The sequence below is a fragment of the Danio aesculapii genome, chromosome 18, assembly GCF_903798145.1.
Source record: "Danio aesculapii chromosome 18, fDanAes4.1, whole genome shotgun sequence".
Classification (NCBI taxonomy): Eukaryota; Metazoa; Chordata; class Actinopteri; order Cypriniformes; family Danionidae; genus Danio; species Danio aesculapii.
This window is the reverse complement of record NC_079452.1, coordinates 47,836,682-47,961,937: the sequence shown is the minus strand read 5'-3', so window position 1 is coordinate 47,961,937 and position 125,256 is coordinate 47,836,682. Positions and strand designations below refer to the sequence as shown.

Below are 125,256 nucleotides of genomic sequence, written 5' to 3'. Positions count from 1 at the left end.
TTAAACTTTGCATGTGTGTAATAAGGACAATAAAATTGCTACTTAATTCATATTGTCAATACAATTATAAAAGGAGACGCTTCAATCCCGGTTTGTGGACTTAAATCAGGTTTATTTTGTACATTAACATAATGGATATCCATACAGCAGTGGACATTAACATGTATCCTGTCACGCTTGCCATGCAAAAACAGTGAAAAGCTAACGTGTGTCAGTGTATGTGTGTGTGTGCTTAACGACATTGTGACTCATTGCTTTAGAAAGGCTTGAATTAACTCCACAACAAATATATCAAATAACCGTGGTAAAAATTCTTACTGTAGTAAGGGAGATCTGCTGCATTCTTGTCTGTCACTGTGCTGTTTATCTACGTGAAGGCTACACGTACTGACACGCATGTAGGAACGGTGGGCAGGCACAACCAGCTCATTTGCATTAAAGGCACAGGAAACAAAAACAGCTACATTGTTAAAACAGCTCAAATTTCCCAGATTAAAAAAGGTATAATAAATAATCTGTCAGGTGTTTTGAGCTGAAACTTTACAGACACATTCTGGAGACACAAAAGATTTATATTAAATCCTGGAAAATGGTTAAAATTGGTGCCCTTTAAGTTAAGTATACTTTTTGGAATAATTTGGCACAACTTCAATCACTGAAGCTTCAAGAGTTCACACTTAGCTCACAATTTATACGTAGCTTGTTTGGCGTGCTGTCCCGGGAGAGAGCCCTGAGCTCAAGGTATCCTCGAGCCCAGGGCTCCCTCCTTTCACAGGGCGAGGGGAGACTGAGCTCAGGTCGATCTGAAACTCCCCCACTGCTGAGGCCAAGGTGAACTTCCTGAGAGTAAGACATTAGAAAAAAGATTTAGGCTTATTTTATCTATAATATAGAGCACATTTGGATGGTGGGAGGAAACCAGGGAACCCGGGGAAAACCCACGCGGACACGGGGAGAACATGCAAACTCCGCACAGGAACACCAGATGGCCCAGTGAAGACCCAACACCATTGATATTCTTGCTGTGAGGCAACAGTGCTAGTCACTGGGCCACCGTGCCGCCCATTCTGGATAAAGGTGGAAGAAGGGGAGGAGGGGGGTTTCTTCCAGACGAAGATAGTTGTAGAGAGGAAATGAGGATATATATAGTGACTTGGGATCCTTTGATTGGAGGATCATGATTAGCCAATGTGGACCAGCTGGGTCAATCATGGGCACATGCTCCTCTCGAAATTAGTTTAAAATTTAAACTTCACTTAATAAACTCAAAATTTCTTTGCTGCCAGCTGCTTTAAAATTTTAAGTTAACTCAGCTTTTAATTTTTTTTTACAGTGATAAATGCTGAAGAAATCAGAATTCAAAGTCTCCTGAACTGATTTTTTTACTTTCATTGAACAAACAGTTCCAAACATGCAGTTAAATAATTTTTATGAGTAAATTAAACTCTGAGCTCAAACATATCTCCACCTAGCTTACAATTTTAAACAAGTTAACAAGCTGTATGTTGGATTTTTTACAATGTATTAATTGTTAATGTAATTAGTAATTTGCTGTAAACTGACCTTATTTCAGTATTTTTCATTATATATATATATATATATATATATATATATATATATATATATATATATATATATATATATATATATATATATATATATATATTCATCTTCTCAGCTCAAAAAAAAAAAAAAACACTTAATTCAATAAACATTTCAATAAATCTAAAGGGTGATGTGATTTGGAATCATGTTGCCCCAATGCAAAATAACAACAACACTTCCGTTTTGCCTCCAGTTTATTTAAAAAAAACAAAATTAAGGCACTGCCCTTGATGAACTAACTTTAATTAAGAATATAAAGAGGAAAAGCTGTTTCTTGATTCTCATGCCACTACTTTATCTCCCGATTGCATAATGGTGAATGTGTTTGCTCATCTATCCGAAGCTTTCCTTTATCTTTACCCTGCTGAACTACAGCCAGACCTTTCACTATGGCATCTGTTTGAGAGTCACAGATAAGAGCCAAAAAACCTCCCACTTCCCACACATCAAATTAGACAAAAAAAAACGTCCATGCAACTCAAGGACAACTGCCTGGCATGACTCTGACTAATCCACTCTCATTACTTTATAACCACAGCCAGCTTTGTGAGACGCACTTTTCACTCCAAATAGGTTATCTGTGGATTACATTTTTATACATGTAATTTTGAAGTGAACATTTAATGAGCAGTAATTATTCATATTCCTATTATTCTAAAAACATTACAACAACAACAACAACTGTGTAAACATTAAACACCTTTATGAAAGACAAATAGGTCTAAACTAATTATTACACTGTAAAACCCAAAAAGCTAAGGTAACTCAAACCATTTGAGGAAACCCATTGCAAAAAAACATTTAAGTTCAAAAACTAATCCTAATGAGTACTTTGAACTTAATCCATTTGGGTAAATGAAGCAATTTGAGCACAGTAAAGTCAAATAAATAAAGAGAACTCAAACCAACTGCGTACTGTAAAACCCAATAAGTTAAAGCAATTCAAACCGTTTGAGGAAACCGATTGCTACAAACCATTTGAGTTAAAAAAAACTCTAAATGAGTACTGTGAACTTACTCCATTTAAGTTGAAGTAATGAGGTATTTAATTAGCTTATTACCTTCAACACTGAATTTAAAACTCTTTTCAAATGAGTAAAATTAACTTTCAGTCAGTTTTGAGTTAACAACACTCATTTAATTTGATAAACTCATTTAATTTGACTGTTGGGTTTTACAGTGTATAAGACAATTATTTGCATTGAACTATAGTTTATAACACTTTTTAATCATTAGGAAATTTAATTATTAGGAATTTTCCTGGAGTTATCTGGAGTGTTTTTCCTGAGTCCTTAAAAGGTTTTTGGATCCTTATTTACAATAAATTAATTTAAGGTTATTATACTTTATGTAAAACTTTTCTTCAACTGATCTTGAGTTTTTCATGAATAATTTGATTTGGACTTTAATCACATCTTTATAATATATTTCATTCATAAATTACTTAAATAATTACTTAAATTAAATAAATTAAACAAAACCATACATTAATATCTTAAAACATGTATTTTAATACACTCAAAAAATGATGTTTGCTGTTTGTTCATGAAAAAATGCAATTCTATAAAGATTTTTTGGGACAACTTAATTGTTTTAGGTTCACTCCACTTAAACTGGTAAAAACCAACAAGTTTAACCAACAAACCACACAAACCAATTGTGTGGTACCCAGCATTTTTTACAGTGTAAATTTGTATGTCCATGCTTGTAATTGTCACAACCACCAGTGATCCGGTCTTGCAGATCACTGGGAATCATTCACTTTCACCACAAATCTGTCACCATATGGACTAGAAATCCTGTTATGCACCATACACTCACACCGGTTCCTGTTTTCCACTGATTGCTAACACACACAGCTGAAGCTGTTCAGAACTGATTATATGGACTTTCAAGGGTTCACACTTAGCTGATGATTGATTATAAAGCTTGTTTGGCATGCTGTCCTGGGAGAGAGCCCTGAGCTCATAAGATCCTAGAGCCCGGGGCTCCCTCCCGTTTGCAAAGCGAGAGGAGAGTTTGAGCTCAGGTAGATCTCGAGAACACCCCTGCTGTAGTGGCTAATGAACAGATAATGACTTTTAAGATTTTTAATAAACCTCTTTTTCAAAAGAATAGCATTACTATCCAAAACATTTCAAAAACATTTCCAGCCCTGTAGTGTTGTTTGCTTTATTATTATGTTACTCCTTGTTTGTCATATATATACCTGTTAAACGGGATAAAAGTCATGCCTTAAATTCCTCTCCGTTTACTCATTCAGTACTTCAATGCTACCTTAATAAAACATGTCATGTGCCAGGATATATGGTGAAACTTGTAGTTGCTTTAATCAAAATTAATTGATGTATGGGTTTGTAGGTTTACAGGCAACCTTTAAGATTTGAATTCCCTTCCTGTGGTTTTAGTTCTTGTGTACGTCTGGTTCTGTAGAGAAACATCTTGATGAGTGCTAGTGAAGAACTTGTAATATGAATCTGTGCAGAGAATCTTCTAGAAAAGCCTTGCCATCAGAAGTGTGTTAGATATTTTTAGGACATTAGCTTTGGAAATCTTCTGAAAGTAAAAAGATGGTGAAACTGTGATATATGACTGTGTAAATTGTTTGAAGAACTTGTTTGTCTGAAGACAAACAAGGTTAAATAAATCAATAGAAGTTGTGGCAAAATGCTATCAAAAATAAACAAAAGAGCAAGATAAGAGGCCCAAAAACAGTATTAAACTCAAATAATTATAATTGTTGAGGTTCACAACGTGAAACGTAATCGAAAAAAGTGATCAGGTGAAGTGACAGTTTCATTTATGGTCTCGAGACATGTCCAGTAATTATAACTGACCCAATGATCAACTTGTCAAGTTTTGGGCTGTATAATTAGTTGGACCAGAAACAAAAAAGTTTAGAGCACTAAAGACAAAATGATAACAAACCAAGGCGAGGAGAGAAAACAGGGCAAAGATCTTGAAAGCATTCATGTTTGGTATTATTTCTGGTCCACTAAAACTGCTTATACACACATTTACAAAGTATTTTGTCATACTCTGCTTAGGTCCTCTTTTTGATTTAGCAGCTTCAACACATATTTTAAGGTTAAAAAGCATAAATAAGCAGAACAATATATTTAGTAGTAGATTAATCATGCAATCCAAGCTGTTGCTTACATCCAAGTACACTCTCAGAATTAAAGGTATGCAAGCTGTCACCGGGGTGGTACCTTTTCAAAAGTTACACATTTGTACTTAAAGGGTCCATATTGGTACCTCAGATGTATATATTAGTACCTAAAAGTTTCAAGTGGAACACTTTTGTACTTTTTAGGTATCAATATGTACCCTTAAGGTATTAATATGGACCTTTAAAGTACATATTTGTATCTTTTGAAAAGGTACCACTTCAGTGACAGCTTGCGTACCTTTATTTCTGAGATTGTAGCCTACCGCCAATATTAATGCAGCATTTTTACGTCAGTCCTAGCGGACACCTTGCTGTCAAAATGACACAAAAAACATCTCAAATTGATTTGATGTCAAAACCTTGGCATCCATTTGACATCCAAACATTGATGTCCTTTTGACCACCAAAGCAACAACACAAAATATTATAATATAAGAATTTTGTATGCCTAGAATGCATGTAAACAACCTTAATGTCAAAACAATATCTAACATTGGCATCAAATACACGTTAGGACAGTTCTGTAATTGATTTATGACATGTTTTTTGATGCCAGTGTTAGATGTCAATTTGATGTCATTTTGACATCAAATCGATTTCCATGTTTGATGTGTTTTTTATGTTGTCTTGACATTAAGCTGCCTGCTGGGGTGAAAACCATATATTCTGTCATGGAACTGTTAAGTAAATACACACATGCCACCCTTGACAAGGATTATACTTTTTTTAAATGATTGTTAACAATTTATAGTTTTCTGACTAATTGGAGGGATTGGATAAAATGACATATTACCACAACGAAAATCTCTAGAATTCAATATATTCTCTCTCCTTTGTCCTCCTCTTGCCTCTCATTCATCAACGTATTGTTTTCACAAATAAAAAACCATCAGCACATAATTTCCCACACCATCTGCTGTCTCATTTCTTTCCTTTTTCTCTCTGAGGCAAATGTACAACCCGTCTGCTTTCCATTTGATCTCCCTCAAGCTTTTCTTTATTTTAATATTTCGCTTTTTCAACACTGCATTTAAGCAGGCCTGAATGGCCACTTGCATTATAACAATCTCTTTTATTTCAGTAAGATTAGATTATTTCTGCAAGTATATTTTCTTATTACCATCCATTTAGAATTATACTTATGTGGTATTGTAACAAATGTAGCATTTCAAAAGCACATTCCTATCCTTACATTCATTCGGAACTTTGAACTTGTAATACCTACATGAACTTTGATTGAAGACTTCACTTCACAGTTGTCGTCACATAGGGCAAAAAACATATTTGCATTACTCTTTATTAAGGGATTTATGGGTTTGGAAGTTTACAGGCACTCCTCTAACTAAATTCTGTTCCAGTGGTATTATCTTCTGTGTGTGGTTCTACGGGGCAACACCTACATGCATTCTCCAAAATCAGTGGTACATGACCTCATCAGTTGTTTGAAATTAAGTTCAATAGTAAATACTAAAAATAAAAATAAAAATAAAGGTTTTGTACTGCTAGTGTAAAATGTAAAAGTGCAAAAGTGCTGTAAAAATGGTCATACTGTAAAATTAACATGTGGAAAAGGGCATTTTACCATAAAACGAAGTTACGGTAAGGCTATTTTACTTCAAAATTAGACTGCGGTATAGTGCCATGCTAATGTAAAACACATTTACAAGTAAGTTACTGTAAGAGGGCAGTTGCGGTAACTTGCTGGCAACAGTGCTGACAGTAAGTTACCGCAAAAATACAATAACAAGTCTAACAGCATACTATCTTTAATGTAATCGATCTTTTTAGGTACTAATATGTATGCTATATGTACAAAAATGTTCTTCTAAAAGGGTACTGCCCCAGTGACAGCATATATACCATTATTTCTGAGAGGGTGTGCTCCAGAGGAGGGCTGGTAATCCGAGTAAGATGGATTGAATGAGCTCACTCCTATAGAAACCCACTTTAAAGCAACAGACTGAGTGATTATTTATAGTCCTTTATGACTGTGTCTTGCGAGACTGAACGAACATGATCCTTATGACACACTGTAAGATCTCAGTTATAATAAACTGATTTGATTGTGTCAAAGCAGCTCAACATAGAAGTTCTAGTAAATTTACATTTACATTTACATTTAGTCATTTAGCAGACGCTTTTATCCAAAGCGACTTACAAATGAGAAATTGAAACTGTGTCAGTCCAGTTTTCAGATTTGAAGTTCAATTTAGTTCAGTTCAGTGTGGTTTAATTTTTTTAAATCTTCCTAATTTGGTTTAAGAAAGTCCAAACACTAAAGAGCAAATCCATGAAGGCGCAACTCCACAGGTCCCAAATCAAGCTAGCCATTGGCGAGGAACAAACTTCACCAATTGACCAAAGTGAAGGGAAAAAAGCTCGAGAGAAACCAGGCTCAGTTGGGCATGAGCATTTCTCCTCTGGCCAAAATTCCTGCGCAAAGCTAAAGTCCAGGCGCCAAAGGCTGAACTATACAACAATCAAGACACATTAATAACAGAACCACAGAAGAAGACTCATCCAGAGTTTTCCATCATCAATCAAAACAAAATGAAAATCAATGGAAGTCATATCAAATATAGTATTTATCAGGGGCGTAGCAACCGCACTTTTAGAGACAGACAATTTAGAAACAGTTGATTAAAAATGTAAACCTTTGGATTTCAGCTGTCCCCCAACAATCACATAGACCCCCCCCCCCCAACCCCCCCCCCCCCCCCCCCCCCCCCCCCCCCCCCCCTCGGTGTTATTACATTTAGTTAATGGGGTGCCTCAGGGCTCAGTTTTAGGACCAATTCTTTTCTCCATTTACATGGTATTACTAGAATCTGTCATTCAGAAACATGGCTTTTCTAATCACTGCTATTGTGATACCACTCTACCTTTCATTCAGCCTGCAATGATAGCTGCTGGTATTTCAGCAAGTATGACAGACACTTCTTGCTGGATGCAGGACAAATCAAACAGCAGGATTGAGAATCCACACACGTTTATGCAGAATACACAATCACCTCAACAGTTTTTAATGCACCATCACAAGCCACAAAAAACAGTATAAAATGAAAAGTCAACTGAACTCTGTCCAGACAGTACTTTTCCAACCAGCTAGTCACATCCACAATTCCATTTTCCAGGACAGCCAGGAACTTTAGGAATTTGATTGATGATACGCAGTCTGCTGGATCCACTGGTGAAGATTTGCCCTATACAAAATTTGGCCCTTCCTATTGGGGCTTGTTCTGTACAGGTTGGGTTGTTGTAATGCGGGCCTTCCAGCTTGTACTATCAATTTAATGATCTAAAACTATTTATGTCAAAGGCAATGATGTTTACTTAAAGAACAGCCGTTGGCTCTGTGCCCCCATAGCTAAATCCAACTCTTCAGATGTATGTGCCTGTAAGAAACCTATGCTCTGCAAGTCTACGGTGATTTGTGGTGCCATTCCAGATAAGCAAAAATAAATTTCCCAAACTTTTACCTTAATTAAAAATATCTGCTGGTGAAATGAACCGCCCAACTCAACCCAATCAGCAGAACTCTTCAGTAATTTTTAAGAAAGGTTGTTTTATTTCTCATTTCTATTTACTTACAAAATGCTTCACATACTTTAATAGATTAACTGAATTTGTCATAGAACTTTTTCTCTTTAGTTGGTCTGATCGCTCTCATTGTTCTTGTCATTTGGATGTTGCATTGGATTAAAGTGTCTACTAAGATCTTAAATAAATTGATGTGTGAAGTAAATTTCTGACATCATCCATTGATAAAGAAATTTCCACTTTTATAATCATCAGCAGTGAATTAAGATTTGGATTATCAGAAAAACTGGCATCTTTGTTGTTCCAGATTAATGAATCTTTTATAAAATTGTGACTGAATAGAGGGATAAAAAAAATAAAAAGACAATAAATAATTTTGTAACTCTTTATTCACAATCATATGCAAAGCAGCATGAATTTGCTTATTACAAAACGATTGTTTTTACATTTTACCTCATTTGTAAGCAGACGTGCAAATAACCTTTTATATTCCTCACTTTTGTTAAGTTTTAGAGGCTTGACAATGATGTTAACAAATGGATAAGTTAGTAAAGCTGGCCTAGACGTCTGATTTCAAAAAACTGTCTTTTTTACATTTGACAATATACTTCCATTCTTTCCTTTCTGTTTACTGAAGTAAAAAAAAAAGATCATTTATTTAGAAACATGTAAATGAATATTTACATTTTATTATGTATATGGTTCAAGATATGTGTTGAAATTGGAAATCAAGTATAATACCAGCCTGATCTCAAGAGAAAACGTATTTTACGTTTTGTTAATTTAGTGGCTAATTCATATGAATTCAGTCGTATGAAAATGTATGATTTTAAAAAGGAGGCGTGGCACCCAACCCCGCCTCTAAACCCAACCATCACTGTGTGATGAGCAAATCGTACTAAATTGTAAGAATTAGATTGTACGAATTCATACGAATTAGCCACTAAATCAAAAAGTTATCAATTGCTGCAAGATCGCGTTGATAATACAGTAAAAATGGTCAAAAGATCCACTGACATTATTCAATTAGGACAGAGAACACTTTCTTATTAAGAAAAATACATATTCCATTGCAGAAAAATAATAGTAAAGTTACATTTGCTAATACTAAAACTTCTTCACAGAACTGCTTCAGAAAGTGCCTTTAACATTATACTTAGCATAAACAAACAAACAAAAAATAGGCTGCCTTAATAATATCGTATACTACCAACATACAAAATAAAATAAACAATACTTTTAAAGTTAACTAAACGCATTACGAACATTTTGTTCAGTCGTAAAAATTTCATAGCATAAAAAAGGAGTATAAACATTCATGAACGTTCACTTCGCGAAACATAATTAGACCAAATATAGATTGATATTAAGTTTTACTAATATCTAACGGTTATCGATTCATATTAAATCAGATACAAGTGGGAGTAATCTCATAACGGACACTTTTTCTGATCAATTTTTTATATAAAAAAAACACAAGCACCTCTAATAAGAGGTGAATGAGATTACTACGGTCGAGAAGACCATACAATTTCCACTGTTAAGACAGAAAGATATCTGATACCATCTCTCTCCCAAGGAAGAAAGCAGATGGTCCGGTCCCAGTTTTCACTTCACATCATGCGGATCTTCTAGAAATAGAAATGAAGACATGATCTACTACAAGTTCAAGTAGAAAAAGAGGTAAATCATCCAGTAAAAATTCACACCCCAAAAAATGGAAACTCGAGAAACACAATACTGAACCACAGTGTCAACATCGTTTGGTCTGTTGTACCATTTTTCTAGTAACAGGTCCAGTTTTTGAACCTTACTCTTTCACAGCACATCTTCTATCACCGGTTGTATAGATAACACTACAGCAGATGACTGGGTGATAACAGACAAGTTGAAGTGAGTATGAAGAACTTTCCACCACACCGCTCTTTGAATCACGAATTAAATTGCATCTGCACAAACATATTTCCCGCCTAATCTCTGACCTACACCCAATACATTTTTTTCACCAAGTAACCTTGCCTTCTTGCATTCTCCGACTGTCCTGAAGCTCAGGCTGTGAAATGTGAGAAGCTTAAATTTGTAAACACTGAGAAGCAGCATATATGGGGGCGCTTAATGCGCAGGGCCTTTTTAAATACGTATGTTGCATTGATTTTTGGTCCATGCAGCGTGGCTGAATCACTACAGATGCAGGGCGTCCTCTTTCTCTGCTCTGCTCTTTTCCTGACATCATTTGAGCGGCTGTTCCCACTTCCTTCTCTCTGCTGTCGATTGAATACGTTTCCTTTAAACCCCGAGCTTCCTCTTCAGCTCAAAGTAGGCATCAAACCTGGCCATGGCGTACTCCTGTGAGGAAGAAGAAAAATGCTGATGAAATCAACATGATAAACAATTAGCAGCTGTTTAGCATTTCAAAGGCACATGTACAGATGAAATCAGAATTATTAGCCCTCCTGAATTATAAGCCTTCCTGATTTTAGTTGTGTGTGTGTGTGTGTGCAGAGTACCATTAAAGGTCCCAAATGAAGTTGCTCTCTAGTATCTGACATGCCCCGCCCCCTTCAAGACGCTTTATATTTGCTTTTCAATTGATGCACTTGAGCTCAACCACTCTCACTGGCAGAGTGGTGATTAAACAAAACCCTATTGGCTGTTTAAAATAAATGGGAGGAGCTATACTATGTCCAACCCTCTCTTCGTGTTTTGGTTAAGATTACGTCAAACATCCAATAAAAATGCATATTTCCCAGTCTTTCCCAACTTTCAGTCATATTTAGTTGGAATGTGTATGTGGACTAAGTCACCATGAAAATTGATCCTTTTTATTTCTTTTTACAGTTTGTTATAAATGACCTATGAAAATTGTTATTATGGTGGCTTGAGAAAGCCAACATAGTGTTATACTACTTAAACTACTACTTAAACTATTTTAAGAACGCATCTCCTCCTAGACCTTTTATACTACAACCACCAAACTTACTCCAAACCTCCAAACTATACTGAATTAAGTTGATATCTTTTCCATCTGATCCGACTTACGGTTTTCGGAAAACTGTCCAGGAAAATTCGGAAAAGTCCCATTGACTTAACATTGGACCAAATTTTGTGACCTCATAACTTGTCATACAGACTTAAGGCTGAGCTCATTTAACTCAGACTACCAATCTGCAAATCACCGATAACCTTTCAACTTACAAGCCACACCCTAGCTACTGTCCCATAGACTTCCATTGTAAAAAACTGCCATTGACTTTACATTGGACATACTAATGACGTACCAATCCATAGTAATAATATACTAATTCATGCTAGAAACATACTAACAAACATACTTAAAATATACTAATCTATACCAGAAACATACTAACAATATAGCAATCCATACTAAAAACATAGTAACAAATATACTAATCATACTATCAACATGCAAACATAACTGCCTAGCAAGAAACATGCCAATCCATACTAGAAACACGCTAACATACATGTAGTTGTCGCTCTATGCCAACTGTTTCAAACTTCTTAAAACTACTTCAAACTTTCAGACGAGGCATCAGAATAACTTCCCTTCCCTCTTGCAACATGTCCTCTCTGATTACTCCCTTACAGAAAAAAAAACATATGCGTCACATGAACGAAACTGAAAAGCACATGTGAAACACACATGAAACACGACATTTTGACTTTTTTCCTAAAAAGGAGACAATATTTTTACTTAAATATTTAGTTATAACAATTTCTTACAAACAAAAACAAGACAAAACTTGTAAGTAAATAATTTTTTTAGAGTCAAATATTTTCATGTGCAAAAAGCGATAAATTGATCAAATTTTTTTCCAAAACCACACATTTGATGTGTTTCACATGTGATTTTAACATTTTAATGTTACAAAGGCAATAATGGGAGCACATTAACTGCTATATAATAATACCAATAATAGAAATACTGTGGCGCAGTGGGTAGCACGATCATCTCACAGCAAGAAGGTCGCTGGTTCGAGCCTCGGCTGGGTTAGTTGTCATTTCTGTGTGGGGTTTGCATGTTCTCCCTGTGTTCGCGTGGGTTGTCTCTGGATGCTCCGGTTTCCCCCACAAGTCCAAAAACATGGTCTACGGGTAAGCTAAAATTGTCTGTAGTGAATGAGTGTGTATGGGTGTTTCCCAGTGATGGGTTGTGGCTGGAAGGGCATCCGCAGCGTAAAACATATGCATGATAAGTTGGTGGTTCATTCCTCTGTGGTGACACCAGATTAATAAAGAGACTCAGCCGAAAAGAAAATGAATGAATGAAGTATTCCAAGTAATCGGGCCTCACAGCTATCTTTATGAAAATTGTGCTAAACTCCATCCCATTTTGTATTTTATATTATTATTTATTTACAGCAGAATTGTTTCATTTTATATTAAAATAAATCCAGAAATAATACAATATGTTATGTCAAAATCATTACTGTGTCACACACTCAGTCATGCTACCCTGACCTCCCAAGTATTTGTGTACTGTCCAAAGGCTTGTCAGGCAGCGCAAATATTGCAGTGAGCGTATCTTTTCATATCTGATCTTCATTGATAAAATTCCTGGCTTACCTAAGAGCTGCACTGTGCGCAGTAGATTAATATTTCTGGCTCATGCTTGTTAATAACCCAACACATGCATAATATACTGCAATAACTCACCATGTATCCGAACTCAATTGTGGATATTTTGGCCTGGATCATGGACCACAATCCCCAAAAGAAGTGGGAGGCCAGAGCAAACCTAAACGAGAGAGCACTGAGTTCACTGAGTACAGATGGAAAGAAGGCTTGGTGAATCACTGCTGGACTTGCTCCAAACCTCTTTTACAAAATCCATAGTAGTATAGTAAGAGGCCTCCGAGGGGGAGCCCTTTTCAAATACACAGCCTTCGTTTCATAATCAACAAGCTTATAAATATGGCATAATCTTCTATATAATGTCATTGATGGCATATATAATATGTAATATAGATATACCTGTTAACCTCCACTAGCATATCTTCTTTGAGCTTCATCTGGTCCTCCTCACTCAAGTGTTTAAATCCAGCATCGGATTCCAACAGATAACTGTGAAAGATATGCATCTGGGGAAAAAACAGCAACAAAACTTTGTCATTTTCATGATTAAGAGATTTAAGAGGGACAAAAACTGTGTTTACAAACCTGCTGTGCTTTGGTGGGGTAATTTTGGGTGTTGTTTGTGAAGAATGGGAACTTGTCATAGGTGTAGTCGTAAGTCCACTCACAGAAGAAATTTCCAATGTCAAATCCTCTGTAGGAGAAAGAGAGGAGATCAGTGTGGTAATAATGCATAATAGATGAGCCTAGATAGTTCAGAGATCGTTGTGTTAATAATTGTCAAGGAGGTTTTGAATGGCTGCCTCCCACAATCATGCGAATAGCACGATATTTGGAAACCTATAAATCAGTGAAGATGGGCATCCAACAAAGGGCTGGTCTTTACAGTGCTACCGAAGTGCAGCATTAACAGGTATTGTCCTACTGCCCTTTAGCAAGATGATACTAAATAAATAGTTTAGTCATAAAACTCAAGATGTCTTAGGCTGATAGCTCTGTTACATGCAATCTATTAGCAATGACGTCATGTACAACATGGCACAAGATGGTTGGCCTGATTCTAGAGTCAATGATTTTGTAATCAATCCCTATGAAACCTCCCTCCTCCGCTAGCTCCACTTGTCTAGGTCTTGATTGCTTATTCATGCAGCAGCAGCAGCATTTCTTAAATACTAACACAGTATTTGTAAATGTGAAAAGTACATAGAGACTTTGGAGCACAATATGCTACCTTCTTTGCCCATGCATATTTCAACAAGACAAGGGAAAATCACATTCTGTACACATTACAAAGTCCTGGATGCGTAGGAAGAGGATACATGTACTTGACTGGCCCTCCCTCGACTCCAATTGACATTGTGTGGTGCAGTTTGAAGCACAAACTGCGACAACAAAGACCCGTACTGTTACCCATATTAAGACTTGTTTGCAGGAAGAATATGACAAAATTACACCTGAAACACCTCATCACTTGGTGTCTTCAGTCCTTAAACGTCTTTTTAATATTGTGTAGAGGAATGGCAACATTACAAAGTGGTAAATGCTTTACTGTTCCAACATTTTTTGAAATGTGTTGCAAGAATCAAAATTTCAATATGTGTTTATTTTTTTAATTATAATAATAAATAAGAAATACATTAAATAATGTTTGTTGTATTGTCTGCAATGAAATACAAGGCAGAATAAATTTAGAAATCACTACTTTCTTTTTTATTTGCGTTTTCCATACTGCCCCAACTTGATTTGGGGTTGTACTTTGCTATATCCCATCCTTAAACATATAATTCACCCAAAATTTCCTCATTATTTACTCAGCAAAAATAACAATTCTGTCATAATTGCCTCACCCTTTACTTGTTCAAAACCTTTATGAGTTTTTTTTCTTCTACTGAACACAAAAGAAGATATTGAAGAAAACTGAAAACATGTAACTTCCATATTAGGAAAAACAAATACAATGGAAGTCAATGATTACAACATTTATCAAAATATCTTCTTTTGTGTTTAACAGAAGAGAGAACCTCATAAAGTTTTGTGACAACAAAAGGGTGAGTAAATGATGAAAGAACTTTCATTTTGGGTGAACTATCCCTTTAAACTATTCCGAATGTTGTCATCAAGCATCTTAAGTTTAAGTCCTGTCTTGTAGACTATTCCCAATCCCATCCCCCCTCTCTTTTCAACTTGGTTTCCTGTTTAATATACTTTTTGTTAAAAAATGGCAAATAATTCATCTTTAAAAAAAACATTTGCAATTTGTGTCGAAACTGATTGCTTAGTGGGTAGTGCACTGACATGTGCACTGCCATGTTGCACTTTCAGACCTTTCCCGATTCCATCCACCTATTTCTCCAAATTTGTTCCTGTCCAACTACTGCAAAAATACACCAATAAGAATTATAAATTGCAAAATTTTTATTCAAATATATGACATCAAATCTGTGCCAAATCGAGGCAAAATGTCCATATCAGTGCATTCCTAACACCCGACTCCGAGATCATCATTTAACAAACTGAAGGATTTATTTGTAAGAAAGTCTCTGCGAAGAGGCTCACAGCTGCTGTGGAAACCGAACAAAGCATACATCTCTGTGGCTCTGAAGGTCCGGTTTCATTTCCTACTGTTTTGCAGGACAAGCACTGCAAGTGGACCCTAACATGAGTTGCTTACATCCTAGGAGACCACATTGGATAGCAGGATGGGAAGAAAAACGTGCCTTGACCCATGTCATCCACCACAGGAACTGTGATTTAGCTGATACAGGACGTCCTTCTAACAAAACTAGGCTCTTTAAAAAATTGACGGTACAGTCTGGAGCTAGTTTTCCCCTGAGGACCCACTGCGAGGCACGTGTTAGAGCATGTGCAAGACTGAAAGAACCCTAGCAAGAGTTTTGACTGCCCAGTGTGGGATCATTGCCAGAACCATCAACGTCTGGAGGTCCCTTCTCAGAAATGAGGCAACCTTAATCTAATCAGAAAAAAAACTCTTGACTAAAAAAGAGAAACGTACGGAACAAAAGATCAGCTTTATTCCCATCAAACATCTGCTTGTTTTCCTGGAATTTAGCTGCATGTGCTTCTTCTGAAGGAGCGTGTGGGGAATCATGTGTGCAATGAACGTGACTATAAATATTACAGACCTGTAGTTGTAGCTGCTGTACTCGAAGTCAATCAGCATAAGCCTCTGTCTGTCTGTGTTCTCACGACCACTCAGAAGCAAGATATTTCCTGTTAGAAAAAAATTCCAGCTCTCTTAAATCCGTTGATTAAACACTAAGTTGGTCATTTGTAGAAACAAATTAACAAAATCAAAATACAGGCAGTCACTTGTAGGTAAACTAACCTTCCTGCAGGTCATTGTGGCAGAAAACAACAGGAGAGGGAGTAGATTCGAGTAGGCACCTGTGTGCACAAACAGCCATTTAAGTAAACATACAAATGACGTCAATATAAAGCAAACACCTTGTACTTTTATCAACGCATTATCTGTTACTCTTGAATCTCTTAAAGTGTGAACAGTTTCCAGGGTTCCTGATTAAGCAGTTCAATGAAGCAAGGAGATAATACCCCTGAAAAAGAAGTGAAAACTATACTGAATGATCAATATTTTAAAGATTTACTTGAGATTGTCCATCTCTTGAGGCAAGTTGTAGCTCAAAATGCGAGAGAAGTTTCGCAGATGAGGTTCCCTGGTGAAGGTGAGCTGAAGCACTTGATCCATGTACCTATGAAGTGGAGGAAAATGCAAATGATTGCAGCGCTGCCATCAGAAAAGATACTCAAATACAGAGAGTAACACTCGTTTGTGAAATGTTATTAAAATGTACACTGAAATTTAATACTGTTACTTCCCTGTGTATTAATGGGAGGTTGCTTTAAAACATACTGTAGGTCTCAAACTGGATTCCTGGAGGGCCACAGCTCTGCACGGTTTTGCTCCAACTCTAATCAAACACAGCTGACCCAACTAATCAAGGTGTTCAGGACTACTAGAGACTATTAAGCAGGTGTGAGTTGGAGGTGGTTGGAGCTAAGCTATGCAGAGCTGCGGCCCTCCAGGAATTGAGTTTGAGACTGCTTTAAAACAATTACTACAGTATAAAGAACAATATAAATGAATGTACTTTAACTGTAACTGACTTGACGAGAAGATATCTATATTTAGGTCAAACAGGAGATACTAAAAATGTAAGGGTTTTCCAGTAAACATATAAAAGAAAACAGAGAAGGTCACCTTTTTCTTGGTTTCATTGTTATTTTTAACTTTCAGAGAATGTGCTAACATAAATCCCATATTTATTTATTTATAAACTTGAAAACATTTATTGCTGTCGAGATTTAGCATGAATTTCACCAAGCAAAACATCAGTAATGTCAACATCCTCACAGTAAGGAAGAGCTTAACAATGGGGTTAATTAGATGGTTCCTTTAAAGATTACACACTTTTCCATGGTGCCAAAAAGCCACTTTGGCTCCTTGTTGAAGGGCATTCTCATTCCGTGAAATCTGGCGATCTTTTCAGCAATCTCAGCATTTATACCAGGGACGCTCAGCTCATCTGTGGACAGTTTTCGACTCTGCAGATAAACATATTGCACTGTCAGTTTGGTTTTCCTGACTATAATAGAAAGAATTACACAGCAAAAGGTTTTTTTTTTTGCCTTAAATGAGCAGTTCACATTAAAGTGTTTCCAAACTTTTAAGTTTCTTTTTTCTGTTGAACACAAAATATATTTTTAAGAATGTTGTAAAGCAATACAGTTGAAGACAATGGCTACCGGATTCCAACATTCTTTTGAATATCTTCTATTGTGTTTAACAGAAAAAAGAAACTTCTTGTTTGGGAAAAAGTGCAGGAGGGTGAGTAAACAATGACAGAATTTTCATTTTTGTGTGAATGGTTTAAGTTCACCATGGAACATCTTAGAGGGCAATGGAAAAATTGACACAGATTGCCAGGTGATTTTTCCCACAAGGCAATTTGCAAGAAAGAGATTCATAGGCATTAGTGTCATCTTGTGCGCCATGTTTCATATTCATACCATTCACTTAATCATCATAGCAGCCAACTTAAGACTTACTGGGACAAACTGTTCCAGTCTGCCTTGTGGAAAGATGCCATAGAGCTTGGGCCCAAGCTCCCTCTCGGCCAGGATAGCAAACATAACACTCTCCAGTACCATAGCATCAGCTCCCTGCCAAAACAAAACATACCCATACAGTTGAGACACTCAACTAATTGAATACACTTCCAAACCACAATGATCCATTACTAAGATCAACCATCAAACCACATAGGCCCTGTTCACACCTGGTGTAAAGATGCTTTTTCATCAGCATGAGCTTGTCCACTTCCAACCAGAGGCAGTCAACGATACATTTAATTTGATTGCTTTCAGAATGTAAATGCCTTCAAACTGTAAAAGAGCACCTACTCTCACTTATTGTTCTGGGATGTGTTGTGATGATGCATTCCAGACAACTTGAAATTTTGAGCTTTTCTACTTCTAATTACTTAAAAATTCATGTAGATTGATAAGGGTGCTTTCACACTTGGTTCTATTGCCTGGACCGAACCCAAGTTCGCTTGTCCCCCCATGCCACCTTCTCGGCTGGTTTGTGTTCACACTGTCTTTTTTACTTCTGAACCTCGGTAGGCTTGCGTCATCAAGCTGCTGGTTTGTGTACAGCTGTTGCTAGGTGACGGCCACGAAAGCAAAGCAGCAAAATGGAGACATTTGTATGGTCATAGTCATTCTGCTTTTACTGAATCTTTTGCTTTTGTTACCCAATCCAAAATACAGAGAGCCACTTGCATCTATCTGCCGCAAAATAAATATAAAAAACGTTTAGAACATCACGCCATGTCTGCAGAAGTCGTTTTAGGTGAAGACAAGCAGACATTATCACTGTTTGCACTGGCTCATTCCTGCTTGTCACCAAGGTAGGTGATACACAGACCTACACACACAAATGAACGTTATGAAGACTAAAGTTTGTTGTAGAGTTGACGGTTCACTTCCGTTATAATTGCATTCACATCAGAAGTGAACCGTACCAGAGTTCGCACAAACCGTACCCCAGTACTCGGGTACAGTTTGTGGGTGCACCATCAAGTTCAGAAGACAGCGTTTACACTAGCTAAATGTACCATATTCTGACGTCAAATGAACCCCGGTGAGGAACAAAAGTGCTAGTGTGAAAGCACTCTAAAAGTCGCACAACTGACCTGTTGACTCGAAGCAGATCAAAAAACTAAAACTTCAGCAAGATGTGTGATCTGACATCACTTCACAGATTACAGCTAGTTCTGCTTCAGCACAGCTACCTTATGTGAAACATAAATTTCAAGAGTTCACACGTAGCTGATGATTGATAAAAAAGCTTGTTTGGCATGCTGTCCTTGTTAGAGAGCCCTGAGTTTTTGAGACCCTCGAGCCCTGGGCTCCCTCTCGTTTGCAGGGCGAGAGGGGAGTTTGAGCTCAGGTAGATCTTGATGAACTCTCCTTACTAATTTCTGGGTAATGACAGATATAGGATGGCTAAGGAGAGATGTAACCATGCTAAGAGCTTGGTTATTGTATCAATTTGGTTTGTTCCGTTTACGGTTGCGTGTTTTTGGACTGTGGGAGGAAACCGGATAACCCGGGGAAAACGCACGAGAACGGGGAAAACGAGCAAACTCCGCACAGAAATGTCAACTGGTTTAATAGGGACTTTATTCAGAGACATTCTTGCTGTGAGGCAACAGTGCTAATCACTGGGTGGCCGTGTCGCCCATCTGGAAAGGAGGGGGAGTAGGGGTGGGTAGGGGGCGATTCTTTATGACGAAGATACTGAGATAAGAAAACTCTGGTTATTTATAGTGATTTAGGAATCATCTGATTGGTGAATTAATCGTGAACTGATTCGGGACCAGCTGTGATTAATCATAAGCATGTGATCCTCTCGAAATTAGTTTATAAATAAACTTCACAAACTCTCAAGTATGTTTACAGCACAAAAATAAATAGGAAACCTACTAATAAAAGCTATTTTTGAGATTATATTAGCTTTATAGAGCAATATATAATGTTTTTTTGTCAGCTGTATTCAAAGAACAGCTAGCATTTTCTGTTCTTTTTGCTTTATCCTTAATTGGCAAAATAATATGAAATGTTATGAAATATTCATGTCTCCTGTGGCGAAAAGCGACTGTGATGCGTGATTGACTGGAATGCATTGAGGTTGGAAGTGGGACATTTCACTGATGAAGTTCTCACCTCCGACTGTGTCTGGAACACAGCATTGTTTTTTTGTGAGCAAAACAAGGTACTTGTAACATAACAACCAGATTACAATGAATTAAGCCGTTTTCCTTCGCTTGCTATCCAGGAAAAAAATGTGTTAATTTAATAGTATTCATGCATTGCAAAACTGATGTTGAGTGTGACCAGAAAACATGGAAGGGTCTTGAAGAAATACAAACACATGGTTATTAGAGATCCAATTGAACACACTTAAAGCATGTTAATTCCAGGTGAAAACTGGGAAATAAAATGACCTGAATGACAGAATGAAAGCATGATTAGTTTAATTTGACTGGATCTTCAGTTCCTGAAAAAGGAATTCGTCTTAAGTTAAAGAACTTATTCATAAACTGTGCCACTAAAGAAGACAAAAATATGCACTGAATTCAATTCTATTTACAAGCCAGTCATTTTGTAACAGTGGTGATTGTCAGAAGCTAATTAAATGGCAGTGCTAGAGCAAAGTGAGTTAAATCAGGAAAAAAACAAGAGAGGCAATTGTGCTGAGTGAGGCAGAACTTGCCAAACATCCCAGTCATTAATTGTGGCTGCTTAACTAGCAATGACATTAAGCCTGTTTTTGGACAAGGCTGTGCCAAGTGTTGACTCACAGAACCAAAAGAGCTGCCCTCCTATGAGGGAAAAATACTACGGTATCTCAACATCCGAATGTTCTGTTATTCTGCTTTTATCCTCTCCTTCCTACAAAGAGATCCTCTAAAAATAACTGCAAAGGGATTATTTATTTACCAGATATGAGTCATTGAGTGCTGTACTTTGAACTAATGCCTTAGGAAGTCATCTGGCAAAAGTGCCAACCATGAATGATTCAGATGGTTTGGTATGCCTTTATATGTACTGTAGCTACAGATGTGGTCATGACCATAGTACAGCAGTGTTATGACCAAAAACATTCTTACTAATATGGTAAATACAAATAAGTCCAAAAACAAGGCTAACAAGTGCTACTGTGTGACGTTCTATGCAGATGGGTTCAGGTCCTTGGACTTGGAATCATGTGTTTTTATGGCAAAGCTATCAACTCGTAAATTAATAAGTAATTGTAGACCTTGGAAAATTCCTGGTTTACAATTTATGATTCCGAGCTCTTCAAGGACTTGAACTGTTTCTTCAAATTGGAATCATGTAGCTAATTAGGGTTATTCCAACATGATTTGAATGCAACAGACTTGTCGCACTTTCATAATTTCCCGATCAGTGCCCAGACCATGTTTTTCAACACAAAGTGAGTGAGAATCGACTGAAAAAGGGACAAAAATGTTTGAGGAAAGACCAAAGACGTTGTTAGTAACTGAAAGTCTGCTGAAAATCTAACTTCTGAGAGATCTAGATCAGAGCAATCTGTGAATCCAGATAGTAAAAATATGTCAATTTAGATGATCCTCATGGCATAGTTTCTTTACCGCATGCATAAACAACATTCATACAGGTACATTTCATCCAGATGTTTGACTACACACAACTGCACAACAAATCAGCTGTGGGAATTCCAGCTGACCTGCAGTCAAAAAACATCCGTATTTCCCAGAAATTAAACAGGACGCTATAGCCTTCCCATTAGAGGCCGTCTCTGACAAAGGAAGGAAATTAAACTTCCTCAGACCATACTTTGCAAACACCATCACTGGATTTCCTTGAAAGTAGGCATGAATAAAAGAATGTCAGTTATCTAATTTAAATTCTATGTAATTTGTGACTAAGGGACAATGACTCATGATATTGATCACATTTGTTCTAGGTTTTGTCTGCCTCTCATTTTGTTGGAGACTTAAGTGTAAGGCTGTCCGATATATCGTTTCAGCATCAGTACCGCAATGTGAAAATCTCCTATAGGCACATCATAAGATGTCAAGTATTTTAGAAAGTGAATTTAAATCATTTGGACCAAAGAAATATCAAAGTTTGCCACTCTAACAAAGATTAATTGAGTTTAACTATACAATGAAGACTATAGAGTGTTATTTTACATTTGATTATTGAATTTTTGTAGCATAAAGCGCTTTTTATTTAATGTTTTATAGTTTTCATCTTTGACTTAATTTATTTTATTTTCTATCTATCTATCTATCTATCTATCTATCTATCTATCTATCTATCTATCTATCTATCTATCTATCTATCTATCTATCTATCTATCTATCTATCTATCTATCTATCTATCTATCTATATCTATATATATATATGTATATATATATATATATATATATATATATATATATATATATACACATTTTATGCAAATTCACTCCCCAAAACAATCATCCTAATCAATGTAAAGTTATGAATTCATTCCAAATTCTTGTGAAATTATATTCACAACATTATCACAACATATTGCAGATAAACAAAATATCGCAATGTCATTTTTTTCTGATATCATGAAGCCCTACTTGACTGACAAGATACTTCCAGGAAAAAAATACTGCTTACCGAAGCAGATTTTGCGCAAGTTTTTTAGAAACTAAAATTAAATATGACTCAGGAATATTTTACTGTACAATCAAAATCCATACAAAATCAATGGCATCTTTACAAGATATTGACGTTCTTTGGGATTAAACATGTGCACACAAGCATGTTTATATGAATTTTAAATAGACTGTGTCTTCTAGAACAAATTCAAAGGAGCTTTAACTTTTAAATGAAAATTAAGTCTATGGCCTGTCCATCTATTTTATATGAGCCATTTTATAACTACAGGTGGAATTGGTGTCCAAAGAAATGTTATGTCTGCTTTTTTTCAAATGTCGTTGTGTTACTTGTCATGGAACTACTTTTACTTGTCATAAAATACTCAAAAATGTCTCTGTCAATGTTTTCAAACTATTATATTTGATTTACCAAAGTCACACAAGTGCCAATTTCACATCTGTCACATCCATAACGAAGCTTTTCTCTCATATATGCAAAAACATTTTTGTTCTATACTGAGCCGACTCTTATCTATTTGATTAGCATTATTTCTTTTTGGTTGTGCAGTTTAATTCACAGAATGTCTTCAAAGTATGTTGTATACTGTAAACTCGCAAACTTTTTTGGTCACATCAATAACGCATGTTTATTTTCCTAAATTAAAATATAAAAAATGTTTACAGATTGATATTTTTCTGATTCCATAACTGTGGTTAGTTGTTTAGGAAAATATAAACAGTTGTTTCAATATATGTGAATTTATGTTTTCAGTTTTTACTGCAAATGTCACATCTATAATGCTGGAATTGCTCATACTGTATATAGAGAGGATATATGTTAGCGTACGATGCATCGATACTGTATAAAGTTACTTTAGTTCATCTTTCTTGCAAAAGAAGCACTTTCCAGTTTTCAAACATAGTCTCTCTCTCCCTCCCTACCCTGTTATCTGACTAAGCAATGGCCATGTGACTGCTGAGCAGCAGCTGCTTGGGTTTTTCCAGTGCCTGTTAATACACAAGGCATAATCACTGGATTACTGAAGCAGATCAGTTGGTTGCAGCACAAGGGCAGCATCTACATGCAGGTGTTATCAGTGTCCTGAGAGGGGAAGGCCATTTCAACACTAACACTACCGAAAGCCTCTGTGTTAGTCTGCGGATACACCTGGTTAGACGCACACACAACTACACATGCAAAACAAGACAAGAAGAAGAGACGTTTGCAAAGGCCAGACAGGACAGCCAGCTGATGCTGAAGCGAGACAGTGAGGTTAATGCAGGGATAAGCTACTAAGAGGATCCATTGCTATGTGACTCTCAGGCAAATAATGCAACTCGGAAATTTTAAAGTGTGTCAGAGGATGTGTTTCAGCCTTGTAGGTTATCGGTTCTGGGCCATATCTCTTAATAGCTATGAATGTAATCCTATTACATTAAAGACGTTTATTAATTAGTCATTTTGTCTCGTTTTGGGTAGGTTTACAATAAGGCTCATTGGTTATAGAATAGATGTATTGTTAATGTTGAAATTAACATTAACTATGATTAAGAAATTATTTAGGAGTATTTTATAGTGACTAATATAGTTAACTAGTCATAATAAAGGGAAACTTACTGACAAAGTGTTTTGAAACGTAAATATTCTTTAAACAATATGAATTGATGCTAATATTGAAAAGTGTTTACAGAGAATACAAGTTAAATTATTAAATATATATATTTATTTATATATATTTTTTATATTTACTTATTCTTTTACCCGACCACTAGAAAATATATTTTATTTCACAATAAATCCTTAAAATAATTATCAAAACTGTTGGGGTAAACATTATAAACATGACTGAAGATGTATTTCACTAAAGTCTTAAATGTAAATGTATGCTATCTTAAGAATTATATTTACTGGGGAAAAACATTAATAACCTTATTTTTATGATTAATAAGTGACCCAGTTTTTCCCCCAAAGACTATCCACTAGAATACAGAATGCATCTGTAATAAACTCCAGAGCTCATGGAAAAATTTGACCTACAAGTTTGAAATCACAACCGAAACAGGCCCAAACAAAACAAATCTGATGACCCAAAAGCTTGACCTTTGAGTATGATGGAATGGAAGTGTAAACAAATATGAAATAACAGCAGATTCACTGTTTGGACTTTTTTGTGGTGGAATGAAGACAGTGTGTGTCACTAAAAGATGTTTTCGTACACCCAAAACTCTTTAACAACATGCTAACACAAAACCAAGAAAAGACCTTTGCTAATGTTACTTACTTGAAAGTGATTTTCTGTGTTTGATTGCCTGGAATCCCCTTTATTACAGGACATCTAGCAATAAGAGAGAAAGCAAAAGACTATCCATGAGCACAAAGTGTTGTTTATGTGAAAGATCAATTTGAACCATCTTCATAAAGCAGCAACATTAAATATTTTCCTTAACAGTGCCAGTCGGCCACTTTAAACTAATGAATCCTTTGGCAGCGCAGTAAGAAAGTGCATTAAACAAATGCATTCAACTTTGAGATCAAATAAAGTACAGAGTGTTAGAGAGGCTTGACAGCTAGAAATTTACAATAAAAGGCTCGACTCTATTAGATCATTTCGCATCACCACAGATAACGTAAAATAAAACAGCAATTATTAAATGCATGTTTCATTGAGACCACACAAGACATTTAGTAGCCTACACAACACTATTCTAAATTCAAATAAAAAGATGTCAAGATCTAAAACGTTTGGTCTCCATGGTAATAAACACTATGTAAAGCTCACGAGCTACGCTAGAGAAAGCAATAAAGGCGGTCTAGTTAAACAAAGGTCAAAACAGGTCACTATCGGGTTAAAAATTAATTCATAAAAGGCCTTAATGAACTTTGCTTCATGACAAACGAGTGGGATTTAATTGTGGATCACTTGTGTAGCAAAGTCCACACACTCTGGAATTAGTCATACGGCTCCAACTAATGCCATTGTGTGAAGTTTCCACGTTTAAATGCTTGACTACGGAGGATTGGACTTAGGACCTACGGACACCTCATCAGGTATGACATCATAAGCTTTGTGACCAAATAACGTTTTGAAAAACAGCCACAGAATAAAAGCAATTAAACAGTTATTACAACAGCCAAAGACCCATTGGAATATCACTTCTCTAATCCATCACTTCTCTATATTTCTGAATTAATATAATATAATATAATATAATATAATATAATATAATATAATATAATATAATATAATATAATATAATATAATATAATATAATATAATATAATATGTAATATAAAATAATATAATATAATACAATATAATACAATATAATATTAATATAATATAACATAACATAATATAATATAATATAAAATAATTTAATATAATGTAATATAAAACAGTATAATATAACATAACATAACATAACTTAACATAAAATAATATAATATAATATAATATAATATAATATAATATAATATAATATAATATAATATAATATAATATAATATAATATAATGCAATATACAATGTAATATAATATAATATAATATAATGTAATATAATATAATATAATATAATATAATGCAATATACAATGTAATATAATATAATATAATGTAATATAATATAATATAATGTAATATAATATAATATAATATAATATAATATAATATAATATAATATAATATAATATAATATAATATAATATAATGTAATATAATATAATATAATATAATATAATGTAATATAATATAATATAATATAATATAATATAATATAATATAATTTAATATAAGATAATATGATATAATATAATACAATATACAATGTAATATAATATAATATAATGTAATATAACATAATATAATATAATATAATATAATATAATATAAAATAATTTAAAATAAGATAATATAAAACAGTATAATATAATATAAAATAACATAATATAACATAATATAATGTGATATAATATAATATAATATAATATAATATAATATAATATAATATAATATAATATAATATAATATTATAAAAATAATATAACATAACATAACATAACATAACATAACATAACATAATATAATATAATATGATATAATATAATACAATATACAATGTAATATAATATAATATAATATAATATAATATAATATAATATAATATAATATAATTTAAAATAAGATAATATAAAACAGTATAATATAATATAAAATAACATAATATAATGTAATATAATATAATATAATATAATATAATATAATATAATATAATATAATATAAAATAATATAACATAACATAACATAATATAATATAATATAATATAACATAATATAATATAATATAATATAATATAATATAATATAATATAATATAATATAATATAATATAATAAAATATAATATATTATAATATAATATAACATAACATAACATAATATAATATAATATAATATAATATAATATAATATAATATAATATAATATAATATAATATAATATAATATAATATATTATAATATAATATAACATAACATAACATAACATAATATAATATAATATAATATAATATAATATAATATAATATAATATAATATAATATAATATAATATAATATAATAAAATATAATATAACATAATATAATACACTTCTATTACACACTGCTGGTCAAAGATTTGAAAACTGATGTATTTTGATAATGAAGACAGCATTTTTGATCAGAAACACAGTAAACACTGTATTATGGTTAAGTATTATGGTTTAAAAATTTACATTTTAATTTTTGTTCTTGTATTTTGAAAGGAACATTTTTAGCATGATCCTTCATAAATCATTATAATATGCTGATTTCATGTCCAAAATTATTTTCATTATCATCAATATTGAAAACAATGCTGCTCATTTTTAAAGAAAATGTAATACATTGCCATTCAAATGTACATTATTACATACACTTGATCAAAATGTATTTTAATTTTTTATCGAAACATTTCAATAAGAGTTACAACAATAAAAAAACATTATGAATAATTGAGCACCAATAATAACTGATCACAGCACAATAAATTAAATTATTTCTGATACAATTAACATTGAAACTGAAATAATGATGTAAAAATTCAGCTTTGACAGGGATAAACCAAATAACTAAATCACAGAAATAGAATAAAATGTAAAATACGTTATTAAAGAAAAAATTTATTTGGTTACAGCCTTGGTAAGCAAAAAAAAACTTAGTAGTGTGTATTAAATATTACTTTACAAATATTAGGAATATTTTTAAAGATTCCAAAAACTTTATTTTCATTTGCTAAAAGAAATTCTTTATATAATCCATAATCATAATCATACCCTTTAAAAGTAATATAAAATAACAATAAATAACCCATTAAAAAGTGCAATACCAACACAAAATAATATAATTGCATCCTTTGCTATTGTAAACAGAACCAATGTGCTTTTCAAAGGAGTAAAGTGTTGAAAATAAGCAGACAGAGGCAGAAAATACTTCAGACAGAGCAATGCACGTCGTGAGGGTAGTTCTCAAAGATTTTAAAGCCTGAGATGCGCATAAACTTGAAGACAATGCTGTGGCTTCAGGGATCGCATACTGTACCGTGAATGGTATGCTGGGATCACCTGGAAACAAGAGTGCTCCTTTGGCAAGCCTACGGCAAAGAAGACACGCAAGTACAGCCATGGAGGTACATCACCCAATAATAACTGCCTCTTTATGATTAATACCCAATCTAAACTGAGATTTCTGATCCGGAGGGTTACCATCTGCCTAATGAAACTAGGTATATTTTTCAAAACAGTCATTACTTCTACAAAACAATGATGGAATTTTGTACATTTTACTGAAATTACTGCAACCCAAGTTAGCACCCAAGTTGCTACCTAATACTAAATGGCAAAATTCAACATGAATGTATTTATGCATGCACGCTTGTATGTGTCTTTCCCACCTTACAGAAAAATAACACAAAAACGTAGTCTCAACATTCATCGAAACTTTAACAGTGAACATAACTGTGTAAAACAGAATGTTTAATGGGATAATTCTGCCAAAACTTGACATTCTGCCATCATTTATTCATCCTTCACTTGTCCTTCAATCCTGTTTGAGTTTCTTTATTCTGCTAAACCTAAAAGAAGATATTCTGAAGAATGTTGGAAACCTGTAACCATTGACTACCAAAGTATTTGTTTTCGGTATCAGTTTTTTGTGACAACTTAATTGTTTTATGTTCAATCCACTTAAATCTGTTAGTTTAACAGTTAGTTAACTTAATTCCCTTTATGTTGTCCCAACGCAGGTCAATTGAGTGGAATTCTGTATATTTTACAGTGTATCTTTTTTAGGAGCAGCAGAAAAACAAACTTCTTCATGTTGGAATCGCTTGAGGTTGAATAAATGGTGATTAGATTTACATTTTTGGGTGAACTATCCCTTTAAGACAGAGGTCTTAGTGGCTCTTTCTAAGCCCTAAGGTGGATAAACATTTAAAAATGCTACTAAATATCTAAAAATCAAGAATGCTACTACGCACTATTTGGCATTAAAGTAGAATTGACTAAGCAACATGGCATTACATGCATACTTTAATAGTGTAAAAAAGCTAAATAAAAAAATATAAATAAAAAAAACACCTGCAGAATTTCTCCATATAGGCGAAGGAGCACATTTCGTGGTTCATCTCCAAGGCTTGCTTGCATCTCTGGCAAAGCGCAGAGGAACAGTTTGTTGCTAAGGCCTCCTCTAATAACAGAAAATACAATCATTTTAAACTGATTTGCAAACAGATGATATCACAAAAGCTTTAAAAAATTATTTTACAGATTAATTTGACATTACAAGCTACTTAGAAGAAGAAATGTAATGCTGATAAACTTGAATTAACACGTGGGGGAGGAAAATGAGACTTAGTAACTACTGCCAAATATTTTCTATGTTATTAATGCCAAAATGACACTGAAAATCATTTTTTTTATGATTTTTTCACACAACTCTGCTGAAAAAAGGTAAGGTATGTTTTGATGCTGGTATGTTGGTCTTGCTGGTTTCAATGCTTCTTTTGCTTGTCTTGATGATGGTTTGTTGGTTTCAATGACGGTCTTGCTGGTCTCAATACTGGCCAGGACCAGCACTGAGACCAGCTCTGTAACCAGCAAGAGCAGAATCTAGACTAGCAAAACCAGCATTGAAACCAGCAAGACCCAGCATAACAGCATCAAAACATACCTTACCAGCATATGCTGGGAAAATGCAGCTAGAAAACATTTATGATATATTTAGATGACTCACACCTAAATATCAATATAAATGTACATTTAAAATTAAATATAATACTTCGGGTGGGAAAATTATATATAATATTAATTATTAGGCTGTCCTGAAAGAAACGTTATGCTGATAAACATAACATTATAGGTAGTCAGTCGTGGTCATGGAAACATTACTGTAAGATTGAGCAATCACCTCATGATGACCGCGTAACGTACAGTAACGTTACCAAATCATAGGGGAACATTTACAGGCGTTTCCAAATACTTCCCAAAACCATCTATGACACAAAGAGAAAAATAAACGCCTCATTAATTATTTGCTATTCGTCTAAAGCAGAATACCTGATGATTGAGATTTGGAAATCCTCCTCATCAATGGATTTCCAGGCTCCGTGGAGGAATTCTTTACACCACAGATACGCCTTATGCTTCGTCTGCTGGTCGGGCTCATCCGGTCGGATAATGTCTTTGCAGTCGTTCACACTGTCGGGCTGGACTTCGAGGACGCTTTCATTAACCAGCAAGCCCAAAGACATTGAAGGCGATGAAGACACGCCATTGATGAATTTAGTCTTCATGCTTGCTCTTGGTCACTGATAACGTAAATAATTCAAATATGGCAACAAATTGCGTCGTAAGCTGTCTGTGCAGATGTCAGATGTGCTAAACGCAGATTTAACGGCGACACTTTATGAAATACTGTATATGACTGTACGTTACGCAGGATGATAAAGAGTACACTGATTCAGGTCCGTTTATTCGTGCGCAATATGTTGAAGTGGAGTGGGTTTGACCTCACGTCACCGGACCACACCCATTCTGCTCTCTGATTGGACAGCTGAGTCACGTCCCCTTCATTCCGAGCTCGCCCTACGACAGCGGTAAACAAAGCCAGAGAAATGCAGATTAGGATCACAGCTTTGGTGTAGTGCGTGTCTGTTACATGTGGGTAAATCTGTGAAACGTGCATTTCCAGTTTGATAATGTGAGTTTTGATGTATTTGCTATGTTATTTTTTTTAAATACGGGTTTTTATTAAAGCGTTCCATATTAAGTAAGCTAATCTCCAGCAGGGGTATAGTTACAAAAAGAAAACAAAGTCGTCAAAGATATGTAAACATTAGATAACATAAAAGTTTTACAGATTATTTTGATAATACAGGATTTCAGGGGGCAAAATGTAATGCTAATAAACAAGATTAAATGGGATTCATCCAAAAGTGAAAGTTTTCTCATCACGCAGACTTGAAGAGGTTCCAAAACTTTCTGAATTTGTTTTTCTGAACTCAACAGAAGGTATTTAAAACAATGTTGGAAACAGACTGCCTTCAACTTTCATTATAGGAATGCAATACAAGTTTATTTTCATAGTTTTTCTTAAAAGAATGTTGTGCAAAATAATAAGAATTAAAAGTAATAAAACAAAAAACTATTAAAATTAATTAGACTGGTTTTACATCAGTTTATTATTCATCAAATTAAGACGTTGGGTTTACATATCCTACACAAAAATATAATTTTTTTTGTCAGACTGATTACCATTTGGACAACCAGAGTACAACCAACTACAAATACTATGGTTTCAACTATGGTTGGTTACTGTAGCAAAACCGTGGGTGATTTATGGTTACCATTAAACTAAAATGACCATAGCTGCCTCTTCTTATGTGCAATGTTTTTTTTTTTAATTTCTTACATGCTCTTCAAATGGAAAAGATTCGGTGCGCAATTTAAAAAAAAAAAAGCCAAAAATAGTTCCTGAAAGTCGAGAGCCTTTTTCAAAAACATTCTAAGGGGACATCTATATATTAATTGCCCTTTTTCCTTTCTTTTCTTTGTATTATTTATTTCTTTGTTTGTTTTTTTATTTATTTATTTTGTTTGTTTTTTATTATTCATATTTTTATGTAATCTATTGTTTGAATATCTTTGTGTATATATGTGGTATTTTACCTTTTATTTATATACTTATTTAGTGTAAAAATATGTATTTTTTTCAGATAATTTCCTGTTTGGTGAATTGTATTAGTGCGTATATCTATCTGTATCAATATTGTATGTATATTTTGTGTGAGCTAAGATGAACCTAATAAAAAAATGAAAATAAAAAACTATAATGACCATGTTTTTGTTTATAGTAAAACCTTGATTAGGTTTCACAGCTGATGAAGCCAAGACACAAGCAAATTAAGTTAGGCTACATATATATTTTAAATTATATTGTTACTATTATTTATGTTTACTGTAGGCTTAATAAAACTTGCTTTTAACGAAGACCTTTTTTGTTTGTTTTATCAAATACATATTTTAGTAGACAATGTGTAGATTGTTCCATAAATTAAGCCTGGTTTATTCTTACTCTTATCCTAAGTTCTGATACCTAATACTATGGGGCGTTTGTAATGCGGTTCAGACGTGTGTTTCCACACGTCTCTGCTCTGGTCTAATTGTAAACCATGTGCGATCCTCGACTGCAGACAGTGGTCTTCTATGGTCACATGGCCATAACGGGAACGCAGCAGGAATGAACACAAAATCACGTGTGACAACACTGTATGACCGCCATTAATTTGGAAATAAGACGGCAAATGAAACGGTAATTTGCAATCTAATTAACTAAATAGCCAATAGATGTTGTAGAGAGAGATGAAAACCAATTAGCAAAATCATAATAAACTGGTAGCAAATCGTCTAGGAATGCGGTTTTAGGTGGACTGATGTTGAAATTTACCCTGAATATTAAGGTTAACGGTGTCTGCATATAATAACTTATATTTGATTGTAACATTAACTTGATTTTATTGTACTGTAATAATGTGCACCTTTTGTAAAGCTGCCTTGAAACAATAAGTATTGTAATAAACCTGAATGGAATATTAGTTGTGCGATTTTATTACGCAAAACGTGAAACCTACGTAATCAGCAAGAGGGAAATAAAACATATTAGGCTCAAAAAAGAAGTCTGATAGATCAGCAGTAAACAAAAGCCACCAAAGCTTAAGAAAACTGTGTTCATCAAAATAAGTTAAGCTTTTTGATTTGGGAGGAAATAAAATAGCTTAATTTCATTGATCAGGGAATAAAATGTCTAGACTAAAATAATGTCAACAAATGAAATCGTTTACAAATACAACTAGCTACCTAAACCCATGAAAAAACACCTGGAAGAAGAAAATGGGTGTGTAACAACTGTGATGAGGGGCCTTATAAGTTTTTGAAACCATTCCTAGCTCCTGAGTCAGATGTGTTAATGCATACAAAAAGTGAAATGGGTTTCCCAGAGACCAGAATCGTAAACACTACTGAAAAAAAACACAAATAATATGAATACTCAACACTGCAAGTGATTTTAAGAGAAAACATCTAATCCAGCACATTACCCAGAGGATGCTTATTGGTTTCCTTGTTATAAGCAAAGCACACACACATACACACATACCATAAGTGTAATAATTTGATTAATGCATTCAGCTTCATTTGTTTTAATAGTACTCTCTAATCCAACACACTCTCGCCATTAAAAACTGTGCAGGATATGCAACCAAATAGCCTGCAACCACGTGATACATCTAATAACGACATTAGACCAGAAAATATCTTGAAAATGATTTTTATAGTTTTCAAGTACTTAAAACAGTTAAATAAAAACAAGTCCCAGAATATACAGAGTGAACAGTATGCCCCCAGATTATGTATACATCCTACATTGTTACTGTCATGATGCTCATAAGAGTCAGTTTGTAAGCTTGAGACCATAGGAGTTTTGTGATCGTTAGGATAAGAAGCTGATAACCTCTTTAAGCCCACAGATGGCAGACTTTTGACACTACAGAATGTAAAGTATGCAATGCAAATGAAAAGATAGGAAAAAAAGGGTACAAATAAAAATAGCCTAACATGGCAGCTGCCTACTTAGAGGGTCAACAATGGAAACACAAACAACAGCTTTGAATACCTTAGCATTTTTTGTCCATTTTTATAACTTTTTTTTTTAGGCAGAGCACAAAATGCACACAAAGCCACAAAGTCAATTTGATGTACTGAATACCACAATGACTATGATTCAGGAAAACGAATTCTTGATTGATGACAATTCAGTACAACTCATCTTGAGGACTTTTATCCGTAGGCACACTTCTCTATGGACTTCCAAGGTCACATAAAAAAGGTCTGACGTTCACAGAATATTAATTCAATCGTCCAATATCTTAATGGACCAGCACCAGGCCACCACAATGAGCACCACGGCCTTCCATGGCCAAAACATCTGACACATGACAAAAAGAATTTTGATACACAAAAAAAAAATTAAAATAAAAAATGCGGAACGATCTGTATAAATTTGAGCTCCTCTACACACTGTTTGTTCAACGATTCCCTTTAGCCAGATCAAGCTGAGGAGCGAGACGTGATTCTTGTGCATGGGAACACTGTTGTTGAAATATGAAGTGTCAACCTTTAGAGGTGAAACCATGCATATGTTTCCCAAGTGGATTAACGTCTTGCAAACGAAAGCCGAGAGGTTTATGGAATAGAATGGTTAAGCTAGACAGAATGCTAACAAACATTTGCACGTTATCAGACGTGGATAGAATTCAAACATAACCTGTACACTTTCTACAATATTTATATTCATAGTGAGGAAACAATAAAGAAGTGCCATCACTAAAATGTAAAGAAAGATACTTTGCCATGATTTAATTGTACATTTGCATTTTCTATTTAAATTACATCAGTTCAAAATGAACATGATGAGACAATGGATTATTTACACAGCTTATGCGTTGAGTCTGAGCGACTGATCTTCTCGCCGTCTGGAGGAAATGTCAATGTCTATGGAATCTTTGCCCACGATGAGGCGCAGGCGTTTTGCTGGTGGGAGTGGGATGAAATCATCCTCGTTATCAAAGTAGTCATCGTCGTCATCCTCTGAAGACATCGATTCCTCTTCCATGTCCTGACCTACCTGAGCGGCTGCCTTGTGATCCAGGACGTCCGCAGAATCTCGCTGCACGATGCCCAAGGTGACATCTTCTGGGTAAGTGCGGTGCAAGCCAGTGGGGTCTTCCTCCCGCTTCAGCTGGATCTTGAGCTTGGTGGAGCTGCTGTGCGGTCCGTGGCTGAAGCCGTTGTTGAGTTTGGCTACGTACGAGCTGCTCCGGTCCTTCTCGTGCTCCTTGCTGAACTTGATGCTGATTTTGGAGGAGCTTGAGGAGCTGGTTTCTCTGGGCTCGTTCTTACTGCTGCTGCTGTCTCGACGCCGGCGTAGTGTTATCTTGGGGATGCCTGAGTTATTCTGCAGAATCAGCTGAGCGTCGTAGCGTGTGATCTGTCGCTTCTTCTTGCCTTTACCTCGACGGAGGGCCTTGCTGCTCTTAGAGGAGCCGTTGTAGTGCTGGTGGCGGTCTGGAAGGCCGAGCACCACCTTCCCACAGTCTGCTACATCTGCAGCCCGAACCGCGTGCCGCAGATCTGGAACACCCTCCTGGACGAAGGACTCACCGTAGGAGTCTTCCTGTTTTACTGTCCTTCTGCGTCTAGGACACGTCCCTTTCTTGGGACAGCTGGTCTCCAAACTAGGGGTGCTCATCTGGTGCCCAGGCGTCACAGGAATGAACTCTCCAGGCTCTGACTTGAGGACGATACTCGGGCTCGCCGGGTGGTTTGAAGCTTCTGTGCCTTCAGCCCCCTGAGCACCAAGAGAAGTCCTCGTGGACCTACGAGTTCTGTAAGGGCAAAGTGTGCTGTCCTTGCATGAGGAAGCATCCTTCGAAGAGCTCTGATTGTTTTCTGATGAACGTGCAACACTGCCTTTGCTTGCAGATCTACGTCTGTCTGTGTCTCGTCTAGAGGTCTCTTTGTGATTCCCGCTAGCGCTCATTCGGCTAGAACCTTTCGTCCATAGGCCTCGACAGCGTCGTCTTCCTTTAGACAAAGTCTGTGTGGGCTTTGACTTAAGTCTCTTTGGTAAACTTGAAATATTCGCTTGACTTCGTTTAGAGGATGAGGTAGAAGAAGGAGTGCTTGACAGAGTTTGCCTTGTTACAGCCTTAGCTTCTCCGTGCTTTTTGACACAGGACTGTGAAGTTCTCTTACGTAATGCTGGAGAAACATGAAAGGAAGAGAAAAGAAATTATGAGCTTGAGCCATAACAGTATTATTAGCATCAAACATCGGGTACTACAGGTCTCTCACATGTTTGTACAGTGGTTGGTTCCTGAGAGTCTGCCTCTGCATTGGAACTGACAGACTGGCTGTCAGAGTTCCTGGAACTTTCTCCCAGCTTTTTCAGTCTGTTCAGACGCTTGTCTGTCTCTCTGAGGCCGTACTTGCTATTGATCACTGGAGCTTCAACAGGTAACCCTGCTTTCGACTTAAAAGCTCCAGTGCCACGTCTGAAACACAAATATTTGATTTAAAAATGTAATTCAATAGATGACTATGTGATCCAACTGTGTGAGTGTATAGCAGGGGTCACCAATCTCGGTCCTGGAGGGCCGGTGTCCCTGCAGGGTTTAGCTCCAACTTGTCTCAACACACCTGCCTGGATGTTTCAAGTACACCTAGTAAGACCTTGATTAGCTCATTTCAGGTGTGTTTGATTAGGGTTGGAGCTAAAATCTGCAGGACACCGGCCCTCCAGGAACAAGTTAGGTGACCACTGGTGTACAGTAACAAATAATTTATATATTAAAATTAAGCAAAGAGGTTATGCTTAACACTATTGGCGAGTATATTTAATAAAGGTTTGGTGGGAAAAAAGACCACTTGAATTTTAATTTGCTCTTGATTTACTAGATTTATTATGCTATTAGAATTTTCTTCCTAATATTTTTTTTATTTACTCAAAAAATGACAACTGGTCAGAATAACAAATAGGTTGCGACCGAAAAATTTGAGTTCTTCCATCAAAAATGATTTTCTTAACTCACTAGTTCAAACACTGACTAAAAATGAAAACATAAGGGTGTATGAAAACATGGCACTTAATATTATTATTATCATACACAAGAAAATGTTCTAATTGTCAACATTTCTTTTTTTGAAAAGGTATTAGTAGTGTACGGAGTGCTAAATTTTACATTTAATATCAACTAAAAATAGATTATATGTATATTCATTTCTACATCAAGCATATACATGTCAATACAAACCATTTCTTTACATAATTATTTCAATACGATATAAATTCCTGTTAAACTTCCTAATTCCCACCAGCAACACAAAAAGAAACCTGAGAAACTAAAAGGAATGCAGCACATGATACCTTTCACAAGTATAGCATTCACAGAATTCATTGTTTTCTCCAAAGAAACCATCTCCATAGTAGCAGGAGATCTCTTCCCCTGGTTCAATGTCCCGTAGAACCTTTACACAGGCGGTATCTCGGCCTGTTGACACAAACTGCAACAAACACCACGCATCAGCAAAACTGCATTTTTCGTTCCTCATTAATCTTCATTATTGAGAAAGCAGAGTCCAAACACATGTACTTACCTTGCAGTTTGGCCTGCAATCTGTAATTAAAATAATAATAATTGTATTATTAGGGGACAACACATGATAATTGGATGATTTATTGATCACATCATATTGATCGGAATCTAGAAGAGACATTACCGTGGTTAATAAAAGCTGCAGGACCCAGCCAGAGCTGTGCGCAGTTTTTGCGTGTTGAGTACATGACACTGAAATCATTCTCTCCGTGTCGAAGCAACATCCGCTCTTCACTGGGAGACAACTCAGCAATGCAGCCCACAAGATGTTCGATTTTATCATTCCTTTTCCTAAAACATGCAGATTAAAATCATAAGACAAAAACCAGCAGCAAATTAAGTTGACAATTAGATTATATAAGTGTTAACTCACCAATCTTTTGTTGCTACAATTTTGGCTCCATTCTGCTCAGAGGAGTAGCGATTGCAAGAAAGGATCTCAAAGCCGCTGTCTGAAGCAAACATGCGAAGGTAAACAAACACCTGTCGCGACATAAAGAGAAAACACCAAATATATAATGCTTATATAGCATTTCATTATTAAACATAAAACAATATATAAATAAATATTACAAATTTAAATAATAATGTAAATAAAAATAATTTAAATTATTAAACTTTTATATTATTAAATGTTATAATATCTATAATGCATTTAAATTTTATTTTGCTCCTATAAAATACCAATAAATATTTACGTATTTAAAATGCCTTACATTTGAAGTTGTTGAATTTTTACTTTAAATATAGTAAAAAAGTAGTTTTAATCGTAAATGTTAATACTAATTTTAATTTATTACATTTTTAAAGTAACATTTTTTTGCCTTTTGGCTTTTCATTATTAAATAATTTTCAGCAAATGTGTATAAATAAATAATACATTTTATTTTAATTAAAATTATATAAAATAATGGTAATATTAATGTAACATTGAAGCAATTGTACAAACATTAAAAGTTAGAAATTATTAATCTTGCATTAACAAACAAGCCTCTTAAATGTGCAGTAATTTAGATGATATATAAAATTATATTTGTAAACATATCTAAGATGAAAAAGAAAAATTAAATTAAGTTAAATGTTCATTTGCTGAAATTTACATGCGCTTTGAAGAGCTTCTCCTGGGACTTGGTCTTGTTCAGAAAATGATGTCTTGTCCAGTCTCCAGATGTCAGAGCCTGAAAAGCTTTCTCCAGGTTGTCATGCTTCTTGAAAAGCTCAATGATCTCCCTCAGCTCCCTCTGCCGGCCTTTGATTGGTCGAAACCTTTAAATAAAATTTAAATAAATAAGTAAAAATAAAAAAAAACTCACATTAACGGTAAAATACCATTTTCAAATTCACCAAGCACAAACCTGGTGTTCATCTTGTGGGTCTGGAAGCCAAGGTACGGATCCAGGATCAGACTGGTGCTCAGATCATCATATTCGCACAACTCCTTGGCAGTCATTCCCGATGAAGGAACATGACGCCTTTCTGCCTCCGGGGGCGCCCCACCACAACCTGTTTGAACATTCGACATTAAAAACTAATAGAAAAACTAACTACTGGTAAAATCCAATAAATTGTTTAATGAACTTACGTCGACTGCATCTTCTGACACTCGGGGAGCCTTTGTTCTGGCGAAGATGGGATCTCTGTGTGTTTTGCAGCCTGGATTTGCTTACGGGCTGATTACTGGAGAACTTTCTGCCATGTCTCCTGCCATTCAGCACCATGTTCTTGGATTCTCCCATCTACTTCATACCAGCTGGCGGTTTGGAGAAGGCGCATTGAGCTTCTGTGTGCTTGTGAGAAACCATTCAACAAGAAGACGGCAGGTACAATGGGAATAAGGTCTGATCTGTTGTCTTTAATTGTTTCTTTAGTTTGACTTCACCTGTTTTAAAAAAAAAAACATTGTTTAATGTACTTTTATTATGATTACATAGCCAATAATACTTGAAACAACTTCAACACAAACAGTACAAGTTCATTTCATTACCAGCATGCCATGAACTATGAATTCACTTCAAATGTGTGAGATGATTACTTTTAAATTATTCTTAGGTGCAGAGCGCCACCACGTGGCTGCTTTTGGAAATAAGATAAGCTGTCTGATATTAAACTACAAACGTAGAATTCTCAATCGACAGGGTGTTGGAAATGACGTCTCGAATAAACCAACATTTTCTAAAATTGATGGTATGCACAAATATCACTGTTGTGTTATATTACTGTGCTTCCCTGTAGTGGCTTAAACACTCCCATATTAGCGACGGTGCATTTAAATCCCCACACAAACCACATTACACACCGATTTGGTTTACACATCAAATTACAGCTTTATTTAAACTGTACGCAACGTTGATGTTTTAAAGTGCTAATAAAACGAGTTATGTCGCGTTACATAAGGCTAACACCCTAAATTAGCAGTAAAGTAAGCACTTGATAAATGCTAACTAGCTTAGCAACGAGCTAACAAAACAATGAGACTTGCCGAACCGGCAGAGCAACGGTTTTTAAAACGAAGTTCCTGGTAAATCTTCCAGCATCATAATAACCAATATAAGAGCATGTAAGTGCAGAATATCTATTGTTTCTGAGCACGTTTTTAAAGATACTGACATTATCCGAAAATAAAGAAGCATCACACCGGGCCTAATGTGCGGCTAACTGCGATTGCTAGGCGACACCCGGAAAAGCCGTGCAAGAGTGAAGTCAGTTACTAAATCGATGATCTACCTTAAATACTCACTTGTTTCCTTCTGGCTCAAGCCTTATCCATCATCAAAGTCCAATGCAATTCCAAAAATGTCAAATTGCCGGAAAACTGTTCAAAAATATTACATTAAAATTCAAGATGGCGGCCGTTTCCAGATCAACAGAGACGACAGGACAACCGAGCCGCCTCGGAAAGAAATAGACCCAAAATGTTTGAATTACAGGCCGTACTTTGACGCTCAATCCTTCTTTTTACCTCCCAAACTCTCCGTAAAATACCGTCGCGCAAAGAAAAGGCGGCTGGATGGTGATCGAGCGTTATAAACGCCTCGACAAACTCTAATGTATACAAAGACAGCGTTGTTGTTGTACCCCTTTAAATGTGCACTTGCGGCTCAGTGCGCTTGTGTTTCCGTAGAGCAGCAACAGCATCCCACCGCACCATCGCCTCGCACAAATTCACGATTTCTACTCTAACTTTATTCTGGTCTTTTACTTATATTATATTATATTATATTATATTATATTATATTATATTATATTATATTATATTATATTATATTATATTATATTATATTATATTATATTATATTATATTATAATTGAGTTATTTATCATTTGTTTTGCGTTGTAACATTACATGTAAACATATACGCATACTATTATTCTTTGTTTTATGCAAATACTAACAAATATGTAGTAATTGAATATGCATTTAATATAGTTCATTGTGGCAATAATGTCTGTTATTGTAAAGTATGTATGTTTTGAAATACATTGAACAATGAAAGTTATCTTTAGACATTATTTTTTCAACATATTCTTGAATGAGTTTAGTATTATTGTCACTAAAGAATGGTAAAGAAAATTAACAAGACAAAATAAACAAACACAAAAACTTAACAAGCAAAACCAAAGCTAAAATACATTTAAGCTCACACAGCCATATGTCAGAATATTTAATACATTAAAGAGTTTGTTCACTCAAAAATAAAGAATTGCTGTTAATCTAATCACTCACATGCTATGCAAGATATCTTATTTCTTCATCAGAACAGTAAATACGATTTTAAGCTGAACGTGTGGTACTTTATCATTCATAAAATAGAAATCTAATTAAACTTTGAGAATTTAAGAAAGAAAGAAAGAAAGAAAGAAAGTGACTCATACAATACACTGAAGTCTTGTGAAGTGGAACAATATTTCTGTGCAAGAAACAAAACATTTATTACAACATTATTACCTTTCATCCACAGTCTTGGAAAACAATCCTGAGGGTATTTACGACTGTCAGGAGCATGAGCTTCCTGATGCAGACGGATCTATGTGTGGACACAAACATGTGAGCTGGCGACTTTTGAGTTTTTTATGGTTGCAGCAAACCTATGAGTTTGAGATCATCCATTAATATGTGACAAGAAGCAAGATCCAGACTCAAGGGTGTTGTAAATACTGTTGCAAATAACTTTTTCTTGACTGAGCTTTTCACTTTATAAAACCTAAAAGTTTCATCAGGAGCAGTTATTCTCTCTTAATTAGTTTTTCTGAATCTGTAACTGTTGGTAGCTCTTGATGACATTTATATCACAATCAAAAAGTAATAAGAAACAAGAGATATCTGAAGAAATAAAGAAGAAACAGTCATATTTGAGGGTGAGTAAATGAACATAAATCTATTTTAATTTTGTTGTGAAATATCCCTTTATCATAACTTGTGAGGGATGTTAAGTTATAGGTTTTGATCCAGTTCCTTCAAAAATATGATAAATAATTTAATGTAAGTTTTAAATGAAACAAAAAGGAAAGCAACTCCTTGTGCGTTCTCTTGTCAAGTAAACAGGCCTCACTTATAATAAAACACTATCAAGTTAAACATCACTACTTGCCACTACTAACATCACTACTTGCCATACACTTTTATACACATATACACTTATTTAACCACACACTTACATGCCAATTTGCACATAACAGCTGCACATATAACGTTGTATATAGTAATAAACACGTACATACACTTGTCAATCTGTATATTTGCACTCACTACTTACTTCTATTTTTTAATATATTTATTATCTGTTTTTTGTCCTGTCTCTGTTATCCTGTTGCACTGTAGAAGCTCTGTCACGAAAACAAATTCCTCGTATGTGTGAACATACCTGGCAATAAAGCTGATTCTGATTCTGATTAAAGGAAAATAATAAGGTGCTATAATGTTTAATTAATATTTTCAGTCAGTGTCAGATATTTGCTACAAATAAGCAAATATATTGGGATTTGAGACTTTCTAAACAGATATGATGCTGGTGATCGCTGATAAGTAAACAAAATGTTTTAATCCTGATCCACTTCACACAACTGGTTTTAATAGCTTCTTTCAAAATTCAAACTGAACAGAATGCATCTGAATTCTGAAGTCACATCAGCTCGTGAGGATTGACTTTGCAACTGCTAAAAGTATGTTTGTATTTAGTATGATTAATCTTACAGTATTCCTTTTGATGTCATTATTATGTCGCCTGCAGTGTCAGTTGCATCACTTCACACAAATACATTCAAAGGGTACATCCAAAATTCCATACTTCTCCGTAAAATAGATGGGAAATGTTGAAAGTCCACATTACATTTATAATAATGAACTTTTAAAAATGAACTATTGTGGTACTAATTATTTATTATAAATAAGTACCTATCTCACGTGTGCATGTCATGATTTTGACAAGTACAATGTCATCCTGGATTAACATTTATGTTGATCCTGGAACATCATTTTTGTTTGAAAATGTAATCCATTCCAATCCCCTACCCCTAAACCCAACCATAACTGTAAATAATTTCCTAAATAAGAAGGAAATAGTGGTATAACAATCACATAGAAGTGCTTAAACTTAACTGTAAGCCTAAAATTAACATAAATGGTAAATGTATCCCTCAATTCTGATTGGCTAATTGAAATGTTGTTCCAGGATCAACATAGATGTTAATCCAGGAACATGTTGGTGAAATCAGGTTGGTGGTGTCTTTTGTCACTTACAATTTATTATTATTATTATTATTTTTGGCTAATATAGGGGGGTTATGAAATTTTGGACACAACCAAAGTGGTATCAGAAACGTCAACAAACTAAACTGCATGTATGACAAAATAAACTGAGCTCTTTAATAATTTGATTAAAACTGTCATACAAGAATACATAGTATTTTATTTCGTTTATGAAGGATGTTTATATTAAACTAAACTCAACATGGGGTCACATGGAATCAATGGGATGATGTAACAAAACAACTTTTTTAAAAATGTTTACTGAATCTAAAACATCGACATTGCTAAATGTAAATCTTTATTAAAATGATAATAATCATTATAAATTGGCAAAAAAATTTATAATGCAATGTAATTTGGTTTTATTTATTATTTCAAATTCTCAGAATTATCTTTAATCTAACCTCCGTAAAGAGATCATTGAATTTTTTACTAAATGAACCTTTCACTTTAAATTCATAATAAATCAGATGCTATTCATTGGAAACTAACTTTCATCAGAAAATTATTTAATGTTTTAATGCAAAAAAATTTACTTGTGTATTTTTATGTAATTTTTAATGCAAGTTATACTAAATTTAAGGAATTGTTATAACACTATCAATGCATGTTTTTTTTTTTCGTGTTTTGACTTTTTTTCTGTTGTAATGAGTATTAGCAAGTAGGTTGAATATTAATGCAACTTTCAATATGTTTTGTAGTCTTATTTTGTTCTTTTTGTTCGTTTTATATCGTTTTCTTGCATGACAACTACAAATCCAAGAATCGAATGGATCAAAAGAAAAAGTCGGACTTTCCATCACTAAATTACAATTAAATACTCGCTGCAAAACATCTTTCTGATTTGATTTCTTACTTAAAAGCTAAGTCAACGTAAGATGCTTGCCGAACAGAAAAGCAGTGATGGAGAAATTTGACCAAAACATTTGCCGCTAGATGCGGAAATAATGACAGCAGAAATTGAAAAGCATGTTGAGCCTGTTCTCGGATCAGTTTTTTTTAAACACGAATCGTGGCTTGCCATAGACGGGAACATCAGCAGAACTGTTCCTGGATCAGCCATAAACACCGGAGGCTGGAGCACGCACACTGATGATGTCATTCGCCGAGAACAACAACAGCCTCTCACAGGGACTTAGCAGCATAGTTTGCTCTAAAGTGCTGACTAATTCCCACTAAATACAGCGCTCTTTTTTAATTAAGAGATCACTCAAAACATCACGCCAGTTTAAGTTAAATTACAGCACAGAAAAAACGTACAGAAGATATTTTCTACGTGTCGCTAAAACATTATCAGGCCGCAGTGACAAGCTAACTATGCGTTACTAGCGGTCGGTGCAGCAATTGTGCATACAGTATTTGGTTTAAAAATAAATTACACGATATTTTTATCATCAGCGCACCGAAAACGGCAACATGCTAAGTTGACTTTGAGGTTGATATCAGCTTGACATCTCAGGAATCTGCTATTATGTTAAAGGTAAGTTATTTACTAGCCTATTTAGATTTGAGCGTTTCTTTATATTTAGTATTGAGGTAAAGTTGGTTTTATATTTGTACATTCAGACTTTCTCCTTAATGATAACATTTCAGAAAAGTATTCTTTGCAAATTCTAAGTAGCGAAATCATATGAGCAGCCAAATGACTATCAAAGTACATAATTGTTCAGTCACATAAATTGTGCTAATGTTGTTTTGAAGTCATGCTTGCATGTGATTTCAAGCCGAATATTCAAATCACCATAGTAAACAATATAGGCAGAATGTAATAAGCTGTCACTGAATGAATGTGCAAATATAAAACTAACTTTATCTCACTATATTTAGTTTCTTAATTTAACATCAAATATAGAAGTCGCAGACTGATTTAAGTGTTAGTATAATGCATACATTTTATGAATTTACTGTCCAGTGTTCTTGCATACAATACACAATGTGTTCATTATTAGAATGTTTGATCCAGTATGTGAATTGTATACATTATTCAACGTTATTATGATTCGAATCTAATCAAATAAAATGTTTTGTTTTTTTGAGTTTACAAAGGGCTAAGGTCCTGTTTTTACAGGATTTTTAATCCGATAAATAGGACAATACAGTGTGAAAAGGGTGTCTGAAAATATTTAATGACTTCCTGTGGTTGTCACCTCGATTGCATTTCTAATGTGAACACTTCATCCAGTGTTCAAACAGCCACAAATGACCAGGACATCCCCTCCTAACCAAAAAAATTGCAATTTGTTTTTAGCAGTCCATAGCTGCATTTCTCAAAATCATCATAACCTAATTTAATCGTACCACATTGGTATAACATTCAAATTAGGGTTATGATGCTTTTGAGAAATGCAGCCCTGATACTAACACCAATATAGTTCACATTTTACATTTACTCAATTTTCACATACTTTTACCTTTTACATGAACATTTTGCAGGTTTCTTTTTTAAATATTAAATTTTGCTATATAAAAGGAACCTATTTTACCACTTTTACAAGATGTAAGATCAGCTTTTGGTGTCTCCAGAATGTGTCTGTAAAGTTTCAGTTCAATTCCCATCAGATTATTTATTATGGCCTTCAGAATATGCCAAATTTAGTGTGTGTATATTGTAGCTGTTTTTGTAGCCTGTGGCTTTAAATGCAAATGAGCTGCTTCTCGTGGGCGTTACATCAGATAAACAGCAGTCGGTGATAGAGACAGACACAGATGAAGCTGAAATACAGCTATTAAGCTGCGGTCACACTTGACTTTTCTTCCCATAGACTTCCATTCATACGCACGCGAATGCGTCAGACCGGAAACGCAGGGTCATGCGTTAAGTTTTGCATGTTGCTGCGGTGCAGCTGTGGTGATTATAGCGGTTAAGAATTAGATAGTGATTTTACTGTCTTTATTACAAACGTGCTCTGTTTTAAAAATGTTTTAAACATATAAAGCTTATAAAAATCACCGACCATTGGAACAGATTTTTTAATTGTAGTTTATTTGCAAAACAAATGTTCTGTGGACATGTGTTTATCTGTTATTATAGAAATATGGCACCTGTCAATCAATTCAGTGGGCAGGTAAAATCTCACTCCTACGTCATGTTGCGGTGCGCCTCAAAATCACTGGGATTTGGGCCCTGTTTTAATGTCATGATGGAAATTAAAAAGAAATGTTGGGTTTATATCACTCCAATATGACAGTGGACACTATACATACAGAAAGTTCTGTCCAAACAACTTACAAAAGTTGATTTTCATCATAGGTGCCCTTTAAAATAAAAATCACATACGCACCCCATGAAACCACATCCTAATATTAGGTGGAAAGAGAACCTCTGAGCAGATCTTTACAATATCTTGCTGATTAAAAAAAACGTTTAGATGATCAGTGTTTTAATACTGTGCTTGTTGAGTTGCATATTAACAAAAGCTTTTATTTATGAGCAAAATGATTTCATTAAAACACTTGTCATGGTTGCATAAACTGAATGAATGATTTGTTTCCCCACTTGAATTGGATCAGCTGTAACAGTGTTGGAGTTAACCAAGAGCACATTATAAATGATGTTTTGTTTCCCACAAGCTGCAGGCAAACATCTCTCAGTGAGAGAGCAGGACAAAAAGGATGATCTCGAAGATTTAACCAAGCACTGACAAACATGCCTCAGCGGAAGAGAGCCCTTGTTCCCATTAATACGAGGAGAAGGGCTAAAGCAGACGATGATTACTTCCCTTTCAACTCCCTGCCGGTGGAATGTCAGCTCCACGTCCTCTCGTTCCTCAGCGAGGTGGACAAATGCAACTCTGCCCTTGTGTGCTCGAGCTGGAGTTGCTTAGTGCGCTCTGGAAAGCTCTGGAGAGTTGCGGACTACTCTCGCCGTGGGGTGTTTCATCTGGGCCAAGAGGGTCTGCTCGTATCCAACCGTGAGTTTGAGCGCTGGAAATCTTGGGTTCACCATTACACCCATCATCTTATATCCCGTGGTGCTAGTTTGCTTACTCTCAAGGCCAGTTTTGATCTAGGTGACCAGTGCAATAAATGGGGTGAACTTCTGTCACACCTTCTAGAGAACGTGCATTGTCGGGATCTCAGTCATTTAGACCTGAACTGGACGTTTACGCTCCTGGAGCCTCTTGACCTTCGCGTCCACACCAGTTCTAGTTCCCATCAAGACAACATCACCAAGATGGACCAGGTCAATAACTTCCAGATCCTCCTGGCCAGACTCGTCCACAGCTGTCCCAGGATCACCAAAATGCGCTTGCACTTCGACTGGTCCGAAACATCAGTTGCGCTCATCACTCAGTTTCAACACCTTCGTATATTAGAACTCAAGTACTTTTGGGTGTTCAAAGGAGTCAGTCCGAACACACTCCAGACGCTGACCAAATCTCTCCCTAATCTGAAGTCCCTCACGCTGCATGTTCTTGTACCACTTCGAAATTTAGGCATCTCGTACACTCTCGAATCGCTTTCGCTCGAGTTTTTAGATGTGTCGCCTAGTCGAGGGTTGGTTTTTTCAAGACTGAACCTTCCAGCGCTACGAGAGCTGCGGGCTAAAAAGATTGTTCGGGGCATTACTCTGGACCGGCGGACTCGACTGCGGATACAGAGCCGATGGCCCTGCTTGTATCAGGTCTTACGCGAAGGGACGCCCAAACTTCAAGCCCTTAACAATGAAAGACTCCTTCCGAACTGGAAAGAGCAAAGCTACAGGGAGCTGACGTCAATCCTCCAGCAGTCCTGCTACTGTCTTCAGCATTTAGACAGTTGGCTTTGGTGAGGCTCAGACTGAAGTAATGAAAGGCTCCAAATGATGGCCTGAAGGGACACGGCTGCTTCTTGATGAAAAACATTTGATGGACGAGAAAAAAAACACATTTCTGATCCTCTCTAATTACAAATAGCTGTAATTGAATTATACATCAGCCCTTTGGTTGAATATAATTGGATTAAATTTCAATACACATCCGTTTTCTTACCCGTTCAGTGAGTTTTGGCTCATTTTGTCTTGCGGAGGTTTACATTCCTGGCTGAAGTGTGTGCATTTTTTAGGAGCTTATAGGTGAATTCAGGAAAATTGTTCTGTTGTGCAAATTGAAGGATAAAGCGGATTGCAGAAGCAGAGTGTGGGTCATTTTGACAAGAGCTCTTAATTCCTTAAAACATTTCAGTTCTTGTGTGTTTTGGTGGGACGTATTAAAAAGAAACAGAGGTTTTGCCTTATTTATGTGTGTTTTTGTCCCCCAAATTTGTTTTATTTCAGAGTTTTCAGCTAACCGTGACCAAACCGTGGACATTCCTGATAATCTGTAGCAAACTTTTAAACTTACTTTCATAAACTGGAATTGTAATAGAAGGATTTTATTATTTTTCAACCTTTAGGCTTGAGTATTTTAAGGATTTTCACATATGTGAGAATGTATTTTGTTGCAGGTGTGTATCCACATTTAGGGCTGATCATTTACATTCAGTTAAACAGTCATTAAAGCGTGAGTTCACACAAAAATTCAAATTATGTCATCATTTATTCTTCCTCATGTGCGTTTAAACATTTGAGTTTCTTTCTTTTGTTGAACACTCTTCAAGTATTCTTTCTATTTTTGAAGGGTGCTGAAGAAGTACCATGAAAGTTAATGGTTTTTCAACAGATTATGAACTAGTTAGGATATGATGGCAGAATTAAAAGTTTTGGGTGAACTATCCCGTTAAATTTAGGGCCTTTTTTAAGTAATAACTTTCACTTATAGGAAATTCTTTCAATTATGAGACATCAGCTGACAAATGAATAAGCATACATAAGCATCAGTGTAAATCTACCTTTAAAACAGTGTGCCTTGAATGATAGCTTTTTTATTTTATGAAATGACAATATTGCCTGAAAAAAACAATAGACTGTGTCTTAATTTGTTTGTGAATTTATCATGTGCATATGAGTTACTTTGTTTTGTTTCTTAGCAATTAATTTCCTTGTAAACAACTTGATGGATGAAAAGTGATTTGTGTGCAGTACCTCATGCTTGTCCACATGATGGCAACAAACCATTTTATTTTCTAGCTGTGCTGTTTTTTTTCTTCTTGCCACTCTTAAAACAACAGTCTGCAGTGGTGCTGTGATGAAATAATAATAAAAAAGATACAAATTGTTGAGAAATACATTAGTGCAGTGATTAATGAATTCTGTGCACTGGCTGGAATTGATACAGCTACAATAAACTGAATTGATTTTACTATATTACCTTTGTGCTGGTTTGCTTTCTTTTTAAAATGCAGTACTTTCACGTTGTGCTACATAAGTAGACAAACATTTTTTTGCTGCTTTCAGATCCTGCCCATCAGTGTTAATATGGAAGTGTTATTTATTTTTAAATCATTTAAATTTGAAGTAAGCAATATATTTGAATTATACTTTAATAATTTCGATTCATATATAAATATGTATATAAAAAATAAAGTAATTTAGTATTAAACTAAGATGTTAAAAAAAGGCTCAAATAATGGTATAAAAAACTATTTTATCTATATTTATTTCTACCCATTCTCCAAGAAAGGAAAACGTCTTGATTGTTTGTTAATATTTATCATATATGATATACAACTTAAAAATATCTTGTTAACAAAATAAATAAAACTATTTAATTCAAACATTTGTTGTTTTAATTTTAAGATTTACATTTCCAACACCACTTATATTTCAATCAAATTATTTTTGTGATAAGTAAATTATAAATGCTTGGTTTAATTAATAAGCAAGAATATTTTTAGCTGGCAGCTAGCTCTGCAACTCTTACATGGTCGCCCACTGAAGCTAAGCAGGGCTGCACCTGGTCAGTACCTGAAAGGGACTCCACATGGGAAAAAAGCTAGGCGGCTGCCGGAAGTGGTGTTGGTGAGACCAGCAGGGGGCGCTCGACCTGCAGTCTGTGTGGGTCCTGATCCTCCAGTATGATGATTGGGACTCTATAGGGGAATTACCAACTTATGTCACACATGGGTTCAACCGTGCATACCGTTAGCAAAAAAAGACCGGTTGCAATAGGAAACCTGTTGTGCGGTAGGATGACAAAATAGAAAACTTAAATTTTACCGTACACCACACTACTTTTAATGCCAACCGCAGACATCTTTGACTAACAGCCATCATAAGAGCTGAATGGAGTCAGGACCTAATTAAAAATGCTCGACTCGTGACGTTAAATCAAAAATGATATTACTCGTTTTTGATTGCAGTAATGATTTCAGCAAAGACAGTTAAACTGCGGACACTGAATGCTTAGAATGAAATGTAAAAATGTAAGTTCATATACCTTGCCGTACAGGTGCAGTTTGTTGTCAGAATGCAGTTGTTTTGCTTGTTGATGATTACCCAAGCCTTGTACAGTTCCGTCTTCTTTCCTTGTCTTTGGCTAGGCAGGTTTTTAGCACTACATAGTTTTGAATCTGGTAATCATGGAACATTATTTCTTGCACATGACCACACAGAACAAAATTGCAGGCATCCAAAGATTTGTTGGCCTTTAACTTCTCTCTTGTTAAAACACTTGGAGTTTCAATGAGATATGTATATTTCGGGCTGAATGCTTGGTCATTTCGTCTTATTGGGAGGGTGCGATCACAAATAGACAAACGGCGTTCACTTTAACATTAATTTTATCGAATAACTGTGCTTATCACTGGGTGACAAGCTGTTATAATACGCTGAAAGCAGCATGTAAATAATAAATATCATATGCAATCAATATAACTTATCTCTAATACAACAACAAACTCTGTACCGCATTGGATGTCATTCAAATGCTAGAGCTCCCGGTTTTTTTCTGCAACCTCGCAGCGCACAAATTCTGAATGTTTACAAACCGGTAATTAACCTATACTGCTCATTGAGCTCTGTCTTTCGGATGAGACATCAAACCGAGGTCCTGACTCTCTGTGGTCATATAAATCCCAGGATGTCTTTCGAAAAAGAGTAGGGGTGTAAACCCAAATCTGTCCATAATGGCCTCCTAACTATCCCCATATCATAATTGGTTTCGTCACTCTAGCTGTATCCCAAATGGCACACTATGCACTCATGCACTATGTACTTGTGCACTTACACACTCAACAGCATAGTATATGTTTGTAGTGTTGTCCCAAATGGAACACCAATGGTTTTTTCTAAGCGGAAATTTAACCCGTTTGCCTGATGACGTTTGACGGTTGCCAAATTAGTAAAATAAATGACCAAACTATCAAAGAATACCTGTCATGAGTATAGCCGCATTCACCATCGGGAAGCGCCATAATCACTCTCGCAGGAGAATTTTGCTTTCACAATCCAAAATAAATAAAGTTATCCAACATGTGCGCCCGTTAGCTCCACACCTTCTGTTACGTAAGCAAACCTGTGGTCGTTGAGTGCGTGAAGTGTCCATCATTACACACTTCATTTTACCGGCTGAATGAGTGCATCATCCGAGTAATTAAAGAGCACTTACAATTTTTTTCGTTTTCAGTGTGAACGCACTACTTACACTATTTATACTACAAAATGGCGTAGAATAGTGCATAAGTATGCGATTTGGGACGCAGCTCATGTCTCCTCTACACACAATATGGCTGCCATCGCATCATCCATGTGGATGCTGCACGCTGGTGGTGGATGAGGAGATTCCCCCTGAAAATGTGTAAAGCGTTTTGAGTGTCCTGAGCGCTATATGAATATAAGGATTTATTATTATTATTATTATTATTATTATTATTATTATTATTATTATTTTGTTTGATTAATGGACTTCTGTTTAATAAGTGTTTTATTAATAATTAATGAATTAAACATGGCTTTTTGTTACTCTTTGTAAAACCTGTGAATAAAAATGGTGTCGGTATCTTTTATTGTATAATTTGGAAAACATTCATTCATTCATTTTCCTTCGGCTTAATTATTGATTTATCAGGGGTCGCCACAGCCGAATGAACTGCCAACTTCTCTGACATATGTTTTATGCAGCGGATGCCTTTCCAGCTGCAACCCAGCACTGGGAAACACCAATACACTCACATTCACATATTCATTCTCTACGGCCAATTTAGTTCTTCTAGTTCACTTTTACCCCATGTCTTTGTACTGTGGGGGAAACCGGAGCAGCCAGAGGAAACCCACGCCAACATGGGGAGAACATGCAAACTCAAAACAGAATTGCCTTCTGGCCCACCCTTTAGAATACAAAACGTTTTAAATAATGAGTTTTTAAATTAGGTCCATCTGTAAAAAGCTTAAAAGTTGATTACATTTGCTTATTTTTTTTAAAAACAAAAGCCTCATTTTATTTCTCTTGCCAAAATCTTAATTGAGGGAATGATGGGGCAGCTTAAAAAAAGCAGAAATAAGAGTTCCCTCCTCTAACTCTTAAACACATGCTGCACATTTCACTGAGAGGCAGGCCGATTTTACTACAGTATCAGAAAACAGTCAATGAGTATTTTCTACTTCATTGAGTTACTCTGGAAGAATTCTGGGCAGTTGCTGTCACCTTTGCCAAAGTCCCAAACAGCTGGATGTCTCATCACTGAGGTCTGAAGAACATAAGAGGAGCTCAAGAAGATCTGCTCTCGATTACTCGATCACTCACTTCTGGTGATTATGCATATGTATACCTTCAAAATTAAACTTCTATTTCATTTTACTTATATAGTTTCACTTTACTTATATAGTTTCATAATTATTATTGTGTTTTTTTTCTGACAGCACAACAGATTCCAGATGTGAAGCAAAGAGCAATGGGACATAGTGCACAGTGTGAATTACCATCATATTTGTTTTTTTCCGGCTCCTCCAGGCTGGTTAATGTATAATCTTGAAATGCGCACTCAGAGGTGTGGTAGATGTGCTCGACGCCTTCAGTAATGCATATATTGTCAAGATCTGTGAGAGGGCACAGAGTCTAAAACCTGCCAGCAAGTTCTCCAGTAGCTCACTTCATACTTGAGGGGAGCTTCTCGGAAGGATCAGAAATGGCCAAATCAACTGGCATGTCCAAAGCCTTGGCTATCGGGATTGGGGTGATCACTGTTTGTTCCGTTGGTTGTTTAGTGGTGATGGCTGTTTTTTTCCAAATTCAGGTAAACAACAACAAACCAACGCCTCCACCAAAGCCAATATTACCTACGCCTCTCCCAACAGATCTTCCAGACTCTCTTAGACTTCCAGACAGCTTGATTCCTGAGAGCTACAACGTTTTCCTCCAACCGTACCTTTACGCGGCGATAACCAACAACTATACCGAACAATCCTACCTCTTCACTGGGAACTCAACTGTAAGGGTGAACTGTAGGAAAACCTCCAGCAGGATCTTTCTTCATGTTCACAATATTAATGTGACGGCGGTGGAAGTGAGAAAATCGGATTCCAATGAGAAATTAGCATTAAAGGGATATCAAATTTTCAAGAATGAAACTAATTTCCTTGACATCCATCTTGAGGTTAGGATGATAGAAAATGGGACCTATGATATTTTTACTGAATTCGAAGGGGAGCTTTACGAGGACTTGACTGGGTTTTATGCAAGCCGGTACACAGGGAAGGGAACAGATGACGAGGACGAAGAGAGGTAAAGATTTACCATACATTATAGGCTACTAAAACAAAAAAATAGCAAAAAAATTTTAATAGTATGTAGTTGAATGAAAACTTTAATTAAATGAAATGGATATAGATTTTCTCTGTTTATATGTTATATTTCTGTGTTCAAATATGTTTTCTGTTCAGTTAAAACATCCTTATGTTAATAAAATGTGCTTGTAATGTCAATTTTAAAGAGTAGTTCTCAACAATAATATTCAAGCGTTAAAAATTTAACATAAAATAATGTTTTTCAACATATTTTAACAACCGGGTTGAGGGGTGAATGCATAAACATACATATTTGCTAGGTTGCCTCCTGAGATTTTTATCTAATTTAATCTCTAATCACCAATATGTACATTTATTGTTTTTACAATTAGATATTACAGTTTCAGATTCAATCCGAAATTCAGTTGTTTATGTATATTTACCGTATAACATAAATACGTCTCCACAACCAGATTCCTCGCTACCAGCCTGTTGCAACCGACGGATGCCAGGACAGTTTTCCCATGTTTTGATGAGCCGGCGATGAAGGCTGTGTTTACCATCACCATTATTCACAGAACAGAGATTAGAGCCCGGTCCAATGAAGACGGAGGTTAGTATTCTTGCTATAAGCTAACTATCAAACTCGACCAAAGCAAAATCTGAAACTGATCAAATATTTATTTGACATACAGTTGAAGTCAAATATTATTAGCCCCCCTGTTAATTTGTTTCAGCAATTTCTGTTTAACGGAGAGAAGATTTTTTCAACACATTTCTAAACTAATTAGGTTAACTAGGCAGGTTAGGGTTATTTGGCAAGTTATGGTATAATGATGGTTTGTTCTGTAGACTATAGAAAAAAATATAAAGCTTAAAGGGGCTAATAATATTGACCTTAAATGTTTCATAAAAATTTTAAATTTGCTTTTATTGTAGCCGAAATACAACAAATAAGACTTTTTCCAGAAGAAAAAATATTATCAGACATACTGTGAAAATTTCCTTGCTCTGTGAAACATAATTTGAAAAATATTTACAATAGAAAAAAAAATTTTCAACTGACTTCAACTGTATATTTACTTCTCATGTATCTATAACAGATATAAATCTCAAAACAGAAGACATATTCAAATTAAGACTTTGCCTATTTGCAAACCATTTACAAACGAACAAATGAAATCACTGTTTTTATGTTCAGTGGATAACTTTTGCTTTTTTACTTTATCATCAGATCCACGTACGATACAAATTAACGGAACGGACTGGATTAAAACTACATTCAAGCCAACCAAAAAAATGTCATCTTATCTCTTGGGCTTCATTATATATGATATACATACATTCTCATATGTATCTAAAGGGACCCGGACAAAAATACATGTAGGTTAAGTGCCTGCTTATTTATTACAATTTTAATCATTTCACATCTAATTATTATTATGTGTTTCTAAGGTACATGGTCGATCAGAGGCTATTGATGCTGGCCATGCTGACTACGCACTGGAAACAACTGAAACCATTCTAAGCCACTATGAGGATACATTCGGACTTCGATACCCAATGTCAAAAATAGGCAAGTCTAGTAAAAAAAGAACAATGAAGGTGGATAAAACACTAAGAAACTGAACAATTAAGGAAAATATTGGTGTAATTGTATTTGTGAGTTATTAGTTGAACTTGAATTTGCAAATATGCCTATTTTATAAGATGCACAAAATGATTCTTAGGCTATATATGCGAAAGCTATAAAACCGCTGTAATTCGGAGACAGTATTCCAAGCACTGTAAAAAATTCTGGGTTCCAAAAATGATCGATTTGTGTTGTGGACAACATGAAGGACTTAAGTTAACTTATTAGTTGTTACAAATTTAAGTGGATTGAACATAAAACAATTGTGTTGTCCCCCCCCCCCCCCAAAAAAAAAACTATTGTGTTGTTTCAGCTCATTTTAAATAAGTAGAACAAACAGCAAATGTCATTTTTGAGTCTGAATCGAAACTCTGCCTCACTCTCTGTCTGGGGAGATACCTTCTTCTGACTAAATCTATGCCTCCAGAGTCACTGCCTGATTGGGCATAAAACTTTTGGGTCACACTTTATTTTGATGGTCCGTTTGTTGAATATAAGTTACATTGCATCTACATGCCAACTAATTCTCATTAGATTATAAGTAGACTGTTAGGTTGGAGTTAGGGTTAGTGTAAGTTGACATGTACTTGCAAAGTTTCTTATAGTCAGTTAAATGTCTGTTGAAGGAGCAGTATCAACGGATATAAAGCAGACAGTCTTACTCAAACGGACCATCAAAATAAAGAGTTACCATCTTTTGTTGTCTCATCAATTACGAATGGCTTGAATTACGCGAAATGTCAAGTATGCATTGCTGATTGATATTTCTTTGACAAAACAGCTACCATAAATATTTAGTTGCCTTTTTTAATCGTACCTCTTGTATTACCTCTTTATTAGCACTCTGCCTCTGTGAACAAGACCAACGCCAACTTTAATTTGATTGGCCAATAAAACCTGTTATGAAACATAACATCGCTTTATGTCAATACAATTAAAATGAGCATTATTGTTGATTTAAAGCAGTTATGGACACACGACAAAAAGAAGAGATCTCAAAGTGACACTTTGAACCTATTTTTCTCAGACTTGCTAGTTTATTTTCCATAGATTGTGACATTATACCCAGAAAACCAACCTACTCAAACCTAAACAAAAACATTCTGAGACTGTATTCATACTCAGAAAATGTATCCTGCTGCTTGTTTAAACTACTTATTTAAAATGATTTGAAACAACACAAAGTTTTTGAGGGGCACAACACAATTGTTTAATGTTCAATTCACTTAAATTTGTAAAAAAAAATAACGATTAAGCTAACTTAATAAATTTGTGTTGGCACAACATGATGGAACTAGAAAAGTAAAGTTTGTAGACAAATTTTATGGTGGCTTGAGTAAGCCTAGTGTGAAAGTTTTAAAAAGTTTAAATGATTAAATAATTAAAGTAGTTTTAAAAAAGTTTGAAATAGTCCTAACTACATATACAGTTGAAGTCAGAATTATTAGCCCCCCTTTGATTTTTTTTTTCTTTTTTTAATATTTCTGAAATGATGTTTAACAGAGCAAATACATTTTCACAGTATGTCTGATAATATTTTTTCTTCTGGAGAAAGTCTTATTTGTTTTATTTCGGCTAGAATAAAAGCAGTTTTAATTTTTTTAAAAACCATTTTAAGGTCAATATTATTAGCCCCTTTAAGCTTTATATTTTTTTCGATAGTCTACAGAACAAACCATCATTATACAATAACTTGCCTAATAACCTAACCTGCCTAGTTAACCTAATTAACCTAGTTAAGCCTTTAAATGTCACTTTAAGCTGTATAGAAGTGTCTTGAAAAATATCTAGTAAAATATTATGTACTGTCATCATGGCAAAGATAAAACAAATCAGTTATTAGAAATGAGTTATTAAAACTATCATGTTTAGAAATGTGTTGAGAAAATCTTCTCTCTGTTAAACACAAATTGGGAAAAAACAAACAGGGGGGGCTAATAATTAAGGGGGCTAATAATTCTGACTTCAGCTGTAGTATTCTAGTATATTTAGTCCTTCTAGTATGAATTAACATGTTGCTTGCATGTTTTTAGCATAAATTAGCATGTTAATAGCATGAATTTAGTATGAATTAGCATGTTGCTGGTATAATTAGTATGTCGTTACTATGTTTCTAGTATGGATCAGTGTATTGTTAGTATGGATTGGTATGTTATTAGTTTGTCCAATGTAAAGTCAATGGAAGTTTTTTTTTTTTTACAATGGAAGTCTATGGGACAGTTGCTAAGGTTTCGCAAGTGGTTTTTAGGGTGTGGCTAGTAAGATGAAAGGTCATCAGTGATTGGCAGATTGGTAGTCAGAGTTAAATGAGCCCAACCTTAAGTCTGTGTGACAGTCTGGCGCAAAGTTATGAGGTCATAAAATTTGGTCCAATGTTAAATCAATGGAACTTTTCCAAAATTTCAGCATCAGTCATTGGAAAACCGTAAGTCGGATCAGTTGCAAAAGGTATAGCAACTCGAGTCAGACCAGTTTGGTGGTTTGGAGTAAGTTTGGTGGTTGTAGTATGAACTGTCTAGGAGGAGATGCATATAGAAACTAGTCTCAGAAGAAGAAGAAGATGGAAGAATAATAAGTGTATGTAGTATAACTGTACGTTGGCTTTCTCAAGCCACCATAATTATGTGGAATCCAGCATTACATTGTAGGGGAAACTTTCTATTTACATACAGAAACCTTATTGGTTAATCAGTAGAGGACATTTAGGGAATTAAAAAATTGCTAGCTGTGGTTTCTCACAATTCTGATTTGATTAATTGGAAGAAACTGGAGATTGTCGGTCAAAATAAACAAACAGAACAGTTTCTTAAACAAGAGCATAGCTAAAATCAATTATACGAAAGACACAAGGCTTATAAGCAGAACGTGTTTTCTTACAGATCAGATTGCCTTGCCAGACTTCGGTGTCAGAGCAATGGAAAACTGGGGTTTCATTTCATATCAGGAGTCAGGACTGCTGTATGATAAAGACACAGCCTCCACCTTTGATGAAGAACGGGTAGCTACACTGATCGCCCATGAATTGGCACATCAGGTAAACAGAATCATATCTTTAATATGACACTGTATAAGTCATCATCACTGACTAAAGTACATCACGTGAGTAACAACAAGCCGTGAGACTGTTAGAATATCATGTGTGAAAGGAAAATCTCAATAGAAAATGAGTTGCTTTAAAAGCCTTCAATGGTTCACCAAGAGCCACAGATATTAAATTAGTCTTTCTTTTATATGTTACACTTATTGTACTTTTTTACTTTCTATCCTTTAATCTGTTATTCTATTATTTGTAATCTGCAGTGTTTTCTTTGGTGTAGGTCTATAAAACGCTACATCTTAGATCATAAGCTAGGGTTAAGGACCCCTCATATCATAAATCTTGAAATGAATCATCTTTACATTTGCTGCATGTGCTTCTTTTCAGTGGTTTGGAAACCTGGTGACCATGAGCTGGTGGAATGACCTGTGGCTGAAAGAGGGATTCGCCACATACATGTCATACAAAGGGGTGGAAGCTGTTGGCTGGGATTTAGTATGTTATCATAATGATTTCAACAAGACACCCACAATATAATTTCATCAATGTCATTTGTTGACAGATAGAATTAATTTTAGGAATTCAATCATATCGTAGCCTCCCTGAATGAAATAATCTGTCTGTGTTTTCAGAAAGATCTAATAGTTCTCAGAGAAATCCAGACTGCCTTTCAAGTGGATTCCTTGAACACTTCTCATCCTCTCAGCATGAACGCATATGATGTTCAGACTTCCTCTCAGATCAGTGAGCTTTTTGATGACATTACCTACAGCAAGGTTAGTAGGGCATCTCAATACCTTTCTAGAGGAAAATGTCAAAAATGTTGTTAAAACCCATTTTTATATGTTCTCTAGGGTGCTGCTGTGTTGAGAATGCTGGCCACACACATGGGTGAGAATGAATTTATGAAAGGAGTTAGGGTAAGCAGTGTGTTATTAAAAAAATGTCTTTATTTTTTTATATTTATTCCTGTGAAGCCTAATGTAAATGACAAAATGAATGAATGATTTATTGGGGGCTGCACGGTGGCGCAGTGGGTAGCACAGGGTCTCTAAAAAGCTCTGCAGCAAGTTGCCTTACAATTTTGAGTTGAGTCAACTTTTTTTAGTGTGTAAATTGAGATGACTAGAAAAGTTCATTTGGTTCAACTAAAAAAATTAAGTCAGCAAGACTTACTTATTTATGGATTATATATTTACAAATGATTCCCACAGGGCCAGTAACTTGGTTGGTTATGTCTACACTGTAAAAATTATATAACAGTCATGACAACAAATGTTTTTTAAGTTACTTTAACTCATTTTAATAAGTTAATTCACTTTAATAAGTTAATAACCTATTTCAGCTATTTGTTTTGTAGCACAAAGTTTAACGTCATAATAAATAATGTGTTTGACTGATGTAAGTTGAAATAAAAAGCAAACATGTTGTGCGTTTTTTTTTTTTTTAAATATTATTGAAAGTACGATCATGACTCCCAATCTAATTGCTACATTTATATGTTTTAGTTGTATCTCTCCAAGTTCCAGTTTGAGAACACTGTGCCCAAAGATCTTTGGGAATGCTTGAATACGGTAATTTAAGGACATTTACTCTATTTCTTTTAAGTCAAAATAATATGAGAAGATAATGACAAGTGTTTCTTACAATTACCAGGACACACATATTAAAGTGGACGAGTTCATGAAAACATGGACCGAGGAAGTGGGTTACCCAGTACTCACCATTATTACAGGCACAGGAGACACGTCTCAGGAACAGTTTTTACTAAAGAAAGAAGGCGGCCATGAGTGAGTTATATTGATTATCATACTCACATTAAATGATGTGGAATTTAAGAGTAATTTTACAATTGGCCCAAATGAAACGGTTTTAAAAACAAGCTGAAACAAGACCACAGAAAGCTACAAATATGATTGCTTGCTCCAGGCAGAGACACATCTTCAAACACTGAGTACTTCTACACACAATATCTGGAATGTTTGTAAATGTTACCTGCATTTTTTGAAAGTTAATTTGTTAGTTCAATGAATTTGCCAATGTAAATTACTGAACTGTAAGCAGTAATTGACAACAGAATTCAGCTGTAGTTGCACTTGTCACTAGTCTTCTTTAGTCAAACGGATTCTTAATGATTCATTCAACTCTTTATTTTGTTCCTAACAGCTCTTTATGGCATATACCAATCAAATACATGACACTTAAGGCGGGGGTAAAAGAGTTTCCTAATTTTTTTACAGATAAAGGTCCAGGTAAGAAACAAACTTTAATGATTTATTTAAAAATATAAGAAAATCACCTGACAAAACAACAATCACCTGCCATTGTTTGTTATGAGTAACCCTGCAACTGTGTTCTTACAGATCCGATTCCAGATTTTAAAATTGGCAAAGATAACTGGCTTCTTGCCAACATCAACTGCACAGGCTTTTATCGTGTGAACTACGATGAAGAAAACTGGAACAGGCTTACTGCACAACTACAAAGAAATCATCGGGTAAGCATCTTTTTTAAAGGAAATATCTGTTATTAGTCTCATTTCAAATCCTTTTATACAATCGAGGGCAGCAACATAACATTAAGCTAGTACACAACTGCAGACTCACTTACCGTGTTCATGTGGTTGACTGGAAATACAGTACCTTATTGATATGTGGTTTTTCATTCTTACGGTTTAAAACGAAAGTCGGCTCAAAGTGGCAACATTCTAAAAAGCATGTTATTTTTATGTATGTTATTACTCAAGAAAGTTGCAATAAAAATGCAAGAGACCTTGCAATTAGAACTTGCATACTGTGAAGGCGGTATAATGAACTCTTGCAGTCCTCCTCACAATCTGCACTTTCATGATGTAGCCGCACTTTGCTATATAATATATGATTTATAAATACACTTTAAAAATACTGGGTTGTTATAACCCAATGTTGGGTCAAATATAGACAAACCCAACTGTTGGATTAAAAAGTATCCCTTAAAGGGGGCCTATTATGCCCCTTTTTACAAGATGTAAAATAAGTCTCTGATGTCTCTAAAGCAGGGGTGACCAACCCTGTTCCTGGAGATCGACCTTTCTGCTGATTTGAGTTGCAACCCATATCAAACACACCTGCCTGTAATTATCAAGTGCTGTTCAGGTCCTAATTAATTGGTTCAGGTGTGTTTGATCAGGGTTGGAGCTGAACTTTGCAGGAAGGTTGATCTTCAGGAAAAGGGTTGAGCACCCCTGCTCTAGAGTGTGTATGTGAAGTTTCAGCTCAATAATGTTATACAATACAATAATGTTATAAACAAATAATGTTTTAGATTATGTTTTAGAACTCGTTGAAGGGGCCTCTTTTAGGCTTTGATTATATTTGTGCCATTTTGGAGACTGTCGCTTTAAATTCAAATGAGATTGTGCTCTCAGCCCACCTTACAAAAGAGAATGGGGCTACAAATGGGGCTACAAATGTGTCAGATAAAAAAAAAAAAAGACTAATGTCCTATGCTATTGAGAGAGAGAGATCGTCACTAATGGGCTCTGATGAAATATACAATAAGAGAATGTCAAAGTGTATCTGAAGATTGTTTTTGTCAAGTACAACTACATTTTTACCATTAGAAGCTGTTTATATTACAGACCATTGCCACGCAACGGTTTACCCCCCTTATAAAAGGGCTTTATGCATAATAGTTGCCCTATAAAATTACCAAAAAAATTATAATTTATTATTAAAAAAACAATGAAATAAATTGAATATGTGCAGATACAAATCTCCAACAAAGTCCGCATCCACAAAGTCCGCATTCGTCAAAGGCAGCAGCCATTGAACCACAACACAGCAATCGATACTGCGTCTGCTAAATCAGGGGTTCCCTAACTTTTCAGCCTGCGACCCCTAAAATAACAATGCCAGTGATTTGCGACCCCCAAATTCCTCAAAGGTGGTTATAAATATATAAACATTGTGCACAAAACAAAAGGCCTATATAAACACAAGCATATTGACAACACAAACAAGTGCAACAGTCTAACAACCATATCATTTTTAAAGTGATTTATTTATTTGGTTAATTTAATATTAACCTCAACTAATTAGACTGGTGGACACAATGTTTTCAGTCAGTTCTTGGTTTCATTTTGGAGACTGACACTCTGAGATCATCCTCAATGTTCAGTTGTGGACTGTATTTATTTTTAATGTATTTGATTGGCATAAGGTGTAAGAAAGTTAACCTGGTGTTATAAAATCAATCTGCTGCAGCTGACGCTATTGATGTGCTGTTAATCTAACGTAGACACATCAATTCTATGATTGAAATGATTGAAAGGCTGATGGCTTTTCATTTGCATGTTGTTGTTTTTTACTATAGAAAACTATTATTTTTATCTTCTGTGGGTTATGGTTAATATTTGATCATTCTAATAGTTTAATCAAATTTATTTGAGTTTGGAAATTACCAAGCAACCCCCTGCCATCGTCCCGCGACCTCCACTTTGGGAACCACTGTGCTAAATGAATTAATGTAAATGTAAAGTGACAAGTGACAAAAAGGCAGCAGTTTTTTGCTTTTAAAATAAAATCAATGTATTTGTTTGCTCTTGATGTATATAATCAGATTAAATTATATCAAGATTTGAGAGTTGATCGACCTCCAAATCTGAAATGTTATCTTTATCGCTACCAACCAAAATTCCTTTATCAGTGCATCCCGTATGTAAATACACACTGTAAAAAATGCAGGGTTCCACATATTTCAGTCATGTTGTCCTAACACAAATTAAGTTAACAGCAAAGTTTTCCAAAAACATCTCCATAATTGGTGTTGTAAGGTCCAAGGTGTTTTTTTTTTACATGCATTTTTTTTTTCTCTTTGCTGTTTGTGCTTATTGGAACCTAATTAGAATAAAACCTAAGTATCATCTTTTGATATGATGTACTTTTAGTGAAAAATGATGTCCACATATGTGGACTCGTGGTACAAATTTACATAAAACACACTTTTTCCTGACTGTTTTTTAATGCATATTGAATATGAATTTTTTTTTACTTGTTTTGACTATCAGAGAGTAAAAACAAAAAATTTTTTTGCCCGTTTTGGACAGTTAAAAAATAGTGTTTGGGACATTTCGTATGCTGCAAAACAGTTGCAGGATGACACTGTATCTCTGTAACAAAATATAAAACATTCAAAGTATTTTAAATAGCCACTAAAGAGCTAAAATGTGCTGTCCACGTGTGTGGACACTCAAGCCCTAGGAGATTAAGCTCATTTTAAATAAGTCATTTGAACAAGTAGCCTAAAATATTTAGTTTGAGTGTAGCAGTGTTTGTAGATGTGTAGTTATGCAGTGGTTAATATTTGAAATGGGTCAAAACCTTTCATAAAAGTTGTCCTAAAACTATTTACCAACATCCAATCTTGTCTTAGGACAATTTCGAAAAACATTTTGTTCCACTTCAATTGCTGACTACTGTATTCATGCAGAAATGTACGATATTGATCTTGTGTACAACAATCCATCTGTGTTCATAAGTTTGTGTAAATTACTTTTTATTTTACAATGAATCGCTCAATGCTTCGTCGTTTGTAAGTCACTTTGGATGAAAGCATATAAAATGTTGATGAAGTAAAATTACAACAAATTGTTTAGAGCTTCAATACAATGTCAGTGATTTTGAATGTTATGAATTTATCTTTAGATCATTCCACTCATTAACCGAGGGCAACTCATTGATGACGCTTTCAATCTTGCCAGGTACTTTTTCCATTTTGCAAATATGCTAAAGGAATATATGCTTAACCATGATTTGTTGCTGTACATTCATCTCTAATATTTCTGTGAAGGGCCCATCGTCTCAACGTCACTATTGCATTAAATCTAACCAAATACCTGAATAAACGATTTGGAGTATATCCCATGGGAATCAGCACTGAAAAACCTGGACTTCTTCATCCTTATGTTGATCGCTCTGAGGTCTACGGTCCAATAATGGTGAGCACAAGGAACAAGATTAAACTGAATACGTACACGGAAAAAACACCATGAAAGCTTCAACTTTACAATTCTATGTCTAGAAATATTTACGGAACATGGTCACGCCATTATATGAGGAATATGAGGAGTACACAATTAATGGAACCATTCCAAATGAGAAGTACACTGACCAGGTAAGCATGATTTTTGGTTTTGCTTTACATACATTTTAAGACAAAAGTATTTGAATTCTTTACAAATAAAGCAGGGAAAATAAGTATTGAACATGTCATACTTTTTCCTGGGAATAATATTTCTAAAGGAGCTGTTGACATGGAATTGAACAAGATTTTGGTAAAAACCCAAACTATACAACATTAGAATAAAACAAACAAAGAAAATCTGAAAAATGACTTACAGTATGTGTAATAACAATGAAATGACACGAGGAGAAAGTACTGAATGTGTTGTATACTTTATATAAAAGTCTTATTTGGTGATGGCAGCTTAAAGACGCCTCTCATATGGAGGATGGAGGATGACTTCAACAGAGAGTAAAAATCTTGATGGTTCTGTGGGTCTCGTCTATCATATCTGATCTTTAATTTGTATTTTATATTGGATTCTAGTCAGATGATTAGCTGGGCAATTCTACAGCTTGGAAGCATTTGAGAGTTTCCTTGGCTGTGTTTTGGATCATTTCTTTCTGAAATGTCCACCCTGGTTTCATCTTCATCATCCTGCTAACGTTGATGTTGGGCCGAGCAGCTAATATTAATTTACAATGACGAAAGGCAGAGGGATTGCTGAAGAACTACTGAGAGATTTCAGCTTCTGTCCTGGGCTTTCACTGCCTTTCTACACCTCCCTTTCTTCATGTGTTCAATACCTTTCCCTGCATCATTTCATTTTATTAGGCAAGGCAAGGCAAGGCAAGGCAAGTTTATTTATATAGCACATTCATACAAAGTGGCAATTCAAAGTGCTTTACATAAACAGGAATTATTATTATATATTATTATTATAATATTACACATAACTTAATTTGTAAATTATTTATTTAGAATTTTGATTTGTTTTCTTTGCATATATGGATTAGTTTAGCTGTTATCGACATCTGGGGAAAATGTAGAGTCAACGACACCTTTAGAAATATGTTTTCTGAGAAAAATGGTGACGTGTTCAATACTTATTATCCCTGCTGTATATCCCAAGTGGTGATTAAAAGAGTAAGGACATTTTTCCTCAGTACATCATTTTCTTTCTTTTATTTTTAACTGGAGAAAGTCTACTTTTTTGTTTGGCTGTAATAAAAAATACTTTTAAAAATAAGCAAGGTTGATATTATTATTATGGTCAATTATTGTTTGTGAGACCCAAATTATTAGTATTAGATTTTTTTTTCTTGATTCGCTACAGAACAAACCACTGTTGTCCAATGAATTGCAATCTAATTACATATCTTGTCTAGTTATTCCAATTAACCTATAGTTAAGACTTTAAAATGCACTTTAAGCTGATTACTAGTATCTTGCCAAATAAATAGTAAAATAATATGAACTGTTATCATGGCAAAGACAAAGGAAATGAGTTATTAGACCTTAATAAGACCTTAGTTATTAAACTATTATATTTAAATATGTGCTATACAGCATTTAGGAAATCATTTTAAAATAATTAATTTCACAGGAGGGCTGATAATTTTGTCTTTATATTTTGCTGAACATCTATCAGTAATGTGTATTTTCTTTTCTCAGGTGTAACCAGGTAAATGCTATTACCGTGGCCTGCAGCAATGGTCTTCCTGAGTGCATAACAATGGCTAAAGACCTATTCAGTGATTATAAAAATGGCTCAAACCCGTGAGTTCCACCTTTAAGATTACACAAAGTGATTGTAAATGACTGTTCCACAAGATAAATAACATTCCATAAGCAATACTGACTAAGCAATACTAACATTAGGGATTCTGTGTTTTTACACTTAGGATTCATCCGAATTTGAGGAGAGCAGTCTATTGCAGTGCCGTAGCTTCTGGCGATGAGGACGATTGGGAATATGTTTGGGAAGAATATCAAAAAGGCCACAGTTGCTGCCGAGAAAGACAAATTAAGATACGCGCTGTCGTGCACAAAAGAAATCTGGCTACTAAACAGGTCAGGAGAGGAGATAAGACTTTTTATTTCACCTCAAGAGCCACATTGTTTACTTCATATTCATATTATTGGCATTTATAATCCCACAGATATCTGCAGTACACTCTTGAGCCTTCAAAGATAAGAAAGATGGATATGGTGTCCACCATAGCTACATTGCGCAAAATGTCGCCGGACAGCCTCTCGCTTGGGATTTTATCGTGGTCATTGGTCCTACATTACCCAGGAGTAAGTTCAAATACAATTCTAAGTTTAGTTTAGTCAAACTTACGGGAATCTTAAAGATCTTTTTAAGACCATCAAGTATGAAATTTTAGACTTATATTGGGCTAAAAACGTTTAAGATTTTTGGTTAATGGCAGAGTAGATTATTTTTTTGCTTACCCCATCAAAAAATGAATTGATGGCCACATATTTTAAATAATGTGTCAAAACAAGTAGACCCTAGTTGTATGCAAAAAAAAAAAACATTACAAAAAGTAAATGTTTGCACAACATTTAGGAAGCATGGTAACATGAGTAGCTTTACACAAACAAAGGAAAATTAAAACCTGTTTAAAGTTATTTAAGACCTACAAGTTAATATTTCAGTGAATGTGAGTCTTTTTATGGCCTAAAAATTTGGCTTTTGAAATTTAGGACATTTTAAAACACACAGATACCCTGTTAGTGCATGAAAGCAGGACACAGTTGAGTAACTGGTGTCAAAAATATTCATAACTCACAATTGTGAGTTTATCTCTAGCACTTCTAAAGAAGGAAGTCGGAAATTGGAACAGAGAAGTGAGAATTGCGAGGATCTGCACATAAAATATGATTATGTCTTAATAACTAGAAAATATCAGTCCTGAATTTTCAAAGTGTGAATTATTTCAGTGATTTAAAACTCATGATTGCTGATAAACGTCTAAATTGCAATTCCAATTTTTCTTTCATTTTTTAAAAATTTCTTTTAATAAGTGTTTCTATTAAAAATGTAAATAATGGAGGCAACTGATATCACCTAGACTGTAAAATCAAGCAGCGCAATTAATTAAATGAAAAGAGTTTTTATTTGACTTATATTTTGTAATGAAAGTACATTGAACTTAATAGACAACAAGTCACGTGAAAATTCATTGCATTTAACTTAAACTTAATCTGAATGAGTTAATCTAACCATGCAGATTTGTAAGTTCCCAGCATGATTTGTGACTGGAAAATAAATGTAACATTTTTATTGCGTATTTATTTACCTAGGGATACATTATTTAGACTCTTTAATGTTGTGTTATGTTGAGGTTAACAGAGGTTTCTGTAAAAATAGCATTGTAACACTCTACTAATTCAGATTACAGATTCAGTTAAGTTAACAAAACTTGTCAGCGCCAATAGCCTAGTGGTTAGTGTTAGTGGTTCGATTCCTGGCTCAAGGTCTTTGTCAACCCTGCCACTATCTCTGCTCCCATACTTTACTGTCTGTAAATCTCCCCTGCTCTATCACCAATAAGGTTAAAAATAAAGTTAACAAAACTTAAATGGCTTTAAGTAAATGACACTTAATACAAGTAAGGAATATTCTTTTATACACTGAAAAAAACTTAAACATTACTTTGACTTGTTACAATAAATAAATTAAGTTTGACAAACTTAATTTATGACAATTTTCAGTAATAGAGTTAGTTCTTTTGGGTGTAACAGGTTTTAGTAATTTTATGGCAAGTACAAGTAATGTTCACTATTAATAACGAACAGTACTTGTACTTGCCACAAAACAAAAGTATTATTATTATTATTAGATGGGAAGGAAATTATTTGTACTGTAATAAAAGTATTATTACTATTATTATTAATTATTATTATTATTATTATATTAACATGCAAGGAAATTATTTGAACTGTATTTTATGTACTGTTCTATTCCTCGTTCTCTTAAATAAATGACTAAAACTTGTTACACCTAAAGGAACTAACTTAATTTATTACTGAAAACTGTCATAAACTAAGTTTGTCAAACTTATTTCATTTAATTGTAACAAGTCAAAGTAATTTATGTTTTTTGCTTTTTACAGTGTATATAGGAAGAAAACCTACAACAATAATTAATTAAATTTAAAGCAGGGCTGCACAGTGGTGCAGTGGGTAGCACGTTCGCCTCATAGCAAGAAGGTCACTGGTTCGAGCCTGTGGGTCAGTTGGCCATTTCTGTGTGGAGTTTGCATGTTCTCCCCATGTTGCGTTTCCTCCGGGTGCTTCCGGTTTCCCCCACAAGTCCAAGACATGCGGGTACAGGTGAATTGGGTATGCTAAAAATTGCCCTTAGTGTATGTGTGTGAATGAGTGCGTATGGATGTTTTCCAGTGATGGTTGCAGCTGGAAGGGCATCCACTGCGTAAAAACATATGCTGGATAAGTTGGCAGTTCATTGCGCTGTGGCGACCCTAGATTAATAAAGGGACTAAGCCGAAAAGAAATGAATGAATGACTGAATTAAGGCAGCGAGTTTGCACAATTCATTTAAGTAGATTTAACAGAGGTATATTTACAGTGTACATTCGACTACTTTCCACACTGTAAAAATGTGTGTTCATGTTTTCAATTCCTTCATGTTGCCCCAACACAAAGCGATTAAGTGAACTTAATTTTTCTACAAAACTGAGTGGATTTGAACATAAAACAATTAAGTTGTCTTCAAAAGAGTTCAACAATTGTGTTGTTTCAATCATTTTAAATAAGTAGTTAGCAGCAAAAGTCATTTTTCTGAGTGTATTCTCTCTCGTGCACGTTTGCTGAAAATATGAGGTTGTTTAGGGTCGGTCTCTTTGGCCTGAACTGAAAGTTATGAAATATAAATATGAATTGCACAGCAATAAGGAAACAATAACACCCAAGCAATCACACCCAAGTTACATAAAGTATCAAAGATCAGCTGTAGTTTTGAGTCCAAAGGCTGCCTTCAGCTATAAATGAGCGATAGTCCGAAATTGTCTTGAACGTTTCATATTTATCTCAGTTACTAGGAAACCATAAATATATGGACTTGCGACTAACAACCATCTTTTCTGACACAGGTATGGAGCTGGAATCATATCCTTGGGTAGTCTATTAGATTGTTGTGACCAAAAGATTCTCCACAGAAGTCGAACTCGAAGAGGTGCTGTTGTCATTTAGTTTTTTTTTTTGTGTTGTTGTTTTACTTTGGATGGTAAAATGACACTAAATCTAAATCCCAAAATTGTGCTTCTGCCCCACTGACGATTCAAAATTGTTTCTATGCAGCTGAAGCAGCTTCAGAGGGAGCAGATACAGGACGATAAGTGGATTTGCAGCAAGAGCTTTGGAGCAGGTCATTGAAAGGACAGAGGCCAACATTTATTTGGGTGAAAGAAAACAAGCGATTGTTAAGGACTGGTTCATTGCGGAGCTGTAGATTATTCGTTTTTGTGAGTTTTTGGAGTATATGAAGCGGAGCCAATACAATTACAAACAGATGTAAAGGCATACCACAACGAAAGCAACACCCTCCAGTGATTCTGAGGTGGTTTTGAACCAAACAAGACTTTAACTTAAACTTACGCAAGGAAGAGAAGAACAAAATGTCTGCATGACACTTTTCCTTTGCTACATGAAGTAGTTTCATAACAATATATAGTGTATTCCTAAGAAGAAGGCCAAAAATATGTCAACCTTAAGGATAAATTAGATTTTTCTGTCTTATGTAGTTTTCTAATATTGATTATTCCTGGTTCAGTATTGTTACAGTGATGGAAATCACATGAGCACACAAAAAAACACAAGCACTATGCATGTATTTTTATGTTTATGTTGTATATAGTTTAATCAGATAACATATTAACATTTATGAAACGCATGTTCTTTTGAAATATGAACTTTTTATAAAACTTAATATAATTAAAATTCTGATCACTGTGATTAATATGAAAAGTGAATAGCAAAGTTTTGTGATGAGGAGTTTTCATAAGACTGAATATTGTTATTACATTAAACATGTAATTATTTAAATAAAGTGACCATTTTTTCTGACAACTGTTTCTTTTGATGCATATATACTATATCTTTGATTAGGGGGCTCTACACAAGCAGAACAGTGTTTGTTTCCTCTTATCTTTTTCCTTTTGGAGAAAGTCTCATTTCTCTAGGTTTGGTTGAAATGGAAGCCGTTTTTATTTAATGGATTTAAAATTAAAAATAAAGGTCAATATTATTAGCCCCCTTTAAGAATTTTTCTTTCAATAGCTTCAATTATACAGTATACTGTAAATACAGTCAAGCCCAAATTATTCACACCCCTGGCAAATTCTAACTTAGTTACATTTATTCAACCAGCAAGTTATTTTTTCTTATTATATTTACCCGGAAATGACACAGGCTTCTCCAAAAGGTAACAAGATGATGTATATTGTGAAAAAGCATCTCTTAACTTATCCAGGGTTCTGCAGGTTCACCAACTTAAATTTAAGACTTTTTAAGACATTTTTAAGACCATTATGAATGAAATTTTAGACTTATACAGGGCTAACATGCTAAGGATTATTTTTTTCGAATATCCCAGTTGGAAAGGTTTTTTCACTTGACCAAATTAAAAAATATGATTATAATTTACTACTACAATAATAGTAATGTAATAATAAAAACATAAGTCAGGTCAGTATCCTCAGCAGTAAATAAATGGAGAGCATTTAAACAAATGGTACTGTAAGGAAAGTTATTTAATGCTGTTTTAAAATAAGTTTCATTGCGATGGACTGTTGGTGATTGTATGGGTGTTTGGGTAACTATACATGAACAAGGGAAAATTAAGACCTGTTCAAAAAGATTTAAGACCTACAACACAATATCTCAGTAGATTTAAGACTTTTTAAGGTCTAGAGTTAAGCTTTTGAGATTTAAGACATTTTAAGACCCCGCTGATACCCTGTTTTATTTACCTTTGAACAAGAAGTGGCGATCAGAATTAGCCAGGGGTTTTAATAACTTCACATAAAAGCACAGGTTAGCAAAAACAAGAAAAATATATGAATGGTTATACTGTATAATATAATATTGTGACGCCTACATTTCCTTAAAACATTTAAAATAATTGATTTTAATATTTTTAAATAATGTAGAAGGGGCAACATCAGGGGCGTTGCTAGACATAAAGCTCTACCGGGGCACGTACCCCCTTCGCCCATACCACCCCAAACCCCCCCCCCCCCAAAAAAAAATTATATATATTATATATATATATATATAATATATATATATATAATATATATATACATATATATACACTATTATTCACTATTATTTTGAAGAATAATTGTATAATAATAAGAATACTTTTATTTATAATATAATATATCATATTAAATAAAAGTATTCTTATTATTATACAATTATTCTTCAAAATAATCTTAAATGTAATTGGAAAACAACTGGAGTGATGCTAAGATCATTTAAGAAATTACTTTTGCATAAATATTAATTTCATTTGAATTAAATTCTATAGACAATTCAATAAAATAAAAAAAAGATGTCATAGGATTATCTGTTGTAGACTTGACACATGGCAGATAATTAGGTTTGTTAAGTCTTTACCTCCCTGACTCCTCATCCCTCCTTTTTGCTTCATACAAAAAAATCTATCAGGAGGCATGCTTAGTAAGATCAACATCATATTGTTTAAACTTTAGCTTTGTCCACTTGCAAAACAAAAAAAGGCTGTTACGCTGGTTTCCAACGCATGAGCGGCGCGGAACAAGCAGCCTGCTTTTTGGCGCGCATGTTTACTATCGGGACTCTCAGAAGAAGAGCAGCGCGTGCGCGAGCAGCGCGTGCGAGAGGCGCGCGTGTTCTCTGCGCACACGCGGAGATGCGTCAGTTTGCTTTTTGATTACATTGCTTTCACCAGCGTTGGTTCAGTTGCACATAGAGAATAACGTCTTTGTTTCGGAATGACCACTCTTAATAAATACACTTGCATATGAAGTAAATCATATCTCAATGCATTTACTGGGGCACTGGAGATTTTCACTGGGGCACGTGCCCCAGTGAATTGGGTCTAGCGACGCCCCTGGGCAACATGGTGGCTCACGGTCGCATCACAGCAAGAAGGTCGCTGGTTCGAGTCCCGGCTGAGTCAGTTGGCATTGATGGATAAAGGGACTAAGCCGAAGGAAAATGAATATATGAATAGTGTATAAATTGTACTTTAAGCCACTACTTGATTACTAACCCTAATGGTGTACTATAGCAACAAATATGAGGTTGTTTTCAATAACGGCACTTCATAATCTTAAATTATGGACTGTTTGCAAAACACTATTAATGCCTTTTTTCTGTTAACACCTTGTTACAAAACTGAAATGAGACCTTTCAGATTTTTGCCAGGCTGTCTGTGAAAACCTGATTTTATTTTTGCTAATGATTCAGAATTTTTTTTGCCAGGAAAATCAAATGTTTTGAAAATCAAAACAGCACATGCCGTCCTGAGGACCAGTAAATATTTTATGCAAAGAAGGGGAATTATTCTCGCAAAGCTCAATCTGTATAGTCTCAGATACACTTCATAATCAAAATATCATAACAATCTGTTGACAAGATGCTGGTGAGTTGCAGCACTTGTGCAAAACATATCCATATCAATACAGATCAGATTCTCTCCCAACTCTTCATGTAATCACTGTCAATTTGTTACAAAGGAGGAAGCTTGCATCACATATTAATACACTGATCTAAATTTGCTCTCGGCAGTGTGGAGACACTTTATCAGCATATCTCTGAAAAGGTGATGATTACTTCCAAACAGGACTGTATTTGGGTATTACATCACATTCAAGCTCTTGTAAGTGATGAGTGGACAAATTGCTGGCTGCAGTTCACTTATCAACTACTGGAGTCACACAAAACAATGGTTTCAGAAGTTGACATTAACATATAAGCCCATTTAAAGGGATAATTCAAGAAATGTTAATTCTGTCATCATTTACTCACATTTGTCTTATTAAAAACAGTTTGGGTTTTTTTAACACAAAAGAAGATACTTGATGAATGCTGGAAACTTGTAATCATTCCATAGTATTGTTTTTCCTACTATGTAAGTCAACGCTTACAGGTTGCCAACATTCTTCAGTGTATCTTTTTTGTAAAGTCATGGAAAGCCCAGACAACAGCTTCTGTCCCAGCAAGACAACAGTCCAAAAGACAGGCAAGGAAACTGCTTTTTCGAAAAGAAAAAAAATTAAGTTGCTAGAATGGCCTAGCCAATCACCTGACTTAAATCTAATACAAAATAAGAACTAAAGATCAGATTTGATAGATGAGACCCACAGAATCTTCAAGATTTGAAGACTTTGTTGAAGTATAGAGAGGAAATGCATGTGACTCTATACAATGTAAACCCTAATGTTGTCTTTACTTAAACACTCAAGTTGTTTTAGCTAAGTGAAGTTTCATAAACTAATTTGGAGAGGAGCATGTGATATGATTGAGCACGACTGGCTGCTCATCTGTAATCAGTAATAATCCAATCAGAGTGATTCTAGTTTGCTATAAATGGATCATTTTCTTCCTACTGCTCTATCTTTGTTTGGAAGAATCCCCCCTTCCACCCCATCTCCTCCTTTTCCTCCCTTTTCTAAAGGGGGAGCTCTCGAGACCTACCTGATCTCGGATCTCCTGATATGCTTATTGACCCGGCGGGAGCCCTGGGCTCAAATATTTCCCAAGCTCAGGGTTCTCTCCCGGGACAGCATGCCAAACCTGCTTTAAACGCCAAGCATATCTACGTGGGAACTCTTGAAAAATTACTTAAATTATTGCATTTTGGCACCATAACTTGTTTATATTTGTTAGGATAACTTACTTACCGTTAAAACCATAAACTCAAGATTTCAAGTGTTTTGACCTCTACATCATTATTAATACTTATTTTTTAAAAATGTAAGTGTTTTTCACAATTTTTTATACTCTTTTCTTTGATTGGCCATACAAGAAGCTCTGCCTAGAAGTCCCACTTTGAAAACTGAAAAAAAAATATTATTAATAATGCAGTTATCAATCTTTGGAAAGACAACTGGAATACAGACTCAAAGGGAAGACATTTCTATAACATCCAATCAAAAGTGGGAAAAGAACGGTATATGGAAACAGGAAAGAAGACACTGTTATAAATAGACTCCATATAGAGGTCACTCTAATCTTAATTGTTCACTGCACTAAGTACTTACGTTTGGTGAACTGAAAAATTTAAGTATAATCTACAAAACCAGCAAGTTAAATAAACTTAATTATGCAAGTTTTGGGAGACTCTGTTACTTAGTTAAATTGAGGCAATGAGTTTACTCCATTAATTTAGTTCAGTCAACTTATTAGGGTTTTCAGTGTACAAGAGGCATCTTGAAGGTGTCAATACCAAAAATGTTTAAGTACAGTACTTCAGGACCTTCTCCTTGTCTTATTCCATTGTCATTAAACAATTTTTTCAGGCTTTTTTGTTTTGGTTTATTTGTCTGTTTAGGCTTTTACCAAAATCTGGGTCAATTTCCTTCAGAAATATATTTGACAAGAAATTATGACGTGTTCAATACTTATTTTACCCGCTGTACATATATAAAACACTAATGCATACAAGTTGCTATTATAAAATGGCCCTTTGCTGTTTATTTGTAATATTTCCAAATGCTAATATAGAAATACTGACGGTGTGGTGTAAATACACAGATAAGGCACAGTGATGTAGTAGTCCTGGAAGCTCAAGGGTGTTGTTCAGTCATCCTGAAAACAGGAGATAACACAACATAAAACAGATTTCAGAGTTTGCATGAAGCTCCAACAAATCCTTCATTGAAGTGGTAGAAAGATTACACATCTGTTCATGATCAACCCATGTGCCGAATAAATTCTTTATGTGGTCAGATCAAAACATATTCAGTTGAACAGAAAAACGTACCCATTCATCATCGTCCACTCCCTCACCCTGAGTGGCACTTTTCCCTGTATTTTCCTGGTTGGATTTGTTTGCCATTATTTTCTCTGTCCACGATGCCCCGGCGTTTTCATCTCCTGCAAAGTTGCATTTTGTTACTGTGCCGCTGTCCAGTTTGGCGAAGGAAACTAGATGAAAACAGAGAGAAAATGAGTTTTTCAAGTATCAAATCAAAGAAAGTGTAACAGTTTTAATTGATCTTTCATTCATTATTATGTGTCCTGTTTCATGTTTTGTTCACTTAAACCAGGGGTGTGTAAACTCTGTCCTGGAGGGCCGGCGTCCTGCATATCTTAGATCCAACCTCAATTAAACACAACTGAACCTGTTAATCAGGCTCTTTCTAGGTATACTACAAAGCTCCATGCAGGTATCTTGAAGGAAGTTGGAGCTAAACTATGCAGGACACCGGTTCTCCAGGACCGAGTTTGGGCACCCCTGACTTGCACTGAAAAGTTATTCGATGAAAATGTTGTTTTTTACCAAAAATCATAGCATGTCAAATTAAAAGACTCTATTTAAAGTGATAGTTCATTCAAAAATGTTAATTGACCAAAAATTTACTTCACTTTAAGTGTTTCCAAACCTTTATGACTTTCCTTTTTCCCATTAAAGACAAAAAGAAGATATTTGAAGAATGTTGAAAACCTTTAACCATTGAGTTCCATAGTATGAAAAACAAATTTTATAGAAGTGAATGGTTACTGGTTTTCTGCAGTTTGTGCGTTTAACAGCAGAAAACCCTCAAACAGGCTTGTGAATGATGAGTAAATAATGACAGGATTTAGGTTTTGGGTGAACTGTCCCTTTATGGACATTTTAAAGTCTTTATGCTTCTATCTTTCAAACTGAGTTTTACTCTTTTTTTTTAATGATTTAAAACATAGTAAGATTCAGAATTATCACATATACATACATACATAATATATATATATATATATATATATATATATATATATATATATATATATATATATTATATATATATATAATTTTTTTTTTATTATTCTTTTTTAATTCTTTTTTTTTTTAAGTACCAGGGTTTGTTCTTCATTCCTCGCTTAAATGACGATTTGACAGATCCTGGATCGATAACTGATCGCTGGCTGATTTGGTTCGTCAAACAAGTTCGCGAATCAGATTAAAATGTCTGGATAAACTGATCTGAGATCCATGTGTGTGTTGAGAAGGACAGATCTAAATCCACGAAATCATGATCGGCAATGCAACAATTGGCTGACGGCACAGCAGCATAATGACATCATCTGATTAATATTCAATCATTAATGTGAGCAAAATGACAAAATTTGTAGTTAACAGTTTGTTAAATATGATATGTGATAACTTCCCTATTTGTTGTTGGTGGCAGGCTTTACACTTTCATGTTTTAAGAGTATTTAGTTTTACATTTAGAGCAGATGTTCTTTGTATAGTAGCCTAGGTCTATTCAAGTTTCTTAATCGGCATAAGGAATAACTGGCTGTTTAAAATAATTTTGCATTAAAAAAGCATTTTGTTAACTGTGTAAAGGTGTCTGCAAAGTTTGCGAAGCATCAAATCACTGTCATATTAGACAATATTGTGCTTGTCAATTCATTCATTCATTCATTCATTCATTTTCTTTCCAGCTTAGTCCCTTCTGGGGTCGCCAATCTGGGTCGCGGGTGCCCCTCCAGCTGCAACCCATCTCTGGGAAACATCCATACACACTCATTCACACTCATACACTACGGACAATTTAGCCTACCCAATTCATCTATACTGCATGTCTTTGGACGGTGGTGGAAACTGGAACACCCGGAGGAAACCCACGCGAACATGAGAACATGCAAACTCCACACAGAAACGCCAACTGACCCAGCTGAGGCTCGAACCAGTGACCTTCTTGCTGTGAGGCGACAGCACTTCCTACTGCGCCACCCTGTCACCCTTGCTTGTCAATTATTATACACAAATTGTACTAAAGCTGTACCTTAAAATAGTGCACGTTCGTATCTAAAAAGTCCATTTAATAAATGTTCTCTTTGAACCCCTTGAGCTATCAGACCTGAAGCTATAACAACAACTCTCGGATGAGTTTTGAAGAACGAAATTATCCTGGATCGTGTCAAATTGTCAATTACCAAATCCAGCTAATTGAGCAATCCACGTAAATAGAACAGACCCCTGTTCATCATAAGTATATTGTTTAATATTTCATAAATATCTTTCTAATTCTGAATGATGATGGAACATTATTTCACCAATATTTTGACATTGTATTTTAAACTCCTTCATGCATTAATATGCTTTATAAGTACATTATGGAAGCACGGTGGAGCAGTGGGTAGCACGTTCGCCTCACAGCAAGCAGGTTAGAGGTTCGAGCCCCAGCTGGGTCAGCTGGCATTTCTGTGTGAAGTTTGCATGTTCTCCCCGTGTTCGCGTGGTGTTCACGTGGTGTTCTGGTTTTCCCCACAAGTCTAAAACATATGGTATAGGTGAATTGGGTAAGCTAACTTGTCCGTAGTGTATGTATGTGTGGAAATGAGTGTGTATGGATGTTTCCCAGGGATGTGCTGCGGCTGGAAGGACATCCACTGCATAAAACATATGCTGGATAAGTTGGTGGTTCATTCCGTTGTGATGACCCCAGATTAATAAAGGGACTAAGCCGAAAAGAAAATGAATTAATTAATGCACATTATATTAAATTACTTTCGGGAATTGAGTTTTATGTGGACACCAAAATGGGAGATCTCGTATTGTATTTACTCACATATAAATGGCCCATCTCCTTTCGTTTTAAGGCGGACTTCTTGGCCTGGCTCGAGCTCTGTTTTGTCCATTTCCACCTCTGAGATCCAGAACGCAAAGGCCTCACTAGGACAATGGTTTACAGTCACTTTAACCAGCTGCTCCTTATTCACAATATCACGAAGCTGGCGCTCATCTAGACAATCTGTTTCACCTTTAGCTTCCACTTCTGCAACAGAAAAATCTAGTTTTTTTTTCATGAATCAGCTAATTATATTTACTTGAAAGTGTTACTCAGAGTTTTATTACTGCATTGTACAACTGAAAGATGTTAGAACATTAATAAAACTTGCTAAATTAAACTCAGATCTGAATAATGCAATATGGTTACTTACTGTAGGAGGACATCAGAAAACCTGTGTTGACCTTCTTGGTATCACTGAAATTAGGTTCAATTTCGTTTCCTTTTGAATCATATTTTCTGCGATGGACACGGCTTGGTTTGATGTACAAAACATTATAACGCTCCTGAAAACAAAAAGATTTTAATAGAAATAAAATCACAAAATTGTAAGACAACAAAAACTTTTTTTAAATTGTTCATTCATTCATTTTCTTTTCAGCTCAGTCCCTTTATTAATCAAGGACTGTTTCTCAATTAAGAACACTGAGAACGGACTTGCGTGAAGAAAGTGACTCATGCAATACACTGAAGTCTTGTGAAGTGGAACAATATTTCTGTGCAAGAAACAAAACATTTATTACAACATTATTACCTTTCATCCACAGTCTTGGAAAACAATCCTGAGGGTATTTACGACTGTCAGGAGCATGAGCTTCCTGATGCAGACGGATCTATGTGTGGAGACAAACATGTGAGCTGGCGACTTTTGAGTTTTTTATGGCTGCAGCAAACCTATGAGTTTGAGATCATCCATCATTATGTGACAAGAAGCAAGATCCAGACTCAAGGGTGTTGTAAATACTGTTGCAAATAACTTTTTCTTGACTGAGCTTTTCACTTTATAAAACCTAAAAGTTTCATCAGGAGCAGTTATTCTCTCTTAATTAGTTTTTCTGAATCTGTAACTGTTGGTAGCTCTTGATGACATTTATATCACAATCAAAAAGTAATAAGAAACAAGAGATATCTGAAGAAATAAGAAGAAACAGTCATATTGAGGGTGAGTAAATGAACATAAATCTATTTTAATTTTGTTGTGAAATATCCCTTTATCATAACTTGTGAGGGATGTTAAGTTATAGGTTTTGATCCAGTTCCTTCAAAAATATGATAAATAATTTAATGTAAGTTTTAAATGAAACAAAAGGAAAGCAACTCCTTGTGCGTTCTCTTGTCAAGTAAACAGGCCTCACTTATAATAAAACACTATCAAGTTAAACATCACTACTTGCCACTACTAACATCACTACTTGCCATACACTTTTATACACATATACACTTATTTAACCACACACTTACATGCCAATTTGCACATAACAGCTGCACATATAACGTTGTATATAGTAATAAACACGTACATACACTTGTCAATCTGTATATTTGCACTCACTACTTACTTCTATTTTTTAATATATTTATTATCTGTTTTTTTCCTGTCTCTGTTATCCTGTTGCACTGTAGAAGCTCTGTCACGAAAACAAATTCCTCGTATGTGTGAACATACCTGGCAATAAAGCTGATTCTGATTCTGATTAAAGGAAAATAATAAGGTGCTATAATGTTTAATTAATATTTTCTGTCAGTGTCAGATATTTGCTACAAATAAGCAAATATATTGGGATTTGAGACTTTCTAAACAGATATGATGCTGGTGATCGCTGATAAGTAAACAAAATGTTTTAATCCTGATCCACTTCACACAACTGGTTTTAATAGCTTCTTTCAAAATTCAAACTGAACAGAATGCATCTGAATTCTGAAGTCACATCAGCTCGTGAGGATTGACTTTGCAACTGCTAAAAGTATGTTTGTATTTAGTATGATTAATCTTACAGTATTCCTTTTGATGTCATTATTATGTCGCCTGCAGTGTCAGTTGCATCACTTCACACAAATACATTCAAAGGCTGCATCCAAATTCCATACTTCTCTGTAAAATAGATGGGAAATGTTGAAAGTCCAGATCACATTCATAATAATGAACTTTTAAAAATGAACTATTGTGGTACTAATTATTTATTTCAAATAAGTACCTATCTCATGTGTGCATGTCATGATTTTGACAAGTACAATGTCATCCTGGATTAACATTTATGTTGATCCTGGAACATCATTTTTGTTTGAAAATGTAATCCATTCCAATCCCCTACCCCTAAACCCAACCATAACTGTAAATAATTTCCTAAATAAAAAAAATAAATAAATAGTGGTATAACAATCACATAGAAGTGCTTAAACCTAACTGTAAGCCTAAAATTAACATAAATGGTAAATGTATCCCTCAATTCTGATTGGCTAAATTAAATGTTGTTCCAGGATCAACATAGATGTTAATCCAGGAACATGTTGGTGAAATCAGGTTGGTGGTGTCTTTTGTCACTTACTATTTTTTTTTTTTTTAATTATTATTATTATTATTTTTTTTTGGATACTATATAGGGGTTAAGAAATTTTGGACTCAACCAAAGTGGTATCAGAAACGTCAACAAACTAAACTGCATGTATGACAGTGGCAACAAAACAATCTGAGCTCTTTAATAATTTGATAAAAACTGTCATACAAGAATAAAAACACATAGTATTTTATTTAGTTTCTGAAGGATGTTTATATTAAACTAAACTCAACATGGGGTCACATGGAATCAATGGGATGATGTAACAGAACAACTGTTTTAAAAATGTTTACTGAATCTAAAACATCGACATTGCTAAATGTAAATCTTTATTAAAATAATAATAATAATTATAAATTGGCAAAAAATGTATAATGCAATCTAATTTGGTTTTATTTATTATTTCAATTTCTCAGAATTATCTTTAATCTAACCTCCGTAAAGAGATCATTGAATTTTTTACTAAATGAACCTTTCACTTTAAATTCATAATAAATCAGATGCTATTCATTGGAAATTAACTTTCATCAGAAAATTAATTAATGTTTTAATGCAAAAAAATGTACTTGTGTATTTTTATGTAATTTTTAATGCAAGTTATACTAAATTTAAGGAATTGTTATAACACTATCAATGCATGTTTTTTTTTTCGTGTTTTGACTTTTTTTCTGTTGTAATGAGTATTTGCAAGTAGGTTGAATATTAATGCATCTATCAATATGTTTTGTATTTTGTTCTTTTTGTTCGTTTTATATCGTTTTCTTGCATGACAACTACAAATCCAAGAATCGAATGGATCAAAAGAAAAAGTCGGACTTTCCATCACTAAATTACAATTAAATACTCGCTGCAAAACATCTTTCTGATTTGATTTCTTACTTAAAAGCTAAGTCAACGTAAGATGCTTGCCGAACAGAAAAGCAGTGATGGAGAAATTTGACCAAAACATTTGCCGCTAGATGCGGAAATAATGACAGCAGAAATTGAAAAGCATGTTGAGCCTGTTCTCGGATCAGTTTTTTTTAAACACGAATCGTGGCTTGCCATAGACGGGAACATCAGCAGAACTGTTCCTGGATCAGCCATAAACACCGGAGGCTGGAGCACGCACACTGATGATGTCATTCGCCGAGAACAACAACAGCCTCTCACAGGGACTTAGCAGCATAGTTTGCTCTAAAGTGCTGACTAATTCCCACTAAATACAGCGCTCTTTTTTAATTAAGAGATCACTCAAAACATCACGCCAGTTTAAGTTAAATTACAGCACAGAAAAAACGTACAGAAGATATTTCTACGTGTCGCTAAAACATTATCAGGGCCGCAGTGACAAGCTAACTATGCGTTACTAGCGGTCGGTGCAGCAATTGTGCATACAGTATTTGGTTTAAAAATAAATTACACGATATTTTTATCATCAGCGCACCGAAAACGGCAACATGCTAAGTTGACTTTGAGGTTGATATCAGCTTGACATCTCAGGAATCTGCTATTATGTTAAAGGTAAGTTATTTACTAGCCTATTTAGATTTGAGCGTTTCTTTATATTTAGTATTGAGGTAAAGTTGGTTTTATATTTGTACATTCAGACTTTCTCCTTAATGATAACATTTCAGAAAAGTATTCTTTGCAAATTCTAAGTAGCGAAATCATATGAGCAGCCAAATGACTATCAAGTACATAATTGTTCAGTCACATAAATTGTGCTAATGTTGTTTTGAAGTCATGCTTGCATGTGATTTCAAGCCGAATATTCAAATCACCATAGTAAACAATATAGGCAGAATGTAATAAGCTGTCACTGAATGAATGTGCAAATATAAAACTAACTTTATCTCACTATATTTAGTTTCTTAATTTAACATCAAATATAGAAGTCGCAGACTGATTTAAGTGTTAGTATAATGCATACATTTTATGAATTTACTGTCAGTGTTCTTGCATACAATACACAATGTGTTCATTATTAGAATGTTTGATCCAGTATGTGAATTGTATACATTATTCAACGTTATTATGATTCGAATCTAATCAAATAAAATGTTTTTGTTTTTTTGAGTTTACAAAGGGCTAAGGTCCTGTTTTTACAGGATTTTTAATCCGATAAATAGGACAATACAGTGTGAAAAGGGTGTCTGAAAATATTTAATGACTTCCTGTGGTGTCACCCCTCGATTGCATTCTAATGTGAACACTTCATCCAGTGTTCAAACAGCCACAATATGACCAGGACATCCCCTCCTAACCAAAAAAATTGCAATTTGTTTTTAGCAGTCCATAGCCTGCATTTCTCAAAATCATCATAACCTAATTTAATCGTACCACATTGGTATAACATTCAAATTAGGGTTATGATGCTTTTGAGAAATGCAGCCCTGATACTAACACCAATATAGTTCACATTTTACATTTACTCAATTTTCACATACTTTTACCTTTTACATGAACATTTTGCAGGTTTCTTTTTTAAATATTAAATTTTGCTATATAAAAGGAACCTATTTAACCACTTTACAAGATGTAAGATCAGCTTTTGGTGTCTCCAGAATGTGTCTGTAAAGTTTCAGTTCAATTCCCATCAGATTATTTATTATGGCCTTCAGAATATGCCAAATTTAGTGTGTGTATATTGTAGCTGTTTTTGTAGCCTGTGGCTTTAAATGCAAATGAGCTGCTTCTCGTGGGCGTTACATCAGATAAACAGCAGTCGGTGATAGAGACAGACACAGATGAAGCTGAAATACAGCTATTAAGCTGCGGGTCACACTTGACTTTTCTTCCATAGACTTCATTCATACGCACGCGAATGCGTCAGACCGGAAACGCAGGGTCATGCGTTAAGTTTTGCATGTTGCTGCGGTGCAGCTGTGGTGATTATAGCGGTTAAGAAATTAGATAGTGATTTTACTGTCTTTATTACAAACGTGCTCTGTTTTAAAAATGTTTTAAACATATAAAGCTTATAAAAATCACCGACCATTGGAACAGATTTTTTAATTGTAGTTTATTTGCAAAACAAATGTTCTGTGGACATGTGTTTATCTGTTATTATAGAAATATGGCACCTGTCAATCAATTCAGTGGGCAGGTAAAATCTCACTCCTACGTCATGTTGCGGTGCGCCTCAAAATCACTGTGATTTGAGGCCCTGTTTTAATGTCATGATGGAAATTAAAAGAAATGTTGGGTTTATATCACTCCAATATGACAGTGGACACTATACATACAGAAAGTTCTGTCCAAACAACTTACAAAAGTTGATTTTCATCATAGGTGCCCTTTAAAATAAAAATCACATACGCACCCCATGAAACCACATCCTAATATTAGGTGGAAAGAGAACCTCTGAGCAGATCTTTACAATATCTTGCTGATTAAAAAAAACGTTTAGATGATCAGTGTTTTAATACTGTGCTTGTTGAGTTGCATATTAACAAAAGCTTTTATTTATGAGCAAAATGATTTCATTAAAACACTTGTCATGGTTGCATAAACTGAATGAATGATTTGTTTCCCCACTTGAATTGGATCAGCTGTAACAGTGTTGGAGTTAACCAAGAGCACATTATAAATGATGTTTTGTTTCCCACAAGCTGCAGGCAAACATCTCTCAGTGAGAGAGCAGGACAAAAAGGATGATCTCGAAGATTTAACCAAGCACTGACCAAACATGCCTCAGCGGAAGAGAGCCCTTGTTCCCATTAATACGAGGAGAAGGGCTAAAGCAGACGATGATTACTTCCCTTTCAACTCCCTGCCGGTGGAATGTCAGCTCCACGTCCTCCTCGTTCCTCAGCGAGGTGGACAAATGCAACTCTGCCCTTGTGTGCTCGAGCTGGAGTTGCTTAGTGCGCTCTGGAAAGCTCTGGAGAGTTGCGGACTACTCTCGCCGTGGGGTGTTCATCTGGGCCAAGAGGGTCTGCTCGTATCCAACCGTGAGTTTGAGCGCTGGAAATCTTGGGTTCACCATTACACCCATCATCTTATATCCCGTGGTGCTAGTTTGCTTACTCTCAAGGCCAGTTTTGATCTAGGTGACCAGTGCAATAAATGGGGTGAACTTCTGTCACACCTTCTAGAGAACGTGCATTGTCGGGATCTCAGTCATTTAGACCTGAACTGGACGTTTACGCTCCTGGAGCCTCTTGACCTTCGCGTCCACACCAGTTCTAGTTCCCATCAAGACAACATCACCAAGATGGACCAGGTCAATAACTTCCAGATCCTCCTGGCCAGACTCGTCCACAGCTGTCCCAGGATCACCAAAATGCGCTTGCACTTCGACTGGTCCGAAACATCAGTTGCGCTCATCACTCAGTTTCAACACCTTCGTATATTAGAACTCAAGTACTTTTGGGTGTTCAAAGGAGTCAGTCCGAACACACTCCAGACGCTGACCAAATCTCTCCCTAATCTGAAGTCCCTCACGCTGCATGTTCTTGTACCACTTCGAAATTTAGGCATCTCGTACACTCTCGAATCGCTTTCCGCTCGAGTTTTTAGATGTGTCGCCTAGTCGAGGGTTGGTTTTTTCAAGACTGAACCTTCCAGCGCTACGAGAGCTGCGGGCTAAAAAGATTGTTCGGGGCATTACTCTGGACCGGCGGACTCGACTGCGGATACAGAGCCGATGGCCCTGCTTGTATCAGGTCTTACGCGAAGGGACGCCCAAACTTCAAGCCCTTAACAATGAAAGACTCCTTCCGAACTGGAAAGAGCAAAGCTACAGGGAGCTGACGTCAATCCTCCAGCAGTCCTGCTACTGTCTTCAGCATTTAGACAGTTGGCTTTGGTGAGGCTCAGACTGAAGTAATGAAAGGCTCCAAATGATGGCCTGAAGGGACACGGCTGCTTCTTGATGAAAAACATTTGATGGACGAGAAAAAAACACATTTCTGATCCTCTCTAATTACAAATAGCTGTAATTGAATTATACATCAGCCCTTTGGTTGAATATAATTGGATTAAATTTCAATACACATCCGTTTTCTTACCCGTTCAGTGAGTTTTGGCTCATTTTGTCTTGCGGAGGTTTACATTCCTGGCTGAAGTGTGTGCATTTTTAGGAGCTTATAGGTGAATTCAGGAAAATTGTTCTGTTGTGCAAATTGAAGGATAAAGCGGATTGCAGAAGCAGAGTGTGGGTCATTTTGACAAGAGCTCTTAATTCCTTAAAACATTTCAGTTCTTGTGTGTTTTGGTGGGACGTATTAAAAAGAAACAGAGGTTTTGCCTTATTTATGTGTGTTTTTGTCCCCCAAATTTGTTTTATTTCAGAGTTTTCAGCTAACCGTGACCAAACCGTGGACATTCCTGATAATCTGTAGCAAACTTTTAAACTTACTTTCATAAACTGGAATTGTAATAGAAGGATTTTATTATTTTTCAACCTTTAGGCTTGAGTATTTTAAGGATTTTCACATATGTGAGAATGTATTTTGTTGCAGGTGTGTATCCACATTTAGGGCTGATCATTTACATTCAGTTAAACAGTCATTAAAGCGTGAGTTCACACAAAAATTCAAATTATGTCATCATTTATTCTTCCTCATGTGCGTTTAAACATTTGAGTTTCTTTCTTTTGTTGAACACTCTTCAAGTATTCTTTCTATTTTTGAAGGGTGCTGAAGAAGTACCATGAAAGTTAATGGTTTTTCAACAGATTATGAACTAGTTAGGATATGATGGCAGAATTAAAAGTTTGGGTGAACTATCCCGTTAAATTTAGGGCCTTTTTTAAGTAATAACTTTCACTTATAGGAAATTCTTTCAATTATGAGACATCAGCTGACAAATGAATAAGCATACATAAGCATCAGTGTAAATCTACCTTTAAAACAGTGTGCCTTGAATGATAGCTTTTTATTTTATGAAATGACAATATTGCCTGAAAAAAACAATAGACTGTGTCTTAATTTGTTTGTGAATTTATCATGTGCATATGAGTTACTTTGTTTTGTTTCTTAGCAATTAATTTCCTTGTAAACAACTTGATGGATGAAAAGTGATTGTGTGCAGTACCTCATGCTTGTCCACATGATGGCAACAAACCATTTTATTTTCTAGCTGTGCTGTTTTTTTTTCTTCTTGCCACTCTTAAAACAACAGTCTGCAGTGGTGCTGTGATGAAATAATAATAAAAAGATACAAATTGTTGAGAAATACATTAGTGCAGTGATTAATGAATTCTGTGCACTGGCTGGAATTGATACAGCTACAATAAACTGAATTGATTTTACTATATTACCTTTGTGCTGGTTTGCTTTCTTTTTAAAATGCAGTACTTTCACGTTGTGCTACATAAGTAGACAAACATTTTTTTGCTGCTTTCAGATCCTGCCCATCAGTGTTAATATGGAAGTGTTATTTATTTTTAAATCATTTAAATTTGAAGTAAGCAATATATTTGAATTATACTTTAATAATTTCGATTCATATATAAATATGTATATAAAAAATAAAGTAATTTAGTATTAAACTAAGATGTTAAAAAAAGGCTCAAATAATGGTATAAAAAACTATTTTATCTATATTATTTCTACCCATTCTCCAAGAAAGGAAAACGTCTTGATTGTTTGTTAATATTTATCATATATGATATACAACTTAAAAATATCTTGTTAACAAAATAAATAAAACTATTTAATTCAAACATTTGTTGTTTTAATTTTAAGATTTACATTTCCAACACCACTTATATTTCAATCAAATTATTTTTGTGATAAGTAAATTATAAATGCTTGGTTTAATTAATAAGCAAGAATATTTTTAGCTGGCAGCTAGCTCTGCAACTCTTACATGGTCGCCCACTGAAGCTAAGCAGGGCTGCACCTGGTCAGTACCTGAAAGGGACTCCACATGGGAAAAAAGCTAGGCGGCTGCCGGAAGTGGTGTTGGTGAGACCAGCAGGGGGCGCTCGACCTGCAGTCTGTGTGGGTCCTGATCCTCCAGTATGATGATTGGGACTCTATAGGGGAATTACCAACTTATGTCACACATGGGTTCAACCGTGCATACCGTTAGCAAAAAAAGACCGGTTGCAATAGGAAACCTGTTGTGCGGTAGGATGACAAAATAGAAAACTTAAATTTTACCGTACACCACACTACTTTTAATGCCAACCGCAGACATCTTTGACTAACAGCCATCATAAGAGCTGAATGGAGTCAGGACCTAATTAAAAATGCTCGACTCGTGACGTTAAATCAAAAATGATATTACTCGTTTTTGATTGCAGTAATGATTTCAGCAAAGACAGTTAAACTGCGGACACTGAATGCTTAGAATGAAATGTAAAAATGTAAGTTCATATACCTTGCCGTACAGGTGCAGTTTGTTGTCAGAATGCAGTTGTTTTGCTTGTTGATGATTACCCAAGCCTTGTACAGTTCCGTCTTCTTTCCTTGTCTTTGGCTAGGCAGGTTTTTAGCACTACATAGTTTTGAATCTGGTAATCATGGAACATTATTTCTTGCACATGACCACACAGAACAAAATTGCAGGCATCCAAAGATTTGTTGGCCTTTAACTTCTCTCTTGTTAAAACACTTGGAGTTTCAATGAGATATGTATATTTCGGGCTGAATGCTTGGTCATTTCGTCTTATTGGGAGGGTGCGATCACAAATAGACAAACGGCGTTCACTTTAACATTAATTTTATCGAATAACTGTGCTTATCACTGGGTGACAAGCTGTTATAATACGCTGAAAGCAGCATGTAAATAATAAATATCATATGCAATCAATATAACTTATCTCTAATACAACAACAAACTCTGTACCGCATTGGATGTCATTCAAATGCTAGAGCTCCCGGTTTTTTTTCTGCAACCCTCGCAGCGCACAAATTCTGAATGTTTACAAACCGGTAATTAACCTATACTGCTCATTGAGCTCTGTCTTTCGGATGAGACATCAAACCGAGGTCCTGACTCTCTGTGGTCATATAAATCCCAGGATGTCTTTCGAAAAAGAGTAGGGGTGTAAACCCAAATCTGTCCATAATGGCCTCCTAACTATCCCCATATCATAATTGGTTTCGTCACTCTAGCTGTATCCCAAATGGCACACTATGCACTCATGCACTATGTACTTGTGCACTTACACACTCAACAGCATAGTATATGTTTGTAGTGTTGTCCCAAATGGAACACCAATGGTTTTTTCTAAGCGGAAATTTAACCCGTTTGCCTGATGACGTTTGACGGTTGCCAAATTAGTAAAATAAATGACCAAACTATCAAAGAATACCTGTCATGAGTATAGCCGCATTCACCATCGGGAAGCGCCATAATCACTCTCGCAGGAGAATTTTGCTTTCACAATCCAAATAAATAAAGTTATCCAACATGTGCGCCCGTTAGCTCCACACCTTCTGTTACGTAAGCAAACCTGTGGTCGTTGAGTGCGTGAAGTGTCCATCATTACACACTTCATTTTACCGGCTGAATGAGTGCATCATCCGAGTAATTAAAGAGCACTTACAATTTTTTTCGTTTTCAGTGTGAACGCACTACTTACACTATTTATACTACAAAATGGCGTAGAATAGTGCATAAGTATGCGATTTGGGACGCAGCTCATGTCTCCTCTACACACAATATGGCTGCCATCGCATCATCCATGTGGATGCTGCACGCTGGTGGTGGATGAGGAGATTCCCCCTGAAAATGTGTAAAGCGTTTTGAGTGTCCTGAGCGCTATATGAATATAAGGATTTATTATTATTATTATTATTATTATTATTATTATTATTATTATTATTTTGTTTGATTAATGGACTTCTGTTTAATAAGTGTTTTATTAATAATTAATGAATTAAACATGGCTTTTTGTTACTCTTTGTAAAACCTGTGAATAAAAATGGTGTCGGTATCTTTTATTGTATAATTTGGAAAACATTCATTCATTCATTTTCCTTCGGCTTAATTATTGATTTATCAGGGTCGCCACAGCCGAATGAACTGCCAACTTCTCTGACATATGTTTTATGCAGCGGATGCCTTTCCAGCTGCAACCCAGCACTGGGAAACACCAATACACTCACATTCACATATTCATTCTCTACGGCCAATTTAGTTCTTCTAGTTCACTTTTACCCCATGTCTTTGTACTGTGGGGGAAACCGGAGCAGCCAGAGGAAACCCACGCCAACATGGGGAGAACATGCAAACTCAAAACAGAATTGCCTTCTGGCCCACCCTTTAGAATACAAAACGTTTTAAATAATGAGTTTTTAAATTAGGTCCATCTGTAAAAAGCTTAAAAGTTGATTACATTTGCTTATTTTTTTTAAAAACAAAAGCCTCATTTTATTTCTCTTGCCAAAATCTTAATTGAGGGAATGATGGGGCAGCTTAAAAAAAGCAGAAATAAGAGTTCCCTCCTCTAACTCTTAAACACATGCTGCACATTTCACTGAGAGGCAGGCCGATTTTACTACAGTATCAGAAAACAGTCAATGAGTATTTTCTACTTCATTGAGTTACTCTGGAAGAATTCTGGGCAGTTGCTGTCACCTTTGCCAAAGTCCCAAACAGCTGGATGTCTCATCACTGAGGTCTGAAGAACATAAGAGGAGCTCAAGAAGATCTGCTCTCGATTACTCGATCACTCACTTCTGGTGATTATGCATATGTATACCTTCAAAATTAAACTTCTATTTCATTTTACTTATATAGTTTCACTTTACTTATATAGTTTCATAATTATTATTGTGTTTTTTTTCTGACAGCACAACAGATTCCAGATGTGAAGCAAAGAGCAATGGGACATAGTGCACAGTGTGAATTACCATCATATTTGTTTTTTTCCGGCTCCTCCAGGCTGGTTAATGTATAATCTTGAAATGCGCACTCAGAGGTGTGGTAGATGTGCTCGACGCCTTCAGTAATGCATATATTGTCAAGATCTGTGAGAGGGCACAGAGTCTAAAACCTGCCAGCAAGTTCTCCAGTAGCTCACTTCATACTTGAGGGGAGCTTCTCGGAAGGATCAGAAATGGCCAAATCAACTGGCATGTCCAAAGCCTTGGCTATCGGGATTGGGGTGATCACTGTTTGTTCCGTTGGTTGTTTAGTGGTGATGGCTGTTTTTTTCCAAATTCAGGTAAACAACAACAAACCAACGCCTCCACCAAAGCCAATATTACCTACGCCTCTCCCAACAGATCTTCCAGACTCTCTTAGACTTCCAGACAGCTTGATTCCTGAGAGCTACAACGTTTTCCTCCAACCGTACCTTTACGCGGCGATAACCAACAACTATACCGAACAATCCTACCTCTTCACTGGGAACTCAACTGTAAGGGTGAACTGTAGGAAAACCTCCAGCAGGATCTTTCTTCATGTTCACAATATTAATGTGACGGCGGTGGAAGTGAGAAAATCGGATTCCAATGAGAAATTAGCATTAAAGGGATATCAAATTTTCAAGAATGAAACTAATTTCCTTGACATCCATCTTGAGGTTAGGATGATAGAAATGGGACCTATGATATTTTTACTGAATTCGAAGGGGAGCTTTACGAGGACTTGACTGGGTTTTATGCAAGCCGGTACACAGGGAAGGGAACAGATGACGAGGACGAAGAGAGGTAAAGATTTACCATACATTATAGGCTACTAAAACAAAAAAATAGCAAAAAAATTTAATAGTATGTAGTTGAATGAAAACTTTAATTAAATGAAATGGATATAGATTTTCTCTGTTTATATGTTATATTTCTGTGTTCAAATATGTTTTCTGTTCAGTTAAAACATCCTTATGTTAATAAAATGTGCTTGTAATGTCAATTTTAAAGAGTAGTTCTCAACAATAATATTCAAGCGTTAAAATTTAACATAAAATAATGTTTTTCAACATATTTTAACAACCGGGTTGAGGGGTGAATGCATAAACATACATATTTGCTAGGTTGCCTCCTGAGATTTTTATCTAATTTAATCTCTAATCACCAATATGTACATTTATTGTTTTTACAATTAGATATTACAGTTTCAGATTCAATCCGAAATTCAGTTGTTTATGTATATTTACCGTATAACATAAATACGTCTCCACAACCAGATTCCTCGCTACCAGCCTGTTGCAACCGACGGATGCCAGGACAGTTTTCCCATGTTTTGATGAGCCGGCGATGAAGGCTGTGTTTACCATCACCATTATTCACAGAACAGAGATTAGAGCCCGGTCCAATGAAGACGGAGGTTAGTATTCTTGCTATAAGCTAACTATCAAACTCGACCAAAGCAAAATCTGAAACTGATCAAATATTTATTTGACATACAGTTGAAGTCAAATATTATTAGCCCCCCTGTTAATTTGTTTCAGCAATTTCTGTTTACGGAGAGAAGATTTTTTCAACACATTTCTAAACTAATTAGGTTAACTAGGCAGGTTAGGGTTATTTGGCAAGTTATGGTATAATGATGGTTTGTTCTGTAGACTATAGAAAAAAATATAAAGCTTAAAGGGGCTAATAATATTGACCTTAAATGTTTCATAAAAATTTTAAATTTGCTTTTATTGTAGCCGAAATACAACAAATAAGACTTTTTCCAGAAGAAAAAATATTATCAGACATACTGTGAAAATTTCCTTGCTCTGTGAAACATAATTTGAAAAATATTTACAATAGAAAAAAAAATTTTCAACTGACTTCAACTGTATATTTACTTCTCATGTATCTATAACAGATATAAATCTCAAAACAGAAGACATATTCAAATTAAGACTTTGCCTATTTGCAAACCATTTACAAACGAACAAATGAAATCACTGTTTTTATGTTCAGTGGATAACTTTTGCTTTTTACTTTATCATCAGATCCACGTACGATACAAATTAACGGAACGGACTGGATTAAAACTACATTCAAGCCAACCAAAAAAATGTCATCTTATCTCTTGGCTTCATTATATATGATATACATACATTCTCATATGTATCTAAAGGGACCCGGACAAAAATACATGTAGGTTAAGTGCCTGCTTATTTATTACAATTTTAATCATTTCACATCTAATTATTATTATGTGTTTCTAAGGTACATGGTCGATCAGAGGCTATTGATGCTGGCCATGCTGACTACGCACTGGAAACAACTGAAACCATTCTAAGCCACTATGAGGATACATTCGGACTTCGATACCCAATGTCAAAAATAGGCAAGTCTAGTAAAAAAAGAACAATGAAGGTGGATAAAACACTAAGAAACTGAACAATTAAGGAAAATATTGGTGTAATTGTATTTGTGAGTTATTAGTTGAACTTGAATTTGCAAATATGCCTATTTTATAAGATGCACAAAATGATTCTTAGGCTATATATGCGAAAGCTATAAAACCGCTGTAATTCGGAGACAGTATTCCAAGCACTGTAAAAAATTCTGGGTTCCAAAAATGATCGATTTGTGTTGTGGACAACATGAAGGACTTAAGTTAACTTATTAGTTGTTACAAATTTAAGTGGATTGAACATAAAACAATTGTGTTGTCCCCCCCCCCCCCCAAAAAAAAAACTATTGTGTTGTTTCAGCTCATTTTAAATAAGTAGAACAAACAGCAAATGTCATTTTTGAGTCTGAATCGAAACTCTGCCTCACTCTCTGTCTGGGGAGATACCTTCTTCTGACTAAATCTATGCCTCCAGAGTCACTGCCTGATTGGGCATAAAACTTTTGGGTCACACTTTATTTTGATGGTCCGTTGTTGAATATAAGTTACATTGCATCTACATGCCAACTAATTCTCATTAGATTATAAGTAGACTGTTAGGTTGGAGTTAGGGTTAGTGTAAGTTGACATGTACTTGCAAAGTTTCTTATAGTCAGTTAAATGTCTGTTGAAGGAGCAGTATCAACGGATATAAAGCAGACAGTCTTACTCAAACGGACCATCAAAATAAAGAGTTACCATCTTTTGTTGTCTCATCAATTACGAATGGCTTGAATTACGCGAAATGTCAAGTATGCATTGCTGATTGATATTTCTTTGACAAAACAGCTACCATAAATATTTAGTTGCCTTTTTTAATCGTACCTCTTGTATTACCTCTTTATTAGCACTCTGCCTCTGTGAACAAGACCAACGCCAACTTTAATTTGATTGGCCAATAAAACCTGTTATGAAACATAACATCGCTTTATGTCAATACAATTAAAATGAGCATTATTGTTGATTTAAAGCAGTTATGGACACACGACAAAAAGAAGAGATCTCAAAGTGACACTTTGAACCTATTTTTCTCAGACTTGCTAGTTTATTTTCCATAGATTGTGACATTATACCCAGAAAACCAACCTACTCAAACCTAAACAAAAACATTCTGAGACTGTATTCATACTCAGAAAATGTATCCTGCTGCTTGTTTAAACTACTTATTTAAAATGATTTGAAACAACACAAAGTTTTGAGGGGCACAACACAATTGTTTAATGTTCAATTCACTTAAATTTGTAAAAAAAAATAACGATTAAGCTAACTTAATAAATTTGTGTTGGCACAACATGATGGAACTAGAAAAGTAAAGTTTGTAGACAAATTTTATGGTGGCTTGAGTAAGCCTAGTGTGAAAGTTTTAAAAAGTTTAAATGATTAAATAATTAAAGTAGTTTTAAAAAAGTTTGAAATAGTCCTAACTACATATACAGTTGAAGTCAGAATTATTAGCCCCCCTTTGATTTTTTTTTTCTTTTTTTAATATTTCTGAAATGATGTTTAACAGAGCAAATACATTTTCACAGTATGTCTGATAATATTTTTTCTTCTGGAGAAAGTCTTATTTGTTTTATTTCGGCTAGAATAAAAGCAGTTTTAATTTTTTAAAAACCATTTTAAGGTCAATATTATTAGCCCCTTTAAGCTTTATATTTTTTTCGATAGTCTACAGAACAAACCATCATTATACAATAACTTGCCTAATAACCTAACCTGCCTAGTTAACCTAATTAACCTAGTTAAGCCTTTAAATGTCACTTTAAGCTGTATAGAAGTGTCTTGAAAAATATCTAGTAAAATATTATGTACTGTCATCATGGCAAAGATAAAACAAATCAGTTATTAGAAATGAGTTATTAAAACTATCATGTTTAGAAATGTGTTGAGAAAATCTTCTCTCTGTTAAACACAAATTGGGAAAAAACAAACAGGGGGGCTAATAATTAAGGGGGCTAATAATTCTGACTTCAGCTGTAGTATTCTAGTATATTTAGTCCTTCTAGTATGAATTAACATGTTGCTTGCATGTTTTTAGCATAAATTAGCATGTTAATAGCATGAATTTAGTATGAATTAGCATGTTGCTGGTATAATTAGTATGTCGTTACTATGTTTCTAGTATGGATCAGTGTATTGTTAGTATGGATTGGTATGTTATTAGTTTGTCCAATGTAAAGTCAATGGAAGTTTTTTTTTTTTTACAATGGAAGTCTATGGGACAGTTGCTAAGGTTTCGCAAGTGGTTTTTAGGGTGTGGCTAGTAAGATGAAAGGTCATCAGTGATTGGCAGATTGGTAGTCAGAGTTAAATGAGCCCAACCTTAAGTCTGTGTGACAGTCTGGCGCAAAGTTATGAGGTCATAAAATTTGGTCCAATGTTAAATCAATGGAACTTTTCCAAAATTTCAGCATCAGTCATTGGAAAACCGTAAGTCGGATCAGTTGCAAAAGGTATAGCAACTCGAGTCAGACCAGTTTGGTGGTTTGGAGTAAGTTTGGTGGTTGTAGTATGAACTGTCTAGGAGGAGATGCATATAGAAACTAGTCTCAGAAGAAGAAGAAGATGGAAGAATAATAAGTGTATGTAGTATAACTGTACGTTGGCTTTCTCAAGCCACCATAATTATGTGGAATCCAGCATTACATTGTAGGGGAAACTTTCTATTTACATACAGAAACCTTATTGGTTAATCAGTAGAGGACATTTAGGGAATTAAAAAATTGCTAGCTGTGGTTTCTCACAATTCTGATTTGATTAATTGGAAGAAACTGGAGATTGTCGGTCAAAATAAACAAACAGAACAGTTTCTTAAACAAGAGCATAGCTAAAATCAATTATACGAAAGACACAAGGCTTATAAGCAGAACGTGTTTTCTTACAGATCAGATTGCCTTGCCAGACTTCGGTGTCAGAGCAATGGAAAACTGGGGTTTCATTTCATATCAGGAGTCAGGACTGCTGTATGATAAAGACACAGCCTCCACCTTTGATGAAGAACGGGTAGCTACACTGATCGCCCATGAATTGGCACATCAGGTAAACAGAATCATATCTTTAATATGACACTGTATAAGTCATCATCACTGACTAAAGTACATCACGTGAGTAACAACAAGCCGTGAGACTGTTAGAATATCATGTGTGAAAGGAAAATCTCAATAGAAAATGAGTTGCTTTAAAAGCCTTCAATGGTTCACCAAGAGCCACAGATATTAAATTAGTCTTTCTTTTATATGTTACACTTATTGTACTTTTTTACTTTCTATCCTTTAATCTGTTATTCTATTATTTGTAATCTGCAGTGTTTTCTTTGGTGTAGGTCTATAAAACGCTACATCTTAGATCATAAGCTAGGGTTAAGGACCCCTCATATCATAAATCTTGAAATGAATCATCTTTACATTTGCTGCATGTGCTTCTTTTCAGTGGTTTGGAAACCTGGTGACCATGAGCTGGTGGAATGACCTGTGGCTGAAAGAGGGATTCGCCACATACATGTCATACAAAGGGGTGGAAGCTGTTGGCTGGGATTTAGTATGTTATCATAATGATTTCAACAAGACACCCACAATATAATTTCATCAATGTCATTTGTTGACAGATAGAATTAATTTTAGGAATTCAATCATATCGTAGCCTCCCTGAATGAAATAATCTGTCTGTGTTTTCAGAAAGATCTAATAGTTCTCAGAGAAATCCAGACTGCCTTTCAAGTGGATTCCTTGAACACTTCTCATCCTCTCAGCATGAACGCATATGATGTTCAGACTTCCTCTCAGATCAGTGAGCTTTTTGATGACATTACCTACAGCAAGGTTAGTAGGGCATCTCAATACCTTTCTAGAGGAAAATGTCAAAAATGTTGTTAAAACCCATTTTTATATGTTCTCTAGGGTGCTGCTGTGTTGAGAATGCTGGCCACACACATGGGTGAGAATGAATTTATGAAAGGAGTTAGGGTAAGCAGTGTGTTATTAAAAAAGTCTTTATTTTTTAATATTTATTCCTGTGACGTCTAATGTAAATGACAAAATGAATGAATGATTTATTGGGGGCTGCACGGTGGCGCAGTGGGTAGCACAGGGTCTCTAAAAAGCTCTGCAGCAAGTTGCCTTACAATTTTGAGTTGAGTCAACTTTTTTTAGTGTGTAAATTGAGATGACTAGAAAAGTTAATTTGGTTCAACTAAAGAAATTAAGTCAGCAAGACTTACTTATTTATGGATTATATATTTACAAATGATTCCCACAGGGCCAGTAACTTGGTTGGTTATGTCTACACTGTAAAAATTATATAACAGTCATGACAACAACTGTTTTTTAAGTTACTTTAACTCATTTTGATAAGTTAAACATATTTCAGCTATTTGTTTTGTAGCTGTACAAAGTTTAACGTCATAATAAATAATGTGTTTGACTGATGTAAGTTGAAATAAAAAGCAAACATGTTGTGCATTGTTTTTTTTTAAATATTATTGAAAGTACGATCATGACTCCCAATCTAATTGCTACATTTATATGTTTTAGTTGTATCTCTCCAAGTTCCAGTTTGAGAACACTGTGCCCAAAGATCTTTGGGAATGCTTGAATACGGTAATTTAAGGACATTTACTCTATTTCTTTTAAGTCAAAATAATATGAGAAGATAATGACAAGTGTTTCTTACAATTACCAGGACACACATATTAAAGTGGACGAGTTCATGAAAACATGGACCGAGGAAGTGGGTTACCCAGTACTCACCATTATTACAGGCACAGGAGACACGTCTCAGGAACAGTTTTTACTAAAGAAAGAAGGCGGCCATGAGTGAGTTATATTGATTATCATACTCACATTAAATGATGTGGAATTTAAGAGTAATTTTACAATTGGCCCAAATGAAACGGTTTTAAAAACAAGCTGAAACAAGACCACAGAAAGCTACAAATATGATTGCTTGCTCCAGGCAGAGACACATCTTCAAACACTGAGTACTTCTACACACAATATCTGGAATGTTTGTAAATGTTACCTGCATTTTTTGAAAGTTAATTTGTTAGTTCAATGAATTTGCCAATGTAAATTACTGAACTGTAAGCAGTAATTGACAACAGAATTCAGCTGTAGTTGCACTTGTCACTAGTCTTCTTTAGTCAAACGGATTCTTAATGATTCATTCAACTCTTTATTTTGTTCCTAACAGCTCTTTATGGCATATACCAATCAAATACATGACACTTAAGGCGGGGGTAAAAGAGTTTCCTAATTTTTTTACAGATAAAGGTCCAGGTAAGAAACAAACTTTAATGATTTATTTAAAAATATAAGAAAATCACCTGACAAAACAACAATCACCTGCCATTGTTTGTTATGAGTAACCCTGCAACTGTGTTCTTACAGATCCGATTCCAGATTTTAAAATTGGCAAAGATAACTGGCTTCTTGCCAACATCAACTGCACAGGCTTTTATCGTGTGAACTACGATGAAGAAAACTGGAACAGGCTTACTGCACAACTACAAAGAAATCATCGGGTAAGCATCTTTTTTTAAAGGAAATATCTGTTATTAGTCTCATTTCAAATCCTTTTATACAATCGAGGGCAGCAACATAACATTAAGCTAGTACACAACTGCAGACTCACTTACCGTGTTCATGTGGTTTGACTGGAAATACAGTACCTTATTGATATGTGGTTTTTCATTCTTACGGTTTAAAACGAAAGTCGGCTCAAAGTGGCAACATTCTAAAAAGCATGTTATTTTTATGTATGTTATTACTCAAGAAAGTTGCAATAAAAATGCAAGAGACCTTGCAATTAGAACTTGCATACTGTGAAGGCGGTATAATGAACTCTTGCAGTCCTCCTCACAATCTGCACTTTCATGATGTAGCCGCACTTTGCTATATAATATATGATTTATAAATACACTTTAAAAATACTGGGTTGTTATAACCCAATGTTGGGTCAAATATAGACAAACCCAACTGTTGGATTAAAAAGTATCCCTTAAAGGGGGCCTATTATGCCCCTTTTTACAAGATGTAAAATAAGTCTCTGATGTCTCTAAAGCAGGGGTGACCAACCCTGTTCCTGGAGATCGACCTTTCTGCTGATTTGAGTTGCAACCCATATCAAACACACCTGCCTGTAATTATCAAGTGCTGTTCAGGTCCTAATTAATTGGTTCAGGTGTGTTTGATCAGGGTTGGAGCTGAACTTTGCAGGAAGGTTGATCTTCAGGAAAAGGGTTGAGCACCCCTGCTCTAGAGTGTGTATGTGAAGTTTCAGCTCAATAATGTTATACAATACAATAATGTTATAAACAAATAATGTTTTAGATTATGTTTTAGAACTCGTTGAAGGGGCCTCTTTTAGGCTTTGATTATATTTGTGCCATTTTGGAGACTGTCGCTTTAAATTCAAATGAGATTGTGCTCTCAGCCCACCTTACAAAAGAGAATGGGGCTACAAATGGGGCTACAAATGTGTCAGATAAAAAAAAAAAAGACTAATGTCCTATGCTATTGAGAGAGAGAGATCGTCACTAATGGGCTCTGATGAAATATACAATAAGAGAATGTCAAAGTGTATCTGAAGATTGTTTTTGTCAAGTACAACTACATTTTTACCATTAGAAGCTGTTTATATTTACAGACCATTGCCACGCAACGGTTTACCCCCTTATAAAAGGGCTTTATGCATAATAGTTGCCCTATAAAATTACCAAAAAAATTATAATTTATTATTAAAAAACAATGAAATAAATTGAATATGTGCAGATACAAATCTCCAACAAAGTCCGCATCCACAAAGTCCGCATTCGTCAAAGGCAGCAGCCATTGAACCACAACACAGCAATCGATACTGCGTCTGCTAAATCAGGGGTTCCCTAACTTTTCAGCCTGCGACCCCTAAAATAACAATGCCAGTGATTTGCGACCCCCAAATTCCTCAAAGGTGGTTATAAATATATAAACATTGTGCACAAAACAAAAGGCCTATATAAACACAAGCATATTGACAACACAAACAAGTGCAACAGTCTAACAACCATATCATTTTTAAAGTGATTTATTTATTTGGTTAATTTAATATTAACCTCAACTAATTAGACTGGTGGACACAATGTTTTCAGTCAGTTCTTGGTTTCATTTTGGAGACTGACACTCTGAGATCATCCTCAATGTTCAGTTGTGGACTGTATTTATTTTTAATGTATTTGATTGGCATAAAGGTGTAAGAAAGTTTAACCTGGTGTTATAAAATCAATCTGCTGCAGCTGACGCTATTGATGTGCTGTTAATCTAACGTAGACACATCAATTCTATGATTGAAATGATTGAAAGGCTGATGGCTTTTCATTTGCATGTTGTTGTTTTTTACTATAGAAAACTATTATTTTTATCTTCTGTGGGTTATGGTTAATATTTGATCATTCTAATAGTTTAATCAAATTTATTTGAGTTTGGAAATTACCAAGCAACCCCCTGCCATCGTCCCGCGACCTCCACTTTGGGAACCACTGTGCTAAATGAATTAATGTAAATGTAAAGTGACAAGTGACAAAAAGGCAGCAGTTTTTTTGCTTTTAAAATAAAATCAATGTATTTGTTTGCTCTTGATGTATATAATCAGATTAAATTATATCAAGATTTGAGAGTTGATCGACCTCCAAATCTGAAATGTTATCTTTATCGCTACCAACCAAAATTCCTTTATCAGTGCATCCCGTATGTAAATACACACTGTAAAAAATGCAGGGTTCCACATATTTCAGTCATGTTGTCCTAACACAAATTAAGTTAACAGCAAAGTTTTCCAAAAACATCTCCATAATTGTGTTGTAAGGTCCAAGGTGTTTTTTTTTTACATGCATTTTTTTTTTCTCTTTGCTGTTTGTGCTTATTGGAACCTAATTAGAATAAAACCTAAGTATCATCTTTTGATATGATGTACTTTTAGTGAAAAATGATGTCCACATATGTGGACTCGTGGTACAAATTTACATAAAACACTTTTTCCTGACTGTTTTTTAATGCATATTGAATATTGAATTTTTTTTTTACTTGTTTTGACTATCAGAGAGTAAAAACAAAAAATTTTTTTGCCCGTTTTGGACAGTTAAAAATAGTGTTTGGGACATTTCGTATGCTGCAAAACAGTTGCAGGATGACACTGTATCTCTGTAACAAAATATAAAACATTCAAAGTATTTTAAATAGCCACTAAAGAGCTAAAATGTGCTGTCCACGTGTGTGGACACTCAAGCCCTAGGAGATTAAGCTCATTTTAAATAAGTCATTTGAACAAGTAGCCTAAAATATTTAGTTTGAGTGTAGCAGTGTTTGTAGATGTGTAGTTATGCAGTGGTTAATATTTGAAATGGGTCAAAACCTTTCATAAAAGTTGTCCTAAAACTATTTACCAACATCCAATCTTGTCTTAGGACAATTTCGAAAAACATTTTTGTTCCACTTCAATTGCTGACTACTGTATTCATGCAGAAATGTACGATATTGATCTTGTGTACAACAATCCATCTGTGTTCATAAGTTTGTGTAAATTACTTTTTATTTTACAATGAATCGCTCAATGCTTCGTCGTTTGTAAGTCACTTTGGATGAAAGCATATAAAATGTTGATGAAGTAAAATTACAACAAATTGTTTAGAGCTTCAATACAATGTCAGTGATTTTGAATGTTATGAATTTATCTTTAGATCATTCCACTCATTAACCGAGGGCAACTCATTGATGACGCTTTCAATCTTGCCAGGTACTTTTTCCATTTTGCAAATATGCTAAAGGAATATATGCTTAACCATGATTTGTTGCTGTACATTCATCTCTAATATTTCTGTGAAGGGCCCATCGTCTCAACGTCACTATTGCATTAAATCTAACCAAATACCTGATAAACGATTTGGAGTATATCCCATGGGAATCAGCACTGAAAAACCTGGACTTCTTCATCCTTATGTTTGATCGCTCTGAGGTCTACGGTCCAATAATGGTGAGCACAAGGAACAAGATTAAACTGAATACGTACACGGAAAAAACCATGAAAGCTTCAACTTTACAATTCTATGTCTAGAAATATTTACGGAACATGGTCACGCCATTATATGAGGAATATGAGGAGTACACAATTAATGGAACCATTCCAAATGAGAAGTACACTGACCAGTAAGCATGATTTTTGGTTTTGCTTTACATACATTTTAAGACAAAAGTATTTGAATTCTTTTACAAATAAAGCAGGGAAAATAAGTATTGAACATGTCATACTTTTTCCTGGGAATAATATTTCTAAAGGAGCTGTTGACATGGAATTGAACAAGATTTTGGTAAAAACCCAAACTATACAAACATTAGAATAAAACAAACAAAGAAAATCTGAAAAATGACTTACAGTATGTGTAATAACAATGAAATGACACGAGGAGAAAGTACTGAATGTGTTGTATACTTTATATAAAAGTCTTATTTGGTGATGGCAGCTTAAAGACGCCTCTCATATGGAGGATGGAGGATGACTTCAACAGAGAGTAAAAATCTTGATGGTTCTGTGGGTCTCGTCTATCATATCTGATCTTTAATTTGTATTTTATATTGGATTCTAGTCAGATGATTAGCTGGGCAATTCTACAGCTTGGAAGCATTTGAGAGTTTCCTTGGCTGTGTTTTGGATCATTTTCTTTCTGAAATGTCCACCCTGGTTTCATCTTCATCATCCTGCTAACGTTGATGTTGGGCCGAGCAGCTAATATTAATTTACAATGACGAAAGGCAGAGGGATTGCTGAAGAACTACTGAGAGATTTCAGCTTCTGTCTGGGCTTTCACTGCCTTTCTACACCTCCCTTTCTTCATGTGTTCAATACCTTTCCCTGCATCATTTCATTTTATTAGGCAAGGCAAGGCAAGGCAAGGCAAGTTTATTTATATAGCACATTTCATACACAGTGGCAATTCAAAGTGCTTTACATAAACAGGAATTATTATTATATATTATTATTATAATATTACACATAACTTAATTTGTAAATTATTTATTTAGAATTTTGATTTGTTTTCTTTGCATATATGGATTAGTTTAGCTGTTATCGACATCTGGGGAAAATGTAGAGTCAACGACACCTTTAGAAATATGTTTTCTGAGAAAAATGGTGACGTGTTCAATACTTATTATCCCTGCTGTATATCCCAAGTGGTGATTAAAAGAGTAAGGACATTTTTCCTCAGTACATCATTTTCTTTCTTTTATTTTTAACTGGAGAAAGTCTACTTTTTTTGTTTGGCTGTAATAAAAAATACTTTTAAAAATAAGCAAGGTTGATATTATTATTATGGTCAATTATTGTTTGTGAGACCCAAAATTATTAGTATTAGATTTTTTTTTCTTGATTCGCTACAGAACAAACCACTGTTGTCCAATGAATTGCAATCTAATTAACATATCTTGTCTAGTTATTCCAATTAACCTATAGTTAAGACTTTAAAATGCACTTTAAGCTGATTACTAGTATCTTGCCAAATAAATAGTAAAATAATATGAACTGTTATCATGGCAAAGACAAAGGAAATGAGTTATTAGACCTTAATAAGACCTTAGTTATTAAACTATTATATTTAAATATGTGCTATACAGCATTTAGGAAATCATTTTAAAATAATTAATTTCACAGGAGGGCTGATAATTTTGTCTTTATATTTTGCTGAACATCTATCAGTAATGTGTATTTTCTTTTTCTCAGGTGTAACCAGGTAAATGCTATTACCGTGGCCTGCAGCAATGGTCTTCCTGAGTGCATAACAATGGCTAAAGACCTATTCAGTGATTATAAAAATGGCTCAAACCCGTGAGTTCCACCTTTAAGATTACACAAAGTGATTGTAAATGACTGTTCCACAAGATAAATAACATTCCATAAGCAATACTGACTAAGCAATACTAACATTAGGGATTCTGTGTTTTTACACTTAGGATTCATCCGAATTTGAGGAGAGCAGTCTATTGCAGTGCCGTAGCTTCTGGCGATGAGGACGATTGGGAATATGTTTGGGAAGAATATCAAAAAGCCACAGTTGCTGCCGAGAAAGACAAATTAAGATACGCGCTGTCGTGCACAAAAGAAATCTGGCTACTAAACAGGTCAGGAGAGGAGATAAGACTTTTATTTCACCTCAAGAGCCACATTGTTTACTTCATATTCATATTATTGGCATTTATAATCCCACAGATATCTGCAGTACACTCTTGAGCCTTCAAAGATAAGAAAGATGGATATGGTGTCCACCATAAGCTACATTGCGCAAAATGTCGCCGGACAGCCTCTCGCTTGGGATTTTATTCGTGGTCATTGGTCCTACATTACCCAGGAGTAAGTTCAAATACAATTCTAAGTTTAGTTTAGTCAAACTTAAGGGAATCTTAAAGATCTTTTTAAGACCATCAAGTATGAAATTTTAGACTTATATTGGGCTAAACGTTTAAGATTTTTGTTTAATGGCAGAGTAGATTATTTTTTTGCTTACCCCATCAAAAAATGAATTGATGGCCACATATTTTAAATAATGTGTCAAAACAAGTAGACCCTAGTTGTATGCAAAAAAAAAACATTACAAAAGTAAATGTTTGCACAACATTTAGGAAGCATGGTAACATGAGTAGCTTTACACAAACAAAGGAAAATTAAAACCTGTTTAAAGTTATTTAAGACCTACAAGTTAATATTTCAGTGAATGTGAGTCTTTTTATGGCCTAAAATTTGGCTTTTGAAATTTAGGACATTTTAAAACCACACAGATACCCTGTTAGTGCATGAAAGCAGGACACAGTTGAGTAAACTGGTGTCAAAAATATTCATAACTCACAATTGTGAGTTTATATCTAGCACTTCTAAAGAAGGAAGTCGGAATTGGAACAGAGAAGTGAGAATTGCGAGGATCTGCACATAAAATATGATTATGTCTTAATAACTAGAAAATATCAGTCTGAATTTTCAAAGTGTGAATTTCAGTGATTTAAACTCATGATTGCTGATAAACGTCTAAATTGCAATTCCAATTTTTCTTTCATTTTTTAAAAATTTCTTTTAATAAGTGTTTCTATTAAAAATGTAAATAATGGAGGCAAATGATATCACATAGACTGTAAAATCAAGCAGCGCAATTAATTAAATGAAAAGAGTTTTATTTGACTTATATTTTGTAATGAAAGTACATTGAACTTAATAGACACAAGTCACGTGAAAATTCCATTGCATTTAACTTAAACTTAATCTGAATGAGTTAATCTAACCATGCAGATTTGTAGTTCCCAGCATGATTTGTGACTGGAAAATAAATGTAAACATTTTTATTGCGTATTTATTTACCTAGGGATACATTATTTAGACTTTAATGTTGTGTTATGTTGAGGTTAACAGAGGTTTCTGTAAAAATAGCATTGTAACACTCTACTAATTCAGATTACAGATTCAGTTAAGTTAACAAAACTTGTCAGCGCCAATAGCCTAGTGGTTAGTGTTAGTGGTTCGATTCCTGGCTCAAGGTCCTTTGTCAACCCTGCCACTATCTCTGCTCCCCATACTTTACTGTCTGTAAATCTCCACTGCTCTATCACAATAAAGGTTAAAAATAAAGTTAACAAAACTTAAATGGCTTAAGTAAATGACACTTAATACAAGTAAGGAATATTCTTTTATACACTGAAAAAAACTTAAACATTACTTTGACTTGTTACAATTAAATAAATTAAGTTTGACAAACTTAATTTATGACAATTTTCAGTAATAGAGTTAGTTCTTTTGGGTGTAACAGGTTTTAGTAATTTATGGCAAGTACAAGTAATGTTCACTATTAATAACGAACAGTACTTGTACTTGCCACAAAACAAAAGTATTATTATTATTATTAGATGGGAAGGAAATTATTTGTACTGTAATAAAAGTATTATTACTATTATTATTATTATTATTATTATTATTATATTAACATGGCAAGGAAATTATTTGAACTGTATTTTATGTACTGTTCTATTCTCGTTCTCTTAAATAAATGACTAAAACTTGTTACACCTAAAGGAACTAACTTAATTTATTACTGAAAACTGTCATAAACTAAGTTTGTCAAACTTATTTCATTTAATTGTAACAAGTCAAAGTAATTTATGTTTTTGCTTTTTACAGTGTATATTAGGAAGAAAACCTACAACAATAATTAATTAAATTAAAGCAGGGCTGCACAGTGGTGCAGTGGGTAGCACGTTCGCCTCATAGCAAGAAGGTCACTGGTTCGAGCCTGTGGGTCAGTTGGCATTTCTGTGTGGAGTTTGCATGTTCTCCCCATGTTGCGTTTCCTCCGGGTGCTCCGGTTTCCCCCACAAGTCCAAAGACATGCGGTACAGGTGAATTGGGTATGCTAAAAATTGCCCTTAGTGTATGTGTGTGAATGAGTGCGTATGGATGTTTTCCAGTGATGGTTGCAGCTGGAAGGGCATCCACTGCGTAAAAACATATGCTGGATAAGTTGGCAGTTCATTGCGCTGTGGCGACCCTAGATTAATAAAGGGACTAAGCCGAAAAGAAAATGAATGAATGACTGAATTAAGGCAGCGAGTTTGCACAATTCATTTAAGTAGATTTAACAGAGGTATATTTACAGTGTACATTCGACTACTTTCCACACTGTAAAAAATGTTGTGTTCATGTTTTCAATTCCTTCATGTTGCCCCAACACAAATCGATTAAGTGAACTTAATTTTTCTACAAAACTGAGTGGATTGAACATAAAACAATTAAGTTGTCTTCAAAAAGAGTTCAACAATTGTGTTGTTTCAACTCATTTTAAATAAGTAGTTAGCAGCAAAAGTCATTTTTCTGAGTGTATTCTCTCTCGTGCACGTTTGCTGAAAATATGAGGTTGTTTAGTCGGTCTCTTTGGCCTGAACTGAAAGTTATGAAATATAAATATGAATTGCCACAGCAATAAGGAAACAATAACACCCAAGCAATCACACCCAAGTTACATAAAAGTATCAAAGATCAGCTGTAGTTTTGAGTCCAAAGGCTGCCTTCAGCTATAAATGAGCGATAGTCCGAAATTGTCTTGAACGTTTCATATTTATCTCAGTTACTAGGAAACCATAAATATATGGACTTGCGACTAACAACCATCTTTTCTGACACAGGTATGGAGCTGGAATCATATCCTTGGGTAGTCTATTAGATGTTGTGACCAAAAGATTCTCCACAGAAGTCGAACTCGAAGAGGTGCTGTTGTCATTTAGTTTTTTTTTTGTTGTTGTTGTTTTTACTTTGGATGGTAAAATGACACTAAATCTAAATCCAAAATTGTGCTTCTGCCCCACTGACGATTCAAAATTGTTTCTATGCAGCTGAAGCAGCTTCAGAGGGAGCAGATACAGGACGATAAGTGGATTGCAGCAAGAGCTTTGGAGCAGGTCATTGAAAGGACAGAGGCCAACATTATTTGGGTGAAAGAAAACAAGCAGATTGTTAAGGACTGGTTCATTGCGGAGCTGTAGATTATTCGTTTTTGTGAGTTTTTGGAGTATATGAAGCGGAGCCAATACAATTACAAACAGATGTAAAGGCATACCACAACGAAAGCAACACCCTCCAGTGTGATTCTGAGGTGGTTTTGAACCAAACAAGACTTTAACTTAAACTTACGCAAGGAAGAGAAGAACAAAAATGTCTGCATGACACTTTTCCTTTGCTACATGAAGTAGTTCATAACAAATATATAGTGTATTCCTAAGAAGAAGGCCAAAAATATGTCAAACCTTAAGGATAAATTAGATTTTTCTGTCTTATGTAGTTTTCTAATATTGATATTCCTGGTTCAGTATTGTTTACAGTGATGAAATCACATGAGCACACAAAAAAAACACAAGCACTATGCACTGTATTTTATGTTTATGTTTGTATATAGTTTAATCAGATAACATATTAACATTTATGAAAGCATGTTCTTTTGAAATATGAACTTTTTATAAAACTTAATATAATTAAAATTCTGATCACTGTGATTAATATTGAAAAGTGAATAGCAAAGTTTGTGATGAGGAGTTTTCATAAGACTGAATATTGTTTATTACATTAAACATGTAATTATTTAAATAAAGTGACCATTTTTTCTGACAACTGTTTCTTTTGATGCATATATACTATATCTTTGATTAGGGGTGCTCTACACAAGCAGAACAGTGTTTGTTTCCTCTTATATTTTTCCTTTTGGAGAAAGTCTCATTTCTCTAGGTTTGGTTGAAATGGAAGCCGTTTTTATTTAATGGATTTAAAAATTAAAAATAAAGGTCAATATTATTAGCCCCTTTAAGAATTTTTCTTTCAATTAGCTTCAATTATACAGTATACTGTAAATACAGTCAAGCCCAAAATTATTCACACCCCTGGCAAATTCTAACTTAGTTACATTTATTCAACCAGCAAGTTTATTTTTATTATTATTATTTACCCGGAAATGACACAGGCTTCTCCAAAAAGGTAACAAGATGATGTATTATTGTGAAAAAAGCATCTCTTAACTTATACAGGGTTTCTGCAGGTTTCACCAACTTAAATTTAAGACTTTTTAAGACATTTTTAAGACCATTATGAATGAAATTTTAGACTTATACAGGGCTAAATGCTAAGGATTATTTTTTTCGAATATCCCAGTTGGAAAGGTTTTTCACTTGACCAAATTAAAAAAATGATTATAATTTAATAATACAATAATAGTAATGTAATAATAAAAACATAAGTCAGGTCAGTATCCTCAGCAGTAAATAAATGGAGAGCATTTAAACAAATGGTACTGTAAGGAAAGTTATTTAATGCTGTTTTAAAATAAGTTTCATTGCGATGGACTGTTGGTGATTGTATGGGTGTTTGGGTAACTATACATGAACAAGGGAAAATTAAGACCTGTTCAAAAAGATTTAAGACCTACAACACAATATCTCAGTAGATTTAAGACTTTTTAAGGTCTAGAGTTAAGCTTTTGAGATTTAAGACATTTTAAGACCCCGCTGATACCCTGTTTTATTTACCTTTGAACAAGAAGTGGCGATCAGAATTAGCCAGGGGTTTTAATAACTTCACATAAAAGCACAGGTTAGCAAAAACAAGAAAAATATATGAATGGTTATACTGTATAATATAATATTGTGACGCCTACATTTCCTTAAAACATTTAAAATAATTGATTTTAATATTTTTAAATAATGTAGAAGGGGCAACATCAGGGGCGTTGCTAGACATAAAGCTCTACCGGGGCACGTACCCCCTTCGCCCATACCACCCCAAACCCCCCCGCCCCCCCAAAAAAAAATTATATATATATATATATATATATATATATATATATATATATATATATATATATAAATACATATATATACACTATTATTCACTATTATTTTGAAGAATAATTGTATAATAATAAGAATACTTTTATTTATAATATAATATATCATATTATAAATAAAAGTATTCTTATTATTATACAATTATTCTTCAAAATAATCTTAAATGTAATTGGAAAACAACTGGAGTGATGCTAAGATCATTTAAGAAATTACTTTTGCATAAATATTAATTTCATTTGAATTAAATTCTATAGACAATTCAATAAAATAAAAAAAAGATGTCATAGGATTATCTGTTGTAGACTTGACACATGGCAGATAATTAGGTTTGTTAAGTCTTTACCTCCCTGACTCCTCATCCCTCCTTTTTGCTTCATACAAAAAAATCTATCAGGAGGCATGCTTAGTAAGATCAACATCATATTGTTTAAACTTTAGCTTTGTCCACTTGCAAAACAAAAAAAGGCTGTTACGCTGGTTTCCAACGCATGAGCGGCGCGGAACAAGCAGCCTGCTTTTTTGGCGCGCATGTTTACTATCGGGACTCTCAGAAGAAGAGCAGCGCGTGCGCGAGCAGCGCGTGCGAGAGGCGCGCGTGTTCTCTGCGCACACGCGGAGATGCGTCAGTTTGCTTTTTGATTACATTGCTTTCACCAGCGTTGGTTCAGTTGCACATAGAGAATAACGTCTTTGTTTCGGAATGACCACTCTTAATAAATACACTTGCATATGAAGTAAATCATATCTCAATGCATTTACTGGGGCACTGGAGATTTTCACTGGGGCACGTGCCCCAGTGAATTGGGTCTAGCGACGCCCCTGGGCAACATGGTGGCTCACGGTCGCATCACAGCAAGAAGGTCGCTGGTTCGAGTCCCGGCTGAGTCAGTTGGCATTGATGGATAAAGGGACTAAGCCGAAGGAAAATGAATATATGAATAGTGTATAAATTGTACTTTAAGCCACTACTTGATTACTAACCCTAATGGTGTACTATAGCAACAAATATGAGGTTGTTTTCAATAACGGCACTTCATAATCTTAAATTATGGACTGTTTGCAAAACACTATTAATGCCTTTTTTCTGTTAACACCTTGTTACAAAACTGAAATGAGACCTTTCAGATTTTTGCCAGGCTGTCTGTGAAAACCTGATTTTATTTTTGCTAATGATTCAGAATTTTTTTTGCCAGGAAAATCAAATGTTTTGAAAATCAAAACAGCACATGCCGTCCTGAGGACCAGTAAATATTTTATGCAAAGAAGGGGAATTATTCTCGCAAAGCTCAATCTGTATAGTCTCAGATACACTTCATAATCAAAATATCATAACAATCTGTTGACAAGATGCTGGTGAGTTGCAGCACTTGTGCAAAACATATCCATATCAATACAGATCAGATTCTCTCCCAACTCTTCATGTAATCACTGTCAATTTGTTACAAAGGAGGAAGCTTGCATCACATATTAATACACTGATCTAAATTTGCTCTCGGCAGTGTGGAGACACTTTATCAGCATATCTCTGAAAAGGTGATGATTACTTCCAAACAGGACTGTATTTGGGTATTACATCACATTCAAGCTCTTGTAAGTGATGAGTGGACAAATTGCTGGCTGCAGTTCACTTATCAACTACTGGAGTCACACAAAACAATGGTTTCAGAAGTTGACATTAACATATAAGCCCATTTAAAGGGATAATTCAAGAAATGTTAATTCTGTCATCATTTACTCACATTTGTCTTATTAAAAACAGTTTGGGTTTTTTTAACACAAAAGAAGATACTTGATGAATGCTGGAAACTTGTAATCATTCCATAGTATTGTTTTTCCTACTATGTAAGTCAACGCTTACAGGTTGCCAACATTCTTCAGTGTATCTTTTTTTGTAAAGTCATGGAAAGCCCAGACAACAGCTTCTGTCCCAGCAAGACAACAGTCCAAAAGACAGGCAAGGAAACTGCTTTTTCGAAAAGAAAAAAAATTAAGTTGCTAGAATGGCCTAGCCAATCACCTGACTTAAATCTAATACAAAATAAGAACTAAAGATCAGATTTGATAGATGAGACCCACAGAATCTTCAAGATTTGAAGACTTTGTTGAAGTATAGAGAGGAAATGCATGTGACTCTATACAATGTAAACCCTAATGTTGTCTTTACTTAAACACTCAAGTTGTTTTAGCTAAGTGAAGTTTCATAAACTAATTTGGAGAGGAGCATGTGATATGATTGAGCACGACTGGCTGCTCATCTGTAATCAGTAATAATCCAATCAGAGTGATTCTAGTTTGCTATAAATGGATCATTTTCTTCCTACTGCTCTATCTTTGTTTGGAAGAATCCCCCCTTCCACCCCATCTCCTCCTTTTCCTCCCTTTTCTAAAGGGGGAGCTCTCGAGACCTACCTGATCTCGGATCTCCTGATATGCTTATTGACCCGGCGGGAGCCCTGGGCTCAAATATTTCCCAAGCTCAGGGTTCTCTCCCGGGACAGCATGCCAAACCTGCTTTAAACGCCAAGCATATCTACGTGGGAACTCTTGAAAAATTACTTAAATTATTGCATTTTGGCACCATAACTTGTTTATATTTGTTAGGATAACTTACTTACCGTTAAAACCATAAACTCAAGATTTCAAGTGTTTTGACCTCTACATCATTATTAATACTTATTTTTTAAAAATGTAAGTGTTTTTCACAATTTTTTATACTCTTTTCTTTGATTGGCCATACAAGAAGCTCTGCCTAGAAGTCCCACTTTGAAAAACTGAAAAAAAAAGTATTATTAATAATGCAGTTATCAATCTTTGGAAAGACAACTGGAATACAGACTCAAAGGGAAGACATTTCTATAACATCCAATCAAAAGTGGGAAAAGAACGGTATATGGAAACAGGAAAGAAGACACTGTTATAAATAGACTCCATATAGAGGTCACTCTAATCTTAATTGTTCACTGCACTAAGTACTTACGTTTGGTGAACTGAAAAATTTAAGTATAATCTACAAAACCAGCAAGTTAAATAAACTTAATTATGCAAGTTTTGGGAGACTCTGTTACTTAGTTAAATTGAGGCAATGAGTTTACTCCATTAATTTAGTTCAGTCAACTTATTAGGGTTTTCAGTGTACAAGAGGCATCTTGAAGGTGTCAATACCAAAAATGTTTAAGTACAGTACTTCAGGACCTTCTCCTTGTCTTATTCCATTGTCATTAAACAATTTTTTCAGGCTTTTTTGTTTTGGTTTATTTGTCTGTTTAGGCTTTTACCAAAATCTGGGTCAATTTCCTTCAGAAATATATTTGACAAGAAATTATGACGTGTTCAATACTTATTTTACCCGCTGTACATATATAAAACACTAATGCATACAAGTTGCTATTATAAAATGGCCCTTTGCTGTTTATTTGTAATATTTCCAAATGCTAATATAGAAATACTGACGGTGTGGTGTAAATACACAGATAAGGCACAGTGATGTAGTAGTCCTGGAAGCTCAAGGGTGTTGTTCAGTCATCCTGAAAACAGGAGATAACACAACATAAAACAGATTTCAGAGTTTGCATGAAGCTCCAACAAATCCTTCATTGAAGTGGTAGAAAGATTACACATCTGTTCATGATCAACCCATGTGCCGAATAAATTCTTTATGTGGTCAGATCAAAACATATTCAGTTGAACAGAAAAACGTACCCATTCATCATCGTCCACTCCCTCACCCTGAGTGGCACTTTTCCCTGTATTTTCCTGGTTGGATTTGTTTGCCATTATTTTCTCTGTCCACGATGCCCCGGCGTTTTCATCTCCTGCAAAGTTGCATTTTGTTACTGTGCCGCTGTCCAGTTTGGCGAAGGAAACTAGATGAAAACAGAGAGAAAATGAGTTTTTCAAGTATCAAATCAAAGAAAGTGTAACAGTTTTAATTGATCTTTCATTCATTATTATGTGTCCTGTTTCATGTTTTGTTCACTTAAACCAGGGGTGTGTAAACTCTGTCCTGGAGGGCCGGCGTCCTGCATATCTTAGATCCAACCTCAATTAAACACAACTGAACCTGTTAATCAGGCTCTTTCTAGGTATACTACAAAGCTCCATGCAGGTATCTTGAAGGAAGTTGGAGCTAAACTATGCAGGACACCGGTTCTCCAGGACCGAGTTTGGGCACCCCTGACTTGCACTGAAAAGTTATTCGATGAAAATGTTGTTTATTTACCAAAAATCATAGCATGTCAAATTAAAAGACTCTATTTAAAGTGATAGTTCATTCAAAAATGTTAATTGACCAAAAATTTACTTCACTTTAAGTGTTTCCAAACCTTTATGACTTTCCTTTTTCCCATTAAAGACAAAAGAAGATATTTTGAAGAATGTTGAAAACCTTTAACCATTGAGTTCCATAGTATGAAAAACAAATTTTATAGAAGTGAATGGTTACTGGTTTTCTGCAGTTTGTGCGTTTAACAGCAGAAAACCCTCAAACAGGCTTGTGAATGATGAGTAAATAATGACAGGATTTAGGTTTTGGGTGAACTGTCCCTTTATGGACATTTTTAAAGTCTTTATGCTTCTATCTTTCAAACTGAGTTTTACTCTTTTTTTTTTAATGATTTAAAACATAGTAAGATTCAGAATTATCACATATACATACATACATACATATATATATATATATATATATATATATATATATATATATATATATATATATATATATATATATATATATATATAATTTTTTTTTTATTATTCTTTTTTAATTCTTTTTTTTTTTAAGTACCAGGGTTTGTTCTTCATTCCTCGCTTAAATGACGATTTGACAGATCCTGGATCGATAACTGATCGCTGGCTGATTTGGTTCGTCAAACAAGTTCGCGAATCAGATTAAAATGTCTGGATAAACTGATCTGAGATCCATGTGTGTGTTGAGAAGGACAGATCTATCAATCCACGAAATCATGATCGGCAATGCAACAATTGGCTGACGGCACAGCAGCATAATGACATCATCTGATTAATATTCAATCATTAATGTGAGCAAAATGACAAAATTTGTAGTTAACAGTTTGTTAAATATGATATGTGATAACTTCCCTATTTGTTGTTGGTGGCAGGCTTTACACTTTCATGTTTTAAGAGTATTTAGTTTTACATTTAGAGCAGATGTTCTTTGTATAGTAGCCTAGGTCTATTCAAGTTTCTTAATCGGCATAAGGAATAACTGGCTGTTTAAAATAATTTTGCATTAAAAAAGCATTTTGTTAACTGTAAAGGTGTCTGCAAAGTTTGCGAAGCATCAAATCACTGTCATATTAGACAATATTGTGCTTGTCAATTCATTCATTCATTCATTCATTCATTTTCTTTCCAGCTTAGTCCCTTCTGGGGTCGCCAATCTGGGGTCGCGGGTGCCCCTCCAGCTGCAACCCATCTCTGGGAAACATCCATACACACTCATTCACACTCATACACTACGGACAATTTAGCCTACCCAATTCATCTATACTGCATGTCTTTGGACGGTGGTGGAAACTGGAACACCCGGAGGAAACCCACGCGAACATGAGAACATGCAAACTCCACACAGAAACGCCAACTGACCCAGCTGAGGCTCGAACCAGTGACCTTCTTGCTGTGAGGCGACAGCACTTCCTACTGCGCCACCCTGTCACCCTTGCTTGTCAATTATTATACACAAATTGTACTAAAACTGTACCTTAAAATAGTGCACGTTCGTATCTAAAAAGTCCATATTAATAAATGTTCTCTTTGAACCCCTTGAGCTATCAGACCTGAAGCTATAACAACAACTCTCGGATGAGTTTTGAAGAACGAAATTATCCTGGATCGTGTCAAATTGTCAATTACCAAATCCAGCTAATTGAGCAATCCACGTAAATAGAACAGACCCCTGTTCATCATAAGTATATTGTTTAATATTTCATAAATATCTTTCTAATTCTGAATGATGATGGAACATTATTTCACCAATATTTTGACATTGTATTTTAAACTCCTTCATGCATTAATATGCTTTATAAGTACATTATGGAAGCACGGTGGAGCAGTGGGTAGCACGTTCGCCTCACAGCAAGCAGGTTAGAGGTTCGAGCCCCAGCTGGGTCAGCTGGCATTTCTGTGTGAAGTTTGCATGTTCTCCCCGTGTTCGCGTGGTGTTCACGTGGTGTTCTGGTTTTCCCCACAAGTCTAAAACATATGGTATAGGTGAATTGGGTAAGCTAACTTGTCCGTAGTGTATGTATGTGTGGAAATGAGTGTGTATGGATGTTTCCCAGGGATGTGCTGCGGCTGGAAGGACATCCACTGCATAAAACATATGCTGGATAAGTTGGTGGTTCATTCCGTTGTGATGACCCCAGATTAATAAAGGGACTAAGCCGAAAAGAAAATGAATTAATTAATGCACATTATATTAAATTACTTTCGGGAATTGAGTTTTATGTGGACACCAAAATGGGAGATCTCGTATTGTATTTACTCACATATAAATGGCCCATCTCCTTTCGTTTTAAGGCGGACTTCTTGGCCTGGCTCGAGCTCTGTTTTGTCCATTTCCACCTCTGAGATCCAGAACGCAAAGGCCTCACTAGGACAATGGTTTACAGTCACTTTAACCAGCTGCTCCTTATTCACAATATCACGAAGCTGGCGCTCATCTAGACAATCTGTTTCACCTTTAGCTTCCACTTCTGCAACAGAAAAATCTAGTTTTTTTTTCATGAATCAGCTAATTATATTTACTTGAAAGTGTTACTCAGAGTTTTATTACTGCATTGTACAACTGAAAGATGTTAGAACATTAATAAAACTTGCTAAATTAAACTCAGATCTGAATAATGCAATATGGTTACTTACTGTAGGAGGACATCAGAAAACCTGTGTTGACCTTCTTGGTATCACTGAAATTAGGTTCAATTTCGTTTCCTTTTGAATCATATTTTCTGCGATGGACACGGCTTGGTTTGATGTACAAAACATTATAACGCTCCTGAAAACAAAAAGATTTTAATAGAAATAAAATCACAAAATTGTAAGACAACAAAAACTTTTTTTAAATTGTTCATTCATTCATTTTCTTTTCAGCTCAGTCCCTTTATTAATCAGGACTGTTTCTCAATTAAGAACACTGAGAACGGACTCGCGTTTATGTGGAGGTCGGTCTTGCCAAGTTACCTCGGAAGAACAAACTCACGAGACGGCGAGAACAGAGAACGCGTCCTTTGAGAAATGCTGCGTTCTTCCTGATGGTCACATGACCGTCACGCGTTTTTAATAGAAAATTATTTAACATTACAGCATTCATACAACGATTTATTGTTTTTCCCCTTTTTAATATATACACAATGCATAAAACATTATAAATATGCGTTAAACAATACAAATAAAACAAATTTTAATACGAATTTCAGCAAATAAACACCCTTAACGTGTTTGTGCCTTTACTAAGATTTTCATGGTAATGTTTATTTTCACCGTCTCATTTAAAGAAACTCCTGAGATAATAAGCTACATCTCTGAAGTTTAATAATAAATCTATATAAAATGCTGCGCTTCCCAGCTCCTTTACTCAGCCGTAATGACTTCTAGGAGTTCTTAAGCGAGCTTTCTGCTCAAGTCTGCATCCTTGATATCAAGAACAGATCCGAGAACTTTCAGACATCCTCCGTTTTTGCAGTCTTGAGTTTTGGAACTGAACTTTGGCGGTTGATGATGACGTTGCTCGAGAACACAAGGACGCAAGAACGCTGAAGAACGCGTATTGAGAAACAGCCTAGAGGTCACCACAGCGGAATGAACCGCCAACTTATCCAGCATATGTTTTATGCAGCAGATGCCCTTCTAGCTGCAACCCATAACTGGGAAACACCCAACACTCTCATTCACACACATAGACTACGGACAATTTAGCTTACCCAGTTCACCCGTACCGCATATCTTTGGACTGTGGGGGAAACTGGAGCACCCGGAGAAAACCCACACAAAGACGGGGAGAGCATGCAAACTCCACACAGAATGCTAACTGTTTTAAACTATATCAAAGGCTTACCCGGTTTACTTGATATCAGTTCTAATACACAGTAATTAATCTGAAAGAGGAAATATTGACTCCTTAATGTGAACTTTTCAATATTTTGAAACTCTTTTATTTTATTTATTTTTATATCTTTAATTTATTTTTTTATAATTTCGTTAAATTTTTATTAAAAAGTTTTAGTTTTTTTTTTCTCTCAGGGGATATGTTTGTTTATAATTCATAAATTGTATTTATTTTACTTTGAGGGGATAGCAGGAAATTAAGAAAACTAAGACACTCTGCAATTTTTCCTATGTTGTATTGTATACTACGATGTATGGTCTAGTTAAACACTAATTAAAAAATGTAAAAAATAAAATTATATATATATATATATATATATATATATATATATATATATATATATATATATATATATATATATATATATATATATATATATATATATATATTCTTGTGGCATACTTTCTACAAATAGTACATTTTTAAAAAACAGCTTTTATCTGAAGTAGGTTTATAGTTGTGTGACTTTACTGACCCCAGACTTTGTAAGGCAGTGTATATAGTATATTTTCATGAACACAATATCTGAGACCCTGAAATGAGGAAATGTTTTGTGCTCAGTAAATAAGTAAACACTTCACCTTTCTGTTTTTCATATCTGTTATGGCATGGCGTGAAAAGTCCACAACCGTCCCCTCTAAAATCACACCATGACCACTGGAAAATTGAAAATGATACATAAACACATTGTCAGACATTTACAATGACCAAAAGTAATGATACTTTCTGCATGAAGGACTGTTTTTAGTGATAGTAACCACAATAAGCTAAATTTCCAGTTCAGTTTGGAGTCGTCCACATATTACTTCATTAGGTTTCACAGAGCTACATCAGTAACAGTGGTGTTTAGAGAGTTGTTATGGCTTTCCACTTCAATAATATTAGTATCTCTGAACGAAACCAAAGTCGAGTAAAAAAAAAGGTATACACTTTTATTATATTACCTCTGGTGACCTATTGGATCCCACGTGAAAGATAGTTTCTCGTTGTGCACAGGTTTATTTAACAACGCTGTGTTGTCATAAATACGACTCATATTCAATCTTCAGTCGATGATTTGGATTTCGTCGAAAGCTCAGCTACTTCCTGGTTACTTGCGTCATCAGGAAATATCTGACCAGTGCTGTAAATGAAGTGTGCTTGTAGATGTTACATAAAAAGCAAAGAATTTGACAGTTCAACAGTTCAAATGTTATTTATTATTTTAGTGTTCATCCAACTTATTTCTTCTTGTTGTAAAAATCGCCGATAAATGGTGGTTAATATATATATATATATATATATATATATATATATATATATATATATATATATATATATATATATATATATATATATATATATATATATATATATATATATATATATATATATACATATATATATATATATATATATATATATATATATATATATATATATATATATATATATATATGGAAAATAGCCTATTTGAACAGAACTCAACAATTTTTTTTTTAATTTATATTTATTTTTTATTGGTTTGGAAGTCTATTCATCTACTGAGGATGTTTTTTCTTCTTCTAAAAGCTATGATTACTTTTATATTCTGCAAATTGTGATTTTCTTAGATGGTATTGTTGTCATCTATTCTAACACAAACATATGTGAATCGTTCTGAAGCACAATGAAATAGTTTGTATAAAAATTCAGTTAAGTGAGTTTATGATTAAAACTAGAAAATAAAAGCTAATGGACTACAAAAATAGCTCAATTACTTTTAGTATAGACTAAAAATTTTCAGTAAACAAGAATTTATTTATTTATATCCAAGTTCACTTCTCAAGTAAATGTCTCTTGATTTTATGTTTGTAGGGAACTGTCTTGATCATGACAAAGAATGTGTATTCAATTTTTAAAGGGAATAAAGGGAATATGTATTCAATATACTTAGCCAAAAAATGTATATTATTATTATGGTCAACGGCTCAGATACCTTCAGTCAATAATACATGGCTGAGTTACTATGTCTTTCTAAATTTGTTTTATAATCTCTTTATAATCAAGAATATGTATTGGGCAAATATACAGAATATTTCTATTGCATTGTATTTAATTATTGCACTGTATATCCTAAGTACTTTTGAGTTAATGGGAATATTACCTGGGTAAAGTCTCATCAATCCCAGTTTGGGAAAAACTCGAGCAGATTATTATTTTTATTTCATGGAAATATGTTTTGCTTTATGAAATTTAACTGATTTCACAATAAATTGTACACAAATGCACATTACAAGATAGCATAAAAAATAATAAAACAAATTACAAGGACTAAAAATTAAACACACACACACACACACATACAATATAATTTAATAATAAACATCCAAACAATATTCCACTGCTGTTAGAATCTCATCATATATTCATGTACAGGGATAATCAGTAGTCTGGCAGCATAGTCTTCTTGTAATCATTAAGGGTGGCCAATATTACTCAATGTTTTACTTTTGTTTCATAACTGTTACGCTAATGTTTCTGTAAGTATAGATGTTAATATCTGATATCCACATTACAGTTGCTATGATTTTCATTTCTTAAACTGCTATTCAAATTTCTGTAAGTAATTCAATATATATAGTCAGGCGGATTTGGCAATTCCAGCCATAGGGCCCAAGTCCTGAAATGCACCATTTCTACTCTCTTTTAATATTTATTTATATAGTGTTGTTGGTTTTTTTTATGTCACTCAGTCTTCTTTTGGACGTTATAAATGAATGCAATCTCTACGATTTAAATGTTTGGTTTTCTTAAAATAAATTTACAACTCAAAATAATACATTTGACTACTGGACTGCTCCATGATGGATATTTTATTTTGTAAAATTATTATTATTACAGAACATTCCAGTTTTCAGCTAACGACCCTGCATCAGTGTGGAGAGGCTTAAAAGATTTCACTAATTACAAGACACCGTCCCCCAGTATCGACAGCAATAAACATATTGCAAACGAGCTGAATATGTTCTACTGTAGGTTTGACAAATATGACCAGACACCTCACACCCGCCCGGATCATCTCCCTACACAGCCATCAACACCACATCAACACAGCCCGGACCATCTCCCTACACAGCCATCAACACCACATCAACACAGCCCGGACCGTCTCCCTACACGGCCATCAATACCACATCAACACAGCCCGGACCGTCTCCCTACACGGCCATCAATACCACATCAACACAGCCCGGACCATCGCCTTACACAGCCATCAACACCTCCAGCCATCTTCCTCTCCCCCCCTGCTCTACAGATCAGTGAAGATAATGTGCGTCAGATCTTCAGTAAACAGAAGAGAAGGAAAGCACCAGGGCCAGATGGTGTCTCACCAGCCTGTCTGAGAACCTGCGCTGACCAGCTGGCTCCCATTTTCTCACATATCTTCAATAGATCACTGAAACAGCGCAAAGTTCCATCCTGCTTTAAGCGCTCCACCATCATCCCAATCCCGAAGAAGCCAAAGATCACAGGACTCAATGACTACAGACCTGTGGCCTTAACATCTGTGGCCATGAAGTCATTCGAAAGACTGGTGCTAGCATATCTGAAGGACATCACTGGACCCCTGCTGGACCCCCTGCAGTTCGCCTATAGAGCAAACCGGTCTGTGGATGATGCAGTCAACATGGGACTGCATTATACCCTACAACATCTGGACAAACCAGGGAACTACGCAAGGATTCTGTTTGTGGACTTCAGTTCTGCCTTTAACACCATCGTCCCATCACTGCTTGAGTACAAACTGGCCCAGCTCTCTGTTCCTAGCTCTGTCTGTCAATGGATCACCAGCTTTCTGACAGATAGACAACAGCTAGTCAGAATGGGCAAAATCACATCCGACAGCCGCACCATCAGCACTGGTGCCCCCCAGGGATGTGTTCTTTCTCCACTGCTCTTCTCCCTGTACACCAACGACTGCACTGCAAAAGACCCCTCCATCAAACTCATTAAGTTTGCAGACGACACTACTGTTATCGGCCTCATCCAGAACGGTGACGAGTCTGCATACAGACAGGAGGTGGAGCGGCTGGCGTTATGGTGCAGATACAACAACCTGGAGCTGAACACGCTCAAAACAGTGGAGATGATAGTGGACTTCAGGAGAAACCCCCCTGCACTCCCCCCACTCACCATCATGAACAACACTGTGGCTGCAGTAGAGTCATTCAGGTTCCTGGGCACCACCATCTCTCAGGATCTGAAGTGGGACATTCATATAGACTCTATTGTGAAGAAAGCCCAGCAGAGACTGTACTTCCTTCGTCAGCTGAGGAAGTTCAACCTGCCACAGGAGCTACTCGTACAGTTCTACTCAGCTGTCATCCAATCCATCCTCTGCACTTCAATCACCGTCTGGTTCGGCTCAGCTGCCAAAACCGACCTCCGTAGACTACAGCGAATAGTCCGGACTGCTGAACGAATCACTGGCACAACCCTTCCTACACTTCAAGAACTGTACTCTTCCAGAGTGAGTAAAAGGGCTCGCAAAATCACTCTGGACGCCTCACACCCAGCACACTATCTGTTCGAACTGTTACCGTCTGGTCGGCGCTTCAGAGCACCAAGCACAAAAAACAGCCAGACACAGGAAAAGTTTCTTTCCTCAGGCTGTCTACCTTATGAACAGTTAAATATTCCCCTACTGTGCAATAAATATGTGCAATACTTTCTCATACACACTTGTACACAGCACCTTATATCAATATACAATGCAATACTCTCTACATTCGCACTTGTACACAGCACCTTATAACCTGTATATTTATAACAATCTGTACATACAACTCAACATCCAGGTTTCTTCACTAACCGCATCTGTTTAATGTTCATCATTTTTTATTATTATTTTATTTTATTTTTTTGTTATTATTTTGTGTTGTCACTTGTCACTTTATGTACACTGGAAGCTTCTGTAGCCAAAACAAATTCCTTGTGTGTGTGAAGCACACTTGGCAATAAAACTGATTCTGATTCTGATTACATTATTATAATGATATTATAATTAATTGTGTATTAAATAATATTTAATTACACTAAAATTGTATTTGTAACTCTTACCATACAAAATATGGTAGAAAATGATGTTATATATACAGGGTGGTCCATTTATATACACCTTAATAAAATGGGAATGGTTGGTGATATTAACGTCCTGTTTGTGGCACATTAGTATATGTGTGGGGGCTTGAAAATAACTCATTAAAGAATAAAGTTACGTTAAAACCAAGCACACCATTGTTTTTCTTGTGAAATTCCCAATAAGTTTATTAAGGTGTATCCATATAAATGGCCCACCCTGTAGTTTATAGGTATAATTTATACTTCTAAATATTTTTGGGGCGCCCCCAGAATTCATCGCTTTCACCTTGCTTACTGTTTAAATCTGCCCTGTCCATAGTGCTTGAGACATGCATTTAGTGCATTTACCTACGAGGCAAATTTCAGATAAATGCAGCACTTAAAGGGACAGTGATTATGCTTTACAATCAGTTTCATTAGTTAATGTATTCACTAACATGAGCTAATTATGAACAATACTTTTACAAGATTTATTAATCATAGTTCAACATTTACTAATCCATTATTATCATCCAAATTCAAGCTTGTTAGCATTAATGCACTGTGAGTTAGTGCACAATGAACAACTGTATTCTCATTAACTTGCTTTAACTAACATGCACAAGTACTGTAATAAATGTATTGTTCATTCTTTATTCATGTTAATAAATGCATTAACTAACATTAACTAATACAACCTTATTGTAAAGTATTACTGGGACAGTTCACCCAGAAATTGAAATGTGCATTTATTCAAGGAACATTAAAAGGAAGACTCACATGCAAGTGGTTCTAAACTTTTATGAATTTCTTTCTGCTGTTGAAAACAAAACAAGATATTCAGAAGAATGTTGGGGAAAAAGGTAATTGAAATCCATAGTAGAATAAAAACTACTATTGAAGTCAATGGCTGCTTTTTTCAAAGATTCTACAGTACATCTTATTTTGTGTTTGGAACATTGAAGAATGAGTAAATATTGACTGAATTAAAATTTTTGGGTGAATTATTCCTTTAATGCCACATCCATATAACTGTTTAGTACATCCATTATCCTCAACATTTAGTCTCTCTGTTATTCCATGAAAATTACTTTGATTCATTATATAAATTAATGTTAAGTCCTATTTTTTTCAAAGTTAGCGCCTGTGTTGGTTATATCAGCTGGTCGCTTCTTTCCAAAGCTTGGTGTGTTTTTGACTCATGATCCATAATGTCGTGGGATGTCCTGCAGAAAGACATACAGTTGAAGTCAGAATGATTAGCCCCCCTTTTTAAAATATTTCCCAAATGATGTTTAACAGAGCAAGGAAATTTTCACAGTATGTCTGATAATATTTTTTCTTCTAGAGAAAGTATTTTTTGTTTCATTTCAGCCAGAATAAAAGCAGTTTTTAATTTTTAAAAACCATTTTAAGGTCAAAATTATTAGCCCCTTTAAGCTATATGTTTTTTTCGATAGTCTACAGCAGTGTTTCCCAACCCTGTTCCTGGAGGCACACCAACAGTACATATTTTGGATGTCTCCCTTTTCTGACCCATTAACTTCAGGTGTTGGAGTCTCTTCTGATGTTATGATAAGTTGATTCAGGTGTGTTTGATTAGGGAGAGATTGAAAATGTGTACAGTTGGTGTGCCTTCAGGAACAGGGTTGGGAAACACTGGTCTACAGAACAAACCATCATTATACAATAACTTGCTTAATTACACTAGCCTGTCTAGTTAACCTAATTAACCTAGTTAAGCCTTTAAATGTCCCTTTAAGCTGTATAGAAGTGTCTTGAAAAATATCTAGTCAAATATTATTTACTTTCATAATGACAAAGATAAAATAAATCAGTTATTAGAAATGAGTTATTAAAACTATTATGTTTAGAAATGTGTTAAGGAAATCTTCTCTCCGTTAAACAGAAATTGGTAAAAAAAATAAACGGGGGCTAATAAAACTTCAAATGTAATTCATTATGTAAGATTTTACAGATACAAGCATCATTTTACCTAGACGAATTTGCGGTAATAGGTAGTAAACAGTTTCTAGATAAGCTTAAATAAATGCAAGATAATAAACGTCAAACCTCTTCTTTCAAATCAGCATGGCTTCTTTCGTGACTAGATGAGCCGTGTGGACCTTGCTCTGAGTTTCCACCTATAAAAAACAACACCTTAGAGATAAACTGTCCTATATGGCACAATAAAACACAAGTGCAGTAAGCTATTCTAATCAGAGCTCCCTGCTCACGTGCTATGAGTATGTTGCTTTATTAACCTTACAGTGTTTTGGGAGGTCCCGCAGCTGGATATTCAACCACACATTACGTCTCTGAGGCCATTCACCAGGGGCTTCCACTTCATATAGACGCTGTCTTTCTTCTTCGTGGGCCTCGAGATACTTCTTGCACACTGTAAACAATTATTTAAACAAGTTGTGTAAGCTTTTGGTTACAGGCTTCCATTGCATTTATTATAACAGATAAGAGTGGTTTACTTAACAGCAATGAAACCAGTCAATGTAAACCAATGAGGGAAATAGGAGAGGCTTGTGTTTTCTGCACACACATGGTATAATCATTTAAAGGATTTACTCTGATACTTAAATGCTGTCATCACTCCCACACCTTGTATTATGACATATGATGTTG

General features: G+C 35.0%; 7 protein-coding genes and 2 pseudogenes across 10 annotated transcripts in view; 4 read left to right on the top strand and 5 right to left on the bottom strand.

Annotated features, from left to right (window-relative positions):
- Positions 1 to 8,688: 8,688 nt before the first annotated feature.
- chka (choline kinase alpha) lies at positions 8,689 to 30,685 on the bottom strand. Of its 3 annotated transcripts, XM_056477950.1 has the most exons (13): positions 30,270 to 30,465; positions 29,292 to 29,400; positions 28,255 to 28,306; positions 24,922 to 24,975; positions 17,999 to 18,112; positions 17,361 to 17,494; positions 16,537 to 16,641; positions 16,260 to 16,318; positions 16,057 to 16,144; positions 13,499 to 13,607; positions 13,313 to 13,419; positions 12,995 to 13,076; positions 8,689 to 10,663 (listed from the first exon to the last, which is right to left on the bottom strand). In XM_056477950.1, exons 1-13 carry the CDS (start codon positions 30,376 to 30,378, stop codon positions 10,604 to 10,606), a joined length of 1,182 nt encoding a protein of 393 aa, XP_056333925.1. In that variant the 5' UTR covers positions 30,379 to 30,465; the 3' UTR covers positions 8,689 to 10,603. The 3 variants fall into 3 exon arrangements, with proteins under 3 accessions (XP_056333925.1, XP_056333923.1, XP_056333924.1); XM_056477948.1 differs by lacking the exon at positions 28,255 to 28,306 and having other exon boundaries at positions 30,270 to 30,685; XM_056477949.1 differs by lacking the exons at positions 24,922 to 24,975; positions 28,255 to 28,306 and having other exon boundaries at positions 30,270 to 30,685.
- A 2,836-nt stretch (positions 30,686 to 33,521) lies between these two features.
- kmt5b (lysine methyltransferase 5B) lies at positions 33,522 to 40,526 on the bottom strand. The gene is made up of 10 exons (XM_056478205.1): positions 40,161 to 40,526; positions 39,006 to 39,302; positions 38,779 to 38,926; positions 38,524 to 38,689; positions 37,797 to 37,906; positions 37,548 to 37,714; positions 37,425 to 37,444; positions 37,195 to 37,331; positions 36,123 to 36,322; positions 33,522 to 36,029 (listed from the first exon to the last, which is right to left on the bottom strand). Exons 2-10 carry the CDS (start codon positions 39,157 to 39,159, stop codon positions 34,705 to 34,707), a joined length of 2,427 nt encoding a protein of 808 aa, XP_056334180.1. The 5' UTR covers positions 39,160 to 39,302; positions 40,161 to 40,526; the 3' UTR covers positions 33,522 to 34,704.
- A 3,757-nt stretch (positions 40,527 to 44,283) lies between these two features.
- LOC130246003 (uncharacterized) lies at positions 44,284 to 49,392 on the top strand. The gene is made up of 2 exons (XM_056478828.1): positions 44,284 to 44,649; positions 46,740 to 49,392. The coding sequence occupies exon 2, from the start codon at positions 46,816 to 46,818 to the stop codon at positions 47,938 to 47,940; it is 1,125 nt and encodes a 374-aa protein (XP_056334803.1). The 5' UTR covers positions 44,284 to 44,649; positions 46,740 to 46,815; the 3' UTR covers positions 47,941 to 49,392.
- A 3,673-nt stretch (positions 49,393 to 53,065) lies between these two features.
- Positions 53,066 to 69,866, top strand: LOC130245378 (aminopeptidase N-like; annotated as a pseudogene).
- A 4,696-nt stretch (positions 69,867 to 74,562) lies between these two features.
- LOC130245377 (arpin-like) lies at positions 74,563 to 81,939 on the bottom strand. Its single transcript, XM_056478041.1, has 5 exons — positions 81,859 to 81,939; positions 78,633 to 78,765; positions 78,260 to 78,466; positions 75,466 to 75,629; positions 74,563 to 75,290 (listed from the first exon to the last, which is right to left on the bottom strand). The coding sequence occupies exons 1-5, from the start codon at positions 81,937 to 81,939 to the stop codon at positions 75,282 to 75,284; spliced, it is 594 nt and encodes a 197-aa protein (XP_056334016.1). The 3' UTR covers positions 74,563 to 75,281.
- A 2,545-nt stretch (positions 81,940 to 84,484) lies between these two features.
- On the top strand, positions 84,485 to 86,981 carry LOC130245645 (uncharacterized; annotated as a pseudogene).
- A 3,748-nt stretch (positions 86,982 to 90,729) lies between these two features.
- On the top strand, positions 90,730 to 108,183 carry anpeplb (alanyl (membrane) aminopeptidase-like b). The gene is given in 22 exon segments (XM_056478394.1): positions 90,730 to 91,289; positions 91,292 to 91,409; positions 91,883 to 92,022; positions 92,642 to 92,716; positions 92,719 to 92,789; positions 92,862 to 92,982; positions 95,915 to 96,069; positions 96,460 to 96,567; positions 96,705 to 96,848; positions 96,927 to 96,992; positions 97,560 to 97,625; positions 97,708 to 97,841; positions 98,218 to 98,303; positions 98,415 to 98,548; positions 101,738 to 101,793; positions 101,883 to 102,030; positions 102,112 to 102,203; positions 103,774 to 103,878; positions 104,004 to 104,171; positions 104,260 to 104,400; positions 107,211 to 107,292; positions 107,418 to 108,183. Coding segments are annotated over 22 exon segments (2,835 nt in total). The 5' UTR covers positions 90,730 to 90,814; the 3' UTR covers positions 107,568 to 108,183.
- Positions 108,184 to 112,193: 4,010 nt separating this feature from the next.
- On the bottom strand, positions 112,194 to 118,632 carry arpin (actin related protein 2/3 complex inhibitor). The gene is made up of 6 exons (XM_056478432.1): positions 118,482 to 118,632; positions 118,119 to 118,194; positions 116,295 to 116,427; positions 115,922 to 116,128; positions 113,115 to 113,278; positions 112,194 to 112,939 (listed from the first exon to the last, which is right to left on the bottom strand). The coding sequence occupies exons 1-6, from the start codon at positions 118,571 to 118,573 to the stop codon at positions 112,931 to 112,933; spliced, it is 681 nt and encodes a 226-aa protein (XP_056334407.1). The 5' UTR covers positions 118,574 to 118,632; the 3' UTR covers positions 112,194 to 112,930.
- Positions 118,633 to 122,899: 4,267 nt separating this feature from the next.
- The window catches only part of fam169b (family with sequence similarity 169 member B), a 5,991-nt gene continuing 3,634 nt past the window's right edge, over positions 122,900 to 125,256 (bottom strand). The window contains exons 7-9 of one of the 2 annotated variants that reach the window (XM_056478512.1): positions 124,884 to 125,017; positions 124,693 to 124,763; positions 122,900 to 123,845 (exon numbers count right to left, since the gene is read on the bottom strand). In XM_056478512.1, coding sequence (XP_056334487.1) covers positions 124,701 to 124,763; positions 124,884 to 125,017 — 197 coding nt within the window. In that variant the 3' untranslated portion in view covers positions 122,900 to 123,845; positions 124,693 to 124,700. The remainder of the gene's footprint in view (positions 123,846 to 124,692; positions 124,764 to 124,883; positions 125,018 to 125,256) is intronic. The other variant, XM_056478511.1, reaches the window with a different exon arrangement.

Excerpts from the sequence above, each read along its gene's own strand:
- LOC130245377 (XM_056478041.1), bottom strand. The coding sequence starts at position 81,939 with ATGACATCATCAGTGTGCGTGCTCCAGCCTCCGGTGTTTATGGCTGAT. Across the intron at positions 78,766-81,858 it reads TGCTGATGTTCCCGTCTATG|GAGCGTTATAATGTTTTGTA; the intron begins GCAAGCCACGAT and ends TTTTGTTTTCAG. Across the intron at positions 78,467-78,632 it reads TTTTCTGATGTCCTCCTACA|AAGTGGAAGCTAAAGGTGAA; the intron begins GTAAGTAACCAT and ends TTTCTGTTGCAG.
- arpin (XM_056478432.1), bottom strand. The coding sequence starts at position 118,573 with ATGAGTCGTATTTATGACAACACAGCGTTGTTAAATAAACCTGTGCAC. Across the intron at positions 116,428-118,118 it reads CAGATATGAAAAACAGAAAG|GAGCGTTATAATGTTTTGTA; the intron begins GTGAAGTGTTTA and ends TTTTGTTTTCAG. Across the intron at positions 113,279-115,921 it reads AGGAGATGGGCCATTTATAT|TTTCCTTCGCCAAACTGGAC; the intron begins GTGAGTAAATAC and ends GTTTTCATCTAG.
- chka (XM_056477948.1), bottom strand. The coding sequence starts at position 30,505 with ATGAAGACTAAATTCATCAATGGCGTGTCTTCATCGCCTTCAATGTCT. Across the intron at positions 29,401-30,269 it reads TTCCAAATCTCAATCATCAG|AGGAGGCCTTAGCAACAAAC; the intron begins GTATTCTGCTTT and ends TTCTGTTATTAG. Across the intron at positions 10,664-12,994 it reads CAATTGAGTTCGGATACATG|GAGTACGCCATGGCCAGGTT; the intron begins GTGAGTTATTGC and ends TCTTCCTCACAG.
- kmt5b (XM_056478205.1), bottom strand. The coding sequence starts at position 39,159 with ATGGGAGAATCCAAGAACATGGTGCTGAATGGCAGGAGACATGGCAGA. Across the intron at positions 37,445-37,547 it reads TGCAGCTTTTATTAACCACG|ATTGCAGGCCAAACTGCAAG; the intron begins GTAATGTCTCTT and ends TTTTAATTACAG. Across the intron at positions 37,332-37,424 it reads ATTGCAGGCCAAACTGCAAG|TTTGTGTCAACAGGCCGAGA; the intron begins GTAAGTACATGT and ends TGTTTGTTGCAG.
- LOC130246003 (XM_056478828.1), top strand. The coding sequence starts at position 46,816 with ATGCCTCAGCGGAAGAGAGCCCTTGTTCCCATTAATACGAGGAGAAGG.